Here is a 144,179-nt window from a genome sequence, read left to right on the forward strand (position 1 = left end):
CTTCCTCTTTTCCACCTCTTTGTTGCAGCAAAAAGGTCCCTTGCCAGTAACACTCCTCTGCAGGATCATACTGTACTCTGGCTGGCATGGATTATTTTTAGCTATTGCTGTGCAGCTTTCACCTTGACTCCCTCTGTCTTGACATCATAATTAACATTTCTGTTAATAGTAACACAGTCCGATATTAATAATCTGACTAAAATCAAAATGCATTTGTACACTTGCCATCAAATATGTATCTCCTTTATAATGGCAGCCCCTAAAGGAGAAAAAAGAATTAGAGGCACTGATGCAACACGTTGAAAATATATATTTTGATCTAAGTAACTTGAGAATTATTAGTCTCTTGTGGGTGAGGTAGTATCACTGTGAGTTGGCAACACCTCCATCCTGGGGTCAACAGGCAAATTAAAGGTCTCTGGAGTACTGAGGGAAAGGCTGCTGCCTGTTTGGTCATGCATGCACAGGCGCTCTAAAAAAATAAGAAAAAAAGGGAACAAGGTTAAAGCTGATGCCTCCTCTTTTGGAGGCCACTTTCCCCGATGCAACATGTGCCCACATCATACTTACTGATGAGGGTTTTTTTTTTTTTAACTGACCTTTAAAGTCGGATTTTTGCACCCATTTTTCTGAGTGTCAAAGTCTGTTTGGCAGTAGGGCGCCTATGTATTAACTTAATATGTTCCGATTTAGAGCTGAATAATCAAATTTGCCTCACTTCCATCAGCGCCACTGAGAAATGTGAGGCGGCGTGATAACTTTTTTTTTTTTTTTTTAAATAAAGAATTTTAGATAGGCCTACAAAACAGTGATGGACACAATCAAGACCAGGGCTGTGTTAAGAGCGAAGGTATCCTGGGTATTTGGTCATGTGTATTTTGGTCTAAATTTCCAGGGGATATTTTAGATGTTAATAGCCCTGAAGTGGTCTCGGTTTCTTATTTAATTTCTCTCGCCTTCTTTAAATGTAATTCGCCCACAGACTGCGCCGCGAGGCTCTAAACCGCGCAGAAACTCTCTCATCATTTCCACAGCAGAATGGAAATGCAAATTGTGCGCACGGGCAATGCCCTTGACAGAACTCACCACTGCACACAATTAACATGAACACTCTGACAGAAGTTAGTGACGAAACGTGAGGTCACACCAGCACTGTGTCAAATAATGTTTATTTCAGACACACAATAAACACATCAGAAATAATAATAATAATGATTATAATAATAATAATAATGATACATAAAAAAACGTTCTTTCCTTAATTTTTTTTTTTAGCCCTTTAAATATCTGTTAATTTTTCTTATTCTAGTGTGGGAGATGACAAAGATCTTTAAAAAAAAATAAAATTATTTTTTATTATTTTAAAAATAATTCTGTTGCTTTTTAAAATATTACCTGAATTTGAAAAAAAATGTAGCTCGTGGGGCAGTGGGGAAGCAGTTACATATAAACCAAACTTGAGATTTTTCTATCTTGTCACTGAACAACACAGCTGCCTCATATCGACTCCATGATCTCAAGTGTAACCAACGAGGGGCGCTGTCCGTCTATTAGCTCCAACTTGACACGAACAGCCTTCATGATTGATCTCATCACTCTTTGATTTTTTTTTCTTACTACAATAATTAAAAAATATCGTCAAAAACGTATTTTAATATGAGATATCGAATTTTAAGCGTGCATTTATTAGGCCGATAACTTCTAATAACTAAAGTTTGCACTGAAGATTTTTCATATATGTGATGCGGAATCAAGCTATTTGGTAATTTAATTAAAAGGGGAAAAACTGTTATAAGTGATGTGTATTTTTTTCCTCCCTACTCATGAGAAAATTGTCAACGCACAAGCATCAGCTGGAGTTAATCTTTTCTAATGCAGCTACAAGTGACAGAAATTTTAAACAAAGGCTGTAGGCTGAAGCTCCCTAAATGAGTTTTCTTTGCGCGGTGTAACTTAAATTTCAACTTCAAATATTTTCACAAAATATTGTAGCTCTAAACAACGGAACAGGCGCTGTTAGCTGTAAACAGTAAGTGGGCTGATTGCCTATTTGTTCCATATGGAATTTGGAATAATGCCTAACTGTGGGCGTACTTGATAAATATTTAATCGAAAAAAAGAAGAAGAAGAAGAAGGGGGAAAAAGATCACTTTAAAACAACCTCTGCGATAAAGCCGTGAGGGAACTTGCTTGGTGGGTGCTAATAAAATTTCCTTCACTTCGCTTTTTACCAATCAATCCATTAGGAAACAATGCAGGTGAGCATAATGAAAGTGTTGTCCCAATAAAGTGCATCGATGGACAGCTGGGCAGCGGCCGGCTGATTGACTTTGCCTTGACATCTGGGAGGCCCGCTGGCCCCTGGCACGCGTATAGGCTGATGTCGCCATTTACATGCAAATTTAAGGAGATCATGAGGGCCTCGCCCCGTAAATTCACACACACACACACACACACATAGACACACGCACACAAAAAAAGAAGACGTCACCCTCAATACGGAGGAAGCTCGTTCCGTCGAGACGGGAGGTCTTCTAAAGTCACCCTGTAACATTTTTTTTTTTTTTGAGTGGAAACCACGCGTCCCGAGGAGTGGTTTTATATCAGTGGTCAGGCCCAAATCTTTGGGGGTTCACTCATTGTGATCACTGAATAGAAAGAGTGAGATAACAGGGCCCCCGTGTTATCAGCCGGTCATTTAAACGAGCATTCAGGCTGGCTTAATGCGGCCAAGATGAAATAGTTTGCACTTGTTTCCCCTTCTCTGTCACCCATCACTTACCTCCAGCATGCTGTTGAAAAAGTGGATTTCAAAAACAAAAAATCTTAAGGAGGGTGGGGGAGGGGGTGGGTAATAAAAAGAAAATGTGACTGAGATGGTCTAATTCCACGGCCGTGCAAAGTTTTCATGCATGCAACCACTAAAACAAACGGGGATCAACATTTCTTTTATTTTGATGCTAACATTTCACCTAATGATGGAGAGCGCATTTTCCACGGTGTAAGCCCACCACGCAGATGATCCCACAGAATGAGCTGAGACGGATTCAGGCTCCGCGCCTCAGTGTGTGGAGCAGCTGACTCCCTCTCTCCACGTCCAGATGGCTCCTGCACACAGATTTGCATTCATTTTCCTTTAATATCTTCTGAAATAGCGGGGCAGCTGCATTTGTTGTCAAATACGGTTTAAAACTCCCTTTCAGGACAGCATCGTTACCTACGTGACGGGTGTGGAGATCCATTTTCCCTCTCCAGTCAACAGTATCAGATCTAAGAGGATTTGTCTCAAAGTCTCCTAATTTGATAATCAGATTTAAATCGCCTCGGTGCGTGTAATCAGGGGTTAAGTTCTAATAAGCGACTTGAAACTGTGCAAAAAGCACAGTGAGTTCTGTGCAAAAAAGATATTTGCAATCTCGGTAGAACAGACAAAACATTTGCAGCACGCGTCTCGGTTTGTTTCATCGGTTTGGGGAAAAATACAATTAACAAAGAGCACCCATTTGATTTCATTCTCATATCTCTTTACCCCCACAAATTGAAACTTTGAGTTATCTTAAAAATAATAATAATAGTAAAAATAAAAAGTTTTTAAAAAAATCTACAACCTCGTTTTGTGACTGGGCAATTTGGCAATAGATTGTGTAGAGGTGAAAGCAACAGCTTATAATTCACTTATCTTTGGCAGCAGCTATTAACCCTCTGCACCAGCTAGATAGATTGCTCAGGATATAGCACACATCTCTCTTCCTCGCACCCTCCCCTCTCTCCTTCCATCCTCTCCCCCCTTTCACCACTAATGAACCGAATTGCTTGCTTGTCCCTCTCGGACGGAGTCGGACATGTAGGCAGTTGGCTCTTTAAAAATGATTAAGATGTTTCTGATTATTAGGTACATGGCGTGCATTAAATGAGGAAGACATAGAAGCATGGATTTCCCGAAGTTTGTTTAATGTCATGAGACACCGACTCTGATTTTTAATCTATAAAGGAGGTCAAAAGACCTGACTTTAACTGCACCGCGATGTGACTGATTTGTTTTGACATTAATAACAAAGATGCTGAAAAACTGCGTCTGATTTTCAAACTTTGCTCCCTTCTTTGGATTTTGTGCGCAAAAACTAAAACAAATAAAAATTTAAAAAAATCTGCCCGACTGCCCCAGCGAAACAAATGAGTCAAATACCTGTTGTTAAAAAAATGATCAATGAAAAGTTAATGTAAATTAAAATATTTATAATCATGTGTGATTTTCTGATTTCCGCGTTATATTAATTACACCCTAATTGCAATAACATAACCCACAACACGCGGTCACAGTACAAAATAGAATATATATCAATTTTATGAAGAAACGTAATCTGCTCTTATTGAAATATGATTTATGGCCTTTAATCTCACAGCCACTGAGATGCTTTCGATACGTCAGTGAACAAACAGTCTCATCAAGTCAATTTGTAATGATGTTAACAAATTTAATCGAATAAATATATCAAATGCTATTAATTTTAATCCATTATAATAAAACTAATCACGGAAATTGCAATCGGTAGGCCAGCTAAAAATAATAAGCAATGAATTCCGAGTAATTGTTATGTATTATTATTATGATTATTTTATTATTATTATTATTTTCCTCCTCATTATGTGTGATGGTTACACCCGGTTGAATTTTCCATATCATTAAAAAAATCAAACTCACCACATATAGGGCCTAAGCAAGAGGAAAAGTGGAGCGAATGAGTGTTCTCAAGCTGCTGCACTATAGGGCTGTACCCGTACAGTGGAGCGCCACTGCCTGACAGGAACCGTCAGAGCTCCATATATGGTCAAAACCACGCCCCTTCAGCGTCATATTCTGACAGCGCCTCTCCCGTGGGTTTAGAGTTTTGGCTCCCGGGAAAGATTTCAGTCCTCGGGGAAAGAGGGCTTAGTTTTGCATGTTCCCATCCATCCTGCACGACGCGAAAGGGCCCCTTATCCACCTCTCCTGTGTACTAGGAACACCTCCACTGGTGATCAGCCTTTGCCTGTGTTTGTCTTGTGGAGAAGCAGCAGCACCTTTTCAGGAGTGGGTTTTTTATTCAACAAGAAGTCCTGAAGGTTTTGGATGCGGTGCTTCAGGGATGTGGGCACTTTGAGAGCAGCATCACCCACAAACACAAACAACTGCCATCGATTTTTCTGTGAATAGCACAAAAAAAAAGAAAAAGAGAAAAAAAAAAACAGAGGAACAATAGCAACACAAAAAAATCTTGTCTATTGAACAATTCACTTTTCCAGTCTGTGGATACCGCTCTAACTAAGTACAGCACTTTGAGAATTGTTCACATCGGACGGACTGAAGAGGGAGGCAAGACCTGTGGACCGGGTTTTCCCTCGCAAGTCTGAATCGGCTCTCGCTACTTATCCCGTGAAAAAAAAAACCCTGAAGGATAACACGCTTGGACGTTTATTTGCCTAATTTCGCAGGAGGCTCTTTTTCACGCAAATTGTCCTAAATGTTTGGGATTCAGGAAACTATACCGCGGGGTGGGACGACGATGAAGGAGGAACCGCTGGGTGGACTGAACTCGGTCCGCTCCTGGATGCACACAGCTGGGGTGGTGGATGCAAACACAGCCGCCCAAAGGTACGCATGCCAAAAAGCATCTGATTTTTCTCACGCATTCCCTCCTCATCATATCGACCCCTCAATCCCCTGAATACTCTGTATCAATTACGGTCTCCCAATAAATGCCCCCCCTTCGGCTTTCCCTTCTTTCATTACATCAGATTACCCATTATTGTGACAAATCAAGAAATCTCCCCCGTACTCAAGCGTGCTTCTGCATCTCCAATGTTTCCATCAGCTTCTCCATCATCTAGTATCCCCGGTGTCCGGTGCTTAACCGAGATGGTCTCTTGTTTTCTCCCCGCAGCGGTGTCGGCTTGGCACGGGCACATTATGAAAAGCAGCCCCCTTCCAACCTCAGAAAATCCAATTTTTTCCATTTCGTCCTGGCGCTGTATGACAGACAGGGTCAGCCCGTGGAGATCGAAAGGACAGCTTTTGTGGACTTTGTGGAGAAAGAAAAAGTAAGCGGCGTATTTTAGAATACATGCACCTCTGTACATAATCAGCACATGTATCGAAATTATGTACTCAGAAATAGGCAATGGGTTACTAAGGGGAAGTCACGTGTAATATTGATTTTCTTTAAAAAGAAAAAAAGGAAAAAAAGAAAAACTCAATTCCTTGATGACAGAGGGTCATTTTAGCATCTAAAGCCGTTTCTCTTCTTTAGCACCAAAACTCTGAATTTATTTTTAAACGCACAGACATGTGGTGGTGATGGGCAGTTGTTTTCCTGATTGCTGATTTTCACAAACTGTTGTTTTCTGCAGGAACCAACCAGTGAAAAAACTAACAATGGGATACATTACAAACTACAGTTATTGTACAGCAACGGTGAGTGAAACTGTCTTTAATATTTTTACAAACATGTGAAAATGCATCAGTGAGTTTGTCTGTGTGCGTAAAACCACACTTAATAATAATAATAATTATTATTATTATTATTATAATAATATTATAAAATTATAATCACTGTCTGAACTCTTAGATTTTAATGAAAAGTTCAACTTTTTTCTCTTTTTTTGAAGGCTTTATTATTATTTATTTTCATAAATTCATTATCCAGAATTCCTCAAAAATTTAAAAGTGCTCCTCTTTTTCTCTCCCCAGGCGTCAGAACAGAACAGGACCTTTACATACGGTTAATCGATTCCATGACGAAGCAGGTAAGCTGCTGCTGTTACACTTGTTTCTGCGCACAGTGCAACCTTGCCTCGCATCCACGGTTCACAAGTGGGGAAAAAACCTAAAAAAAAAAAAAAAAAAGCCAAACAAAACCTTAACTTGGCGTGCAAAATCGTCACCCCTGAGATACATACACACACTTCTCGGTTTTCTAAAAAAAGAAAAAAAAATCTGCTTGCAAAATGCAGTTGTGGCACAAAATAAAATCAAATTACCGGTGTAATCAGAAGAGACAGCTTCCATTTTGACTGTTTACGTTTGACCATATCATATTGCAAGACCCTAAACTCAATTTCTCTTCGCCAGAGTTGAGTCTTTTTTTTTGTAGGTTCAGTTTGTCCAGCATTAAAATTTAAACACTACCTCTGCTCCATATGATCCGATTTGACTTTTCCTGCAAAGAGTCAGAGGTGACGGTCTAAACATATTTTTTTTTTAAATTGCTTTAAATGTTATATTTATAAAAATAGACATTTAAAAAAAATCTGCTCAGGTGTAAACACGTGAATGGCTTTCATAGCGTAAAAATAACCCTCCCAAAATGTTTATGAGTATTTTTTTTTTAGATTACCGAACTTAATTATGATTAGGGGAAATAAAATTAGACGCCACGCTTTCGTCTTTCCATATCGTGTTTTATTATTAAACAGAGGATTTAGCTAGAGCCTCCTGAATAGAGCCGTGAAGCCTGGACCACTGGTCACAGACAACATTCCTGTGCGAATGATCCGAGTCAATGACGCAGAACAAGCAATTTATGGATTTCTGTTTCTACAGCTGCAAATAGCCACATAAATCAAACCAATATAGATAATCGCCCGGTTCCCCCGAAAAAAAAGAAGAGAGAGGAGGAAAAAAAAACACAGCAGGTCAAGTAGGACAGCTTTTAGAAGCGAGAGAGAGTGATGCGACCTGGTTCAGATATGTCACTTTTTCAAAGTCATTCTTTCCTGTTGGCATAAAGAGAGTCAGGGGCAAAAAATACAAATTTAATTCTAGACAAACAGAACGTAAAAATTAAATGCAACCTATCAGGTTTATTTATTATATATATGTAGATTTTTTGGTATTATGTGCAATATTTTCTTTATAATGTGTTGCTTTGCTTTGCATTTACACTCGGTGCCGGTTCAGCGTACGAGGGAGTAAAGTGTCTATCCTTAGAAATGGTAGAAGGAGGGAGGGATCGAGGGAGGGAGAGAAGAGCGGCAGAACTGATAGCTCCACGCCATCTGTTTCAGCCAATGCTCAAAAATTACTCAACCGTACCGCCAGACACCGCTTTTTATCCACAGAAAGATCATTGTTAGCGGCTCAAAATAAACAACAGATTGCCCATTAACACTTTCCCCCAAATATCCCCAGATTATAAGCATATTGATGACACTTCTATTGGATCTCTCCTTATGAAAATCCCTCTGTCTCCCCCCCTCTCTCTCTTTCTCTTCCTCTGTCTGTCTGTGCCACATATTATCCAGATTAATAAAAAATACAGTTTATGATTATTATTAAATATATGCATTGCTACTTTTATTTTTATATAAATTTTTACTATTGCTTCCACAAAAATGTAGAAGTTGATATTTGTGCATTTTTAATAGTTAAATTTAGACATGTAATTTATGTTTATATAAATCAGTATAATTTACAGCACAGGGGAATGTTGGGATTATTTGAACCATATTTCCTATTCAGTATTTGCTCTCATCTGTTATATTGTGTTGCTCTAACATCACCTGTGTTCATGCCCTGATTTATTTTGTTAAACAGTAGCCTAATTATTTGCGAGTTCAAGAGTTTTCTTGATGTGTGTGTTTAAAACGACGGCTGTGTTTTCACTTTATTTCCATCTCATTCTGTTTCAAAGGCCATAGTTTATGAGGGTCAAGACAAGAATCCAGAAATGTGCAGAGTTCTTCTTACTCATGAAATTATGTGCAGGTAAGCGTTATTTTCCTGCTCTGTCCATTTTGCAGATACAAGCAAAAAGTAATTCCCTCCCCTTCAATAAGTTTTGACACTCATGATGTGATGCAGCGAGCCAAAACTGTCCTGTGGTCCTTCAGCAGCCACAGAGCGAGAGAGAGCTGCTGTCATTTCTAACTTTGATATGATGTGATTCAACTTTGATATGAATATGACAGTGAAAATGAACTGTCTTTTCCAGTGAAGGGGAACTGAATGTGTAATAAACACTCAGTGACAAAGTACATAAGTTGTGCTTTTGTTGTTGTTTTTTTAATCTTTGAGTTTGTTCTTATATTTTAAGAATTGTATATCAGCATGCCAGGGACAATGTGTCTTCTGTTATGCATTAATGCTGCATGCTATGCATCTTTTTCTTTTTTTTGTACTCAATTCTCGGTTGATCCCACCTGTCAACAATGATCAGCAAGCCTTTTAGTGTCATTTAACCACATAAATCTCCGCTCATATTGCGCTGCTATTCAGCGGTGTCATTGATACTAAAAGGAAAAACGCCTTTTGTTGTTATTGTTGAGCTCAGCATGAGCTTTGTGAACATTGAATTCGGATACTGTCGGTTAACCGCTCCTTTGTTGCACCGGTGCATTGTTCAAGTTACTGGTTGAGAGCAAGTGCAGCATGAGAGCTGAGAATGATTTGTCTTTTTCCATGCATAAACTCATCACTCACGCTCAATTTATACAAGCATCCATCACTTATTTGTGACACATTGAATATGGTCGTGCTCGAGAGGTAATATTTTTTTTTTCCAAAGGGAAGTGCATTTTGCTGCTGAATAAAACAACTACTAGAACTGCTGCCTATTATCACATAAGAAGATACACATAATGAGAATTTTCTTTTGATATATTATCTAATTAAATCATATTTTTTTTTAGCCGTGTAATAAACTAGTTTTTGAATTATATATTTTTTCTCAGTACTTTGCAGCCATAAAACACTTTTTTATTATTGCTTCTAGAAAGTCATGTAAATCAGGGATATTTAAATAGCGCGTGCTTGACTGACAGTAGCTTTGCACAAAATCTTTGTTTTCCCTTTCTGCACCATATGGCATAAATCAATCTTATTCACATATGTTTATATGTTTTCATTTCAAATGGAAGCTGGGATGATGTATTTGTTTATTTTTGCTGTTTTTTGATTCCAGTCCCAATCAAAGAAGTGAAAGGCAGCTAGCTATAGGCTTAGGGAGGAGATGGTTGAAACATGTGGTGGAAGATAGATTAGTGCTTTTGAGGCCATAATTGATAAATGCCCCGCAGAAATATTGGTTGAGGGTGGCACCTTGCATCTCCCTCAGAAATAGCAGCTTGGCAATTAGAGGTAAACAAAAGCTGAAGCTGTGAAAAGTGACTCCCCTGCCTCCTGGCCCAATCCCCACTCCCCTCCCCTCCAACACTAAGCCAAACAACACAACATGTTGTTTTCACCATTTTTATCAGCCATCAGCATCAATGGAAAGGATAGATTGAGTGAAGGAAATCTCATGGTAATTTTTACCCCCCATATCAAAAGCACTCAGATACGCGTAATACATGCATGGATTTATTTTTTTATTTTTTGGTGCATTATTTATTTATTTGTATTTACTGTGCAAAGTATCGCTTGCCCTGTAACACACTTTTCTATGTTTTTGTAGCCGATGCTGTGACAAGAAAAGCTGTGGAAACAGGAACGAGACTCCCTCAGACCCAGTGATCATTGACAGGTAGGCCGTGTGCAGCTTTTTCCTTTTCTGTGTTTGCGAACAGGGAATGAGTAAGTGAATGAGTGAGCGTCAGACTGACTAAATGCATGAGTGACTGAGTGGATGAGCAGGCACACGGATGAGCTAGTGAACAAATTAGTCCCCTCCCGCTGTACCAGACGGCCCAGTTGGGCTGACTTGCATCTTACAGCCCACAGTGTGGGAACTGTGGGTGACTCTGTGTGAGTGGCTGAGGGGCGTCTTTCCCAAGTACCTGTGCACTGAGGGGCGGTCACCACCTGGATAGGGTTTGTTCAATCACAGGTGGTTCAATCACTAGAGGATCATGCTGGGAATACACCTAATTAGCTTAGGCAACTTCGCATTTATTTGGCTGGCTTCCTTTCTTTGTTTATGACAGTGATGCTTACACTGTCAATAGTTGTTTTTCATTGACTGTTTCCTTCGTTCAAGTTAGCTGTGAGCTAGGTGCCATTAAAGCTTTGTTTTAGGAGGGATAAACATTTTATGTCTGCTGTTTTGTTCTGCACCTTCAGGCTAGTTATCTGCCACTTTTATATTACCTTCATCACTTTATAAAGTGGGAGAATAAATGGCCTTCTTCCAGGCGTTGACATTTTCCCTCACACTGTGAAACTATAGGTCTTGGTCAATGTGAATATGTTTAGGTTGGCGGTACAAGGGTGTGCGCGCGTGTGTGTTTATGTGTGCTCGGTGGATATAGAGGTGAGGTAGGGGGTGTAGTTTGAGCGTCGATCTCAATGTAACTCTCACCACGTAGTAGGGAGAGACAGCAATGCTAATGTTTGACTAGCTGGAATCACTGTTTGCTTAGTGGAGAATGCCTGGTATCTGACAGAGGGGACAACTCTCTTATTAGTAATCAAATAGGGCTGAGCAGTTGTTGCTGCCACTCCACTCCAGCGGCTTCTCATGCATCAGGAAGTAGGAGCTGGCTGCCCTGGGAGCCTGGATGGATTACCAGAGCTACTGCTGTCTGAAGTCAAGCTCACAAAGACACACATGTAGATAAACGCAGATGCACACTCAGACAAGGACACAAACGCAGACAGACAGACACCCACACACACGCATGCACATCCTCAAACACACACGCGTGCTGCTTGTATGTCGTTCATGCTGTTGCTGTGGCTGAATGTATCTCAACACAAGTACAAGAAAACTATTGAGGGTTTTTTTTTAGGGCATCGTAAGAGTATAGCTTTTGACTTTCTTTTTTTTTCTCGCCGGATTGCAAGGATTTCTTAATTCATTAGTCAGGTGCATTTGTTCGTTACAATAGTGACAGCGATAGTGCAAACATTAACATATAACTTGAGACGTCTACGTCTCCTGATTTCCGCCGCTTTCATGTTTGCTTTGTGCTGCTCTGCTGCCTTTTACTGTTTAGAGTTTCGCACGCCATTGTTCTTCAATCTGCGGGACAAAACATGTAACTTAAGTACAATAAGCAAAATGAATGCATGGAGAATTAAAGTCAAGAAGAGGGGTGGGAAAAAAAAGAACAGGGAAAAAAGAAGCGGATGGATATTGTAAGCTCAACTGGCTCAGGGAGGGCTCGGATTTTCATTGTGACAAGTCTGAATAGGAGTAGAGTATCCCTTTCCTTGCACAATGAGCAGCTCTGTTGAAACACAAAAGCATATGTTCCTCATTAGACCCTCCCATTGTCTCCATGTCGTAACTATGAGCCCGTCAGCTCACCCTAACAGACCCACACAGGTTCCCAGTGACTGAAGGAGGCTCGCAGAGAGGGGTGCTTGTGAAAGGTTGCAGGGTTTAGCAAGAGTTACGGACACGGCCAGAGCACACTGTAGGCTTGCTATGTAAGATTATTTACTGCAATTACTTGACTTTTCCCGCTGTGCATATGGGTAAGCTTTTCTGTTAAAGCTTCCATGTTTTACAGCCATTTCTGTTACATCTGTCATTTTCTCATGCACATCATTACAGGCACCTGTGCTGCGGTCGCTGCTGGCAGAAACTGATTATTTCCAATTGAGTAGAACATAGTTGAGTGACATAAACCTAGAGGAGAGGTTTGATTGTTGAATCAGGCACGTCTCATCTGTCTACAATTACAGTATGAAAACCAGCTAGCACTGCCACATTTCCCAGAGAAACAGTAGCATGGCCGAACCTTAAGAAACAGATTTGGAGTGAATCATTGATGGCGTTCATTCTCTGTAACATTTTCCCAGATGGTAAGAGGGGAAAGCGCACACAGCTAGCTGGCATCTAGCAAGACATTAACTGGCATTCCCATGGATCTGGCATATCCAACGGAGTTTGGGAAACTTATCATTCCAAATGTGTCCTATTTTCCTGCGGTCAAGCCAGACATCTGTTTACCCTATTTTCTCTCAGAGTTTTGATACAGATTTTCACTCAGATTTTTGAAGAGGAAGGATTCTCTTTAAAAAAAAAAAGTTGGTTAGATATAGGCCCAACAGCTGTCACAAAGTTTCAGCACTGCTTGGTCTTTAAATATTTCAGCACTTAAATTTGATGCCCTTGCATAATTCATATTCATTTTTGGATGAAGAAAGGCCCTATTTTTGCTGCATTTGGGTGGGTTTATATGTGCTACTAAAGTTTCAGTGTCTTTTGCAAAAGTCAGTTCATATTTTGCTCTACAAAAAAGTCGATTCACTGTTAAGAGCATGAGCACTCTTTTTCCTTTCTTCAGACATCAAACCAGAAACTAAAAAAAAAAAAGTAAGTCAGTCTGTGCTTGTTAAATAAAGGAAACAGCCACTAATTGTAGCATTGTTGCTATGATCACATAGCTGTACGCTTTGCTATGTCTCATTTATAAATCCAGCAGTGCTACAGTTGTCACATTTATAAGTTAATGGTCCTTTAAAGTAAGTGGGAGTGTAGGCTGATTTAACTGGTAATTTAAGTCTTTAGAAATATAGTGATGAGGCACCCAATATCTGATTAGATGGTTTTCCCATTTACAGTACACATATAGCCAAACATAACTCAATTTACGGTGACTCCTCTGGTTGGGTATCTGCCTTCACTCTCTTGCATATTGACTTTGTCCTCTCTTGTGTGAAAGATTAGATACATTGTTCCGGCTTACACATGGATTTTGTAATAAGACGGCACATGTTGTTGAAAGAGGAGAGAAAATGACTCATTCTGCCTGTCAGGGTTCAAAGGTCACATTTTACACAGGGATCTCAAGCAATTTATGCAAGTAGCATTGAAACAGACACGCGGCAAATGTGTATGAATTTGGATTTTTTTAAGGTGTGTTAGTTTACGCTGCCATTCACAAACAGATTCTGGACCATATCTATGCATGTCAGCTCCATTTATTCCAGCGGCTACGGCCCTCCCTTTCACTTCCTGTCACAAAGGTCAAAGAGCACTGACCTTTGGAGTGCAGCCCAGCCACTGAATAATTCATGACATTGACTTGTTTTTTCCCCTTATTTTTCCCCTTGTCTCTTTCTTTCTCTCTTTTTTTTTTGGTCAGCACACATGGTTGTGCTGTGGGAGGCTTTTATTCATTTAGCTCATTTATAAAGGCCTCACCGCACCTGTTCGTGTGTTAATGCAATTAAATTTTTGCCTAATGTAGATTTTGCTTAGCTTTCTGTTATGTCCCTCATTAGTGAGCCTGTATTTTCTAAATGACTTTGCGTTATCGTTCATTTGTGGAACACCTACGAGGTCATTTCCCAGAGTGCACTTGACTTGTTGTCAAGTTGTTTACCAGAAACAAAAGACCGCAGCCTTAGAACGTCTCGCATGTGGTTCCCTCGGCCTTCTAAGAAACAAATCGGAAAATTTGTGCGCTCCCATCTGGTTTGTGCAAAACCGTGATTACCTCCAAAAGCTGAACAAATGCCAGTATTTATAAGGTCAGCCCTTTATGTGGAAATGTGATGTAAATGAGAATCAGCGAAAGGGGACATTAAACAAAATTAAATTCATTGTCTCCTTTAATGTCATTTACATTTTTGGCTAAGCCCTGGACTGTCAAAGAGGATTTCTAAAACCATTTTAATTGCACATCAGCATTGGAAAAGAGGGTGTGTTTTCACTGAGCGGCTGACTTGATAACCTGCAAAGAGAAGTCTGTTTATGAAGTGCCTAAATGACATGTTTTCACTGCATCTGCAGAGGGGCAATTAAGATGGCACTCGGTAGGTAGTGTTAATCTAACACCATCCCACCATCCATAATGAAAATGATGCAGTGGATAGGGTCACTGTTGTTTTGATTTAGAGTTGATTGCTGCAGGTGTTACTTTTTTTTCTCTTTTTAACATTATACCGCTGAGCTGTGGGATCTTTAGATTTTACAGTGAGTCATTTAAAGCTGTTAACATGTATAGGAAATGCTCTGTTATTATATTTACACACGCATGCAAACACCTGCAAATGTCTTATTATTTGCGGCTTAATAAAATATCCATCTTGCTGTTGGATTTATGGCTGTGTTTGGTGTAATTCGTGTGACAGATGTGAGTTTTTCACGCCCATTGAGAAATGGGAGAATAAACTGGCCACCCCTGCCTAAGTCGACGTGATGTTTGAGTGAAGCCTGTCTCCTCCCGAGCCAGAGTAGGAAGAGCAGGAAGTGTTGAGAGCGAAAGCTGTACTTGGCAGCCCTCCTTTGGCTTGCACTTGCCGAGAAATGAAACCCAGACCCTCTCTGCAGCCCCAGAGCCAGAACCTCCTTCCCAGTGCTCCAACATCCAGGATTGGGTAATACTGTTCACTAAGCAAAACATTACCTCAAATTATTCTCGCCCTGTTTTCTATTCCCTCCTCCCTCATGTCGGTTTTATCGCAGTTTGTAAATGTCAAGACACGTACAAAGACGCACAGTATAAATGATATTTTCCAAATTATGCTCACATGTTTGGGTTCACATGAGTGGCGGCTGAATGTAACGTGGTGCCTGACGTTCCCGAGGGAGACCCACCTCACTAGGGTAGGATTCCCCAGTGGCATCAGCTAATGGCAAGACTTGACAACAGCAGAGAAGCCGGGGGTGTTGTGTTTTACTAGCGCTGAGCAGGGGTGATGACTTTAACATGTGTGCAGAGAAAGACGGAGATGTTTGTGTGGCGTGTGTGCATGTGTTTTGTGTGTGTACCTGCATCTCGGAGTGTGTGCACACACTCGCGTGTGTGTCTGTGTGTGTGTGTGCTGTGCTAAAGAGAGAGGTGTGCAGTACGAAAGTGGCGCGGGCCAACAGAGCGACGGATTCGGCTCCAGCTTGACGGCAGTGAAAGACGAAACATGGTTCCACATGTGTTGAGAAAGAGCAGTCCATCTGTCCATTGAGACAACCCCTCCCCCCCCTCCAACCCCACCCCCCTTCTCTTTCCCTCTTTCCTTCTCTTCCTCTCTCCTTCTCTAGCTGCCCGAACCACCCACCCCCTCCACTTTTTACTCCCCTGGTTCACTGCTGACAGAAACAAGGCCAGAGCTGGGGTGATGGGATGAATGCTGGGCCAAGAGCAACATTGGACCTTGTATACACACAGTTACACACACACACACACACACACACACACACACACACACACACACACACACACACACACACACACACACACACAAGACGAAGAGGAGTAAGAAAAGGTTATCAAAGATTTTATATTTATTTATTCCTTTTTTTTTTATTTTTGGGGTGTATGTCTTTATATGTTGTTAAAGTTTGCCATCTTTATTCGCCGACTTGTTTTTACATAGTTTTCATCTCAAGCTGCGGAGCGATCATTTATTTTGATATTATGAGCGAAAACGCTCTATCGAGATTTATTCACTCTTCCCCAACACACTGCTGCAATAAGCCACCGTGGTGAAAATCCTACATTATTGAAATTAAATCTGAGGTAAATAAAACATGCCACTCTTTTTCAAATATTTAGCAGCTCTCCTTTATAATTAAACTTTGTAGCTGTTGTGATGATGTTGTTTGGTTCCTTAAAGCATTAATGACGCAAGATCTTTGTCGAACAGCTCCTGATTCTGTGAATCACATTTAGGTCACTCAGACCTATGTGTGTTTTTTTTTCTTTTTCCTTTTTTTGTGCTATTTTTTCAGTTGAAAAAGGGTCTCCTTTCTTTCTCTTGGCATGTTCTTACTCCCATTCAATCCTTATTAGGTTTCCCCTAATTGTCAAACAAACTGTTGGGTCAACCTCAGTCGTATCTGGCCGTAAAACAGCACATTAGGCCCTGGTGAGGGATATATGTGGTATTTCATCGGAGACGGAGTAATGCTGGGGTTTTATGGTTAAGTACCAGTTCACGCCCACGCCATTTGTTTCGCATTAGAGTGGAGGTTTTGTAAATCAGATCAATATGTTCGCTGAGATGTGATTCCATGTTGGGATCTCCCGAGTCGTTCTTTCCTCAAGTATTTTTCTTAGGGGACTGGTTGTCGATGCACACTCCTCCGCTCCCCCTCCCTGCCCATCCTTCCTTTTTTCCCTACCTCTGTCAGTCCCTCCCTCCACCACCACCGCAATCTTTTTCCATTTTCTGAATGTAGCAATTTGTAGTGTGACACAGGCTAGATTAGGATGGGAAGCAGTCTGAAGATTTCATCGGACATGGTCCTGCTCCCGCTGGTGTGAGGTCACAGGACAAAGATGGGGGAATTCAGGGATAGGGTCATCAGTTACCTCGGGGAAACGAGCTGGTCTGCTGGCTGCTCTGTTGGCCCCAGGGGTGCCTGGGATGTATCGGAGGAGAAGCCCCAGAGAAAGAACCCTGAACCAGTGTCATTTATTAAAAGTGACAAGTTATTTCTAACTATAGCTCTGTTTTTATTGTTTTACAATGCTGTCATTTGGAACAGTGCCTCTCTGTTCAGGAATCACAAACAAGTGATGAATGAACCAGGTGACCAGCTTTTTTAACATACACACATGCTCGATGCTCCTCTGCAACACACGTGTGCTGTTAAATGATATTATGTGTCTCATTTCTGTGGTAAATTAAACAAATGTGCAGGTTTAATAAAGATCGACCCTGTGATAAGTGTACTAAAAACATTTCACCATGCACCAGATTTTTCTGCAGGACATTTGTTCAGTAAATTAATAACAGCTTACAGTATGAATCTCAGCTTGACCTCTGCATAATCAGTACCAGGAGTTCTGCAGAATATGACCACACTGTGGTGTGTGTGTGCACAGAGAGTAGATATTCAGCTTTTACTGTTTCAGTTGTTTTTCTATTCTGGGTTTTCTTTATAAAAATCATAAAGTTCACAGTAATAATGGCATATTTTTTTAGTGTTTGACCAAAGCTCTTCATTGAGGGTCATTGAGGTACTCTGCTCCCCATCTTTTTTTTACTGCCTGCCCCAACTGCGTTAATGATATATGACAGAAATTTCCTTGTGCTGGTTCAGTGGCAAGAAAGGTCCTGGCTAGTCTATATCAATCCATCTGACTTATGTTCCCATGTCTTGAATTACCGCTTGATGGAAACCTGCTGTGGGCTTCTCTTGCCAATTGAAATCAGATCTCCTCCACAGCCTGGTGTGATATTGATCCATATTCAACACCCAGGCTGCAGATCGATCAGTATTGATTTACAATAAAAAACACTCCTCTGCTTGTTCAGCACTGCGATCGATACTTTAAAGTAAAGGGGGGAAAAAAATTTAAAAAGAAGAAAAACAGGGCTGTTCTTTCTACCATGCAGCGACCAGCTGGAATATATAAAAAAATATATATGAAGAGATGTTTCATTTCATTAGAGGAGTGCGAGTTTAAGTGACCAAACCTTGACCACGCGAGCAACCAGCAACCACGTCTGCAGTGAACAATGATCCTCTCCTGCTCATGTGAGACAAACCAATAAAAATGGTTTAACAGGATGACACTTCTATAAGGACTCATTTATTGAAGGAGGTGTGTCTGTTTCTGAATTAGTGGCACATCTGCACTGCAGTGGGGAGTGCTAAAACTGTCATATCAAATCTTTCAGAAAATTGAAATGGAATGCTAAAAGTGGTGGATCGCTTGAGCTTGATTTCAGCGTGTTAACACGATGACATGATTTCCTGCGGTTTGATATTAATTCATGTCTCATTCTCTATCCCACCCGCACACACACGCTGGGCCCCTGCCTTCCACACGGTCATCATTAGGACCCAATACAACACCGAACACACTGGAACAGACTAACAGGACCTATTGAGCTCCATCCAGATCCACTTTCCTCCCTGTCACATCTTAGTCCTAATCTCTCGGACTTCCTCTTCTCTGCCAAATAACTGTTCCCATCCAGCAGGTCCCAGCTTTGGCCCGGGCTGCCAACATCTGAAAGTTATTATCCCCAATCTCTGACATCCAGGAGTTTACAGTTATATAATGATGGGGAAAACCACATGTCCCCAGAGGCAGAGAACATTTTTGAGATGCCTCCCCATCTGTTTTGGGGGAACTGCCCATTTTGGGCCAAACTCAGAATGGCAGGCAGGCAGATATTTTTTGTAATCTTTTATTTTCGACCACTGGAACAGGCCAGTCTGGGAGTCATTATATGGGGTGATAAAGCAAATCCAATTGGGTCAGGTTCCCCTCCACACAGTGCTGGTGGCACCAGCTCTCCCTGCCTCACTGCTCGTCTGACTGTGTAAGTGGTGGTTGTTTGTTTGTCCTAGGGAGGCTGGGCTGGGGACTAATGCAAGCCCCGGGGCCAGCCAGGTCGGAGGCGACGGTAAACCTGAGCTGCCTGGTGCAGCAGTGCTCCCTCGCTGCTGGCTCGGCCTTGTTTGGACTGCAGCTCCGGTTTGCTTTCTTAGAGGGAAGCTGAGCCTCCGTAATCACTGAACCTTTCGCTCGGGTGGGGAGTGTAGCTGAGACCAGAGGGAGTGATGACATAGGTCCACAGAGGCCCGGCATGGTCCACCCCTGCTGCTCTTAGCATATTTATTTTCTCTTCTCATTGTATGGTTTAAGTCACACATATTATGTTCGGACTTTATGCACGTGCATAGGCACTCAGATGGGATAAGGTGCATAGCGCAAAGCTGTAGGCTTTGTTTTTACTAATAATGCCAGGGATTAGTGACTTGCTGACCTCAGTGTAATCTTTATTAGTCTATTAACCGCATAGTCTAGCTATGAAGCCTGATTGGAGAAGAGCCGTACTGACATACAGCTCAGGCTAGCGAGAATCACCTGCTATTCTTAAGTTGACACTATTTTAGATTATATCTACGTAAATGTATGTGTCTGCTAAAGTGTTTCAAAATTTTACAGATTTAGATCATTTAAGACCTCCACACTGCCCCCTGGGCACCCCTCAAAAATGTTTTATTCAGCATCACCACTCTGTTCTGTTTTGTTACGTTATTGAAATGGGTTGTCGATTCGAATAGAGTCAACCTGGTGCGCCAATCTCATTGTAGCCAGTGGAGAGTGAAAGCCATCTCTGCAGCGTAGGCTCACCAGAACACACACAGAGATTGGACAAGGGGGGCAGCGAGAGCGAGAGTGCGTCCTCCAGATGGAGATCCCAGATATGGGGGAAAATGTCCGGGCCATTTTCCAGGGTTTCCATAATGGGAATCTACCCCTTGCTTGGTTATTAAGTTGTGCACACAAGGCGGAGTGCGGAGAGAGATGGAGAGGAGAGGAGATAAGGGCAGGCGAGGCGAGAGATGGACAACCTGCGTGCCGTCACCTCTCTATTGTAAGTGTCAAGCAGACCCTGTCGGAGAAATCGCAGGTCATGTGGACAGATGATTGTCAAAGCGCCACGTTGATATAAAGCTTTGTGATTTTCTTTGAGCAGCTAAGGTGCATTAGATTTGTTTTTGTTTTTTGGGGGGGGAGAGGGAGAAAGTATGAGGTTCAGGTCAGGGAGGTCAGATCTGGGGGTCAAAGGGTCACAGCCTCTTTGGTACCTGAGTAACCTCACATGGCTAAGCCATTTCTCAAGCTCCCTGAAATGATGGCGGGGTGCAGAGAGGAGGGGTAAGTTGAAGGGGTGGGCAGGAGAGTGATCTATCAGCGGCAGCAGGAGACATGCAGACAGCATGGCAGCTACTGCAGCTAAACAGAGTGAGACAGATAGGCAGAAGTCTCTCATACGTAACACCAGGAGCTTTAAGAAGACAGCACTGAGTGTTATGGATGCTTGACATTGACCTCTTATACAGAGACTGTGTATTTATCAAGGTTGTAGGACAACGGTGTATTTGTTTGTAAATTATTTAGTTCACTGGGTGAAATGCTGTTTTCCTCACATAAAACTTGCCACTTTTGTAAGATAAGAACAATCTGTTTCTAGCCTCCTTTTTGTGCTTCTTGTCAGCCTTTTTTCTACAAGGCTTAGAATTTAGGTGATCATATTTTGAACACTGTCACTTCTATCAAGTCAAATCTACTTTAAAAAGAGGAGAGGAGAAAAAAAAAAGCTCTGAAGCTTACATTTTTCTCGAAGAGAAATATTTGTGTACAGATAGGCCTGTCATTCTGTGAAACAACATTCATGATTCTTTTATTGGTGCTCAGCCATCACCCCCTCTCTTCCTCAGTGGAAAAAAGGGCTAGTCTACAAAGTGGCTTTTTGTCGTTTGAGAGAAGTAAACTTCATCAGGTCGACGGCGAGGTGTGCTTCACATGTCACTCAGTCGAGCTCCCTCCTAATGAAATGCTGCATACAGATTTCTGCCTGCGGGCTCAGGGGGATAAGACCGTGGTAACAGAATGAAACAAACCCCTTCCCATTCCCTTCACTCACACACAAACACAGACACACATGCAAAACACACATCCACAAACACACATTCATGCAGTCGTATACACACACACTCTTGCTGGAGAGCATCCATGTGAGGAGATCCAAATCTGCAATTTATTCAAATATTGATATTTCTACTTGTCAGGAGAAAGGTGCCTTGAAATTTCCTCTGAGTACTCCTGTCAAAAAAATAGCAGGAAATATGTCAGATAATTCATAAATGGAGTTCAGCGCTGCAAAGTCAGTTGGGAACAGCAAAAAATATATATGCTTGTCAATGAAGAATAGGAGCAATATTACAGAGCCTGCTGCTCATTCTTCCATCATGTCAAGCAAACAGCTTTTGCAGGCCCAAGTGTATGTTTCACAGTCTGTGTGTGTATTTGTGTATATGCATGTATATTTGTATATGTCCTCGTGTACGTACATGTGTATGTATATTTATGCATGTGAATATGTTTGTGCTTAGGCTGTGTTGTGACTCCCACTTAGATCTGTTTGTTATCTTTTTCCATCAAGACACTCCATTTCCCGTCCTGATGCAGCCAATGGGAATATGTCCTTTTTTTTCTCTCGCAGAGGTCCGTAACCGGACGCTGGCCTCCATGTGGTTTGAATTAGGGCCCCCGAAACTGTGAAGGACGCCTCAAATGACGTGAGGCACTTGCAGACCAAATTCCATTCTGCTGAACGGTGGAGAAAAGAACTCTCCGGAATCCTCCGAGATTTTTTGGCTCGGGCCCGTCAGCGATTAAAACAGGGCGGAAACCAATAACTCAATGAATCATGGGGCAACGTCCCATGAAATCTTTCACTGCTCTGTCACACCCTCGTGCAAACCCAAATCAACTCAAACTCTGCTGATTAGTCGTTTTTTTTTTCTTAAGTGGAAAAAAAACATAGACAAAAGTCTTGTTCTTTTCTTCTGCTCACTGAACAGAACTTCAACAGTTTGAGCAGAAAAGGCACGTCTCTCCCTTGCCTCCCTTTTTTCCTTCACCTTCGTCCCATTTTTGACAAAGTGTGTGCTCACCGATGATGCATCGCTTGACCACGTTGTGCCAAGGCAAGACAGAATAGGACTCCACATATCTCCTGTGGTCATGTGATGCCATAGTTCATAGCAGTTGATGAGATGCAGTTTGGCACAGCTTGGGACCCATCTGGGAGATGCAGATACGCAGACATGAGAAGTATTTTACAGCAATGCATCTGCACGCTTGAAGAGCTATTTAGCATATGCTGCTATACAAGAGAATTTGCTTTGCTGTTGCCAGCTGCAGATTAGTCCTCATTTCTCAAAAATCCGACAGAACAGCTGATCCGTAGTCACAAACAGCATTGAGTGCTGTCCAAAAACTAATACATGTTAATATTTTACTTAACTACATCAGCGCTGTCTCGAATCATAAAATAAATTGAGGAAAAGCAAAGTGTAATTCCGGTTTTCCTCGTATCAACAATAACAGTGTCAAGCGGTGCAGTAATGCTGCTGCCTGCACTGGCCGTTTTGTTTCTGTTAGCTCCAGCAGAAGTCAGAGCCCATGCTGCTGCTCTAACTCAAGTGGCTGATATGTTAGGCCATCTAGGGCATGGCAGGCGGTTGACAGTCCATGCAGCCTGTCTACCCACAGGACATCTCCACATAGTGTGTCCACAGTGGGGCCAGTGCTGTCATCTGGGCCCACTATGGACCACTGCTCTGCTGACAGTGAGAGGGTAAACGTTTACCACCTCAATCCCCCATTAACTCGGTGAAGGCACTTCGATCCTCTGTGAAAATAATGATATTGATTGGAGCTTGGCTCTACAAACGAAACGGTTGCAACTAAAAGAGGGATGGGCCCTTGCATTAGAATATGGGATTTTCGAGGATAAAAGAGTGTTTGGATCTTGTTATATTTTTCCTCTCCTCCATCTCCCTCTAGCTTTCCCCCCACCTCCTCGTCTCCTCTCTTTCTGCATTTTTATGTGTGTGCATGTAGTGTGAGAGCCTGTGCGTCTCCTAAGATTACCCTCCGCTATCCCCGCAATCAAACAACAAATGACAACATCATTGCTCAGGCCTTTCAAAATACAACACAAAAAGTGTGTTGTAGCTACATTAACTTGCAACAACCCCCTAATAGACCCTTGTGGATTTTGTATCTCTCCCCCTTCTCTCTCCTCTCTTCTCTCTGCTAGGCTGTCACATATCCACCCCCCTCACAGTGTGAGCCTCCGAGCCCCGGTGGAGATCAGGAGCTCCCTGTCGGAGGTGCTTTGTCACGTAGCCCAGGGAGCGTGGAACTCACCCAGAGCTGTTGAACAAACACAAGCACAGGGGCTGTCAATAGCAGCTCCGCAAACTAATTGCCTGTCAAATGAACCACCCTCGTTAAGCTGCCCTCACACACACACACGCATATGCACACACTTGCGCGCGCTGTGACATTCATGCGCTCACACACGCATGCACACACACCCGCACACAAAGCCGATTTGATTCAAAGAGTAGTGATACCTTGTTAGAAGAAAAGACACACGAGTGGCACTTCTCTGTTTGCCGTCTTGTTTCTTCAATCGTTACCAGCGTGTGTAGTGCAGTCACCGTGAGATTGCCTTTTTGTTATTATTAAGGGGAACATAGCATTGTATAGTATAGCTGATGTAATCCGAACGCATTCCACGCACCCTACAGTATATCAGCTGGTGTAATATTTCTGTTTTTTAAACCACTCATTAGATGGTAGCAGAGCTCCATACGCCAAATGTTATTGTTTTTGTGTTTGTTTTGCTTCTTTTTTTTTTTTCTTTTCTGTAGTCATTAGGCGGTAGCAGTGGAGTGCCCAGCGCCTTGTCTGGGTGCCTGTAACAGTGCTGTCGGATTGACACAGCTGGGGAGAGCAGCTTGAGGCTGCACGCTCAGGAATACACAGGGGTGTTCAAAGCCCCTCTCTGAATCCTGATCAGAGCGCTGCCCCGGCCAACTGATGGCCTATTAAATATACATGCGCAGAGGTCAGAGCTGGAGGTCCCGGCTTCCTCCCAGCCATGTGCACTTAAGCGGAAGGGCTGGGCAACAATAAAAACCTCCTCTCTCTCCAGCGAGCTCTCCCCTGACACCCTCACCTCCAGTGTGTACGTCAAGTACAGTGCTCACCTAGCGCTATATTACAACTGCCTTTGTGAAAAGGCCAAATGATGCATTTTTTACATGGTTATTATATATTTATATTCAATAACACCAAGGACCACTCTTGTGTCTGTCTGTCTCCTGTTATTTTTCCATTGTCACTGATAAATAGCCTTGCTCACTACAAGCATACAGACGGTCGGAAGTGATTCCATATCCACGGTCTTTGTAGACTGAGACAAGGAGGTAGAGGGAAGAGCCCCGTAATGGCTAGTCATGATTAACATATTCAGAGTGACACTCTCTCTGTGTTCGTTCGTTAAGCCTGGTCTGTCTGACTAATGAAGTGGAGCGGCAGTTTATCAATTAATCCAGCGCTGAGCCATTTGTGCTGGGGATATTGCTCGTGCTGGGCGTCACAGTGATCCAGTTTGGTGCCCTTTAACCCCTGTGAGTGTCCAACAAGGCAGGACTGCACGACAATGACAGCAAGACACACAAGTCCACAACTGGAGGTCTTCTAAACAGGATTTGTGCCTGCTGCTTGTCAGCAAAATGCAGAGGAGCGAGTGTGGATTTATTGGGTAATAGGATCATGAAAAAAGATCTCTACAAACTAACAGTGGAGGTTTTCAGCATTCTCAGACTTCGCATAGATCATAGCAAACAACTTAGTGCTGTCTCTATTAAAACAAGCCCTCCCCTGCCATTATCTTTCCCCCCACTGCTCCTTCCTCCATTTCACATTGTTTGTGTTCATTAAGACATGGGCGACCTGCCTTATCCACACATCAGACCAAGCTCTCAAGAGTAATTGCAATGGTCTCGCAGAGGATAATGTGGTTTAAACTCAGTATAGCCTGTCTATTAGGAGAGACATGATGGCAACCACAAATAATAAAGAACTATTTATTCCTCTCTCTGTGACGCTAACTAGGTAACATATCAAGCCAGCGCCGCTAAGGGTCTCTCTTACTGTCAGAAATGGCACCCTTCATCCATTCCCAGTGGCCCTCGCCTCGACATCTCTGCTCTTCATTTTCTACATGAGCTTGGTCATAAATGCACACACACCTCATATATATTTGATAGTTAATATTTATCCTCACTAGGGAAGTGCACTTTACATGTGGTAACATACGATTACCTGCAATTCTTATAGCAAAGCAACAAAATCGATATGGATATATAATTCATGACACAGAGGCTATCAGTTTTTATGGCTCTCTATCCAGGCTCATTAAAGTTTTATCGTAATTGACTGCAAGCAAGAGTTTTTAAGGCATGTTTCTCCCTCACTTTCTAACTTTAATAATTAAGTAAAGTTTAATTGGTTGTATTTTGAAGCACCTAGTGGATGATAGGAGTCTCCCAAATTCAGAAGCATGAATTATAGAGTGATATGTTATGCATTAACCTGTCAGTTAGTTCATTTGTTAAGGCAGAAAAGTATGGTCCCAACCCCCCGAATCACATCCAGAAATCGCTGGAAACTGGCCGGGCCCTTCAAAAAATTCCTTTTTATGTCTCTCATTGCTGTGTTAATGTAGTGACATGATGCTGTCACTCAGAATGCTCCCATCAACCGCTAGCCCCGAATCGACTCCCCTGATTGGTGGTCAACTTGTTCTCTTGAAGGGAGATTGACAGACGGAAAATTGCACTCTCAGATTTCACCCTTCATTCGTTGCAGTTGTTCTTCCACTCGTCAACTCTCCGCCATGCCTGAGACAGACAGAGGCTTTATCCATTAGCTGCTGGCTTGGCGGGTGGGTGGGCAGATTGAGGCGGGATGGAGGAGGAGATGGGGGTAGGAAGACAATCCTACATTTGAGCACTCTGAGGGAAAATCAATCATGTCATCATAAGTGAGAAGTATGGATGAATTTCATCAGCTGGTTCCTGTCCTGTTCACGCCGCTGGCTTTCTGACTGGCCTGTCCCTCTGATTGGCTTTCTCAGTGACCCTTAAATCCAAAAAGGGAGAAGATTTTGAAAACACTTTAATAAGAGAAATCGGACAGCAGTTTCAGGGTTACAATTTCCCACTTTGCCTGCTGCTACACTGTGGGAAACCTCAAGTGGTTTCTCTTGACAAAGTGGTAATAGATTTACCATACGATTCTGGGCCAAACCAGCATTAGGCAGTTGTGTAAGAAAATGTTTCTCAACTATTTTCCGTCCACAGCAGATATGATGAAGTGTTACAAAGGGCACCGTCACTCTGCCACTGAAAATGTATTTTATAATTTCCCCCATCATCTCGCAAGGTCACCGATGAGCACTAAAAGCACCATAGGTATAGGGTGTGAAGCAATCAAAAATGGATGAAAATGAAGACATGGGAATCACAGATGAGAAATTGACAGCCGTTTACAGCCTTGTTGTTGATGTGAGTGACAGAGTGAGGGAGAAAGTGAGAGGGAAAGAGTGAGAAGGAGAGGAGGGGGGAAAGGGAGAGTTAAAGTGGTGATAAATTTAATGGAAAAATCAAATACAAAACAAATTCATTCCTCTAAACTTGATGCTTCACTCGTTCTTTTCTTGGCCTGTGCTAAGCCTTAGAATAAACTGTCACTCCTTATCGATCGCATCTGAATTGTTACCGAGATTTCTGAAAAGTAGTCTTGACACACACCCCGCGAATAGTAATCTTGGGAGATGAGAACATCCAGAGTGAACAGCTAACACCCCTGACTTAAAATAAAAGAGGCTTTTCTTTTCTCCCCTCTTCAAATCCGAGCTAATACACTTTGGTGAATTACAAATTCAGTGATAAATATGCTCCGGTGAAAGAGGTGCCCTTGCTGGATTTTATTGTCTTTGCCGGTAACTCGGAATGCAAGGGGTAGAGGGGGCGGGGTGGGGGTGGGGGGGGGTGGAGGCTTACTATTTTGTCATGGGGGTTGTTTATAAACAGCAACTGAGCATGAAATGTTTGTACACGATTTGTTTGCCATTTGTGATGGAGATGACATGATCAAAAAATCAATTCACTTCACATTTGATTTCCAGCGCGCGGTTAAATGACTGCTGTCGACAGCATCCACTGAAATTCATGTATCATGGTATGGTTCATTATATTCTGATGGTGTATTAATTATGGCTATAGATAGAGAGCTCTGCTGTGAGCAGTAGCCTAGCTGCTGTGTGCCAGGGGGAGCTAGCCTGAGGAGGAAAGCTACGCTTGTATCCACTCATCCCTCAGCTGACAGGCCTGCTCCAGGAGAAAAGGATTTCTCCGGATTGAGTGCCATTTTCTCTTCTTTAACAAGGAAATTAGTGTGTAAAGGAGATCTGTCAGGATAAAGTGCAGCTTGACTGCTGCCGCCCTCCCCTCCTCTCTGTCTTTCTTTCGCGCCCTCCTCTCTCTTTTTCCTCCATCCTGTAGCTTGCTCTCCACCTCTCTCTTGCTTTCCCTCTTTCTTTCTGCCTCAGTCCCGTCTTTCTTTTTCTTTTCCTTCTCCCCCACTCAATGGCTCCCTCAGGGGATCTTCCTTGAGCATTAGCAGAACACATCCAATGTCCCAGCTACATGATTTCATGATATGATTTGTACCGGGGATTTGCAATAATCCGCAAATAAAGTTGAAAGTGAATGACTCTCAATAAGAGACGCAGACAAGCAAAACCAAACCTTTTAAGATTTTCTTTATCTTTAATGGCATGAAAAATGAATTTGTTTTACATTAGATCACAACAATTTAGCAGTGGCCCGGGTATATTGTTTTGTCTTTGGCTTTTATGATCATGATTAATTCCCGCGCAGAAATCTCAGTGATATACAGAATACATTATTCGCTCATTTAAATGTGCAGCTCCTCTGCAGCTGCAGAAAGCTCAGTAGCTCATTACACATTACCAATGTATGCCTGGGAGTTGGAGTAGGCATGTTTCTCACTTGTAGTCAAAGATGTGGTATCTGGCGCTTCAGCGGGATGTCATGAGTTGACGATGCGAATAAACTCTGGTGTCATCTTCACAACACCTGCTTCATTCAACTCTTGTTAGTCCATTCGACATTAGTGAGAACTAACTTTTTTACCTTGAGTAGATGGACAGGGATGAGCCCCACTGGCACATTTTAATAAGTCTGCTTCAAAGGTGTAGAGTGAGAAAAAAAATCAAAACATCCTGGGTTAATTTGAAATGTACTCTGCATCTGTGATGGGAAACAGCCTCACAGGTAAGTAAGGGAGACAATTAGGGAATATCCGTAAGTGCAGGCGCTGCATACTAAAAAACGCAAATCACTATTTCCCCATCTGGCCCCTACTGTGCCGAGAACTGCAGCTGAGGTCCGATTTCACCCGTCAATCACGGCCTCCTCGCTGTGGGGTGTGTGTCCTGGTGAGAGAGCCTACCCCCAAGTCATTAGCACACACAGTCAAACTGTACTGAGAACTGCCCTGCACCGCTCTGCTCTGCACCACGGTTTAAATATCCCCAGCCTGTGACAGGATCAGTTTAGCGATCTGTAGGATTGATCTCCTCTTTAAAGTTTTGCCTGAGGCGACTCTAATTGGGAACGAGGCTGCCTCCCACTCCCCTCACTCCCTTAACTGTCAGTCTTGGCTTTGTTTACTGAGGACATGCCCAAACCTATTTACTCAATAATGAGGAGACGTGGTGGGGATGCTGCTGATCACATTGAGGCCCCCAGCGGGACTTCTGCATGCTGCGAAGGGCGGGAACATCAGTTTAGACTTTTTGAGCTAGTAAAAGTTAGCCTACGCCGTCACTATAATGTAGTATAGTGGATATTTTTTCCTCTCTTGTTTTCTCATCTGGCGCTCATTCCTTGATTTGCAAAGCACTTGTCTACCTTTGGGAATTTATTGTTTTTTTCCCTGTCATGCCATGCAGATAGCTAAAATAGAACTGCATTTAAAAGGCCTGAGCACATAAGTAGTACCATTTCAGACTTATATAGTGATCACCATATGTTTTATGCCATCGAGAAAGGATTAAAGCAGACCAAAAGCCCACTCGAAACATATGAGGTATCGCCTGTGTCTTACCGTGGCGGAGACTATTCATGATTGGAGTGCTCTGGCCCATTGGGCCTTTTCCCCGTCTCTTGTAGTGGATTCCTTAGATTCTCTCTCTCATTTAGGTTGTTTTCATTTGCACTGAATGACAAAGGCTTTGGTGTGGATGGCGAGGCCATGGAGTCCATTGATGCCCATTGGGATTATGAATGATGAAGTGGAGAAGCTGCCGCTATCAGAGGGACACAACACTGCTCTTAATAGAAAAGCATTTAGAAAGGCAGCAGGGAGGAGGTGGTGGTGCTGGGGGCTTTCTGACACTCCACTGATAAGAGGCAGCTCTTCAGAGGTGGTAGTGTGTACAATGAAACACGCTGATGGGGATACAATGACACACATGTTGCGTCTGACAGGCGCATGATTTAGACGTGGTACTAAGAGGAAAAAAAAAACAAACCCTGGACCACACAACAGAGTGTTTCATGACATGACGCGATACCGGCGGCACAGACTTTTCTTGCGAGTCTGCCTGTGCATGTTTCTACTTATTGGTTTGATTTGAGAGAAAACGCATTGTCATTACTCATAGCCGAACTTGACAGATTGAAGAGGGACATGGAAAGGAAGAGAGGAGTTAGTAGTGTAGTGGCACGGGAGTGAAAGAGAGATATGCAGAAAGGGAGAGCTGTCAGTTTGAGGGATGAGCTTGATAAGAGGAAGGGACTCGGCAGATGGGCAGAAGAAACCAGCAGCACACTTCTCAATTAAACATGTAAATACCAAAAGCAGGCAGCGACGGAGAAGGGAAAGTTAAATAAACACAGCACCGTGCTGTGATTACAAGCTCAAAACACCACCACCTTTGCCACTTTTTCAGTTCTTGCAACTCCAGGGAACTCTTTAATCCCGCTAAACTTCTGCTTTAACATGTTATATATTTCCTCCTTCTTCCCCCCCCCCTCCTTTTCGGTTTTATCACCTCCTGTGGCTAAATTGATTCATGCAGAGTCAAATTCTTTGGGAAGTTGCACGCCCACCAGGAAATCATGATATAGATCTAATTGAGCTATTCATCCATTTACTTTGCCCTTTGTTATAATTTCTCTATTTTAATATTTTTCTAATAATCTTTGTCCATTATTTTTACATACATGCCCCCCTCTCCAACTCCTCCCCCCGCGCGCACCCTGCTGCGAACTACAGGGAGTATTTTAAATACTTCTGTAGGCAGTGTCCCTGACATTAATAACAATGAGCTTGGCATAACCACAGTACATTCTTAGGGTAGATTCACAGTTTGACATTCAGCCCAGATGCTATCGCGGGAGCCTTAGTGTTTAAGACCGCAGCAAAGACAGACATCTGTCACTTGTTACCTTTGAAGTGAATAAGAGAGGGATGCAGAAAAACACAGTGGACAAAAGGCCATTCTGACCACAGACCCTCAGTGTTTACAAACGGAAAGAGAGAGTGACAGGAGAAACTCAAGATGAATGGATCACTGCTGTTGATCTCTCCTCCTCATTCCATGTGCTAAGTTATTCCGTGGCTGCTACCCCAGTGGGGGGTGTAGGGAAACAGGAAGTTGAGAGAGGCAGGCAGAGGCAGACAGAATGCCTCAAGGACTCTGGAGGAGCAGAGCTCTTCTGCCTGCATGGGAAAAAAAACTCCCTAACAACTCACTGTACACTTCTCTAACCTGAGGTACCTAACATTACAAATGTGAACATAATCCACATTTTAATGAGTAGATGATGCTATATTAAGGCAATATTTGCAATAGTGTTGATGTTGAAACAAGCACGTGTATTGCATTAGCTGTTATTTGTGTTGGGGCTAAGATTTAAAGTGTAAAGAAATGTATTTCTACAATTATTAGAACAATGGCCGTATTCATTTATCTTCTGTCATGTCTCCTTAGACCTGTTTCTATTTCAGGTTGCACGTCAAGTGAGAGCAGCTATATCTGGCTGGCAATTAAGCTGGTCCTGCCTCCCCTTGATGCTTGATTAGTCCGATTGATGGAGGAGGCCATATGTGGCGGTGTCAAAACTTGGCAGCCGGTCTCCATCCTCTCAAATGAGAGGCAGGCAATAAAGAGGCAGGCTGCCCAGAGTGGGTGCATGTATGCGAGGCCTGCAGCGCCATGATTTGGGCCCCCTGATATGTAGTATTTTCTCCGGAGGTCTTCGGGGCGCTGACCACTCCAGCCAAGTTCTCGTCGGGGCAGAGGTGGCCACCGGCTAGGCGTGTCACTGTACCGAGCCCTCTGGGGGCACAAGCTCCAGGCAAAGTGTGGGGGGTGTTGTGTGTGGGGTGGAGAGGAGTGGTAGATTGTGGGGGGGTTGGGGGGGTTAGAAAGCTGAAAGATATGGCCCCCTTCCCAATCTCGCTCGGAGACAACAAAAAGGGAATGCTTGAGAAGGGGAAGCAGCGGGAGGAGAGCACAAAGACAAAGGCGCGGGCAAGGTCAGTCTAGCTAATGGGCCTGAGCCGTAGGCTGCCTGGGGCTAGGCACACTTCTGTTCTCTCTCACACACTGGGCCTTCAAAGACCCTTCAGTCCACCCCTCTCCTTCTCTCCTCTCCTTTTCCTCCATCTCTTCCACTCCTCTTTTTCTCGTTTCCCCACTTCCACTGGTGACACTTCCTCCCTTCAAAAGGTTCTGCACAGGTGCCTTTAAAGACACATTACCACGAAACACCTCGGAAATACTCGCTTGCACGCCGTATCAACAATTGTGATGTTAATGAGTGACATTTCCCCAATTAGAAATAATTTCACACGGCCAATCCAAAATGACGGAGAAGGCGTTTTCTTTGTAAGCTAAGAAGATGCGTAATTCTCCGAGTGTATCCGCTGTCACTGGGCGTCATTAGATCCAAGGTGGGTCCCTGGAAGTGCTAAGAGGAACTGTTGGAAATGAGGAGGAGGTGGAGTGTTGTTGTCAGGTTGGCTGGCTGGCGTTGCTTGGCTCCACTCGAGGGCTCCTTTAATGTGCAGCGGAGTAGAATAAGTGAGTGGCTGTGGGCACCAGCTGAGCTCACTCTCGTCTTCGCCTGGTAGCTGAGGGGTGAGCCACTGCCACCTGACACTGGGCACACGGCTCAGGGCTCCTCTTGGCAACGTGGCACAGCACACATGTCCCCTCATTTGGATGGAGATTCAGACACAACACACAAAAGCTTTACCCCCCCCCGGCCCTCCTCCTCCCTTCCCTTCCCTCCCTCGCTCACTCACACAGTCTCTCTTTTCCCCTCCTGTTTTTTTTTTTCTCCCCTTCCTTTAGTTTTTGACAGCATCGTAATAATCTGGGTATCTTCTTGATCATGCCCCATGTTTTTTTTCCCTTTCCTCCTCATCTTCTCAGAGACGAGTTTGAAATTGCCTGCGTCAGGACTTTGCTAATTAAAGTCATACTTTCAAAAATGCCATAATAACTGTTAATTAGCTTGATGCTATTTTCAGCATAATTTGCTAATTAGTGGAAAACCTGTACAGCGTTTCTCTCTAATTACAGTATGGCTCCGCACGGCGCATCTGTGCCTTGACTCCAAATGATACCATTACAAAGTCCCGTATTACGCATTCTCTCAAAACAGTTAATTGCCTCCACAGATAGTGAGATACTTCAGTCAGCTGATTTTTATGGTAATAAATGGACAGGCACAGACACAAACCACCCTGGTTCATATTTATGAAATATGAAAAAGGAAAACAACCTCCTTATGAGATGCATGGTGTTACTTTGGAATATAATCTGGCTGGTTCTGTGATGATTTTGTGCGCTCATGCGTTGAGTTGCTGAGACTTTTAATGAAGTTTGATTTATTCTTTATTGTAATCTTGTGAACAAGTAAGTCATAACATTGTCATTAAAGCAAAATATGTAGCGGGTAACAGCATAAACAATATGTAAGGTAATGGCAATGGCTCTGATGGATTGTACTTTCCATGTAAATACTAGTAGCAACATAATGTGGCCATGCCACAGCTTATTACTGAGAATGTAAGTACCTTGTCGTCCCGCCACTTATTTTCATGTAGCCTAGCAAGGGGAGAGAATTATGGACATGACCACAGGTTGACCCTAATACATGTGTATACCAGACACAAATTATGACTCATTAAGTGTGGTGAGGAGCATGATTGGCATGACCTCTGAACTCAGGACGTCAGCTGTGCCCATCCTCCGCTTTGCCCTGCTTTTGACAGCCACCAGTCTGACAGGGCTAGCAGCGGAGCTGGCTAATTAATGCACCACTTCAGAGACCCTTTCATTTATGGCTTCTGAAAGGCATTATTAAATTAATTAAACCACCAAGAGTTAGTCATTATGAAATCAGGAGGTTTACATGGATGACAGCGTTTATGAATTAAACATCCCCAAAGTTCCTCGCAGGAGATACCCCGAGCTGCATGCGGGTACCTAGCGCGACAGATGTTTGCCCCCCTTCTCCTCAAGCTAACCTGTATTGCAAGCGATTTAGGTCTCATTTGGGGGTTTGAAAACTAAAGGCAGGAGAGAAAGAGGTTCAGGATAGCTAATGAGCAGAGAAAGAGAGGGGAAAAGGAGGTCACTAGCTCTGTTCATCTGTAGACAGTACAGATGGTTGTGTTTTATACAATACAACAATGGCGTACATCAATTTGTTGATCGCTAATAGATAGCTACTCTCAGATGAATTGCAGACTGGAATCAGTTGTCTGTGGGCTTTAGCTGTGAACTCAACATTTATAGCCTCAAAACATTTAGAAAAGCTGTATGCTGTTTTTAACTCATCATGTGATGTGAAAACTACAAATGGTTCACGAGATAAATCCCATAAACTTGGGCTTAGCTGGAGAGCAGAGGGCAGAGATGAGTAGCTCACTCAGGAGCCTTGACGATAGACTCCTTTTCATCTGTGGACTGAGATTCACAGATTATCTCAAGAGGCTCTCTATCTCTGTCCTCGTCTCTATTTCTCTTTTTCTGTTGCACCCTCCCCTTCTCGCCCCTCGATTCAGGAAGTTTGCCAGCTACTGTCTTTGTTTACAATGCCAAGGGAAAATGTCAGAGCCGTTGAGAAAAATATCCTTAGAATCTTTTTTTTTTTCATCTTCTTAATCTAACAGTTTACTGAACTTGATAAGTGTCCTATCAACATGCTAATCAAATTACTTCGGAACCAAAATTGACAGTTTTCATTAATTATACAAGATTATTCTAATTGCAATTCAAATTTATTCATTCCGAACAGAAGGTATTCAGTAATATTTTACAAAATTTGCATATTAAATGGAGGGAGTTGTGCATTATGCATGGTAATGTATGCACAGTTTCTTATTTTTAACTTCACGGCCATATGTGGTGTCGTTGTAGGAGCAGGTGAAAAGTCTAAGTGTGTTTAATTTGCTTGACAAACATTCGGCTGGAGCTTGTCAAGGGGAGTATTGTGAATGCCAATCTTTATTCCCTCTTTATTGATTACCCCAAACTCTAAACATCTGGAGGTAAATGGCACTGAGAGAGATGAACTGAATCATGGGATTAGTACCTTCAATGACTGAATCACTATCAATTACTTCAATAGCATAATTCAAGTGTACTGCATAAAAGCCCCAGTACCTTGGTTTGAGCCAGGATTAATATTGCAATTTAACGTAACAATGGAAGCATGGGAATGATATGGATGGCATCCAACTTTTTTACATTGATGTCATAAAGCTAATGCCGTTATCTAAATACCAATGTATTTAATTCCTAATTTAGGCTTTGTTTGTAGAATGAAAAGGCTCAACGCATTAGGCGCATGTTTTAAAAAGGTAATGGATTCTGTGAGTAAAACAACCTTATTTATTCACTGAGACGCAAAACCCCCAATTTGCTCTTTGTTTTTATTTCCTAGAGCGGGCAGTGAAGTGCAAACAGCTTACTGGGAAGCTGTTTACTACTGTATATGACAAAGAGTGCGTGTGCATGTGTGCGCGCGCGAGCGTGTGTGTGTGCTAGTTTACGGGGAAGGGGGTGGCTCTTCCAGCTCCACAGGCAAGGTCTTGTGTTGTAATGTAAGCGTAATAATTATCAAACAGCATCAGGGGCTCTGGGTATGGGCTTTAGCAGGGGGAGAGCATGTTTGATATGTAGAATCAGCCCATAGTGCATCCATAGAGGGTGACTAAATCGCACGGTTCATGGATCACATTAGTATTGCTCTGCATCCACCCTCGCACTATAGGTGATTTCCATTTAGACACACATTTCCACATGAAGATAAATATGACTTGAATCGTAATTTCCCTGAAGTAAATATAATACAAATACAACATAATACAGTGTCAGGCCAGGCAGGCTAATAGATTACTAGCGTGTTTTCCATTTGTATGGTAAGTGGTGAACCTAGGTGGTGGTCTGGCGAGTAACAAATTGAATGTTTAATCCATCTCAGTGCAGATTGAGGGTATCAGAAAGATCGGTAGTCGTGCGAGTTCTCTCGTGACTGCTAGTATATTAGATATTTTTACTCTTTAGGGGTTTTAGGAATGTTGCTGGATTAACAAAAGGTGCAAAGTGGTAGATAAATTCAATTTCTTATCTTTTCTGAAGTCATCTGTTATTTTTCAAACGGGTATTTGGATTTGACATGCAGTCTTGCAGTCACTCACTGGTGTAATCTCTGATGTTGGATTGCAATAACACTAGCTCTGTTTGAGTTAAATACTTATACGCTTTTTTATGACTTTCAATTACAGAATTTAATATTGCACTTTATGTGGAGCATTGAATTATTAACTGAAACCTCTCTTACCACTTGACACTCACTATTCAGGCTTCTTCCTTATATGCTATCGAGATCTTTGTGGGGAAACCGTGACAAATATGTGAAAGATACGCGTCCTTAATGTTACCAAACATTCTCTGAGTACATATTTAATTCTTTAATAAATGTTTGCTCTGGCATTTTGGAGAAGCTAGATTAGCGTCGACTGCACGGCGTCTCATATAAGTGTGACAAATTGATATTTTTATATAGCTTAATCTGTTTACTATGATGTTTATGCGAGGAATTATTACAAACTAATTAAAGAAATCACTTTGATATAATTAGTCAGATTTCAGGAAGCTCATTAGTAGTAATTTGCATGAAAAATAAGCCCTGTAGTGGTGCTTAGACCCAGCTATCCGATCTGTGTTTTATCTGGTTACACATCAACCCCCATTGTTTGTTGTTTGAGGCTGTCTGAAGTGGCCCACAATATTTTCAGTCATTGCCCTGAGAAGCGGTGGGGTGTCTTTCAACAAATTCCTCCCCTAAAGCAAGTCAACCTGTATGTGGAAGCAGACACACGCCTCTGTGTACATAAGGCAGGAGGAGTGAGCGGCAAAACACTGTCTATTTATCTGTCAGGTTCCTGACAAAGAACTGAGCTGACAAGTATGGGTTTCCCTCAGCAGAGCAGGGGGGCTTTATTCACCGTACTTACATGCCCAGTCTATGCCCAGAGACTCATGTTATTTGCAAATCACACTCTTTGAAAATTCACAAACGGGGCGAGACATGCCACGCTATGAGTTTGTCAGCTGCCTTCACAACAGCTAGCTATATCGCTAACAGTGTGCGTTTCGGTAAGGAAGCAGCTTTCTCTTAGCATTTGCCTCGCTGTCACTTTTTCCAACACATGCGTTCCTTGTGTCTTCATGCTTGGGGTCTCTCCTCCCTCAGAGGGTTGCCATCTTCCCTTTGGACTGACAAAACGCCCACGCTGAAATACGAAAAAAAAGAGAGGGGGGGAAAAAGGAAAAGAGATTCCTGGAATTACATCATTCTCTGCTGAAGCAGTTTCTCCACAAACCTGTGTGCAGATTTTCTCACATTTAAAGAATGATTAAGAAAAAAAAAGTTGCCTTAATTTTTTTTTCCTCCTTTAAAAGATACCTGGCCTATCTTAGGCTTTGGGGTTGAAAATGCTGGTACAAAAACAGGACCTGTTTATTCTTTATACCCTTTTCCCACCATCGGCGAAATCTTTCCCTAAACATCCGGACAGAGAAGCACTTGTGTGGCGCTGATGTCACAGACCTACCTGGCCTCCCTCTCACAAAAGCTAAGGTATCATTAGCTAGGCCCACACAATGGCCATTCAACCAAGCCACTGCGCTCCTCAGGACTCTGGAACAATGTTATTTTTTGTCTCAGAATTATAAGGACAGAGTTTTGCAGGAAACCTGACAGACAAAACCTTTTAGAGGTAAATGCTCCAGGCGGCTTTTGGGTTTAATCTTTTCCCATTAGCATTTCACCCCCCCCCTACACACACACACCACCACCTCCACCCCCTCCATGCTCACACACAAAGACCATATTTACAGGGTCAAAAGTAAAGGCTCTGGGTCTCTGGAGACTGCTTTTTGTGTAGATCTTTCTTATATATTTGCAACACTTTTTAGAATTTATTTAGCTAATGGATTTCACTCGGGCTCCTGGGTAGCTCACTAAAATCTTAAATGTGTATTTGTTTGTGGTGAATTGTTTTTTTTTTCCATAACAGAATAAGAACACGGATAAATGAATATAACACACCCCTTAACTAAATATTGTGCCAAATTTTACACATGCGCACGAGAATATTAAAAATGATTAAGCCATAAAAGCGGAGATTTATATAATAGAACTGTTTTTTTGTCAACAATGCAACAGCTATGCCATGGGTTCATATATGCTACCTTTGTGTGTGTGTGTGTGTGTTTGGTCTCATGTGTGCGTGTGTGCACGTTCACTTACGCTCGTGTGTGCATGTGTGAGTGTGTATGTGTGTGTGACTCCATGTGTGTGATTCATTCCAGGGCAGTTTTAGTCCTTATAAAATATTCATTTTGGTTGTGCAGGGCCCTGTAATTGCCATCTCTCACCCTGAATTATTTATACCTCGCACAGACTGACAAAGCTTTGCCATACGGCCCCAGATGAATCAGAAAGCAGCCATCTCTGCTGCCAACAGCACTGGGCTTTCACACAAATATGGCAGCCACGTCTCTCTGCCTGGCCTCTCTTAATTTGACATTTTCTTTTTCCCCCTGCCTTTGTCCTAGGTGCACAGAAAGGTTACCTGTTAGCTTTAAGCACCGACCCGCTCTCTGTCTTTCTATCTTTATCCCCCCCACCACCTACATGACAGTCCACAGTGGGTGTTTTTTTTTTTTTAAACTCTTCTGAGAATGCGTTAATGTGGTGCCGATGTCAGAGTCGCTGCCTCATGTTTCATGATGGCTTACCAGTTTTGACAGCCACTTTAGATGTATGTATTATACATTAGTAATAATACGATGCCGAAATACACTTGCATACATTTGAGCATGCATGGGCAGACAGGAAAACCACTGACTCACTGACCTATATGTTACACACACACACAAACAAACGCACATATACATACACATGCAAATTAGCCCCTGCTGGCCTGCTGGGTCCAGCAAGGCTTTCTGTAAATGGTCAAAGCCCCCCTGCCGGCCTTGCCTGATCACTCCAAGGTGCCACAGGAGAGAGACGGCGGCGGTGTATGGCTCTCATTGTAAACCCGCTCTGGGGCCTTCCAGAACCCCACGTCCAACACCCTAAATACTACTATTCACCCCGGCCAGTTACTCCAACATATGCTTATCTTCCATCTCACTAGTGCAGGGAGGTGCTGACTGGTATTTCCTCAAGGCCCCGAGCTCCAACGCTGACCAGTAATCAAAGCACCATATTTCTCCTCCTGCACAAAAATAACCTGGAGATACCTCTATGCCGTCCAGCTGGTGAGCAGAGTAAATATTCCTCAGGGCTGTATTGTGGATGTACGTGATTATTTTTGTAATGTCAGCCACCTCATGAGGAACACTCAGACTGTCACGGTCATTATCAGTAATCATCATCACATTTCTGTGGTGCTTATGATTAAGTAAAATCTAGGAGTTCCAGTTTGGATGTAGATGATGCCGGCTCTATAGCAGCAACCAGTGCTTTATTCGTTTTTACAACAGGGCCGTGCAAGACAAAACAACGCAGAATTATTTATGTTTTGTGTCTTATTATATTGTGTTCAAAGTCCTAGTAGAGAAAAAGCTGTATTCAGAGTAAAACAAAGAACAGCGTGCAACAGTACACAGCCTCAGCAGTATCTTGATGTGAGGGGATGGGAGAGGCAGAGAGAAAGCTTGGGGCTAAACATGCAGTATGTGGCGGGCTGGAGCTAAAAGCTGCATAAAGCACACAGCCTTAGTCCACTGTTAGCAAGTGATGGATAGTTAGCAGGAGCTGCGAGTCTTCGTCTAATCTGTTACAGTAAACCTGTGCCAAAGCCTGAAGGGAATCAGTGGGGGCTGGCTAGGAGTGGGTTTGACGTGAAACCATTTGTGAAGACGAGCGATTCTCTTAAGTAAGAAACTAACAGTGTCCAGAGAGGGAGAGGGATAGTTAGAGAGCGAGAGAGACAGGAGGTGAAGAGAATGAGTGAGAGTGCGAGAGAGGGAGAGAAGGAGGAAGAGATACAATAATGAGTCCTGTAGCCATGGAGTAAATGAAGAGGGATTGACAGAGTGAGGGATCCTCAAGTGAAATAATGTCAATGCCACTCTGCCCATTAGAGAGAAAGGGGGATGGTGGAGGAGAGGGTAAAGAGGGATGAATGGAGGGACACAGCTACATCTTACGGTGCAGAGGAAGCACATAAATTATTTGTGACACCCTCACAACACACATACCACCAACAAAAATATGAAATATGAAACAACAAAATGAACTGACAATAGCAGCAGGAAAAAATAAAGAAATGAAAACAAAAAAGGCCTTGGAAATACCCAATAAATTCTTTGAGACACGTTGTTGGGATATTTGATGCCGAACAGTAATAATCACAGTGACATCTGCCTTGCTGTTCTCGGAGGAGACGGGCAGAGCCCGTGAGTGGAAGGGGTTAATCTTCCAAACCCAATAAGGTTGGATAGTGAGGCACTTGTTCCCCGATAAAGAAGTGATAGGATCTGTGGGTCTGGTCCCTTGGCGCTTGTACAGGGGTAGAGCAAATATTGTTAATGTGCTGTGGTTTACTTCAGCTAAGGCGAGAAAAACAGCTCTGCTTGACGAGAGAAGACAGTGGCAAACATGAATACGACGGGAATGGCCACGGTGCTCAGTTCACCCTCCCAGGGACTTAACTGGCACATATATCCGAGCCCACTCAGTTGCATAAATAAGTGTTCGGGAAGATTAAGATCTATAAGTGTCTCTATTTCTCGTTTTACCTGCTCCGCCTTGTCACAACAGGGATCTGAATGCAGTTCAGTGAAGTGCCTAATAACTGGAGCAGTAGGTAGGGAAGGCAGGAGGCTTGACATTAAGACCCTGGCGTTTTGGAAATCCGATACGCTATTGACCCGTGTACTACTATCTCAGCGTAGAGATCTGGTGTCAGCAGATTGTAGTCTGGTGTTGGGAACCGTTTTCTTACAGGGCTCCTGTAACAGGGGCCCATTGAGTCTGGGAGGCAGCTGGGGCCTGATGGGCTGGAGCTGGGTGGTGATCGATACTCACCGCCCTGCAACGGATGACCTCACTGTCATGGCTGCCGGCTGTGGACACTGCATGCTAGTCATTAGTGCCGGGGCACCAATCAGGAGCTTAGAGTTGTCAATACCTGACTCTTACAGAAACCGTGGCCATCTGTCAGTGTATTGTGTAGCGGCCTAAGTAAATATGGGCAAGCTCTTTTGAACAATAAGGACAAGGTGTACTATTAGAGAACAGAAAATATATCCTCATGTTAGCAATTGAAGAAGCTGGTGGGTGAAAACACTTTTTAAAAAAAAGCTGACTTTTTTTTGTAAGTCATAAAAAAATCCGAAAAAGAAATGGATAAAAAAATGTGAATGAAATTGACAGGACAGCTAGCCTCCACTGTCGAAAGAGCCTTCTTAATAATACAACATTATCCTTATTTGCCCTCTTCACTCAAATCAAAGGAATGGACATTTATGCATGAGTGACATCAACCCGGCAATTAAGTTGGTCATTTAAATGAGAGAGGGCCTTCCTCACCTCGCCTGTTTGTTTTTTTCCCCCTCTCCCTCTCTTCTTTTTTTCCTATTCCTCTTCTGTTTGATGATGGGAGAGGGTGAGCTAGAATTAGGGCGATGGGTCTTCCTTTGAGTGTCAGCCTAAAATGATCAGAGTAAAGATAAGAGGGTCTAGCAGCCCTCAAATCAGTCAAAGTGCCAAAGTCGGCCTTTTTCTCCTCAATTACCGGGTCTGTGAAGCCAGGGAGTGGAAGGCGCAGAGCCTGCTGCATTACTAAAGAGACAATCTATTTCCCCTTTGACCAGAGGGAGAGAAATCATTATGGCATGATTAGTAGCTTCAGCAGTGGGCGAGCATGGAGGTACTACAGGAGAATCGTATTAATTGCCTTAGACCAAGGCATGAGCAGGATTGTTTTAACGTTGATTTGTGGACCTGTATGACTAGCTGTCGGAGATAAAAGCTGATGTCAGGTCTTAGTTATACTGGCAGACTTCGGGCATGCAGACAGAGAGGGTTGATGTCAGAATGAGCTTCTGTGGCTACACCGAAAGTCTTTCTCTATATGCCTGTCAATGTCTTCCTCTTTGTCTTCCTTCACACTTCATAGTTTTCCTCTACGCCTCCCTCTTTCCTTCCCTCTACTCCCCTCTTTCTCTCAGATGGACTACACCCCAGCCCACCCCACCCCTTCCCATAGACCCTTTCTCTCTCTCGCTCTCCTCCAACTGATAGCTGCCTTGGCCGATTATTTCATCCAGTGCGGTCCACTGAGAGCCTCCTCTCCCGGCTTTGGAAGAGCTTTAATTAGCCATGTTAATATCCCCTTCATTGGCCTTAATATCACTCAACACCTTCCTCCATCTCAGCGGCCACCAGGGTCCCCCTGTCCTGTCAGAACAGCTGATTATTGAGAAGGATAGCTTTAATCAAACCTAATTGCAGTTCATTCTTTCTCTCTATCCCCCTTTGCCCTCCATTGCCAACATCTAATGGCAGCGACGACTTGATATCCCATTAAAAAACAATTAAACAACCTCCTTTTGTCTCTGTGCGTGCCAAAACACCAGCACAAACTTCTGTAGATATTTAAGAAGTAAAAGAGAGAGAGAGGGGCCTTGTCTTAATTGCTCTCCTTTTCACCAAGGACCAATTTGCACTGTGCTCATGGAGAATCTTAACCAACTCAAATGTAATGGATGCTATAGCGCTGCCACTGCTGTGGACTATGAAAATTAAGCTTATCTTTTTAGGAGAGAAATTGTGCTTAATTGCCTTCATAACAGTAAACATAAAGGAGCTACTTTATGATAGCGTGGGCACTCAATTTCTTGTGTTTATTGTTTCTTAACTTTTGGTTTTGCTGTAGTGGGAACAGTATGTAAAAGCATTAAAGTATCCCAGAAAAGAGACAAGACTAACTCTGAAAGTAATGTGTTTCTTTTATGAAGTCAATGCATTGCTTGGGAAATATATTCTATCTCTTGCTTTGACATAAATTGTTTACCAACCGGTGATGGATGTACGTGCGCATGCCTGCACGCACATATGCATGTAGATGTGTGCACGCGCACACACAAATACACACCACCAGCCTTGCCCAATCTATATGAGAGGCGACAGACAAATAAAAGTCGTATTTCAGGTCTGCTTTCCGCAGATGTCTGCTGCTCTACATTATGGCTCTTTGGGGAAATAAAAACAGGGTCAGGGAATTAGAGTACATAATGGTCATTTTGATGATCAGCCAACAGATGCAACCCGAAAACACAGTGAACACAATCAAGCGAAATGCACTAATGACAAGTCAGGTTTTTTATGGCCTCACCACACACCGACAGGCAATCAGCATTCTGGCATGGGTTAAAACGTCTTTTATTGATGTCCAAGCCAAAGCTTCTTGGATGTGGAGTGAAAATATTTTCTCACCTCTCCTCTCCCTCCTGGGCCCTCCGCGAAGCACAAGGTATAGGAGTCTATCGAAGAACGCTTCTAAATGACCAGTGCATGTGTTAATGTGGCCGGGGTTAGAAGGGTCATTTCAGACTCTGATTTATGGCTTGGCCAGGATCCCACTGGGCGAACGAGAAGTCTTAAGTGTTGTGAAAGCGTCCTCGCAGGCCACACAAGCCACTGTATTTAGCTGAATGAAATGTCCGTGCAATCTATGGTGCAATCTATGGTAATCCAATGAGCCGCTGCAATTCTGTGAGTCAAGTTAGTATTACAATGAAAACCGCAGTATTGCATATAGTAATGCTAGTGCAATGTGATGAAAAATAAATATCACAGCACTGTATTTATAATGAATCGGAGAAAGCAACGGCGCAATCAGTCATGATTCTGTGGGGAGAATTTGCAAAAACAACAAGTCGATTTCATTGTTTATTCTGTGTGGTTGTGCGGGATTTTACACAATGGGCTACAGCTGAGATAATTTCTCTTATTGGTCTTGTTTTTAGTTTTCCTCTCTTTAACTATTTGATGTCTGTAAAGCCTCATCTGATATACAACTCTCAATACGAGGGCTTATCAATAAATTCAGCAAGACTTGAGAAGACGGCTTACAAACTAAGCAAGCCCAGATCTCACTCAGACGTGACATTTGTTCAGAGACGATTAGCCAGGTTGTAATTTGTGGCATAATTGCCTCACCCACCCACAAGAACATGGGTGTGTGTATGCGTTATGTGTGTGTCTGTCTGTGCGCGTGTGTGTGTGTGTGGCATACGGTGGTCCCAGGAGTGTCCGCCTAATTGCCTGACAGGACTATAAGTTTTGTGGCGCGCTCTCACCTTGTTAGGTCCTTTATCCCTGATGCTCTTCAAACAAGACCTGGTCACAGGTGGGCCTCATTTGCTTCCCTATTGAACAGGAGAACTTTAATTGCACAGGGGGTGTCCTGGGATTAAAGCGGTGGGTGGAATATCAAGTGACTTCCTATATGTTAGTGGCAGATGGGTGTTGGGAAAGACCCGTGAACTCAGGTGAGAGGATGAGATCACAAACAGCTCTAGATTTTGAAAGAATAATAAAGAGTGTGACTTCTCAAACCGAGATACTGTGATGCTCACACGGTGAATGAATGAATGTGGAAAATGGGTGTGCTTGAGAAATCCTGTTGAAATATTCTGTCACCTTGCCAGCTAAAATTCCAGCTTCAAAAGTATAATTAATATTTTCGCTTTTTCTTTTCTGCTCTCTCACAGATTCTTCCTAAAGTTCTTTCTCAAGTGCAATCAGAACTGTCTGAAGAATGCAGGGAATCCACGAGACATGCGCAGATTCCAGGTGACTGAAATCTATTTCACACATATGCTCTATTTCTGTCCCTGTCTTTCACTGTCTCGCTCTCTTTTTGCAGACACGCACGCTCTCACACACACAGGTGTGCAAATGCACAGCTACAGCTGCTCCACTATACTAAGTCACACTGACACAGATTCACATATGAATACATTTTTATTATTGGCACTGAAGGAGGCAAAAACCAGGCAAAGAGAGAGAGAGAGAGGGGGATTTTGTGTCCTGTGTGCGCTTGGACAGAATATTTATTAGGGAATACCATCTGACACAAATAAGGATATAGGATTTAAGAGTGCCATCAATTGTGTCCCTGACAGCTTTCTGAGCCTCTGCACAGAGGGGAGGACGATCCAACCAAATGTAACAACAGTGTTAACTCACGAACTGTCTGGCAGCGGAAACGCATACCTTCTTGCACACACATATGTGCAAGCACGCCCACAGGCAGACACACACACACATAGACATATAGATAGATGTGATACACGCTAGGAACCCTTGCATATTCCTCTGTTTATCCACATATGCATGCACTTTATGTGAAAACCATGCTTTTAAAAAAAATAAAATAAAACATTATCGTAAGCTAACAAAATGCTGCCAGTTAAAAGACATTTTTACTGTCTCTTAACCCTGTCTTATCTAAAGTGTCAAATAGTTAAGCCTTAAAATGATTGACTCCCTGTTGTTCCGTTTGTCTACCTATCCTACTCAGCAGCCCACATCACCACAAGCAGCCCACTAGGTCAAGGTGAGACAGTGAGAGTTTAGTGTGATTTGTCCTATCAGGGTAACGACAGCCTACAGGAGGGCGGCCGTCACTGGCAGCACTGTTCTGTGATAGACACATAAGCCAGCATCCTCCAGGAGGAAGCCCAGATATGAAACAGACAAGACAGGGTGTCCCCTCCTGATGTCACTACCATCAGACCTCCCCTGCCTCTTCAAATCTTCCCTCAGGGTGAATGTGGACTGATGCGTGACAGCCACCAAGGGCTTTCACCTCTCACTCCTATGTGTCAAAAGGAATGCAAGAACTTTTTGCATCGCTCTTTTTGTGTAACTATATTATTTTCCCAAAACAGAAGATGTTTTTACTTTTTATTATCATCGATTACCTTTATTCCAGCAGTTAGTATGTCATTTGCCCTAAATAGATTTCCCAGATGCGCCACCGTAGGTGTTTCTCTGGCCAAAGTTGTGTATTCTGCATGCCTTCCACTCTTCTTATTACCCCCAAAACCAGCTGGAGGCCAGAAAGGGCCCAATCCATCATCCTCAGCTTGGCCCAGCTCTGAACCTGCTCACAAGAATGGAGCTCTTTCACTTCCCCTTCTCTCCCCCTCCTCTCCCTATACCCCCACCTACCCCAAACCAACCAAAAAAAGCACCCCCCTAAATTCCACTGCTACACCGAGGTCACTTACCGGCGAAGCAAACCTGAGAGGGGCTCTCTGTTTCCGGCTCAGAAACACTTTGGCCATTCACATGTGGCTCACTGTTTGGAATGTGGTAGCCAAAAAAACAACAACAAAAATAAGCATTATGAAATATGGAGTATGGCTTGGAATTTGATCCTAGTAAAATGTTTGCTGAGAGATGGGATAGAGCACTGTTCAGTTGCTAATGACTCCAGTAATATTTTAAAAGGGAGGCCTTCCATCCTCAAAGAGATGGACAAGCTGATCAATAATACCGAGCTTCGCCTATGATGACAGTTGGTAGAGTGGGTAAACGGAAATGGTATTTTAGTGATCGAAATGTCAATTAGCTGTACACAAATGCACGACAGTAAAAAGAAAAAAGGAAATGGCAGGGAGGGGAGGTCGATGTAATGTGATCTGTCCAAAGAGGACAACCATTTCATGAGCTTTAGCACCTGGACACAACAAACTATTCATACATCCCTCAGAATGTCCCTAAACCTTTACTAAAAATCTACTAATTATCACCTTAAAACTTGCTCACATGTTTTGCTTTTATTCCTCTCGCAGGTTGTCGTATCGACGACCGTCAATGTGGACGGCCATGTCTTGGCTGTCTCTGACAACATGTTTGTACACAACAATTCCAAGCATGGGCGAAGGGCTCGCAGACTCGACCCTTCAGAAGGTACGCCTCCTTATCTGGAGAATGGTAGGCACATTTTTACATCTTATAATTTGCTACGCTCCTTTTTCTCATAGTTTCTTTCAGACATCCTCCCATTTTTTTCTTCCCAGATCACACACCTAGTTGCTTCTAGTTGCTTAGAAGCTTTCGTTCCTCCATCACTTTCATTTTTTTTAACTTTTTAAGTTGCTTTTGGCCTCTCTCATACCTGCTGTTATGTCTTGATTGGACGCAACATGCATTAGTCAGAGTGTTTATCATTTCAGTATCGCCAGCGAAGATGATAATACTCGGACTCACTATTTTAAAATGTTATACTACTTCCAGTCTCCTAACGCACCTACATTTGTCTTAAAAGCCGATGTGAAACATGATCAAATTGCTGAAGAATTTGGCTGTGAGGTCAATTTCCTGCCACTGGGTTCTGCAGTTTTAGCTGTGAGAGAGCTGAAACAGGGGGAGGAAGGAGAAAGACAGAAAAGAGGGGGGAGGTAAGGGGGGTTGCTAGTGTGTGTGTGTGTGTGAAACAGAGAGAGAGAGAGAGAGAAGGGGTGTGGGGGGTGGCCTATGAGAAAAACAGAACTTACTGTTTTTCTTCCAACTGATTCCATATGATAGACTGATTGCCTTCTCAGCCAAAAGAGAGAAAAGTAGGACCACCAAACCATGGGAAATCCAAAAAGTAAAATGCACTAAACATAACCTTCTGACCCTTGTGGCCTTCGCTTGCAGATGGGAGCACACACAGCTGAAAGACTGCAAGGAAAAAAAAAAGAAAAGAAGAAAAGTTAACTGACTTAGCCCAATTGTGCAAATTGCTTATTTTCAGATTTCAAGGGCCAATTATGGCTAGGCAAACAGTTTATATACACCACTGACTAAAACAAGCTTCTCTACACATTAATGGGCATTAATGGTTCTATCACCAAAAGCAAATGTAATGTTTAATACAACAACGACTAATACAAAAAAAAAAAAAAAAAGACCAGACAATTAATATATCTCGGTGCTCTCCAGTCCTAGTGGGGGAAAAAGCTAATCTATTTGTTTTTGTCTTTATTAATGACTCCTCTACTGGAGAACAAAATCAAATAATTAAAGTCCTGCCCGGAGCACCAAAGTCATTATGTTCGCTGACGTTCTGTTTGTGTGTTTCACGTTTATGACACGATAGGTGTGGATCGCCTAGCAACCAGTTTCTTAATGAGGAGAGCAATTAAAGAGGTTGAGCCCTCGCCTCCATGTTCCCCCGCTCCCATGGGACCCCCTGCGTTGTGTGTGTGTGCGTGTGTGCACGCTCGTGTTCTTTACAGGTTACCCTAACCCATCCTTTTTTATTCTACCCTTCACCACACTCTTCAAAGCAGCAGAGTGACGCCCCGTAAAGCAAGAAAAGAAGCCATTGTCAACCGCCCAGTTGAACATGTCTTTGTCTAATAACTTTAATACACCTTCCCTCTGCTTAACTGTGTGTGCTCACACAAGTTGAGATTTGTTTTTTCTCTTTTTTTCCCCCTCCCTCCCTCCTAGGCTCGGCTCCATAACAAACTAATTTAACATGCATCAACTGCGATTGCTCACTTTGTTTGCGTCACCTTTAACAAACAGAAATGTGACACATGAGAAAAGGAGACCCGGTCATAAAATGTAATTCCAGCCATGTCCTCCACACTGCTTTGACAACTAGCAGGCAGACAGCATGCTTTAAATTAGCAACACATTCTTCCTTGGGAGTTCACTGGGCGAGAAGCCTTAGATATGTGACTGGATGACTGACTGTGTGGCTGAAACACAGAGGCATCCTTCCTCTCGGCTCACGCTGCACTTGCACCGACTGCCTCGCATTGATCAAGAAGTGCTGCCCCCTGTTGGCACAGAGGGGCCACAGCCTGTGGATGACAGACTGAATCTCACCATGTGACATTTTTGTTCACTTGTGTGTACTGTCACACAACAAGCATATTATGCATTCAGACATGGATGTTCTTTGTGGCTGCCTGTCACTCAAACATGTATAGATTCAGGCTCAAAGGTGCATAAACATGCTCACAAATAGCTGAGTCTTTCACACAGAGCACCCCCCCCCACACACACACACACACACAGACACACACGAACAACCACCACTGACACACACAGAATTTCTCTCTCTCTCTTTCTCACTTACTCAGACACACTCGCGCACACACACGTTCCTTAGCTCAGTTCCACCATTATAGAGCCCCAGACAATATAGGAGACTCAGCATAGAGCCTGCAGCGCCTGCCTCATTTGCATGCCAAGTGGCTGTAATGCTGTTAGGGTTTATGCAATAAAGACAAGTGAATCCAGACTGCTGGGCCTAAGAGGAAGAAAGAGAAGGAGAAAAGAAGGGGGGAAAAAAGGAGAGGAGGAAAGGAGAAAGAGAAGGAGAGAGTATGAGAGAGAGAGAGAGGCTGAGAGTGAGCGAGAGAGAAAGAGAGAGAGAGAGAGTCAAAGGGAACAGATGGCCCAGGGAGAGGTAAAAGGTATAATCCCATCAGCTGCACTATCAACCGACCATCTGGACATCCCACAGCACAATTACAACACATTTCAGCAGGCAGAACAAAGGACGGCTTCACGGGGCCACATCAGACCTGTTTGAGTGTCACAATACTAGAGCTAGGACCTCCTCCGCTCAGATCTTGGATCGGTTTTGACGTCCTCCGCGGCTAACCCTAACCAGAAACGACAAAGATTAGAGCAGATCCCAGATCAGCACCCCGCGATCAATTCACAGCGAAGGCGATCTTGGAAAAAAAAAAAGTCAAGCAAACAAACAAAAATGGACAAGGGTAACGTTTTAGCAAAGAGAGGGAGAGAGACAAAAGAGCCCCCAAAACAAGCCATGACATATGAATTCAAATTCAGTGAATTTCCTCAGCTGTAGCCCAAAGTTTGCAAAAGACTTAGTGGTGCAACACTCAGAGCGGCAGGGCGGCTCTTTGCATCCTCATCCGTCCACTCCTCATGATGCCTATCATCTGCTGAGGGGGCATTGTGCGTGTCTGTCATCAGATCGCCTGCGCTGACTGTGTAATCCACTTCGCCACGGTCCCCATTCAGCACATGCTTCCCTCTCTGTCTGTGCATTGAGACATATGCAAATTTTTAGGCAGAAGGGTGGACGGCTTAGGGCCTCAGTCGCTGCCTCACCATGGGTCCTTCTGCGCGTGGGAGGGGGCACTGGGATTTCCGAGGTAGTGCGTCTGCGTGTGTGTGGTTTTGTGTGCGCGCGCCTGTGTGTGGGTGCGTGCGTGATTGTGTATGCGTGTCGCAGGTTTCAGGCTGCAGCTGCCCCCCAACAGTCACCGTCACCATCAGGCCCTCTTCTTGCCTCCTCCTCCTTCCTGCCCCCCTCGCTCTCTCATCCCCAAAGTCAATTTGTTTACAGTAATTTTGAAGGGTGAATTATTTGCTGTAATCGTCCGCACTGATGAAGGTCAGGCCCTTAGAGGGGGCCCAGCATGCCCATAGAGGGTTGGTCCTCTTTCAGACGCTCTGCTTCGCAATTAAGGAAAGCAAATGTCACTCCTCCAGGCCTCACAAATGAAAATCTGTACGAGGTGATTAGCATGAAGTCAACAGCGCCTGTTAAAGTCAGATTCCCTGTAGTACCAATGTGTGTGTGTGCACTTTATGGGCACGGAGAGAGAGCAAACATGACCTGAACAGACCCAACAGCAAGGCAAACAAAGGGAGATGTCTTGTCTGAGGTGATCCATACAACAATGGCTGACTGTGATTTACTTACTGGATGGAAAGGATAATAGAGGTTTAGAAGTGAGCTTGTAAAGGGGGAGAGAAAAAAAAAGGAACTTGCAAAATAGTTGCTCGTATTTTGAGGATAAGGGAAAACATGCACAATTCATAGTGTATTAAAAGATATTGATGGAAATAGATTAAATTTGATATTGCTATTTTATGGCTAGCTGTCATGCTATTTCTGTTGTAAACACAGTGTTGTGCTGAGCGCCATATTAAGGTAATGCATCAAATGACAGTGAATGTGAGGCACCAGATCACTCAAATTAGATTATAATAACAACCCAGACTGTTGATGAATGGCAGAGCTACGTAGCAGAAGTCATGCCAGATGAAAAGCATTGTAATAAACAATATGAAATGGATTGAATCGATCACAAAAAGAGAGAAAAAAAAACACAATCTGAATAATTCATGAGTGCATTTCACGTTATGAAACCTGAAACTACGCTCACCGCCTGCACTGTACTGCACATGAAGAACAAAGGTAATGAAATAACATGAACCAGCAAAGCTTTAGCTTGTCATTTCCACTTTAACAGCCTGTATTCTTGACTCATTTAAGATGTGTTCAACTTTGAAATTTTACTGTACATGCGGGTGCATGCTTAATCAATTCTGATAGCTACATTTGCCCTGACACATAATTTGCTCCATCAAATCATTTTCCTGGTGAGCCTGGCGTTTAGCCTTTGTGAAGTGGACCATTTGAAGGGTCTGCTTAACTACACCACTCCAGCGCACTGATAAATGATTTTGATTCTCGTGCCTTAAAGGACAAATCCATCATTTTTTTTTTCCAGGGGCAATTTCCATGATATGTCTTTTGTGAGAGAGATATGGAGGGCTCAACGTAGAGGTGGTGCAGTAATGTGTCTGAGTGGAAGGAGACGTGCGGCCTAGTGTTGAAGCTTAGGTGCTGAATTTGCTCTTCTCTTTGTCTTGGATAAGCAGCCACCCCATGCATCAAGGCTATCAGTCCCAGTGAGGGATGGACCACTGGAGGTGCCACTGTCATCCTCATAGGGGACAACTTCTTCGATGGCCTACAAGTTGTGTTCGGCACCATGCTTGTATGGAGTGAGGTATGATGTAGAATTTCACATTTTATACTCAATTGAAACCCGTCCACAATATTATAATTATAATTATTAAGACAAACTTTCTAGCAAGTAATGACCGCTTATACCCTCTTTTCTTTTGCTTTTTTTAAATCTCTGTGATCCAGCTCATAACTCCCCACGCCATCCGCGTCCAGACTCCACCTCGGCACATTCCCGGTGTTGTGGAAGTAACGCTGTCCTACAAGTCCAAGCAGTTCTGCAAAGGCGCCCCTGGAAGATTCGTCTATACCGGTGAGTCAAAACTTCCTCCACCCTGCTCTCCCTTTTTCTACAGGCTTATTCATGTACCCCCGCTTTCCCCCCCCTCCCTCTGGATGGAGCCCCCAACTTTAAGTCCAGGCACTAATGATGAACTAACCATCCGACTTGCTGAATGTTGAATGTGTGAGATTTGCACTGCTCGTGAAAAGCTGTTGTGGAGGGGGGCGACTACAAGTGCAACTCGATCCCTCTCTGACCTGCCACCATACAAGGTCGTTGCCAAGCTCTGTTAGAATCAAGCTGTCAGGAAAGTTATTTCTGCCAGTTCTCTTTATCTGTTCTTTAGTGAGACAGATAATGCTTTCTGCTAATGAGCCAATTTTTTATAAGCCAAAATGTGATTTCTTTTTTTTTTCTTATGATAAATCAGATTAGAAAAGCCATATCTACTGTAGGTTAAGTGCACACGTATATCTGGTTATTCTCATGTATGCTGAACATGAATTCATAGGAGAGAATTCGACGGCAAAGAGGGAGAGATATGTACGTGAGAGAGAAGGGGAGTGTGTGTGTCACACTCTAAGTAAAGGATCTGATTATCTTGGCTAACAGAAGGAAGTGGTGGTCTTATCTGTCATCATTGGTGAGGAGACAGAGGTTCTGGGGGTCAGAGCCTGTCTGACCTGGAAGCCTCTGACTGTTCCAACTCTGATGGGCAGAATGAAATGGGGGTGCGTCAAGGCACTCACACTTCCCCCTGCACTCCCAAGCCTCCAAGCACAACCCTGGCCTTGCTACGCTCAAGGCCAGGGTTGTGCAGCCCCCCCCCAACTCCCTCACCCAAAATCCCCATCCAGACCCCTCCATCCTGGGGCAGCTGTTTCTCATCAAGTCCCCCCTCCCACTCCCCAAATCTCCAGCACCACCACCTCCACCACCACCCCCAACCACCCGTCCCCTTCTCCTCCAACCGTGCAGTCTGGCCCAGCTCTCCTGCATTTAACCTCCCTAGCAGGAGCAGAGCAGAGGCCAACAAGGCACTGGGATAATGAAACAGGAGTGTAGTGTGGCTGCGTAAGTGTATGTGTGTATTTGTATGAGAGTGAGTGAGGGGGAAATGTGTGTGTGTGTGTACATGTGTTACTGCGCAGCCCTGAGAAGGTGTATAAGTTAAGACATTAATGGCTTCTATAGCACCCTAGTGAAAGTGCCAGGTCCCTTAAGAACAGACCCCATTAGTCACAGAGGCTAAGCGGATTGGGATGATTACCATCAGGTTTTACTGGGAAAACGTGTCCCCTTCTCCCTATCTTTGTTGTTTTTTTTTCCACCATTCTTCTTCTCTGTCTTCCCTGGGTTCCTACTCACTTCCAGTTAGTATAAAGATACAATTACCCCTGGAGGCAACGGTGGTACAATTGATTAGTGTGGTGAATTAAAAGAGAAAGTCACCAATAGACAGGTCTGGCTCCTCTGCTCTGCTATTCCCTATGTGGCTTACCCTGATTGTACAAGGGTTGACGCTTGAGAGAACGAAACCGTTAAAAGAGCAGAATGCATAACGCTAGAAAAAGATATTGCTGCTTCCACACATACAGTAGGTAAAAGGATGTTAGCTACATCTCTCGGACATTAAAATTACAATTGGGTGATGCATTGAGTGCAAGAGATCAGATATTGTATTTAAGAATGAAACTCATTTCCAGCTATAGCTTTTCTTTCTGTTTCTGACTCTTGAGCAAATGGCACTTCATTTGCAAATAGATTTGAAGTGACCCGGAGTTATAATAGCACATTACATGGGCTGAAAAGGGCATGTAGTGACACAGTGCTGTCTAAAAGGCACAGAATGTTCCGGTGTCATATTGGAGAGCACCGTGTGCATATCAAAGGTCTAGTTATCAAAGCATATGGCTTCAAGCATGACTTGAGAGCACGGCTTGAGAGGAGTGCCTTTTTAGACTTTTTTTTTTTTTTATGTTGACTCTTCTTGCACCACCACCCTAATTGTGGAGATTTAACTCGCTCAATTTAAGAAATTATCACAAATTACCAAGAGTCAACACAGAGGAGACTGCAGTCAATTCGAACAGCAGAGGGACATGTCCTCACTCGGGTTAGCACCCTGGAACGGCTCCAAAACTCACAATCCATTCTCAGAAAGAGAGCACGGTGTAGTATATGTCAAATAATCCTGTTGGCATCGACTCTTGAATGTTTAAAACACTAATGAGACAAACAGACATACTATATAAAACTTGAGAAGCCTGCAGTTTACCGACTGCTTTAAATAGCTTATATCCGTTCTTTAAGTGGCACATTTTTAAAGGAATGACTTGTTGCCTATTTTGATGTTTTACAGTCTATACCTTTTACCTTCTAAAAAGCTTGTTGTCCCTTGGAGCTTGCTGACTTGTCCTCTGTCTAATCCATGTATTGGTTATCTATTGGTCAGGACAGGACTGGTAGAACCAGCTGTCAGCAAGGTTGTAGAAAATCAAAAGGAGAAAGTCCTGGCTCTATCTGAGTCAATACTTTATTATACTTTTCACTTTATTAAGCTCTAAAACCTGTACGTGCTGGTCAGATTAAATATTTCGAAACTAAAAGGTCTCAATTTTCTGGCCTCATTTGCAGCATTTTCACCTTTTTATTGCGTACTTACATAAGTGTATGAAAGAGTAAATCATAAATAAAAACTTGAGTGTACAATTCATCCAATTTAAGCTCCTAATTGCATCAGAGCTTTTGGTTTTCTATCTTGGCCAAGTTTCCACGAGTGCTCCCCTCCAGGGGCAACGATGCGGGCTCTTGGTAATATGGTTCTGCAAGCAGTCCTAACACACTCAGCCACTATTTATCCTAATCAGTGACATCCACATAACCAGGATTGCTTAAAATGAACCCCTTCCGCGCCCCAGAAAACGCACATTTACCGGGACCCCATTTGTCATGGGTAAATTGAGGGTCAGTAAACTTCGCCTGTATCCTCCAGTGGGGATCCAGGACATGCATCATAACGTTAGGAGAGAATGATTGGCGAAGGCGAGCTGTCACACATTTGTCAGGGGGAAGGGAACATTATTTGCTAATTTCCCAAGCTGGGCACTGACAGGGTGCTTCGTCTTCAGACCTTTGGTGACCAGCATGGCTTCGCAGCTATTAGTACAAGTCAAGTGTTTTTTCTTTTTCTTTTTTCTCCCTTCACTGTAAAGCGGCAGTAATAAGAGCCATTCGTTCGACCTCACAAGACTGCAGCACACACTGGGTGAAGGATTTTTGGATGAAGCGGATGCCCCATACAGTGTTCTGTTCTTGCCAGGCCTTAGTTGTGGCCAGACAGCCTTGAGGGCTGATGGATCGCAAACTTTCCTCGTCAAGGTGACGCTATCGACTCCACTGCACCAAAATCTGACAAAATGGGTATGAGGCAGTCATTCATCAACATAAGGACAAAGGGGTCATGTGTGCTTCACTCAATACTGGTGGAGCTCAAGAAATGTCAACCTTGTAAGGGATGGAAAAGGGAGATGTTGATAGTGCAGAAGTAAGGGTTCTTTGTAAATACACTTCCACTAAAGCTTCCTGCTTTATGAAAGTCAAACTATTTAATGCCAGTCTCCAACATGCATGCACCCACACTGAGCTGACAACCTCTATGCACAAATCAGAGATATAAATAGTGAAGTCCACTTCTCAAATCCAAAATTAAACCCACTTAATGCTCCGCTCTTAGAAAGAGGAACACAGTGTTACAGCGGTGGACCTTACTCTCCCTAAAAAAAAGAGAAAAAAAAGGAAAAATTAAACAAACAAATGCAGACGTCTTTATCAAAGCACATCAGATAGGGTCCTGTGCTGTCCAGCTCGTGAATTGGCCCTATCCTTGCGTCTCCTCTCCGCCCTGCCGTCACTTTGAAGTTCCAGACTTAGAAGCTGATCAGATGAAGCGCTTCCTTTTCATTTCCTGTCCTGATGGGTTGGGTTTGGTACTCGGTTGGTTGCTGGTCAGTGACGGGGTGTGGCCTACAGCAAAGATATGCTATAATCAAAGGCATTCAAGGAGGTATGTAAACAGATCCGCTTTTGAGGAGCTCTTTGAAACACACACGCCAAACTACTTCATACTTCCGCACCCTTTAAAGCCATTCCGCACAACATTTGTGATATTTCTAAAAAAGGCTGATTTAAAGGAGGAAAAAGAAAATCCCCCTGCAGTATCAACTGCTACAATGAGAAAAGATGACATAGGCATTTATAAATGTCACTGCCACAGTCACGTGGGTTGTAACCAGTTGGCACAACAGTTTTAGCATGTGTCAAAGCATGTTATCCACTAGCCATATCCCCATACCTACCTGTCTCATTACAACTCTGGTATTTAGCACCAGCTCCACAGGAGTGGAGCAGACACTCGTTGCCAAGTTAGATGGGCCTGGTTTGAAGGCCTTGTGAGCTTGTGTGGAGCACGACAAGGTTCCACGGAGGAAGGTCCTTGTGTCCAATTAGAGGGCTGACGTGACACGTGCTCGCACTCCCCCACTGTCAGGCAGCTTGTCAGGTAGGCTTTGAGAAGCACACTGTGGCATTATTCCACAGCGTGTTATCAGCAAGTGACCTGTGAAATCCAGCTCCAGGAAATTGATTGAAATAAGCACTTGCAGTTGAGCATGTATTTTCCCCCATTACATCTCTCTGTGAAATGCATTGTGGTTATCTTTCAAGAGAAAAATGAAAGCATAGGTGCGTGCTTTTTTTCCTCCCAGTAAGGATGGTATTCATTGATTTAATTTTAATTGGACCCACTTTTTGTCCCACAGTATCGTTAGAGGTCTGTTTTGTAATAGCTCTTAAAATGGATTGTCCTCACGAAGTCACAGCATCAGTCCTCTGCCACGGGAAAGATAGACACAGGAGGCAGGGAGGGGGGGCTCTTGATAGACGAGGATCTTTCCCTCCTCCTCCTCCTCCTCCTCCTCTTTTTTTCTCTACCTCCTCTTCTTGCCCCATTTTCAGTATGATCTGCACCCAACGGGCTTTAAAAGAACTCCAGCCTCCCGCCCCCTCCTCTGCTGCATTTTGATTGAAATTCATCGGCAAGTTTATTGAGAAATGAATGAGGGAGGCAGCACGGTATTGACTTTGAGAGGAAAACACAACTCATCTTGAATGAGGGGGAAAATGCGGCCGTAATTTAGCCGTCATCGATCTGTGCCCCGTCCATGTATTGATCTTCATTTTACAATATTAATTTGCGCTTGCAATCAGCTGTGAAGGGAACCCATTTGATTTCTGTTGGCCGGTAATGTGTGAAAGTCCGCTGACGTCCTCAGAGAAGTGGCACGAGTACTTTAGATGTCATCTAAGAGGATTGAACAGGTGTCTTCGGCCCTTTCTAATAATACCACCGATATGAAAGGAGTCTGGAATTATGGATGGGCAATCTGTAACATTGCTCCCTTTTAAGCGTGTTAATTACATTTTATCTGTTGCAGGAGCAATATCTGCTGGAGACTGTAACTGTCTGGGTTTTTTTCATCTGTATTGGCTCAAAGTTCATGAAATTTCAATGAACATTGATCTGTCTCCATTGATTTATCTTAACTGCAGATCTTTGAAATTTTAATTTCCTGTTCATCTTGAGACTGCTGGAGATGGAATCACTGAGTGATAACTGGCTGCAGTGGATGGAGATGATATGGTCAGTGTTAACACAGATGAGGTTTGCTTTGCGTGGGTTTGCTGTGAAAATTTCAATTTGCCTTGGTTTGGTGTTGGTTGATTTTTTTTTTTTTTTAAGATGGTCTGCATGCGTGTTTTCTGCTCTCAACACTGGAACACATTTATACCGAGGAGCAGCAGCATGACTTCTGAATATCACGTCTTCTTTGTCAGTTTTAATTCCTTAATGCAACGCTGTGAAGATATACGCTCTTCCTACGTCCGCAGCTGTTGAATATTGGCGAGAAGAGGTCATTATGTGTGTTGATGCTGTTGTGAACTGCATCCATCTAACAGACTGCAGGTGCCTAGAAGGCTTCAGTTAGACTGTTTGACAAGTCACAAATGCAATAACACTTGAATGAACTTCTGCCTGTGCTGTTTATCTGTCTCCCCCTTTCCAACTCCCACTCCACCTCTAATTTGTGTTAAGGGGAAAGAAAAAAATAACTGCTCAATGGTGTAGGAGGAGTGGAGATAAGCTCGAAGCAGTTAAGTATAATTAGCGAAAGTAATAGCTGGCAAATGGCAACAAGGCTAGGTTTTTATCTCCTGGAAAGATAGAGTTATCGTAATAAGCTGTAATGGCTGGCAGGAATGCTAGTACTCTGTGCAAGCTTCCATTCAGGCTCATAGACTTAACAAGGAACAATTTCCTTTAAATTTACTGCTTTGCTCAAACATTTCCCTATGTTTTTACCTCGATACTGTAAGCCAATACAAGTGTTCAATCCGCTTTCATATGGACTGTGGGCACACTGTGCTGTATCGCCATGTAAGCACTTCTGGCTGCCAGAGACGGCCATGTTACAGTGTTCTTGTAGAGCGGTTACTCATGTCCTATTTCTAGAGAACATGGAGAAGGAGCAGCGGACCACACTCAGATGCCATGTACACGCCATCCACTCTACATTTTAAGTAAAGTGGCTCGACTGAGGCGGCTAAAGGAGCTCTCAGAGAAAATGTGTTAGTGGCATGAAAGGGTGGCAGATTAAGGCATCAGATCAAAATAAGATTGGGAATTGCACATTCCAGGCAGAGGAATCTCACTGAAGGCCTGCCATGCATGCCCGTGCACATGCGTGATATTCAAAATTGGAAATGATATGGTCACAGCTGCACACCGAGTCATGCATTCCATTTCTTCATATTCTGAAACATGATCATTCACTCTCTGGAGAGAGAAAATTACTGAAATATTCATAAAAATGTTCTTCCAAACCTTCGTGAAGGGGAAGCACACTCTTTATCACGTCTGTTCTTTCGTCACTTACCATGCTAATTTTGCTCACATATGGCAATAAATCCTTTTGTTATCAGCTGTTTAACTTGAAACGTATTCGCCGTCACTTTGTTGTCTCATTATATTTGTAAAATTTGTATCACGACAGAAATTAAACCCCGGGCCATCGCTGTGTATATAAGACAGGCAGGGAAAGAGGAAAAAAGAGATATAATTGAACAAAACACGTAACCTGTCTAAATCTGAGCCGAAAATGAGAGAAAATGAAAATTCTATTAGTCTCTAATGTTCCCTCTGCCACCTCCCAACATCCCCCCCGCATGTGCTCTTCATCTCTCCTGCAAAGTATTCAAATGCAAGCCCTGCCTTACCTCCCCGTGTCTCTTTTTCTCTAATTATCCATGAGGTCAGTAAGCAAAATGGGGAAGAAGCCAGGAGATCAATACAAATTATCCCTGAGCAAACCAGTGCTGACAGTTTGAATTGCAGCATATGTTTACCCAAAATCAGGCAATTTATCTTAATATCAGGCGAGTAATGCAGCAGGGGTGAGAGGTCACACAATCTCTCCACCTCATAATTACCCGCCTCTAAAACAGGAAAGTGGTATTGATTGGCCGCGGGCCGGGAAGCGGGCGTGACTGGAACGTGCCAGCGACCCCCCCACCCCCCCACCCCTATCATACCTCCTCCAGTCCCCCCTCCCCTCGACTAGACTCCCCACCCAATTCAGGATTTATGGGATGTGTGTGGAGGGTTTCATGTTTCCTTGCAGCGATTGAGAAGCCTTACAAGGAGGGGTAAGGAGGAGGTTAGGGGGAGGGGGGCATGCTTCGTCCACACCCTCACCCCACCTCTTTCTCCATATAGTACTGGAAGGAGCAAACAAATTCTGGCATGCATTGAGTCATGCCGGGGCATCATAGAGCTGCTCTTTAGAAGAGAGTAAAGTTTACGACAGAGTGTGAAGTTGGAACATAATGATGTGTCAAGGATTAAAAAAGACATGAGGTGAAGAGGTGGGGCTGCTGTCAATGTGTGTGGTGTGAGGAAAAGTAAGGCGAGTAGTCCCAATGATTCTTGTAAAAGCTCAGCACATGAAAGAAAATCTTTGCCTGAAAGAAAAAATGTGAGGCGCAATGCAACGACTGCACTCATAACACATTTATTGTCTAGATTGAATATAAGTGCTCAGTATATATCATCAGCAGCTCTTACAGGATTATTGACATTGTCTGTGTCTGTCTGCACTAGTGTACATGCTATGACTACAAAACTGTCAACTCATCAACTGACAGCACCGTTTAGCGCTAATGCAAGTCTCCATCAGCTGTCAAAAGCATTTGCATGAAATCAATAGCAGATGGCGGTCCGTGTCACCAATTTCATTATGCCGGGGTTGTTACAAAGATCATCTCCATGATAGATGAGATGGCGACATGTCGACATGTAGCGATCATGCCTGACGCTTGGACGACAACTGCAGGTGTTAAACCATGACGGAGAAAACTTTACATCTAATATCGGTTTAGTTCGAGGCGTTTCGAGGCGATTCCTCCATATTTAGGTGTGTAATAAATTGTAAAAGCTGTCGACAAAATCCAGCATAAACCACATTTCAAGGATTAAGGAGACCCTACCCTCCAAAACATGCATTTACAGGAGGGCATCATTATCATTGGAGAGCACATCAAACAGAACACCTCTCCCAACCTAGGTCTTGTCCTGTACTGTACGTCTCTCCGGCTGTGTTCCCAGCATGCCTGGCGGGTTGTGTAGGCCCCAACTGAGGCAGAGGACAGGAGAGCGTGATGTATCACCCTGAGAGAGCCCACTGACAGCCTCTGATGATGGATGGCCTGATTATGGAGTGCTTTTTACACATACACAATTTACATCACACTGAGCAGCAGGGTCTGGCAGGGCTGCCGTGCACATACACTCTCTCTCTGCCGGCCATATGCACTCACATCTACACACTCGTGTGTGTACACATGCACACATGTATGGGACTGCCAGAGTGCATAGATAAGAAGGGGAAGGGGGGTGGAAATAACAAAAGAAAGGGGGCAAATTCCTTGCTATAGCCTTGTCATGTACGATCAATACGGCAGATCAATCCTTTATTAAGGAGAAGATGGCTTTCCCCCACATTCCAAGGCAGACCTTTGTCGTTTCGGGACGCATGATGACATGTCAAATCAGATTTCCAGCAGTGTATGTTGTTGTGGCATGGGGTTTATTCAGGTGTGTCCAGCCCATGAGGCTGAATACCACTGTATTTGTAAGCCAGATCCTTGCTATCGATTATCACCCTGCATTGTCCATGCTTGAACACATAACTGCTCCACTTGAGCACGGTTGAGCTAGCAATTACCGTATTTGAGTTTTAGCACAAGTGGTGTGTTCGATTATAAGTATGTGTGTGAGTAACATAAGTATGCGTGAGTAGGTGCGGTATGCCTTATGGGTGTGTTTCGGGGTTGTGCATGTGTATCTGATGTACAAAAGAAAGAATGAGAAACATAAATGTTCCTTTTCCTGCCCTGACTCCCTGGCTTGTGCTCCCGTGGCCCTGCCTGCCTCTATGTGCGTGCGTGTGTGTGTTTGTGTGTGTTTGTGGGGGGGGGGGGGGGGTTGCTTGCTTTCACATTCTCTGGTGTTCAGCAGGTTCAGCGAGCTGTGCGGTGTTAATGCTGAAATTACATGCTGAGTAATGAGTGATGGGCCAAATTACAGGCTGAACAATGAATAGAGGCAGGCAGCTCTTATTAGTCTCCATAGAAAGCCATTGATTTATGAAGCGCCTTGCTCGGTGGAGTTACTCTCCTGAAAATGATATCTACATTGAGAAGTGATGTTCTCTATTAAGTCGTTCCTTCCCCCTTTACACTGCTCTCCTCCTTTCTTCCACTCCTCCCCTCCTTCTCTCCTCTGCCCTCCCTCCCTCGCCTTGTCCTGCCTATGAGTGTACACATGATTGTTTAGAATCAGGCGGAGCTGTAAGGAAACCTTCAATTACCCATTAGGACTGTCAGACATAAAACGCCCTGCTCTCACCAAAGTCTGGGTTATGATTCATTTACTTTGTGCCTCTGATTCATCGCCCAATATGCTTCATGCCCCAGATTACTATTTGAGGGGTGGGAGAGATTAATGGCTCCATGGGATCTGCTGCCGTATTTCACACGGCCAGTGTTGCAGTACAGTTGGTGCAGAAGGGTGAAATGACGGCAACTTACACTAGATCAATGTGTGGACAGCCTTTCACAGATTATTAAGGCTCTGTTAGATTAAAAGACCGCCGCTATGTAGTTTGCTTTAGTCAATATTCTCAAGCAGATAAAAAGGGGGAGGGCCCCTCTGAAGAATCCTCAGACTGATGTAGGTCATCAAGGCTTTTAATGGAATAGCACTTAGTGGCACAAGTGTCAGAGGAACTTGTGTCGTATAAAACACTGTCTGACCCTTGAGGTTTGGATTTGGAAATGACTATTTTACTGTAAACTCTAACTCATTTCTCAATTAGTTTAGCCCCCACAATGCTCTAATTTTCACCTTCTCTCGTCTTTCTTTCAGCCCTGAATGAGCCAACCATCGACTATGGGTTCCAGAGGCTGCAGAAGGTCATCCCCAGACACCCCGGCGACCCTGAGAGGTTACCAAAGGTCAGTACAGTGTCTCTGCTGCACTGAAAACCAAAAGAACCATAATGACACAGAGCGGTCTGGGTTATAATTCTTTGACAAATAAACAAAACAACATTACAACCAAGCAGAGCAGTATGACCCAAAACTCTAACAGATTTTCTTCACATATGTGGCTTACCCACTAACCAGCGTGGTAATGGTATTGGTTTTGTGTGTGGAGAGAGGCGTAAACTCTCTGTGTGGTAAAATAGCTCAATCAGGCGTTTTCCTCTCCAGTAGTCTGTGGAGATGGTAATCTGGTCAGAAACGACGTCTGCACCCTCATTACCCCACTCATGTTTTCCTTTCATTTTCTGCAGCTCGATTTGGTTTAATCTTTTGTTTACAGAACCCTGTGCCGTAAACCCCCTAGTCTTACTGCGGCTAATAGACAAAGACTGCATGTTATTATGCTTTGGCTTTCTTATTGTTTTCTTTTGAACCTTGGTGAAGGAGTTGAAAGCCACATCAGTTTTACACACACCGGTGTGGCACATAAAGACGCTGGCATATTGAAAGACGAAAAACTTGGGTGCAAACAGTGAGAAAAAAAAAAATCCCCTCCCCTGCAGAACCTCTTTGATTCTTTTATTCTTTTTCTCCCCTTTGATTCTTGCGCTCTTTCCATTTCCGATTGATAAAATCTATCTGTGTGTTTTCACTAATTGCTACCCTGCCAGTAACCATTTTGATGACTGACGTTCCAGATGTGTCAAGTGTAATAATATGACTGATTAGTACTTTCAAAACCCCTCGGCATGCAGTAAAGTGGAGGCCACCTCAGAGTTTTAATAATACTGTAAAACCTTTAAAGACCTTATCTATTAAATCCCAGCATGCTACACCGCAATATCATTAATGTCCAACGGACAATTTAATAAAGAACAGACTGTGTGGTAGCTATAGACATTTGACCAAGGCAATGTGGAGAAATGGAACATCACAGCTAGTCCCTGGTTCAGTATATGAAGTGTTTCAATTAGACCCAGTCCCTGTGGAGACAGGAAACAACACCTAGACATGAAATGTTACTCTAATTTCAACTGTAAACGTAGACCAAAAGGTAAAGTACACTTACCCTTTCATATCCACATGACTCGTTCTATCTCCGCAGGCATCACCGGTCAGTCTAGCCGCACTGTTTTTATTTTATAAAGTCACCCAGTGTCTTTGTGAAATCCACATCTTGTGAACAAAGAGAGCAACAGTGTTAAACACAGCTTTATTACAGAGAAACCCTCCTCCCTTTTTTCCTTTCTTTTCTTTCTCTTCTTTTTTTCCTTGAATACAAAGTGTTGTTGGCTCTGAGACAGATTTTGACACTGAACCCAAGATTAGTTTCCTGGGTGTGCGCATACTTAATATAGCATGGTCTCCCAGCCTTTGCATGAAACAATCACAGAGTGAGATGAAACCCTGCACTTCCAATAAACAACATAAATATTTGATTTGCTCTCTAATGGACCCAAATATGGGGTTCAGGGGGCATGTAAATGATCCCACCAAGTGATTCGTCATTGTTAAGCTTGCCATCTGAGGGTCAGCTCTCGGGGTCAAAAGCACATTCCCAATAAAACAGCCCGCGGCGGGCCGAGGCTGGCATGTACATTTGGAATGAGAACAGAAACGGCATATAGAGAACAGCCATTACAGGGTGCAGGTGAGGTAGGGAGACTCTATAAAAAGAAGATAAAGCTGGAGGACGCGCGGTGTGCATTAGCAGAAAGGCAAATCGACACCAAGCCCACTCACCACCTCTACTCCCCCCTCCCATGACTTCACCCTCCAGTTGATAATATTACTCCACTATTGATTTCCACCAGCCTTCTCCCTGGGACCAGTAAGACACGTGGTAATTGTAAGGAGACAGAAAGCCAATATGGGAGTGCTCATGGATAGCAAGGGATGCACGCTAATATTGTTGCTACACAGAGAAAAAAGGGGGGAAGCTGCCTCTGATTGAAGTTTACCTCGTAATTCTAAGACAACATCGTAGATGACAGTCTGACCCTGTGGGAGGAGTGGAGATATAAAAATTCAATGCAAAGTCCAGGGTGAATATGAAAGTAATAAGTGTGAGCAGTCAAGTGATGAGAAAGGAGATTGGTTTGCGGGCATCGCGTTAAGTGAAGAGAGACTTTGGAATTCACCCTCCCTTTTAAGATCTTGTTATAAAACAATTTTCTATTCATAATATAAAAAAGACAATTTATAATACCATTTTGTGCCCTCTGGCAGTAATGGACAAATAGACTGGATATCACATTATATCACACTCAATTTCTCTCTTCTGTAACAAATTAGATTCATTATGAAATTAAAAGTGGAAACTCAATATTGTTTTATTATTAAGCTGATTGCTTTGGATTCTTTTCTTTCCTCCCAAAATGAGCATAAGCCCATTCTTTTCCAATTCTTTGTGTAATCCACAAGGAGAAAATATTACAAATGTGTTCATGTCAAGCAATTACCCATGTATTTAAATGAATCTCTCTTCCTGTGCTCTTTGAAGTACCTTCATCTAATGGCCCTATGCTTCTAAATGCATTCATTACCTCAGGCTAGAGCTAACAGAGTAATTGCCTTACAGTTTTATAATGGCATTAGCACTCCAAGCTACATAACCTAGGCCCTTTTTTATTAACTGTGATAATATAAATACAACATCCATGTTAATCTACTGCTTGAAGAATCACATTCGGGCCATTTTAGACCACATCTCCTTATTGTTAGATATTTTTTATAACACATCATTTGATATGGCTCCCCCCCCACCCCCCGGTCGCCTTTTTTCTCAGCAATAACATAAAACGGCTCCTAAATCTTAGGTGATCTGTTATCTGAGCAGTCCCATTTAGACAGTTGCGGAACACGAGACCTTTATGCAAAGCATGGCAAACAATAGAAGGAATCTGTCACGCATTTGTCACAGAACAACAGAAATCATTTGAAGCCTTTAATTGTTTCAATTTAACATGGTGTGTTCTGATATGTCTCCATGACAAGAAAGCCAATTACACTTATGCTGGAGCAGTATTGAGATTTACATGGAAATGCCCTCAGAACACTATTCCGTGTTAATCGTATTCACAGCGTGAGCTGATACGCATGAAAGCGTCTCGTCAGAAGAAAACAAACTTCTTCCTTGATTGGGTGCAGCACTTCTCATCATCCTCGGATATGACTAGGTTGCCACTTAAGCATAGCCCTGCGAGTCAACTTGGTTAGTTAAGACACCACGCGGTAAACGACAGATTAAGGATGAGAGGCAATATCGTTTTCCTCCCTCCTTTTTCCAAGCTCTCCTTATGTCACTGCTGCAAAGTACCATATGGACAAGGAGGGAGAGGACGTTTTACAGAGAATGAAACATGGCTTGCAAACGCGACAGTCTTAATTGCTTTAATTGTTGTTTAAAATTGAGAGCCATGTAGGAGATCTTGAAATATGATAGAATAGATTATTGGTAATTATTAACTGCAGACAAAAAGAAAGAAAACCACTTTATCTCACTCAGCAAGAGAGAGAGAAATCTGTTCTGCCTGATGAGAACACATCAAGACAGCTGGTCCTCTCATTTAGTCTACCTGCCTCACGACAACCATAATTCTTTATTTGTATGCAAACTAGATGCATGCAACGTTGAGCATACACACCAATTTCAGAGGTAAATGCCCATTCTAAGAGCCACCCATCCGGTAACTTGGGGTGGATTAAGCGATATGTTTCTATAAGAGAGCATGGCATACGCTGGAAGTGGCTTCTACAGTGATTCATCTTGATAAATCAAGGACTGTGGTAGATATGCTCCTCTGGATGAAAGGGCCCATACACACGCTCCATACACACTACATACGCTGTGCCTTGGAAATGCAGGCCAAGTCTTGGAGGCCGCTGTTTGAAGGCGCGAAGGCTGTGTTTACATTCATTTATGGCAGCTGCCGTCTTAATCCCACACTGCTATTGCCAAGTGATGGAACACTTCAGACAAATTACCGGGGCCCGCAAAAGAAAACACAGCGAATGTGGGAAGAAAACAAGCGCCATCTGAGATGTTTCTGGTGACAGATTTGCATTGCTTTTAACCAGGGTTCTAACAGCACAGGCGACAAATCTCTGCTCTACAGCAGGTGACAACAAGCGAGCGTTTTAAAACACACGCGAGAGCCGTGTCTGCAACTTGCCTTTGTCAGATTATATGCACTCTAAAAGGAGGAGAGGATTTTTCATTGAGCATATTGCCTTCTGTATTATAGAAAACAAAGAGAGCAGCCTGGTTGCTTGAGAGGGATTTAATTGTAAGTGCTGAATTCAAAGAGCAGATAAAGATACACAAACGGGCCAAACCCCACCTTGCTGAAAGCCCGAAAGAGAGTGGGGGGGAACGGGATCCGGGGCCAACTCATTTTCAGTGTTAAGAGCCAAAGCAACACAGCTAATCCGCATTGTCAAGCGGGGGCAAGCATGCAGACATGGATAAGACCACATCCTGAGCATCCGTGTCCCCAAGGCACAAGCACCCAGCTCTTGCTGGATGGGAAGTCATTTGTGAAGTCCTTTGCAACAGCCAGTCAAAGAGGTTAATTGAAAAATTCCTTAATGTCATTACAACAGAACTAGATTAACCCAGAGCTAATTCACTTTATTGTTCTGAAGAGAGGGGACTCAGCGGTGAACTCTGGAGCAAACGTGAAGCCCAGAATCAGGGGTGAGGTGTTGTTTTTAAAGGACTATGCCAGTTTAATTAAGATAGGGAACATTATTCACTGCTCTGCATGGTTGGAAGGAGTAAAATGGTAGTGCCATATAAATGCAGCTCTAGTGCCTCTTAAATCAAGGTGGCTTTTATTTAGTGTTTGAATATGTAAACATTTCTAAAGCTCCCCGCGACCCTGCTGCGCAATGCTGCTTTTGATATTTTCTGTTACTGTACGTACCACTGGGCTCTCCAATGTAATCTCTTTAGGTTTTAACATTTCCTCCCACTGCTTTCCTCATCAGGAGGTGTTACTGAAGAGGGCGGCTGATCTCGTTGAAGCCCTGTATGGAATGCCTCACAACAATCAGGTCCGTGTCCACACAGCTGATTTAAGCATGCTTGTACCTCTGCTAAGTAAGAAACAATTTAGTATCACCAAAGGGTATTTTTACCACTATATCTGGAACAATGTAGGCTACGTGCATTGTGAGTTAAGCATATAGTCATGAACCATGCATCAAAGAAAAAGCACAGCTACAAAGAAAAAACAAAAAACAACAACATAAATAACAAAACCTTCCCCTGCGCTTCTCAGGAGATCATTCTGAAGAGGGCAGCTGACATCGCAGAGGCCCTGTACAGCGTTCCCCGCAACCACAACCAGATCCCCTCTCTCGCTAACACAGCCTCCCACGGCATGATGGGAGTCAACTCCTTCAGCAGCCAACTAGCAGTCAATGTGTCTGAGTCACAAGGAAATGACCAAGGTATGAGATTTTGGATATGGCTCTGCAATTCAGGTGGGTTTCCAAAGTGGGGTGCGGGGACCTGGGGGCGGGCCCTTGAGGGGATTCCAGGGGGCTTGCAGGAAAATGAGAAATAGTTACATTTCCCTCCTTTTTTCTTATTAAAGTAAGAAAATTGAACAGGAATTATGTCTGAACGCTGGGTTCACAATTTTTTCTTAAAAGGGTCCAATTAACGTGTCAACTTCTCTTCTTATTAAACTGGCATCTGCAGCATGTGTTAATATAAAAATCTCACTGCAACAGCAAAACTCCATTGTTTTTTACTGTAATTAGCAAACACTCCACATACATTAAAAAATATCCCTCTCCTTTTTTCTTGTGTTGTTCAGTGGGTTACAGCCGGAACACCAGCAGCGTGTCCCCCAGGGGCTACATCTCCAGCAGCACCCCACAGCAGTCGAGCTACAACACCGTCAGCAACAGCATGAATGGCTACGGCAATGCCGGTATGAACCTGGGAGTGCCAAGCTCCCCTGGGTTCCTCAACGGATCCTCTGCCAACTCCCCATATGGAAGTGAGTAGCTTGCCACTATCGCACGCTGTAGTAGCACTAAGCTGCTGCTGATTTAATTCCAGCTCCCACATTCGTTTTCACTTCTATGAATCATTTCTGACGGGGGTTTATAAAATTACCGATGGTGATAATATATTACCGGTTATTCACGGGGGCTTGTTTAGTTTTAGCACTTTGGAGAACACGCGCGCAGCTTAGAATCAAAGAAATATTCATTTTGTCTTTCACCGTTTGCCACCTGTGTTTGTTCAACTGGGCAAGATGTTGATGGTAGGGGCCTGTGAGTACTGATCGTGTATCCCCCCTGGCAGTAATACTATCCCAGCCTTACCTTAACTGCCCTCTCCCTCTTGAGCACTACTCACAGCACGTTCTCACTCTTACCCTCCCTCCTTTCCTTTCCTTCCCTATCGTCTCCACAGTTAAACAAAAGAGCGCCTTCGCCCCTGTGGTCCGACCCCAGGCCTCCCCACCCCCCTCCTGCACCAGCGCCAACGGCAACGGACTGCAAGGTGAGCCCCCCTCACCCCCTCATCCCTTCCCTACGGACTACTGGTCAGATACCGCTGCTCAGGCCTCTGTCCGGTTTGGTGAGGGATTAATCATTACAAATATATGCATTTTGACAGGCCAATTTACACCTTTCAGTTTACATTCAGACGCACACACTCACACAGAGCATGCCTTTGCACACACGCACAAGCGTAGGAGCGCAAGCGCCATCCCGCGTCTTCGCCAACATTCACACAAACATACATCCTTGTTGCCCTTTCATACAAATGATCCCCTCTGATGTCGCAGGAAAAGACCTTCCCAGAATTGTTTTAGTAATTATGTTTATTAGGTTTTGTGCATGTGTCATGACCAACATGATTGCTTTGAAAACAAGCTTAGCCGTAGTGTGTGCCCCAAGATTAATAACATTGGGCTTAATGAAGTGGGAAATTAAAGTTCATCTTGCTACACGTTCATACTTATTAATACATGTTGTGCAGAAATTAATGAGCAATGCCTTGCCATCATCTGCGCTGGCAAACTTAAAAGCATTTCAACCATGACTCTACAAATATACTCAGAGCAATATAATAATATATCATCCCAGCACTTCACTAGTCGCCTAATTGTTAAAACGTGTGAAAATACTGAATATATAAACTCTCAGGGTGAGGTACAGTTGCTAATGATATCCTAAGCAGATGGTCTCGATAAAATAACGGAAGCTACCTTTGATCTTGCCTAATCTCTCTTGGATAATGACGCAGAGGCATAACTTGGGGAATGTGGAAACGTAGGACTAATGTGCCGCTCGGTGTTGGAGAGTCAAGGATAAAGAAGAGATGATGGGAGGAAAGGAAGTGATAGGACTGAATTCGCGGAGAGGAGAGTCTGGGTGTCTGGTACTGTAGCATTGTGGCATTGTGGGAAGTGACCGTGTTGTTGCTCTGCCGTCACCACGGCTGTGTCTCCTGGGAGTCTGGGCCAGTGTTTGCTATTACCCCAATGCCAGGAGAAATATCACACATAGCAGGACTGGCGTGCTGGGGGCTGAAATGTCAGAGCAGGAGGGAGGTTTTCAAACTCTCCCCGTTAGGACGACACGCAGCAGCAGGCTGGCGGACACGGCAAACACTCACAGGCTCATACGCAAACAGGCACATTAAGGCTTACATTCACGCACTTGTGCACTGTCAGATGGCCACACACACACACACGCACACACATGCCATGCATGCACTAAATTACAACACTTTAATAGTATTTCATACTTATATCCATACCTGCTTTAGCCTAATAAACTAATCTCCGTTACCTTTCTCTCTCTTTTTGTCCCCAGCCATGTCCGGCCTAGTTGTCCCTCCAATGTAAATGCACTTTCGTCATCTCAAGCACCAGTCTACACACTACCACTTCACAGGGCACCCCCTCAGCACACTGCAAAAGGCTGGTGCAATGTATAGTCCACCGCTTGTTCTGTTTTTAAAGACGAAGAAAAAAAAAAAGAAACAAAAGAAAGACTTTTTTTGATTTTCATTGACTTTCACAGCCTACAGAAAAAAAAAGGATTTCATGATGAACAATATTTTTTTTCTGTGGGATTTTTTTTGCTTTTTGTTTATTCCCCCACCCTCCTCCCGTTTTATCACCCTTGAAGAGGACACAGGATGATGAAGTGTTTATTTTGTATACCTGTCGGGTTGCGCTTCGGTCTCGGATTTGTCCAATCAACCACACGCTCAATACTGGAAGGGACTCTGTGGACTCACCATCTGGTTGTAAAGTAAAAACACTGATGTACAGTACATTTGCCAATGAACTTGTTTGCCTCAGAAATTGTTTTCTGTTTCAACTCTCTTTTAATAGATTCACAACACTTGTGTGTCTTTATAATGTGACTTTTTTGTATTTTTATGTGTGAGAAAAATACACAGGGGCCAAGACAGTTTGAATTTCAACTGGAAAATATATGAGATATATAATGTAGAAAATCGATCATAAAAGTACAACAAATACGAGTAAAAAGGGGCAGGGCTGGGTGGGTAACGTTGTATCATGTTTCATTCCTGCATTTTAACTTAAATTTTGTAATTTATTGTAGCTAGAAATCATCTTCAAAAGTAAAAAAAAAAATCCTCTTTGATTCAACAAGCACACTGATGTGTACAAAACACTGCTCTGTTGATGAATATGATGTACTTCCATGTCTAGAGCTTCCTTTTAAGCAAGTGTGTTTTGCCATGTTTTTCAACTTTTTTGCTAGCACTGTATATTAATGCATTCCTAGGCTACTGTGAAGTCTGTTTCTTGTTGATGAGGAGCAGTCTCCCCCCTCCTAGCTCCAACTCCCTTATGTGTTTTATATGTGGTAAAAAAAAAAAATTGTAGACTATTGTGATATTGCCAAACTTGTGCTAAATATTTATACATCTGTCTTTTTCATGTTCTTTTAGATCAACAAAAATGGAAAAAAAAACAAAAAAAAAAACAAAATTACAATCCATTGACAATGTAGGAGTATAGTAGTTCATTGTCATATTTCTGTTCAAATACACACTTGCGCTCACTGAGGGAAATTTTGTAACATATCAACTATAAATAATGTATTTATCTCTGAAATTTTGTATATTGCTTTTCATTATGTATGTATTAATCGTCATGCCCTTAATATAGTGATGCAGCACAGATAATTCAGCCAAGAACTGTTGCCTTCATTTGTTTTTCTTTTTGTATTTGATGAAATGCAATGTGCATATATTTCATGTGTATCCTCAAAATTTGTGTTACTCCGTCAAGACTCTCTGTCCATTTTTTAAAGGGGAAGTCAAACTTCATTGTTTATTTTTGTATTGATTTTAAATTATCTATACAGACCATTTTGGAGAAAACTTTGTTGGTTGTATTGTCAAATAAATTGTTTGTGACCCATATGATAGTTGTTAAGATCCAATAGAGACTAATGTGCATGAGGGACAACCTTGGAGATAAAAAAAAACACTCCATCTGTGGTTGTATTTTTTTCTGTTTTGTAGAATGTATAGAAGTCATTTTTACTCACCACTTATGACTCTGCCACATAGCTTACTTGTGTTTACAGGGAAGACAAATTTAAAACTGTTCAACATTTGGAATGGAAACAGAAATGAATAAGCGATGTTTTATTAAAATTTTCAGTAAAAACACAATAGCTACTCAACTGTGGACTTCTTCAGTTTGAAGTACAGTTTGGCTGGCAGACAAACTGACAATCAGGAACAAGAAAAAGACAGTAGAAACTTCTGAGGACAAACCTGTGATTCGTCTGTAAGATGTAGTGTTTAGACATTGCTATAGAGATAATTGTTTGACACCTGTGGAAAAAGTGTAACATCCATAAAAGATGAAAACTGCTCTTTACTCATATTCTTTCAGCAAAGCACTCTGACATTGTGACATATTCCTACTGGTCTTTGTATCAGCATATCCTGCATCTGTGGTGCTTCAAAGGTTCATTGTAGCCATTCATAAACAGTGCAAGCTTTTTATTCAAAACACCCCAAATGGGGCTCATTCAAATCCCTCATTTCATTGCATTAAGCCACCTAGTTAATAAAGAATCAATACATTGAAAGAGCAAGGTTATCCTTTGTCTATAAGGGCTGGTATCGTTTTGAACCTCTTATAGTTAGAGCGTTGAAAGGGGGCCGTGGTGAAATCTATACTCATCAAGTGGGTCAAACAGAAGGATAGAAGTGTTTGAGGGAAGAATAGTGGTTCTCCTTAAAAACAACTGAGCATCTTATCTGGCATCCTGAGTGGTCGCGGGGAGCAGGTCGCAAAATGTCAATTTCTCATCAAGGCAACATTGTCCGAGGCCACCTCTGCCATAAATGCACAATTAAGCGGCGTCAACCTGAGCGCCAATCAGCATATCGCAGCTTATTATGTCAAACAGCATGCGCAGATCTGGCAGCACCGGAGATAGTCCAGGAGCTGCTGATAGCGCAAAGGACAGATACGCTAAAAAGAGCTATTTAATTTTCAGCCGCCTTGTTCTTCAAATCATTCCCTCGATAATCCAGCGCGTCTGATAACAACAGCCACACAGATACACAGGTTTGGATCCATCTCCTGCGCACTGCCGTGTCTTATTCTAAAAAAAAAAACTGTTAGGACAAACTGCACATTTATTTAGAAACTGAACCAAGCAAAAACAGCCAAAGAAAGAAAAATTCTGAGGGTAAAAGTGCAATCAAAGGGAAAAAAAAAAAAGACAAGTTTAGTTTTGAGCGCTCTGAAGCCTGGCAGGCGAGCTCGAGGTACAGTATATTGTCTCAGCAGGTTTCCCTGTACCCAACAATCAGCCACTGGCTCTGCCACAACATTCAATCATCGTGAGAGCCTCTTTTATTGGAGAACTCTAATGGCTACCCTCCACCATGATCTTAATGTGTGCATTAAATATTTATAAATCCTGGGTCAATAATGCCCCATACCCAAAGCCTGACAGACCCCCACCATACCATGTGGCTGCCTCGCTCTCAAACACAAGCAAAGGTGAAGGGGTCACGCAATCAAAAGAGAGCGAGGCTCACCGCATCCATATGTTGCCACTCTTATCAAGACTTTCCTCAGTACTGGTTATCTGTCAAAGGAAAGAAATATTGAAAGCAATATCGATCTTAACTAGCCTCGTGTTGCCGAGGGCCACTCTTCAAACATCTGCTTGTGCATTGTTATATTTCAAAAAACCCACCTCCTTTCGATAATATAAGCCTGAGCAGTAATATTGAAGATCTCTTTGTGACGCGGGCCGCTCAAGCATGACTAATAACCGCGTTATTAACAAGCATCACTTGAGATTTTTACAAGTTGATACGCAGTATACGTACTAAACATTTCTTCACTGGCGTGGGGTTAATTGCGCAGCCTGGCAACTACACGAGTGACTCAGTTTGTTTTGTTTTTTTCCCCTCTCTCTCTCCTTCCTTTTCTTTTTAACGTGACTATATCCAGGCTGCGCTCCTGTGCTGTTCAGGTGAAAGATTGTGCTCTGGTGATAGCGCACACAAAAGAGCGACCGGACAATAAGCCAGTCAATGGAGAGCTCCAGTTGAAAGAGCCACAATGGCCGTGCATGCTGGGAATTGGGCTGGATGATATAAAGGAATGAAACCTTCACTGAGGCCGTGGAGGACAAGCTTTCAGAAAAGAGGTTTTGTTTGCTCTTTATCAATCTGCCGTTTCCCATGAGAAAAAACAATTCAAACTGACCTTAAAAAGGGAATATTACCTTACGTATCCGCTCTCTATGTAACTCTTATTGAGGCTTATACGTTCACTCTTAATGCATTATCCCACATTGATGTGGTAATGCGAACATGGGTACAGTACCCGGACGGGTCGTAAAACGAAAAGCTGGATGCTAGATTTTTTTCTTGTTTGTTTTATCTTCTCCGCTTGATGGGCAGTGCTGAGAAGTACTTTTTTAAGGATTTGCTCTTGGACAGACAGGATTTGTGAAGCCGCTGAGTGATGTGTTTTGTGGAGTGGAAAAAAGTCTCTGCAACTCCCGTGAAGTTCACACATGAGTGGGAAGCTGCTTCTTCGACTCATAAAAGCCGCGCTACTACAGATCACAACTCGGAGATGACAATAAATCAAAATAGGGGGTGTGACCTTTTATGAACGATTCGAAATTTGAATCAAAACTGGGAATCTGACCCACATTAGCGCCGTCTCCCGTCTGTAAATCTGTACATCAGATAAGACACTGCTCCCCTGCTACTGTACACTGGGAGTCAGCTTTGGAAGGAAAACTCTAGATCCTCACAAAGATTTCCACTTCACTCACTGCAGTCAAGAAGGATGAGCAAAGTATCCCAGTGCTTCAAAATCCATTAAACTTGTATTTGGGTGTCATTTGATACTTCATCAATGTTTCAGTACATTTCAAACCCACAAATGCAGGATTTACCCGCGGTAGAAATAGAGCATTCACCGTACTTTCCTTCCATGAACTTCACCTAGCCCAAAAATTACACTATAAAGATTGCCTGGTCAGGGAGTGCTAGGCTGCAGTGATAAAATAATATCACTTGAACAGTATTTTTCTGCCACAGTCTCCACCACATAGAGCTCCTTTCATAGTACTCCTCTGTAGTGCTTTGTCCAGTAGTTCTGGATATGATATCATCTATTAATAATGTATTGGCAATGGATTACATAAAAAGGGAGCAGAAATAACATCCAATATTCATGCCCCCTGAGCTTGACTGTGTCCAATCCGTTTGGCCCATAAAACCTTAGCCCCATTTCCATATCCGCTGTGGGTCACAACAGGTCTGCCGCACAAAGGCTCACAGAACAGCTCGACTCAGGAAAAGGGCAGTAAAAATCGGGTGGATTTCTGAACCCTTATGAAACAGCCACCCTTTGGAAAAAAACGTGAAAAAAGCCCTTTTCCGATTTCAGCGGCTGTGAAAAACCTGGTACTGTATTTCCCTCTTTAATTGTCCCACTTGAGAAATTGACGTGCCTCTGAAACATGGCATGAATCTCACAGTTATTGCAGTCCCCTTGGCAGGGAATGTTGATACAACATCTGCATGCTATAGAAAGTAATGGAAGTAGCAGAGGTGGCAGCTGCAACTCTACAGGAAGTGTGCCATTTTCAGGCAGCGCTGCTGTGAGAACCACTAACTGCCAGCCTGGTCTTGCAGGCAGCTCTGATTGCCAGGACACTATGACAAACACGCAGGGGCTGGGAGTGTTGCATCCTGGGGGATGACAGCTTCTGTTTGATTGTCAATAAGGCTCATTAGCAGAAAAAATGGAGAATGTGAAAAGAGATTAAATGACTTGAGACAGGGTCCCCCTCATGTTTCATTACAGAGGATTTATCAGAGCCTTTATTTCATCAATTGAACCAAAAAAAAAGGAAAAAAGGAAAGAATATCACTCACTTCTTCCCTCCGAAAAAAGCAGCAAGCAGTTAAATTTATATTTACAAAAATTTGGACATTTCAGATATTGTAACAGACTCGACAAATGCTAATGAAGCCCTTCCGCACCTTACATAAACCTCTTTCCTCCTGCTCTGAGCGCCTCTCATCTTAAGAACAGTGGCGGATGTTTCCCTCCATCTTAGGGAGGAACGGCCAACAAAGCAGCGTGTAAGGGCCTTTCCCTGAAGAGTCCTTGTCACGCCGCGCCAAACCTCTGTGATTATCGTTGTTTTTGCAGAGAGTGTCCATGCCTGCCAATACCGCTGTTCCATAAATGAATTTGGCCCCTCGTCAACGAATTACCTAACACGCAGAACTGTGTATGTGTCACATCCAATTCCAACTCACCGGCTTTGGTGGTGTGTGTCAGCTGGAGGACTTAATCATCAATCGTCAATCATAATAAGCGAAGCACATTGATAGGGATTCTTTTTTCCCGCAAATACAAAGTTAAATAAAAGTGTAAAGGGAGAAGTTAAAGCTGACCTTGTTAAATTGGGACCGCAATTTATATTCCTAATTTAGTGTATGGATTAATTAGTCTTGGCAAGTGTGTGTATATCAGTTTTCATGTGGCACAGCTTAGAGTTATATCTACTTGATCAAATCATTGCTCGCTTTCATAGGAAAGTCTGGAATGATATCTATCAGTCTTATCTTGATGTTTTTACTCAGAACAGGCTTCGCATATTTTTTCGTGGCATACTTTTAATTAATACTTAATTGGACAATTTTTAAAAAGGAATTTTTCAGCATTAGTCGCTAATCAATACACCCCATCTTACATCATACAAATTTAATCACTGTGACCTGTTATAAGGCCTTAACGCAGCCACACATGCGTCCACGTGTTACATGCAAACTGGCAACGCAGTTTTTTTTCACAAGTCGAGGAATCTGGCTCATATTTTCCCTCTCGCTGATCCAATGCACTCCTCTCCCTCGTCATATAGATCGGAGTCTGCAGGGGCCAGAGGCGCTGACAGAGCCCAGATGCTCCCAGTCTGTCTGGGGGACTGGGGAGACTGGTGCCATGGGGTCCTGGAGCCTCTGAAGTGCCGCCCCCTCCGTCAACATGACCAAGGCTAGACCTGCACTTTCTCCAGGCTGAGACACTCTCCTTACCACTCTGACAGCCACCCGGCACAGTCACAGATTGATACATAGAGGGATACACGCTCACAGGCCCCCGCTCTCACGTAATGTATGGCCGTTCATCAGCCGTTCCTAATTAGAGACCCCCAGACTGACGCTCGAGTTCACGAGGTTACGATGACATGCTGATACAAGGTTACAAACGCGCGTGCACTCGCATGCTGATACCGCTCAGGGTTTCTTTTACGTTCTCATTTAATCCGGCTCCATCTCATCACCACTGTTTTAAACTTGCTCGTGTTGAGAGGAGTCTCTTTGTTCTAAAGAAACGAGAAAAAAAAAGAAAAATAGACGGCGCACCATACGAATCCTCTGTCCCCTCGCTTTCTCTCTCAAAACACAAAGATCATTACAAGAGCATCAAAGTATGCCATGTTTGAAACGATATTTCTCTTTGTAGTCGTGGCATAGCATGGAGTGTGTTGGTATTAGATGCTGCTGTGGCAGCTGTCGTGGCTGGCTGTGTGGTGCCTCGGTGTCAGGGCCTCTGAGGCCAGGCTGTCCCGGCAGACAGACAGAGGGGGAGGAAACCTGATAGTGCAGCCAAGCCCCAGTCTAATGTCTGTCTATCCAGCTATCTATCCCTGCGTCTATCTCTCTGACTCACTGTTGGACATTGCCTATCTGCATGCCGGATACTCCTTCTGTGTTCCCAGGAACGGAGCACGGCTTGCAGCTGAGTTACAAGTTCCAAAAAGTCTTACTTTTATTCATTTTAAACATACAAACTTCTCTGGAAGGATAAAAGCAGCTGTTTACCGATCACCGAAGCAGCTGTGGAATTAACTAGTCCCCACTAAGCTTGCGCCTCATACCAAGGGGCGCAGGTTGCGATAACATTAGAATTATGAGCCGACATGTATGAAGAGAAGGAGATGGAAGCACAGAGTGTGTTTGTATTTGATGTGGGGGCAGAAAATTGTTCTATAATGAGGAGGGGTGCCAGGATATGAGATGGGAAGTAGGGAGTTGGAGACAGGATATAAGTTATGAGAGGGAAACTAATGTTAGGAAATGCAGAGGCTGTTGTTGTTGTGGTGCTATAAGCCAAAATGTACCTTACCACTATTGGCCATGATTAATACAGCCCGGCCAGGTCAAAACCCCGCGCTACCGCTACGGATGCCACCAACCATATCCTCGCTCTTTCTGGGGCTCAAATGAGTGTGTGTCGTATGTGAGGGAGAGAGTGTGTGTGAGGGGGTTAATAAATGTTGAATCAAACGCCGCACGAGACACTCACACTCCTTAAGGGTTGCCCATTAGCGGTGTGTGGGTGCATGGGGAGTTTATCAGTGTCTGGGTGATTTATGAAGTCAGACTCAATATCATCCACTTCACCCACACACATATGGACATACACATGTGCGCACACCAACATGCAAGGCCACATGCTCACGCACACATGCACTTATATAGTCTTTCTCTATGAAATGGAGGCAGATATTAGGCCAAAATTAAAGGTTTCACAGAGATTAACAGTGCGGATGATGAGATCGTCTCAGCGTCTTTTAATCTAATTCCTTTTTATCTCTGAGCCAGCGTGATATGGAAGCGGTATGCAAGGTGAAAGCACAACAACAAAACAATACAGACGTAATAATAACAACACTGTTACTGATAAATGCTAAAATATCTCAAGAGTGTGAAAATGGACAAAATAAAAGGTGGGAATTATTTTTAGGAGACTCCTTAGGTACCTCCGCAAATTACACGGCCAATTACTGGCAGCATGTCAGAAGCTTTGATGCTGGACTTGTTTTTTAACATCAACCACAGCACTCTACAGACATCAGTATCTCTGGTTGCTAAATTCATAGCATTCCATAGAATTTACTTAGCCACAAGCAAAAAAAGGAGGGTGCTTACAGTGCACTTCAGAGTGCGCCTGGCTTAAATGGGACCCCTTGTGGCTGTGTCACAGCTCCCTTCGTTAGGGGGCTGACTGTAGCCTGTAGTCACCACAGGCATCATTAGCCCTCTGTGAAACCACAGACTGAGTCTCATTCTTCATCTGCCTGTCTGCTGCCTCAACATTTACGCTGCGATGGTGCTCCAATGGCAGAGTAAGTGAGTCCAGCAGCACGGCAAGACAGCCACACGGAGCTGATCGGATAAGAAATTCAAAAATGCAGCAAAGTTCAAATGTATTCAGTGAGAGGGCCACTTGAATTGGTTCTGCAAAGGTTAGAGCCGAGGTTATTTTTGGAGGGTGGATTATTAGGCTACCTGGGCTGAACAGAAGAGGAATAACTATGGGCAAGTAAGGGTCACTCTGGAGTTTCACCAGACAGTGAGGAGAATCACGAATTTAAGGGAAAAAGGATAAACTGTCACTGTTACAAATATCACTGTGAGAAAACGCCGAAAATAAAACTAAAGGGCAAATTCAATTAAAGTAACAGATTTTTCTAAATGCACCTCCGCTGCTGCTGCCCTCTCCATATGGTGTTTTTTTTAAGAAGGAAAAAAGATATCCCAAAGGGGTGAAATAGTGTTGTGGTGAAATTTTTATTTTTTAAAAAAAAGCATATAAACATTTAAATTACAGTTTAAACGCTCAGGATGAATTCAAGGTTGAAATGTTGATTTCTGTTTCCCGTTCTGTACTGCCCTCTAATGGAAAACACCCCTCAGAAATAAAAAAGAAGGAGCTGTGACATACAGAGCAGCAGCAAGGAGAGAGACGTACAGCATAATTAATCATGAGCTGAACTGAGTGAATGCTACATGAAATCACTTTTTAAATTAAACGCAATTAAAATGATGAAAAGCCGGGATTTTGTCAGTTTGAGACGGATTTATTTAAACATGTCTAACGCAACAAAAGTACAGTATAGAATGCACAGGACACCTCTCCACTCGAGGTGGATTATAAGGCGAGAGCAAACAATGAGATCTAAATGAAGACAAAACAAATGCCTCACTACAAAGCTTTGTAGCCGTAAAATTCAGAGCCTTTATCACTGGATGTTGAACAAAGCATTCACTTGGCAGGAAATTAAAAAACCAACGAGAGGTACAAAGACTAATTCTGCTTAGGAAAAAAAATAACAACAACAACAATGCAAGAGACATATTTTTAAGGGAATAATAATTCTTTAGAAAAACCATTCCAAGCACTATCTGGCAAACGCAACGGAGACCCACGGGAGCATATGTTTGTAATTCCTACTGTTCTCTGTTTAAGTTATTTTTGTACATTCTAATTCTGCAACAACTCTGTATCACATTAACTATGCAGCATCTCTATTCTTAGATTTAAAAAAAAAAAAGGATTATAAACTGAATATTTACAAGTTACTCCAGTTGTTCCACGGTGTGTGCCAAGCAAGGAAAACTTTATGGCCCTGTTTTGTGTTCTGAAAAGAAAAGAAAGAAAAAAAGAGACAAGAATAATAAAAAAAAAACCTGGCCTTGTGAGTGTGTATATATATGTGTGTGCGTGTGTGTGTACTGACTGAAGGACAGTTGGGCTCTGTCATGCTTTAGCCTTCCCCTCCCTGCCTCTCATGGGTGAGCAGCCATTGTTTGAGATGGTTGCCCTTGCCGCTCATGTACGGCCCACTCTGTCCACTGCTAGAAATGACTCGGTGACAAGGAATGAGGAGAGGAACCTGGCACAGACAGAGAGAGAGACGGGGATTTAATAAACATGTGCAATTTTACAAATATTAGAAAACATTTCCACATGGACCAAGGCCCACTTTTAAAATGTGTTTTTTTAAAAATAAAAAGTAACTACTTTATTTTTACATTTGGTCAGAATTATGGGGAAAAAAGCACATTTTCACTAAACTTCAGAAATTTAAATACCTAAAAGCTATGATGTGGAGGAACAAAAAGTAATATTTGAGTAAGACAGGAACACGGATTAGACCGCTGGAAAAAAATCAAATACTTATTCTCAGGTTGACATTTATTGTCACAGCACCACAATAGTTGCAAGTGCTGATAGTAGATATGTATTATGTATGAAAGAATCTCTGATTTAGCACATAAACGATGTGACTTAAAAGTAACCAACGTGCAGAAAATATGAACCGCTTTTTTTTGTAGCACTTTTTATATTCATGCACTGCATGAAAACAAAGTGCCACACCAGAAGTGTCTGGTTTGATCCTGCACAAATCCACATTCAGGGTGATGGCTCAGTCTTTGGGTATAAATGTTTTTTACTCTTTAATAGTGAAAAGCAAAGAAGCAATCAAAAATTAATGGGCAAAAACACCAGCAGGATGAATATTCAATCGAGAGGGTGTCAACATTAAGATCTGATAACCCTGTGATCATTAAAAAGAGGAAGTCGGTGGAGCGTTTACTCTTGTTGCAGACGACTGCCAGGGGGGTCCCGAGTTCTTTGTAAACTAAATGGCTGGAGAAAGATTAAACAAGCAAGCCTAAAACACTTCGATCATTGTGAATTCAGAACAAGAAGAGTGGCAATGGTTGGGAATGAATCACAGCAATTATTTCTTTTAAAATATTCTTAATGTTGCCCTCATTTTGTTCTCGTTATACTAACCAGAAAGGCAACGCAACTGCCGCTGCATTGTGACTGTATTTCTCCAATGTAACCGTGTTAGGCTGACGTGACGGTTGCACCTCCAGCCTTTTTTATGAAAGTTGAACATGCACCGTGTTTCTGTTCAAATCCATCATTAAACCCACTCCCATATCAACAGCAATAAAACTTTCCGAGCCCCAGATTAACCTTGCAGACAGAGAAATACTGCTCGAGTATTCAGATCAATACTGTTCCCCGGGTTTGGAGGGAGAGCAGGGTACCCTCAAGGCCTTCGGATCTGCCTCTTCACTTGGGGGGGAAAAGAGCACTACACCAGGCTTATCAATACTCAAATCCTGGTGAAGAAGAAGTGCCACAGAGAGGCGAGGATCGATTGAGCACACTGAGCTTTTCACAGCTGAAGCCCGAGTGGAGCAGTGCTACTGACAAGTAATTGACACTGACAATCTGACTCTGGATCTGAATCAGGAGCTGATGGCTCAGGCTCCCAGCCTCCTGGACGAGAGGAAAGAAATGTCTGTAAAACATACTGATGCTAAACCGGAGAGGTATTATACAGCCATCTAGCAGCAATGCCACTGGCTAATGCAATGTATAAAGTATACAGAGAATCCAGAGGACGCTATTAAAAACGCAAAAATGCATTTTTTATAGTTTATCTACATTTTATTCTGTGTTATAAATTCAGCGCTCTTATTATAAATGACTTTTTGTCCCCCCCCCCCTCAACATTAATTACAACATGCATCAGAGGGGAGACCCAGCACTAAGACGAGGATGCACACAAGCACATATGAGGGAGAACATCTCACTGGCTGCACTGCTGCTGTACAAGAAGTGCTCTCTGCCTCACAGAGCACACCGGTGGTGCCCACAGCACTACATGGGCAGAGTTAAACAGGCTTTGATCAAAGGGTTTGATCAAAAGAAGACACACCACTTGCCCTCTAGCCCTCCATTTTGTACACAGTGGATTCATGGGCAAAATGATGCGGGCCAGGTTTCTTACAAGAAGCGGAGATTTGCAGCGAACATCTACAGTAAAGACTTGAGAGAACAGGAACAAAAGGTGTGGGCTTAAAATCGTGCTGTAGGTAGACTTTCCCTCCTCAGCTGTGCTCAGAGGGAGGTGTTTATTTCGCCATCGCACGTACTCGAACACGCCTACAGTTTAGATTACATATCATGCATCAGGGAAAACTTTTTAAAATGCATTTTACTGGAAAACTCCAGTCGTGCACACAAGTTAGGAAACTAGGAGAGACAATGCCTCACCAGGAAATGACCTCAAATGTGATCTTTGCCTGTTTTATATATTCTGTCATTTTTTTCATGCATTTGTAAAAAATGAATTACTACCCATCAAATATTATAGTTCACAGCAAACTACTTTCACTTATTAATACAGCATATAAACTAATAATGATTTAAAATTACTTTTCTGTTAAAGGGCAAATTCACCGAAAAACTAATCATAACACTTTAATCTTACATGTGTTAAATATTGAAGTCGCCAATAAAGTTTTTAAAATATATATATATATATGTGTATATATATTTATATATATATATATATATATACAAACAGTTACTTTACCTGTCTGACTAAATAAAGTAAGCAAGACAGAAGCCTGTCAATCAATGTCAACCATACTCACCGGATTCTTCCTCATAGCCCCTCCCACCGCCCGCACCGCTCTGGGGTTTCCCGCCATCTCGGCGAGGCGTTTGTATGAAACCGTCTTTCCGAACGTCACATCTCTCAGAAGTACCTGCAGCACACGGCTGGTGAATGAATCTTTGCCAGAAAGCAAGAGGACGGAAAACGGAAGAGTGACAGAAAGACGGGAAAGGAGAAGGGGGGAAGAGAGAGTTCCTCATTTAATCAATCAAACTCATACAGCCAGCCGAGAGGCTGATAACATGAAGGAACTTTAAACATGTGTTATATTTTTTTAAACTATCTGCTGTTTTTAATTAAAAAGCCAACGTTTGACTCATTAATACATTTTCACCTACTGGTGAACACTATAATGTCCATCCTGGCTCCATATAATTCCATCTTTTTTCTTCTTTCCATCTTTACACTGCTCATTATACAACTAAACACAGAGAAGTCCCTCAATTTGACCTTAGAACTAGTATTAACATGCTACAGAAGCTGACGTGAGAAAATTATTCCTATGGCAGAAAAATCTAGGTTATGCTTTGAAAGGTCACAGCTAAAATTAAAAAAGTTCGCTCCTTCATTTAAAAGGATTAAGAGAGGCCAAAAAGACTGCAAATCTGCTCCAGATTTTTAATAATAATAATTTGAATGTTGCACACCATTTGTGGCAGCGGGATGACTTTGAGGTTAATCAGACCAATTTGTCCTTTTAATTGCTTTCTATTCAGAGTAGATTCATTATATCATCTTCACTTAAATGGCAGAATTCTTCAAATCATCCACAGCTTAACCGACCACATTAACGGCTTTGATTTCATTAGCACTTTAGCAGTAGCATTATCTTTTCTTTTTTTTTTCTGGATTACCAGGCGGTGACTGAGAGGCATGTTTGTCTAGCTCTGATTGCTGAAGAAAAGTATTTGAGGCATCTCAAAAACCTTAAGACGCTGATGCACCGAGGTTGTGCAGAAAGCACAAAACACTCTTTTTCTGCACTGAGAACAAGATGAGGAACAATGGTCTCGTTATCAAGAGGGGGTGAATTTCTTCTAGTATATACATGTACTCAGTCATGAAAATTCAATTAGTGATCTCCCATTCTCTCTCATTTATATGGTCTAAGAGAGCACATGACAAGTGATCTATGTGAAATCCTTCTAAATTGGCATTGTGTGAAAACATGTCACACCCCTGTCTCTCTTCTACAGAGTGAACATCCTTTGCTCCCCAGGCTCCCTCGCTACCTTATAGTCACTCTCTGCTACACAAAGCCACGCGAACAAGGCAATTTGCCTAAACTGGGGGGAATAAGTGTAAAACCTAAAGGGGATACATTTGATTGATGCACACCCATGTGAGTTCTTTGTCTTGAACAAGGCCCGTAGGTACTGTTTAATAATTTTTCAGGTAATAATCACACTGTCAACGAGATGACGGGCTCTTACGCAGACAGACTTAATGTTATGAGGAGATGAGATACACCCCTGAAATTCCTTTCATGCATTACTCTCCCTCATAAAGCTCGGATTTGGCCACATGATGTGTGTGATACATAGCGATATCGCTTTTGTCACCGGCGGGGTAGATGACAACTTGCCCACACTACGGCTACAACAAATCCACAGTGATGCAAACGTTATTGACAAACAACCAAAGTCACACCGGCAGACGCCGCCGAGAACTTTTGCCTACAAACAGACCGAGCAACAAGCTATGGCGCTGTGTACACCTTTGACTAATCCCGAGCAGCTGTTTCTCCTGGAAGCTTTCACATCTCCTACAGTTCTGGACAAAAAGTGTCTGTGCTTTTATCTGCAGGGCACAAAGGTTAAAGAACTTTGCCCTCATCAGTGGCTGTGACAGAGACTTCAGGCAGGTCACTCGAGGGGACCAGCAATGACTTGGGAGAGCAGTCCCCTAGCCCCATACTTCATAAAGAGCCTAATACGGTGTGTCTGGGGTCAGGACCCTCTTTAGATCGAGGAGCACTGGTGTCAATTGTTTAAATAAAAGTTGAGAGGAACCACTTACATGTTTACAGACATCCCCATAATTATGTCACAGGTCATTACCTGCCATGAGGCCAGGTGACAGGGCCACTGAGGCTGCGATGGATTTACCCGGAGTAAAATCGAACGGGTTCGGCAGTTATGATGGTATTGACATATATGATTGATTTGCTCATAATTCTGTGTATGGGAGCAATTTGAAAGCCAAAAAAAGGAAAACAATAAACTGAAATCCATCAGCCCTGCTAATGATAGATTTGGAGAGATGACTTCCAGCTGACAGTCACCTCGTACATGGTGGTGAGAATAAAAAGACAATAGTGGAAATGCAGCTACCTCATTATCCTTTGTGTCTAATGGGAGGGAAGACTTTGACTCCCAGTCAAAGTGTCTCTTGAGTCTTGAGGGATCCATACTTTTGAAGGCTGACGGGGTGCTGATGATTCTCTGATTATTCGATATTCTGAAAACGTTCATTTCCCTAATTCCTCTCCACATCACAGGGGCGAGTCCTGGTGAGTGTCTCATCTCGCCCTGCGCTGTGCACAGGGGGAGGTTCAGGCTCCTGCAGGAACACAGTCATTTGGGCTTTGAAGAGCGCCCTTCCCCCCCTTTGCACGGCCCCCTCCCCGCACATTCCCCGCGCCGCTTACCGAGACTAAGATCCTCTCGTCTGTTACATATGGATGTATAATTAATGAGATAAGAATATGCATCGTTTTAAGAACCCACGTTGGTGTCTGTGTTTTTCTGAGGCAGCCAGCGCACATACACAGGCGCAAACACAAGCTAACTGAGCATAACGCACGCGAGCACTCGCCATTCCCTTACCCCCGCCGACCAAACTTGCGTGTGATGTTGTGCATGACAATCAGTCGAGACGGTATAGAAAACTGCACCTTGCATCTCCTTTCATGTCACCTCTGTTTCTCAGGTATATAGTGACAGCTAATATGAAAAGTGGCTTGTTTTGTCAGAAATGTGTAAATAAACATGGCAACACTTCAAGTGAAGGTCACAACTCAATATTACATGACAAGTGCTGCGAGAGCGCTGTTGCGTTCAGGTTCTCCCACAAGATAACTGAGCAAACAAAAGTTGGTTGTCACAGATTGTAATGACCTGATTAAACTTGTATCTTTTTTTTTTTCCCAGGCAGGCAGAGGCTGCACGACTAGATCGAGGAGGAATTTTTACAGCAATAAGGCAAAAAGAAAAATCCTTAATATTTGTGAATCAACAAGCAAGAAAAAAAAAAAACTTCCATTCCCCCCCCTCAAAAGACAAATACTCTTGATGCTCACATTTAACATTTTTATACTGGCATGGCCTATGGTTCTGACTACTGAGAGCAATCCAAGCCTAAACCCTGTATTTACGGAGCCCCAAAACAACAGGCGAGGGAGAGAGGTGGAACACAGCACAATCACCTATTCAGATCAGGTACTAATGAAGAATTCCATCTATCCTGAAATTTAATTAAAACCCCAAAGACTTCAGATGAGATGCGATTTGAAAGAGCCTGGGGCTGGTACACAAGCACTTGGTGGCGAAGGGAATCACACTGAAAGTTGATATCGTAATTGGTCCTGATGTATTTCTGCATTGCCTTTGCGGGAGCGTGGGACTCATAGCTGTATACAGGGTCTCGATGGAGTACCTGCTCATTGAAAATGCCATCACTCAAGCACTGCAGATCTGCATGAAATTAGAGAGCAACTAAGGCCTGATTGCAGGGGAAGAGAGGCACAATTGTTAAATGCATATATTAAAGTCATTTTTTTTTCCTGTGTAGGTGTGCTTCTGTGTCTAAATGAGAGCTTCTGAAAATCTTTCAGTTAAAATGCGATGAGCATCTCAGTGTGACAAAGGAATAGCCCGCAATTGTTTTGAAAACAAATTTCTGTTTACGATCTCAAAAATGAGTCGTCGGGCTACGATATTGTTATTTCCTCGAAAGGAAACCGCGGCGGGCAATCAAATATTCATTTTGTTTGTTTTTGTTTTCTTGTTTTCCTCTGCATCTTCAGTCGTTCGCCTCGCCAAAGCTACCGGTTCACAGGACACTAATTGTCCGTTTTTTTGGGGTGCTTTCATTTCACTCACCCTAGGTGACTGGTCAAGCCAACAATAAGCTCATTCAAACTTTACCACCATTCACATGTTCTCATTAAAAAAAAAAAAAAAAAAAAGCTTCCTGTCTGAAAATGTCAAGAGTGGAATTCGATCAGTTTCAAAGAATGTGCCAAGAATCATGGAAAAGCTTGCCAAGACTAACACGCGTGGTAAGAGCTGCCACAGATTACTGAACCAAGTTACAGCTCTGTGTTCTGTTCTCTCTCCTTTCACTCACCCACTCACTCACTTTTCCTCTGCTCTCGCTCTCTTCCTCGCACACTCGCTCTCTCTCTCTCGCTCTCTCTCTCAGCCATAAAATACTTCATTATAACACACTGAGCCAGTGAGTGTAAGTGATGTAACTGACAATTAAGAGTGAAAGCCTGATCCCAGTCATGGCTCTGCAAATATTTATCCATGACAGACCTCCTTGCAGGGCGGGGTGGTGAAAGGCAGGGAGCGGGAGACTCCCAGTGGTCTGCGGCTCACTGAAGTACGCCTGGAGCCATTCAACGCAGCGCTGCAACTCAGGGCTCGTTTCTGCCAGGCTATCGTTGACCACACAGCTCAGGGGGGCCCCGCTGCTCCTGTGAGGGATATAAGGCAGGATGGGGAGGTGAGGTGGGGATCAGAGGAGCAATCATAATACCCAATTCTTGCTTGAACAGTGCTAAATATGTCACAAGAGTGTAATAACATGCCACGAGTGACAAAGATGCAAGATGACATAATTTGCTGAGTGGAACTGAAGTTGTAAATTAAGACGCGTTTAAAATCTGAACTTGTACATTTTTGCATGTCGCTCGGCTTTGACGAATACCAGAGCTGTGGAAGATAGAATAAACCTCAGGAAGACAGAAAGGCAGAAATCCAGAATTTTCTCAAGAGTAGATAAATATATATTTTAAGAAGGCATAACAGAGTACGAAAGAAAAAAAAAAGACAAAAAAACAACCGTCAGGTCATAAGAAACAGCTAACAGTTCGTTTCAAACAACTTTAAGGGAGAAAAAATGGTTTCTTAAAACAGAAAAGTAGCAGAAAAAAGTTAAGAGCACAGCATTAACAACAGTTTCAACTCTGCTTGGGTCTAGTTTATAGTTCATGACAAGAATAAATGGATTTTTTTGGCCTGAGCGATGTTGGCCAGAAAAGCGCCGCACTTGGACATGCATCTTAGCTTGAGTAGATGCTTGGAGGAATTTGCCGACGGTTGAGTTGGCATCACTTAACAGCTGAATTTCTCTCTGCTGCTGACCACCCCCCAGGTCAATGCAAGCAGACTGACCCATATTTGACACTTAAAGACCCTACTGGGAAGGTCCTCTCTTAGCATGTGCATTACTCCAAAGTGGACCTCAAGCTGTGTTGTGGATCTAAAGCAGGCCCGCCAATTCCATTAACTGGTGTACAGGACTTATAAATAAATAATACCACCATTTAAGTGCCCCTTTTTTCAAAATTGGCTTGTCCTGTACGGTATTAATAATAGACATTTACTTTGTTAAACACACAGACCGTCTCTCTCCTGCACGCCGTAACAGCGCGGCCCTAAAGTGTTTTTACACTTGTGCAGGTCACAGTTTGAGCTGCGTTTTATATTGGACACGTGAAGCTGAGGTTTACTGGAGTGTTATGACTGAGCAGGTCAGTTTTCAGAGAAACCACTCTGCTTGCTAGTTTGTGGCTGTGTGATGAAAATCTCCCGGGTGCCGTTTAACAGTGGGTGTAAATACAGTAAAAGGTGTAAATACTCTCATTTCTAAATAAACCACACAGCAGTTTATAGTTGAGTGGTGAAAACTTGGAAACCCACCAGCGGGTTCTGTGCTGAGACCCGCTCAAACAATGGCCATGGCTCATGGCAATCTCTGTCGGCATGGGTGAGTGCCCAGCCAGCCCCTACTTGTCATTGTCTCTCCTTTCTATCCCCTCCCTCCCCTCCCTCCCCCAGCTCTCCCTCCTCATTTCCCCCTCTCTATTGCTCTATCCTCCCACTCCAGCTCTTTTGGCTCCCCACCACCTACACCCCGACACACACACACACACACCCACCATCCCCCAACTTCTCTTTCTCTCAGCAAGGATCTTCAGGCCACTGTTCCCTCTCTACACACCCTCAACCCCCCCACAACACGCATCCTCACACCACCACCACCACCTCCTCTACCCCTCCACACCCTCTCTTTCTCTCCGAGAGGATGTTCCAGCCGCTGCACACTGACAGCTCGGGGATATTGTGTGTGGAAATGTTCCTGTTGGACCCGCAGGCCCTTACAATCTACCGGACAAAGGCTAGTGCACCTTTGCTTAAGGCTTGGCACCTTTGACCTTGTGCTTACACTTCAGACTTGTCACTGTGGCTAATTTTCCTCTCCTCCCAGCTTACGGATGCGCCCGTTTTTAAAAGGTGTTTGACTGATACAACATTGACAGTAGTAAAAGTTAATGCAATGCAGTACATGTTATGGCTGGCAAACAACAAGGAAATAAATAAATAAAAGGGGGGGAACAACATCAGTTGAGCTGAAGTCTGTCACCTCTAGGTGCAATGGGGGATTGTTTTTAAAAGAGCATGTGGGCAGTGGAGATGTAGCACTTGTGCTTGCAACATTTCCAGCCGCTTCAGTGAATCAGAAATCAGGCAGCATCATGTGATCTTTATGGAGTCCAGACTGGCACATTAGAAGCTGTGCCCTTCAAATGAGAGATTAGAGATGTCTAATAAATGTCGGACTAATTACAACAAAACTCTCCAAGGGGAAACAATCTTTATATTGTACTAAAGTAACTGCCAACGCTCTATGAAAACCAAGAATTATAATTAGCAGTGATTATAAAGAGTATTTTAATAAACGTGTGTAGCGAGTGTGTTGACGTTAGAACAAACAATTCAAATTGGGTTAAAGAAGAATTGTTATTTTATTATCTTTTGACTACATAAATCATATTTTTTTCCATGTCCTTCAGCCATTTACTATTTCATCACAGGTAAAGAAATCAGAAACTAATTCCAAACTAGCCGAGGATCTGCTGCACTAAAAAGAATATTTCCCTTGATAGAAGATTGCGATTTGAGAAATTTTCTAATATTGTGCTCCTGTCACAATCAATTTCCAATTACCATAAATCATTGTTGCGTAAAGTGGGACTCATTTGGAGTTCTACCCGTTTTCCAACTCTAATATAAAGAATGAATTGAGCATTTATACAATGTTGGAGGCTATTTTGTTCATCCTGGAAGAAACAATCAAAGGAGACAAAGGAAAAAAAAAAAAGAAAAGAATAGCTGACATTAAATTAGTCTTTTTCTGTATCTCTAGTTGCACAAGACTTCAGTAAGACTTTTTCTATCAGCTGCAGACGTAAGAATGAAACAGGTTAACCACAGAATCTAATTGAAAGGAATCTGGCGAAGGGTGTAATGGTATATTGCACTAAAAGGGGAAAAACTCAGAACTCATGCCTCCATCCTGTGAAGCGTGATGGCGCTCATCCTGACTCGATCGGCTGTCACTTTTGACACAGCCTGCCAGAGTTCTCCTTCACCGATCATGGGTAACATGGCGGGTCAGAGGATGAAATAGAAAAGGCCAAGAGCAGTCCAATATTTTCCTCAGCCTTATAGCTGCAGATACTTAACTCAGAGACGTCAAAGACTCAAGAGAGCATGAAAAAAGCCTAAAATGACTGTCTAAAAAGGGAAAAAAATACAGCATGTCTCTATGAATGTCAAGATCCTGATGGTCTCTGAGCCAAAGGCTGTGATACAATTGTAAGCCACTTGCTCAATGCAGCTCGTTCAACCATCGGAAGATCATTCAGATGCCTATCTAGGCAGTGCAGCACTAAACTCGAGAGCTTTTGGAGTGGGAAGCTGTTAGGAATGCTTCCTACTCTGTTCTGGGGTGCACGTTTTGTGCTCCGCTGTTTCAAAATAAAAACAACTGGGCCGGATAAACTGCTCTCTAGATATCCCGCAACTCTTATTAGTGAATGTCCGCCAAAGAGGCTGCAACACTCAATCCAATACATAAAGGTGGTGGTAAAATACTGCAGAGTAGGCAACAAAGCACACAACAATTAGGTCTTCTCCCAACTGGCTAGCCACAGGAGTCAGTGAAGGCATGTATTACCAGAGCCTTAACTCTTACTCCATTATGTAGTGTATCCACACCCCGACGCCGCAATGTTTATCTACAACAGACTACTGAGCAGTTTCAAATAGCGTTTTTAGCCTCTATTCTCAAGTGCCACAGTAAGAGACTCCAATTACCCGAATGGTAAGGAGCCAGTGAGGGAGGCATAAAGTACATTAGGGATCCCCTGTAACTGCAGGGACCTTTTAGAGCCTCAACTGAAGAGGGCCGGGAGACTGGGGGGACAGTGACCCTGCATGGATAGCCTCTGTCAAAATTTGACCACGTCAAGCACAAAGGCATTATGGGAATCCAGTGTCACCAAGTCCTAATTACTGTCTGTGTTCAGAGCAAATTACTGCCTTGTTCCTCTGATTAGCGAGGAGGCTAATCTTCACCTGTGTACGCCAGCACTGCTGAGGGCCCTTGAGTGTTAGCGCTTCGTCTTCTGTAATTTATTTTTAAATCAGTGCCCGCTCCCAAGAGTTTTGAGTGTTTTGTTGTGAACCGCTTACCATGATCCCCACCACCGCCCCCTCACCCCTAAATCCTTGACTAAATCCTTGTTTGGTGCCGCAGGAAGATAAGCAAGAACAACACTTGGGCATAATTGACTCGTACTCCTCTCCAAGATGTCAGAGCGGAATCATCTCTCTGCATATTGCCTTAGTATGTCACACACTGTACACTTCTGCATGTTGCAGATATAGAATCCAATCAAGTTCTAAAACAAACTAGCGCAACCCTTATGCTGGAAAAAGTTCCCGGTCGACAGCAGGGAAAGGGGAGGGAAACAAAAAAACTGCAGGAGCTGCTTTTAGCTGCATCTCCACAGTGAGCAGCAACTCTCATTCAACTCAAAACCTCACCCTGGAGGCTCCGCTTTAGAAACCACAACATTTGCAGATTTTCATCTGAGTGAATGTCAGTGTCTCGTCTGTGTGGGGCGGTTTACAGGTAGTGTGTTACACAGGTGTTGGTTTACACAGGAAATGGCACATGCAGCCTGATTGGGACGGTCCCGGGAGACGGAGGCATAAACATAGAGCACAGATGGGTCCAAGGGCCAGTGGGAGCAGCACCTTAATGAATACGCAGCTGAGTACTACACTTCACAACATGCAAAACAATATTCTAAGGCCGCAGCAAAAAATAGAACAAAAATCATCAGAATATCATTACACAATGAATTATTCATACCGTTTCTAAAGGGACTCCGTCAAAAAGTCTCTCCCTTGCTTTATTGATGATTTCATTCAATATCTCAGCAGTTCATGGTTTGTATGACAAAGCATTTTAGTTACAAATGTAAGCAGTTTATTTAGCACACAGCAGTGTCTACATATATATATATGTATGTATATATCTACATATCAAGCAAAATTATAATTTAAATGAACAAAATCGTACGTTAGATGAAATAAACAATAGATGGAGAAGCGGAGAGAAAAATTACAGTGGAATAAAAAAAGTTGTTATATTTCCCGGTGTGTGAGCACATCATGTAAACAGGCCCCTCAAAAAAGGAACACATTTGCCATACTGCTATTCAGCGTGAACCAGGACATTGATTCACAACACTACATGAGTGTGAGAAGAAAAAAACCCCAAAAACGATAAATGCATCACCTCAGATATTTCACACTAGCGTTGGTAGTGTAAAAGCTGTTGTGACAGCTTGGGTATTAGGGATAGATAGATGGAAAATGTCTGGCTGCTTATGAATGCCAATGTGAGTGGGGTGACAGGTTTGACACAAAAACACTCCACCTCAGAACAATTAGGCTGTTCTCAGGCCCCATCCAGTGTTGTCAGTGATAATGGAAAGCTGTGAGGATAACTGGTGATAAATAGACTTTAACACCCTCCTCCTTAAGAGCAATGCAGTCCTGCAGTCCTCTCATATGCTTAACTAATCATGACCATGGCCAGCAAATTCATACAAAAGACTAATTACTGTTGTACTTCACTTCAGTCTCAAAGGCCTCTTATATAAGGACTTGGGGGTTCTCTTGCCTCTTTTCTCCTCTTGATGGGTATTTTTTTACAAGTAGGCCTCATGCTAGACAAAAGCGTTTAAAAATTGGTGATTGCTTTCATCCGCTTTAATTACATTCAGAAATGGCATTTCTGCCACATAATACACCCCTATTGTTTCAGAATTATCTGGCTTGGGGAGTAAAATCTACAATATTTGACGATGCTCCCGAGCTAAATCGCCTCTTGAAATTGAAATATGCAGCCGAAATACAAAATAAAAAGCCAGCCTTTGCTGCTGATATACTGGAAGCTCCTTGGCTTTCTCCAGAATGCTATTATTATGCATATCCAGGTAGAAAGTTAATTAACCCAAAGCTTAAGCTAATTATGGTAGCAGAATGCTATCAACCAAACGCTTTCAGTCAGACAGCTGTCCAGAATTTCATTTGCTAATCATTTGTCTTTTGCCGGAGCATATGGTACATTTCCCCGCTATCACAGCAACAACAAACAGATGAAAATCATTAACTAAAAACAATGTGCAATGTGAAAAATCAGACACAGATTTATAAGGCTTTGTGTCAGAGGAAAAAAAGGGGAGGTGGGGGGGATTTATGGCCTGGGAAGTATAATGATAATTTTTGGTTTTAGCCACTTAGGATTTTAGGCAGATCACGTGACCCGAGTGTGCTGGGAATTCAGATGCACAAATATATTGTTTATATCTATATGCAAATGAGACAGAAGTGTTTATCCGTGTAAAATTAATTACAATTTTCTATAGGAGCATATGAGAAAAGATCTTGTTCCTAACAATTTTTAGCTTCTAGCACATTTTGTGCATGTTTTTACCAACACAATATTTTTTGTTGTTAAAAGTAGAAATCCCTCAGCTCTGAATTAAATCAATTATTTTCCAAAAAATGTTTCATGCATTATTTCTGTTTTTTTTTTCTTTTTTCATAAAAACACATCACACTGGCTGTTAAAGGGTGATTGATATCAGCATTGCCTTGCAACATTATCAGGCAATAAAGGCTACTCAGGTTCTAATGCAACATGTCATACACAGGCTCCTGTAGTACATTTCTATTGAGGACCTCACAAGCTAAATTGCTTTTTTCCTGCTCCCCCACATCTCAGCCAGCTTGACAGACAAATTGATCAAAGCATTGTAAAATAATATGCTCACAAAATGTCTCGGGGCAGGAGTCCAGCCCTTTTTTTTCATTTTTCACCCTAATAAAAAAGTGCTCTATGATTTCCTCTGTATTATGTGTCTGTGCTCTGTGTGAAAGAGGCAAGAAGCATCATATTTCAGATAATAGTAATCTCCTGTAAACAAAATGCGTATCATTTTTCTGTGAACGCTGAGGCCATGCTAAAAACTAAAGGGGGGGAAAACTGGTTAACAGGGAGGCTGGTGCGTAGGGCCCCAACAGGGGTTGTTGAGATGTAATGAATTTGTTCATCTGATGGTGCCTTCAGGGCTGTCGTTAGACTGGCAGAGGAGGTTGATTTCAGGAAATGTTCCTAAGATCAGTTAGGAAGCAAAAGGGGCTTGAGACGTTTCTATTAGAAAGAGCTGACGGTCATGGTGTGTAAGCAATACTTCAAGGGCGTTTATGTAGCTATAATGGCATTTATCAATAACTATCTATCAATGCCACAAATGCTTCTGTTGCTGGCCCAGCTGTTCAACGCCAAGCAATAGTGAAGTCTGAGAAACGCAGGAGGCAAACGCGGCCGTGTAAGCCTTCAAAGCTCTGGCTCGCTGGCAAATATCTGCTATAGGTCTGAGTTTATGCTATGCATGGACATTATCTATTTCCCATATCTAAAACATGCTCTTAGAGATCATTTATCACAGTGACTTCCTAAGCCTGTACCACAACACATCCGAAGCTGGAAAGAGCCTTGTTTAGTATGTCATAAATAAATCAATAGAAATGGCTGATCTGAACTATTACTGCTACAGGCGGGCTTTGGTGAGATCTACATGTAAAGCCGGTTGCAAAGATAAGCCTGTATTTTGTCACTTTATCTCGCCTCCCTTAATGCCTGTTTACATTGCGTTACTACATATATCTAAGGTGGCTCTAGTTTCCCCGTCCTGTGACAATAACAATATATTCAACCGGTTGAGATAAAATCTAAACATTTTTACTAGTAATTTTTTTTTTTGGGTGGGGGTGGTGGGAAGCTCACACCTTTGCAAACATACAGAGATGTGATCAGAGCTTCACTTATGACCGACATAGCAAATGATATTAAAGTGAGAAATGATCTAGTGATGCGAATCATTAAATTCATTTGCATATTCCTACTGAACCTGAACACACAAATTAAACCCTGTTCACAAAGAGACGGAGAAAGGTGCTTGTGCATGGTTACAGGACATCTTCCATAATCAAAATTCCATATTATTAATTTTCTCACTTCAACTCATTAACAACAAGTGGAATGTTTTTTACTGCTTCATGAATTTGAGGAAATAGCAGACAGTCGAGAAGGAAACACATGTTGAGGTATAATATACAAGGTCATTAATGGGTTTCCATAAATTAGAATTTGAACATACATTTTCAAAAGGATAACTTCCTATCCGGGTGCATTTGGAAATCGTTTAATTTCCCCGACCATTCAAGTTTATCAAATGCGAATCTGCGATACATGGATATTTAATTTCAATCTAATCAAAACTAATCTGAGCTGTAGGATGTGGACCTGTAAAAATAAGGAAGAGGCACTTATTAATGCTGACTTTAATCAGTTTCAATCGCTTCAGTAAGACTGTCTACGTTCCTGACACTTTTGAGGGATGGGCAGGCCGAGAAATGCAATCACATATTACATTTCTGGGTGTCAGTCGACACTCAGAACTACTGCATACAACTTGAAGGAAACATAAATAAACAGGAGAGAACAGTCCATGCTCCCCGTGGCCTTTGCTGACCCTACAGACATCAGTTCTAATCAACTCCCTTGTGGGTAATAAACAAGTTATTTTTCTGAAATTTCAAATATACTGCAGGAAGAATCACAACCACATGCCATCAGAAATCTAATTTCAAGCCCAACTGTATTCTAGTGCCCCTCATATTTCTAGTGCCTGCTCATATTTGCCCAACTTTCTCCAGGATATTTCTTGTGGGATCTACAAAAATGCCCTGCTTCCAATGAGGAATGGTGGCACTCCATCACAGGAGTGGATTCTGTCTGCCTGTAAATTTCACACCTTTGTTTATCACGTCACCAGCCCGGCTGTTGTACAGTACCTTTCAGCAGGTGCGACATCCATTAGGATCTGGATGGTGTGCACACCATTCTCACATCCACTGACTTGGATCGTCCCCAGGGGGCTCAGCAATGAGATGGTCTTCTGAGTGCACTGGCTTTCCCCCTGCTTCTTCATCTTGCTGCCCTGCTGAGGAAGTACAAATTACACTACGTTCATTGACATATTCATGTGGCAACTTTCACAATTTCCCACACATATTTGCATTGAATGATCTATTGAAAACCTAGCGGGCCACCAACGGAAGATGACTTACATATTTGAACACCTTGCCTCCAAACAATGTCATGATGTGACTTGATCCCCACATTACTATCCAATATTTCTTCTGTGTATGGAAAAGAATACGCCTATCTAACCAATAAATCGCCCATTTTTTCCCCTCTTTCTGTTCTATATATCACATAAATGAGAAAAACAATGCAGTCTGTTCCCTTGTCTGGTGGGGGATTCCCAAGATAGCTCGACATTATTTTCAATCCGTCATTTTTGGTTGATGGCCGGGATGTTTTTCTAGCATTAAATTTGTTCCTTAGGGTGCAACTCCGATGGGATTCTGGTTTCCAGCCCTTAACAACAGCAAAAACGTGCAGCTTTTCTGACGACTGAGATGGATACTGGCAATAACCAGACAGCAGTTCCTTTTTTATTTTTACTTTGAGGGAAGGAGAGATGATTGACTATGTTATATGTGAGTTTTTGAGAGATGGGGGTTATAATAAATAAAGGTCACATTGATTGTAAGTTTCAAACAAGTAACCTTTCCTTCCCGAAACGATGATCTGAAAAGTTTAAAGTGCACAAATGCAATATCTCCATTTTTACTTTCAATATTACACATACCACGTGTTTTTAAATGGTTAACTCACACGTGTGTGTACATTAATGGGAGCTGTGCATCGCTTTGACTAGACTTTATTTTCACTATGAATTATTATTTCTTGCATTTAATTACAAAACAGCAAATAAAAATGACACGTGACAATTAAAGTTTCAAAACAGACATAAAGAAGGAATGATATTTAAAAAGCAATGACAAAAAAAAAATTTAATCACTGACTAATTGTTTTAATTTTTGCAGGTCTAGTATATTAACAGATGTAAAACTCTTCCTCTGCTAAACTGACTTTTATAGCATTTTTAGGTCCTTAATCAAATTTTCAATGCTCACCACATGAAATCTTGTGCACTAGGTATTTAACGAAGCAACAAAACAAACTACAGATGAAACAATTAACCACAACTGGTAACTACTTCAATAATTAATCCTTTTATTTCATTTTTTTGAACTAAAAATAAAGGTATTCAGCAATCCAGCTTCTCAAATTAAGAGCATTTTCTTCTTTCCTTTGTCTTCCTTGCTCGTAAACTAAATTTTGGGGAGCTGTGGAGTGGAGAAAATGACACCTTGAGCTTCAGAAAATTACAGACTGTTTAATAAAACAATAATCACAAGCTGTAGCCCTTAAACAAAGCAAAAAATAAACAAAAACACTTCACTGCTCATTGCACACTCTACGTTTAATTTAAGAATGGATATCTTTTATTTTTAGATTACTCCCGTATCCACCCCCCCATCCGCACTTCACACACGCATACTACCACCACCACCACCACATCTGTCATGGTATGTGATCACAAATGCGTCTGCTTCAACTTTCTTGTTTCTACTCTTGCAGCTCTCACTGTATTCATCAGGGGTTTGCCTGAACTGACAATAAAGGCGAGAAATTTTCTGAGCCAAACAATGGTACAGTGCACTTTGGATAAGCGCTGCACACACTCCGTGCCATTTAGCAAGATGGTAATAGACTCATAGATAGAATAATGGACTTTGGCAATAATGGCCTTGGCTAATAGTCTGCGCTGATTAAAAATAATGCTATCATGTTTGTTCTGTGCCGTTTTCGGTGCAGTAGAGTAGTCTAAGTGAGTGCCTGGGTGTTTACCCAGCTCTTCACGGTGAGGAACAACAAACAATAAGCAGATTGTGTTGTTAAAAAGAAAGAAAGAAAAAAAATCACTGGCGGCATCCTCATGCTCGTCAATCATTTGACTCGTTTCTCATTAGACTAGTTCCTGGTCAAACCTGCGTGATTAATTGAGTAGAAAGCGCCCCGTGACTGCGCAGGTGTAAAAATGCAACATGTGTCCTTAATGTGCTGTTTCAGATGACGGCTCCTTGGGTGAGTATCTCTTTTAACGTAAAAAATATACATATTATAATAATGAAATAAACAAACGAGAGTTCGTGTCTGAAAGGCGTATTAGCAAAAGCTAGCCCTCGTTAGCCTAAGCATACGCGTACTTTCTGCTTTGTGTATGTTGTTAGCTTGTGTTAGAGAAAGTTTAACGCTTACAAATAAAACCTTGTACATCCAAACGGTGTCTCTGCGATGCCCACTCCTCTTCCCCCCTGTGCAAAACACATGTAAAAGCAGAACTCTTCCTGTTTCTCAAGGCAGCGTGGTCTAGCCGGCCAATCACGAGAGGCAAAAGTCCGCTCTCGCTCTGTAATTGGTTCATAGAAAGTCTCCGCTCCTCCCCTCTGCCAGGGACAGACATGAGAAGAAGGCTTTTCTAATAGGTCTCAAGTTGGGATTTGGGGTCCTTCAGGGGGTCCCCGGTACGCCGAAGACTAGTAATGGTAGTGATTTAGATATTTGATTTGCTTGATATTTTTACAGCAGGAAAAAATATGATAATGCATATTTTGAGCATTAATTTCAAACACTGTTATCTTTCCACTTATTGCTGAGACATTTATCCAATTCTGCATCTCCTGTGACAGCTTCTCAGTGAGGTCTTTAGGGTCTCAAGCGTAATGTTTGTGGATAAAAAAACACCTATGTGACTGCAGCAACCAATAACACCTTATGTATTACCAACTAATAAAGTCAGTATTATGAACAACACATGGGGCAGCACTCAATCCTTTTATTAGAGTTTTTATGCCGTTTAAAGGAGAGGGGGGGTTGCCTTATGTTGCCTGGAGCAGTCATAGATTAAGTGGAAGCATATATTTCAGTCATTATGACCAAGTGTGTGGCATCAGTCACGCATTTTTCTTTTCTTTTTTTCTTTTTTTTCTGTCTGTTGTCCTTTGCAGCTTTATTTTTTGTTTCTGTGATGCCTTCAGCTCTCTGCATGCCTCCGTTTGGAATGTGTAGGCCGGCATGGGCCTGTGGCCCACACCCCATCTCAGCAGTGAGGGTGGGAGCGGGGGAGAAAACGCCACCCCTGCAGAGACCATTTTGAAATCTGTGAGGATTTCCGTGCCATCTGGACCCGCTGCCAGTCTGCCCCAGATAGTAAGGGTTGGCAACGGTACCCGACGGTGCAATATGGCTCTCTCTTTAATGAACTACTAACTGTCCCCCGTTTTAATTGATGTGACATTTGAGCCATTTATCTCTGACATTTCAATGAAGGATGATTCTCAGCCTTGCCATTTACTTTTTTGTGCTATTTTCTAAGAGTCATTTGCATTTTTCTGCTCTAAACCTGCTTTTTGTCTCTCATTAGCTAATTAGAGAGCAACATGCACGATTAATAAAAATGAACATAACCTAGTTTGATATAGGCTTGATGAGGGATAATCAGAAAATCAGTGTTTTCTTAATATTCATCAAAAATGATGTGAGGGGCTACCTGTGGTAAAAGGTGACTTCGATAAAGCCTTGTAACCTTTAACCACATACCAACATGTAGCCTACAGTGTGGGACAACTTATGTTCGCAGCATGGGGAGAATCAAGCTCAATTAATCAGCATATGATTGCAGTAAGCAGCCCCCTCTGCTGGATCTTCTGAGCCATACTGTTTGAAATCATTTTAATGCTGCATTCAGTGGCCAGACAATTATCATATGTGGCAGCCACTAAAGCCGTTCCGTGTTTGCTTTATTGCATTTACTAAAAATGAGAGAAATGTGCAATTTTAAATTTATTTTAAGACAGATTTTATTATTTATTTAATTTTTTTGTAATGCAATTTTTGTTGTGTGCTAATGTTAATTACCACCGGCTCATCAAGGCTGCTTTACACATTTTACAATCATATACATTTACTATGAGGTGTGCAAAAATTCTAATGTTAAAAAACAGGAAGCATATTTGCCATTATGTGTTGAAATAAACAACCTAAAGTGCGTGTGAGTGACATAACAACTCGGTATACTAAAGGCTCCAGGCTCAATTGTTTTCCATAATGACACATATTTTCAATCTTTTAAAGATATCCTTTAAAAACACGGCTCCACTGATGACGACTGTTCCTTTGATTGTGAGCGGCATCATTGCCAAGGTGTGGTGCCCTGTCTGTGTTGGCAGCCGGGCTGATATCTTTTGTTTGGGACTCAAAGAGCTCCTTTTCCTGTTCAGTTTCCCTCACTATTTTTGTTTGTGTGAGGTGTTGACGGACTTATACGTTGCACAGCTTCCTTTTAGTGTAAAGCACCAGATGTTTGCGAGAATAACAGCCCTAACCTTTTTTTGTAATAGTGACAGCGATTGTTTATTAGCAGTTTTGTCCATCCGGTAATGTATGATTGTCATAGCTCAGTCATATACTGGCAGTCTGTGTCTTGCTCTCTTTTCCTGTGTTTGCAGCCTCGCTCGCATGTTGGCGTGGGAGGAGTTGAAGTCATTTATGATATCAGATATTCTTTAGGAGAACAGGAAAGTCCTGACAGACTGAACAACCGCCATCGTCTCACACAGTGGTGTGTGTGAGTATGCATTTTAATCAGGAAAAATGGCTCTGTGGGCCTCACATTGCACATTGAGGAGGTCTTGTGTGTACCAAGCGTACAGTAGATGTGTCTATTCCTCTAAATCAAACCACGAAGCAGACGTGGAAAAAAAAAAGAAGCAACCTGTTATTTTGTTCTTTTTACTCTGACACTTTGTTATTCCACTCCTCTCAAAAGAATTAGCCTGATGATCATATAAGCAATTCCACGGCCACAAAGAGGTGACAAAATTTCCCTGTGTCCTCTTGTGTCCACTTATTTAGTGTACCTGTGTGCCTCTGTCCCTCCATCTCTCATATGATGTGGCTTCTCTATTTTACTGTTGACATAGTGCTATGAATGTCTGAGCATTTTGCAAATGAAGAGGCTTGAACTCCTGACAGGCAGTGTCGCCGGCACCATGACACACTGGCCCGCACATGCTGTGCGGCATAATGATGACATTAGGATCCAGTGATAATATCAGGACGCACTTCAGATAAATGACTGATAAACCAGGGGTTGTGCCTCTCGTATTACACGCTTGACAGAGCAGCTAATCAGTGTCCAAGTGACTGCTATTACATAAATCATGAGCTCGACTTTGATGCATATTCCATCGGTGTTCCCTATTCATCACGTCATCTGGGGGAGACTCTCTGGATGACTGGCTGCCGGGCCAACACACATTTTAAGAGCATATTATGTTTTCATTAGAATTTGATATGATCCATTCCAGTGTTGATTTGATTTTACGTGCTCGGGTCATTTGATAGGAAGCTACCGAGGAGTGGGAGTGTATTGTTACACTCTGTAAGCTGTTTTCTGTTGCTCTTACTGGTCACATTTATCGTAAAAAAATGCCTGAAGGTATGCAGCACTGTTTCCTCATATAATTAAATTTGATTGTAAAAATAATTGTTGTATGTATTTTTTTATTTTTAGCAGACTGAATTTATGCTCTTAGTCACTTTTGCAAAGCTGTTTTATAATATGGATTTGAATAATATTAACCTATAAGCCGAGTATCATTGTTTTATTTAGGAATAAACTCCAAATGCATTCAAAGATGAAGTTGGAGGGGAGATCTGGGGTGTTGAAGTGAGTCACCATGTATGTTTTATTCTCCAGTATTGGGGTCAGAGAATGTGAAGGTGGGGGTGTTAATTTAATCCCCATTCTTACCCAGAGCATGGCCACACTCTCTAAGGAGCTTTATCTCTGACAACTGTGTCAAATTAGAGAGACCACGAGCCCCTCATAAAGAATATGTCTGTCAGACTACATTGTTCCTGGCCTCTGAAATATACGGCTGAGAGAGACAAAAATAGAAGATAACACCGTGGTCCCACTGTTGGACTCGAACATGATGAAATAATTTTCAAGCCATGTGATCCTGTCAGTGAGACAAACCACTAATAAAACTGATGTTCACATATTATTCTGTACCTTCTGCGCTTTGCTATTCATAGATTTCAATAAGCGTGGTCGTGTTAAATAAGAATACCTGTTCGGACATTATTACATTTTTAAAAAATCCTTTATGCTAATAAACTAGTTGAACGAAATTATTTAGAAAACTTTATTGGACACTAATTCATTGTAATTCAGCCTGGCCTTGTAAAATTGATGGGAGTGTTACATTCCATTAGGCATGGTACATAACTCTAGGTCAGTCCAGACTAATAAGTGCCCATCATTTATCTCCCTGGTATCATCGCTGCACCACAGTCAAACATGTAAAACAACTCTTAATGTTCTCCCTAGTCCCCTATGGGTGTTTCTCCCTGTTATCATCATTGCCTCTATTCTAAGGGGACTTCCTCTGGAGACAACATTTTCATAGACCTTTGACCTAAACCATATTTTCCATTTGAATAGTCTGACTAGTGAATATTTACAAGCATGTTTAATGTATAATAGATCTCATCTGTGAGTATCAGGAGCCATTTTCTGCTCAGTCAGGTTCTGGTGTTGGCCTTGGCCCCTTGCTTGAGGTAATATTGACCCCTCTTAAAAACAAAATGACCTGTGCCTCATTTAGGCCAAGTAGTATGCATACGTATTGCACAATTCCTAAGGGCATACATGTTTATAACAAGGAAAGCTGGCGTCTCGAATGTAAACATCTTAGCACTGTAATATTATTGTATCAGTAAAGTCCCAGAAGGTGGTAGATTTAATAATGTGGGTGGATTATATAAGAGAGAGAAATAAAGCAGTAATTTGAAATTGTTAGGGGACCTTTTGTGTCAATGGTTATGGAGGCTAAGGGACAACTCCATTCCCTCAGGCCACTGTTAAAAAGGCAATGACTTTTCTTGTACATGCACAGCATTTTGGAATCTACATGCATTACTAGCACCACAGGCTTTTATCATGTGATTAGTAATACATAATACATTTGATTCTATTATCATGCATGGAAAAAAAAATGAATGAGAGTGGTGAAAGGAAGAACATGTTGATGAATAACGTTTGCAGTGAAGTGCTTGAATATACATTTGATAGTGAAACAGATCTCGGTTTGCTTCTCGGGTGCTTATACAACCACGGGGTTTTTAATCTCTTTCTCGCCGATGAAAGTCCCAGTAATTGCTATATTTCCCTTTTTGTTTCAAGGACCTTTGATGATCCCTTGGCTTGCATCAGAGGGCAAAGTCATTAGTGGAGAAATGAGCTCAAGTGAAGAGAAAGAGATTGCAGGGCTCCCAGCATGATTGGAAACTTTGCTTCACATTGCATCCTAATTTGAATTCAATTTTCAATGTATATTTGATAGATAAGGACAATTAGAAAATATGTACTCGGAAAAATCGGTGCCTTTAGCGTTGCATGTTTAGCATTTGGAGGCAGCACATAAACATTTAATAGATATTTTACAGCACGCTGTAATTTAGCTGCTTGAAGATACTGGGGCAGTTTTGAAATATCCATTAGATTACATTGTTTACAATTTCACTTAAAAATAAACATATCGCTGAAAGTCTGTGTTTTACAGTTGAGTTATTTATTATTTTTATATGCAAACATTCATACGGCTGTCCACAGAAGGGGTAGTAGTTGATAAATTAATAAACACTTGCAATTAGATTGCAGTTTGTAAATAAACAATATACGGTTTGCAGACAGTAAATAGAAATTACTGTGCTCCTGTTATCCTCTGTAAAGCAGTGCTAGTATGACAACATTCTTAATGCATTTATAATAATTAATGTCTACAAACAGCAAATAATTTACGTTAATTTCTCTGTCTGCTTGCTACTATGTTAAAGTGCAAATTTATTAAGTGTTTAATATTATGTGTCGTCTTTTTGCATGTGATTGACGTTTTAAATAAAAAAAACAAAACAAGAGCCACTGGATACATTTTCATATTATAATTAGTCCTATCATTAATTTAAATTCACACTTAGTTTATAATTTATCTTTTGGATTTTTCAGAGTGTAACAGATTTTTTTTTTTCATCCGTGTTGCATGCTACATGCAGAGGAGTTATAGCAGCTAAACTGGCAATATGCTTTATGATATAATGCTGCAATCATCATCAAGTTGTTTAGGGAGGGAGTAGGGGGTGCAGGGACAAGTGAAATATGAAATCCTGTCAATCAAACTGCGGTATACAACACTCTGTTGCGGTTGGGTGACAGTGGTTCTTTCATGTAAATCACAGACATTAGAAATAAAAGACAGGCCTGTTGACTTGTTTCATGCTGGGAATCGGTGGCCCAGCATGTGTTGCTCTGTCTGTGCTTCACTCTCCTGTGGAACTGCTGTCCCCTGGGTCCTAGCACTGCTCCCTGGGGTGCACTGCATATAATTACCCACAATCCACCCTGAAACAGCTCTCATTTACAGTAATCAACAGTCTGCACTTCAAAGGATTCATGTGGCATCAGATACCAAGAGCCAGTGTGTGTTATTACAAATTATTATTATTGCCTCACAGTTACCTTAATATACTGAAGCTGATGACTGTGTTAACTAAAGAGACTATGAAATTCCTGCACGCTTCTGTTTGCCCATTAAGGGCTGATGAGGGCAAAGTTGATCCGCTATATGCTGTTAGGAACTTCAAAAGCAGGCTTAGTTCAATATAAGGTCTGCACAACAGGAGAAAAGCATCAGATGTCTAATATTATACAGAAGGGGTGTGAGGAGAAATGGGGGGTACGCTTCATCAAGGGCTTAAATTTACATGACTAACAAATTCAGACCGCTGCTAAGAAATGCAAGATCATTTGATCAGTTGGCAGGCATGATAGTGGCGTGTGTGATAATGGTCATTATCATAAACCGGAGCCATCATTAGGCTTGATTTCAGATAATGGTCAGCGTTGAAACCATTTTACACTAAGAAAAGCCTCTCCCCATTAAAGACATATTAAGTGAATTAACTCACATCATGAGTAGAAAAGCACTGTGTGGTATTGCCTGGAACATAATGTGCTTATAATGTGAAGTGATTTCTCCTGACTGGAGACAAGTCAGCCAGTTTGCATTCATAATAATTTACCTTAACCCCACACAAAGAAAGCAAAGGCAAAGCAAAAGAAAAAAAATGCATCTGTGGGTTTTTTTCATGTTTTGAAAATGAATATTATTTAACTACTAAAGTGGGGAGATTTATAAATATGAATATACATTTTCCTTGTGTTTTTCTCCCAAAAATTAAAAAGAAATTTCTTTTTAAAAATATATTACTGTAATTTTATGTGTAAATTTAAAATAGTTTGTGTTAGTTAATGTGTACATAAATAATAATTGTTTAAATCTATACATGTACATTCACAATATCATTTCCATGGATTCTTGTTTGTAATTTGGAGACATAGTAATTCTTCTACGATTTACCTCCTGGCAAAATAGCTGCTGTGCATCCAGAGAGACCACCTTCAGACATGACATCTTCCGCTCTCTAGTGGGAAGAGCAGCGTCCTCCACAGAAGCTGCCTCTGACCCTCTGGCACTGCTGGGCCTCATCATCGCCGGTCCATTAGGGATGGTGGAGCAGGTCTCCGAACGAGCATGGCTGCACCGCATTACTCCTACCCCTCACTGCTGGCAGGTCCCCTAGTGGCCAGGTCATGTCATGGCATGGGTGCCCTGTGAGTGAGCTTGTACCAGGTCTGCCCTTGACATGCCCCCCTCGTACTCCTCCTCCTCCTCCTCCACGGAGAAGGGAGAGCAGACCGTCCGGATGGGGCACTGGGGGTGCCAGCTGGTGCCAGCTGCGAGGGGAGATATCCAAGGTGGCGGACACCTGTCCTAACTCGCGCCCCCCAGCTCCCACAATGCATCTGGTGCGGCCCTGCAGACCCATCGTGGGGAAATGAGGCGCTAACCTTGAGGAGAAATGCTCCCAGCGTCGCATTAAGAGAGGCCCTAATTGCTGAGCGCTAGCTCTGCCAAATGACATTAGGAAGTGCTGTCGTTTACTTTAACATAATGGCTCAGCGTGTTTTTTGGCTAAACTTCCTTTGCTTCTCTGAGGTGTTTCACAACAGTGGCCGGTTTGGCCCTGCCATGACCAGGACTTGAGGATGACGGCGATTCTTGAGAACAATAATTCCAAAAGCATTTGAGAGTTTGAGAGTTGGACATCCAAATTTGAAATTGGACTGAATGGTGGGGAAACACACACATTGCAGAAGCACACACGCTTATGTGTCTCCATGTTAGGAAATCACTATACCATGTAAATGGTTGCCATTTGTGAAAATGCAAATGCATTTACTATACAAGTTGGTTGATTGGTTATATTATTTATTCCTTTTTTCTTTTTTTTGTCAAACCAAATTCTTGTATGGCTTTGTCATTTCAAAGAAATACTAACACAGTCCACTCAGTGTGATTAAATTAAACAAGCATGCTCATTACATTATGCATACTGTAATAAGAATAGCCCTGACCGGTCGGTAACAGTATAGCAGGCTCCACAGAGAATGATCACATGTTTCGCTGCTGTACTAGATTTTTGGGGCACCCATTAGCAGAACAAAAATCACCTTTGATTTAATGAAAGGTCCTCATTTGCTTACCGTCTCCCCTCACTTATAGGCACATGGTTAAATTAAGCACCCGCACCCACCCCACCGCCCAACCCCCCCACATCTTTGCCTCCATTCGAAGGAGACACCGTCCCCTCTCCTGCAGTATAATGCTGTGATGATTCTATGATCTGGTGTTTCAAGTCTGCGGGAGTGTCAGAAATCCACTGCAAGGTGCTTCTAATTGCAGATACACCTCAGCACTTGAAAGTAATGAATGTGAGCATGGTTAAACCTCCAAGGATCAAACGCTAGTAATACATCATCAGTTCTGAAAAGGGTAATTCGTTTCCCTTCGCCAAGCAAAATATTAGAAGTTCAGATAGGGGGTTTTATTATTAATTTATTCTTCCCCCAATACATGATTTTGTAATTGAAGTGCTATGAATAAAGTAACCCATATATCTTAGCAAGCCACTATGCATCCGTTGACAAGACGTGGGATTTGAGTGTGTAAATATTGTCTGTAGCAAGTCGCAACAAGGATGATTCTTCCTCAAATACACTTTGGTGATATCTTTGATTGGATTTTGAGCCATGTATTTCCCAGGATCATAACAAATCACACTTTATTGTGTGTCATCTCAGATCTATAGTGTTATTTACTGAACTTCTAGCAAGCTTAACTCTGTGATTTTGTTTGAAGTTTTGCTCAGATAAAACATGAAACTGTTGGCAGGTATTTTATAATTGTTTAAGTCTTAAATCGAAGAGACTTCAAATAAAGAAAGCATTTGTAGCATTTTTTTTCCTTGCTTGCACTGTAATGTGCAGGCATATTATTCAAGTGTTATTTCTAAACTTTGCTTCACCTGATCCCTCAGAAGAGGAGCACCTCCAGTCACCATGGGGTAATCGTGCCACAGGGACCCAGTCAAAATAAGTCCGGCAGTTCACTAGAAGACGGCTTCTTGCTGCTGGTTGACCCTTGCGGCCACCAAGCTGTTGACCCCAGGAACGTGGGGGTAAGAAGTTCAAAGCCCAGCTGTCTGTGCATGATCTCTTCGTCTAGGCCATGGTTGTGCACCACAGGGGCCACTTCCCCCGCTGCCTGAAACTGGTCTTCGCTGAAACAAAATCAGGATATGCTATGCTTCTTCAGTGTTGCTCTGAACTGCTGAAACTCAGTTGAGCGCAGAGTGTTTGTGTGTTAGCGGGATGTAATTTACAGCCTCGTGTTGAATGTGAGCTACCAACCTTGTGCAGGGACCAGTGTTGCGGCTGCTCATGGCATCTGCTCAGACGGCCACTGAGGAACAGGCATAACAATGTGCCATTCACGGGCCAGATGATGTCCAACTGCGAAGAAGAGTTTGGACAGGAAGGGCAGGAGAAGGGCGAAAAAAGACAGGGAAGGTTGATGGACTTGAGAGAAAAAACAAACAAACAAAAAAATAATACTCAAGCTCTAAACTGCAACAGGATCTGTGCAATTCATTTCATGGTTTATTTATCAAATACTTACCGATGAACAGCATATCACTAGATTTCTTACATAATCAGTTCTTTCTTATTTCCATGGAGAGACAAATCCGAGTTGTGGTCTGCAGTTAAAGCCAGGTCTCAGCGACCTGTCATCTGTGGTGTACAGTTAGGAGGTGGCTAACCCCTCAGGGAGGAGAGAAAGTGCTGGGGGGTCTGAGGTGTAAAAACCAAGGAATTTCAGGGGCTGATAAATGAGGCTCTTCCTAACTGCATATGGTATGTGTTTTAAACTGACTCCCCCTCGGCCCTCCTCATAGCCAGCCATCCTTCATGAAGAGTTCAGGGCCCTCTGCTGTACATGGGGGCCCTGTTTTGTTGCCAAGACAGGCCCCCTGCATAGGCTACATATGGGACTGTATGACGTCTGGCTTGGCTGGCTTTCATGGATTGTTATGGTGGTGTTATGAAGGCTTCACATTGGGTCATTGTTAATTTACACTACTTTGTAAGCTATTAGTTTTACAAAGAAAATGGTTTGTCACTCAGGATATACACCTGCTACCTGAGAATAACAGAAGTCAAAATTAGAATATTTCAAAAAGGAAAACAGTCAAACGGCATAGAAATAAGTGACATCTGTCTGACGGCTTCTTAATGTGATCTAGGAGTAAGGACAGACCTGAGAAAAGCTTTAACACCACCTTCCCTTAAAAAGAGTCCACTTATCCAAGAGTGCTGCCACTCATGTACAAAATAAAAAATAAAAGCAGTCCAATAGACGTGACACTATGTTGTTTCACAACATCAACAGCAGCACAATTTTATCTAGTGACAATAATGGGACCTTTTTGGTGCAATGTGCGCTTAGTATTGGTTATTTCTGCACAATATAGCCCACTATTGGCCATGCTGGTTGTTCACTGTCCTGTTCAGTAGTCTTATAACCAGCCAGCTGGACATATATGCCCCCCGGTTATTCCACCGGACCTTTACCTCCTCTCTTATAATAGCACCCTCCTCTCTCAGTCTTTCGAATGTATTCTACTCATTGTTTACTGTACATGCGGGTCCAGAGTAATAATAAATAAGGAGCGTGTGTGCCGTGCCAACATGATTGATTACGACAGGGAGGCAAGGTCAGGATGGAGGAACAGGCTAGGGCTGTCCGACTCATTGAGTTAACACTGTATCCGTATTGTATGAATGTCACCAGCGATCGTGTGATTTATTACTACAGCCACTGCTCAATTCTCCTTTTCTACCTCCCCCCCTCTTCTTTTGGTACCTGACCGAGATACAGGATATGAACAGAAGTGTAGACAAAATTTAGTCTGTCAGCGAGCACACTGCATAGGTGGAATATTTAAAGATTTTTTGCTTATATTTGTCAAACATATGCAATATTAATTAGGAAAAGCAAAAGCATTGGCCTTTTTTTAAACTGTTCAAACAGATTAGCTAACATGCAGTAAGATATTTTTCTTGCACAATTATTAAGAAAATTCTGTTTTGGTAGTTCATCAATAAGCTTAATCTACTACATTCCATATGAAAATTTTCATATAACAAATACACACATTATTCTTGCATGCGGCATCACTTTCACAATAACAGCAACAAGGAAAAAAATCTGAAAGGACTGACAGAATTGTTTATTTGCTTGAATAACACACCAAAAAAAGTCATTGTCACTTTCAACAATATATACTGAACTACTCTTTCTTTTCAGAGGATCTAACCTTTCGTCTTGGACTGAATACACAATGCCCCTCTGGACCTCTGGACTGCTCACTCTTTAGTGCATGTCAAGAAGACACCAGTCTGGACTATTTCCTCTGGGAGGTGGGTAAGCAAGCGCCACGCTCTGTCAGTTAGCGTAAAATGTTTCAGACTGAAGATGGATGGAGACGACGTGTCACTATGGCTCAACCGGGCTTTCACTGCTGCCATGGCCATGTCCTGGTCACATCAACCCAAGCGACCGAATCGCTAGGACCTGTCCTTCCTTTTGAGTTAGCATATACACTACATGACAGAGCGTGTGGCCTTCACTCAAAAAAAAAAAAAAAAGATTCTTCTGGCTTGGTAGGTCATGTGGATGAAATCAAATGCTTTGATTGATTTGCTATTTTTTTGGGAAACTTTTGATTACCATAACACGTAAACAGAAAGTTATTTACATTCATTCATTACAATTATGTAACTAATAATTTTGGAGCAAGTTACAATTGAAACAAAACTCAAGAGAAAGAAAACTTGAAGGGTCTGACGAGTGGGACCTTGACGTGGAAAGTCAAGGAAACCGCTGACCTCTGTGTTTGACCTCCTTCAATATGTTTCTACAGGCAATTCCATAACTCTCTAGCCAACGTTTAAATGCTTCCTGTTTGACAGGAAGTTCCACATCACTCCATGGGACCTGGGCTAAACTCAACTGTGCGAAACGACAGCGCGCAGAACCCAGAGTTAATTTATATCGTGTCTCATCACCTTTTTGTGGAAGACTGCGCACACACATGTACACAATCAGGCAGAGACAAACATTTGAACATGGGTCTTTTTGGTCATGCATGCTTGTGAGCAAACACACACACACATGTGTATACACATGCTGATGTGGTAATGTACCCTACCATTTGAGTCAAAGGTACAGTATGTAGTGGTTTTACACACCTGCAGGAGTCAAAGGGTCTGTATGACAAGATATTTTTCTCACACTTTTACTCTCTCTCATTCTATGCCTCTCTCCCTGTCTATGTCTCTTACTCACTCACTCACTATTTCACAGTGTTGTTATTGGAATCTGTGTGTGTGCTGGTGCGGACTGTGAAACTGATGAATGACCAGCCATGGCAGATTCATAGTCCGGATCCTGGTGCAGCTGGAGAGGAAACTAATGGCAAGCTGGGACTATGGAGGTCTCAGAGCTAATACCTGTCTCTTCCATCAGGAGACCTGGGGGCATTTTTTTACACCCAGCCAAATAAGAGCCACCCCCCCCAACCCCCTCCACCACCACCAGCACTCTTACTTTTAACACCTTCCAACTCCTCGCCGCCACCCCCTCAACATAAACCCCCTCTCCTCATGCACATACATACACATGCATGAAGGCTGCATGCATGCACGCACACACGAGCAGTCAGGCACACGAGCATGCGGCCACACACAGATGGACACACACACCCCCGCCGAGCCCCCAAACTGTCCAAACTGCGGGGTGCTGGGGGAAGAGTTTAATAGTGAATGGGTGGCCTTACAGGTACTGGGCATCAGCTGTCTGAGAGTAAATGTGCGGCAAAAAGACAAGGATGGGCACTTTACTGGACATTGCCTTTTGCTCCCTGCTGATCAGCCACACTATGAAAAGCTTCCTTTGTGCTGGAGGTTCAGTCATGCAGCTTGAAGTTGTACCCAAAGAAATGTTGTGGTTGTTCCAATTTCCCCAGCAACCAGGTTTAATACTGAGCCCATGTCTCAGTACATATATTAATGCTTGCATTCATCTGCCTCCCAGTGTTATCCTCATTAGTGTTCTATACTACGCTCATCCTCAGAGCAGTCTGTGAAATAAAATCAGAGCGCTAGTGGAAGTCATTAGTCAGTTTTGAGTGTGCATATGTTCAATTGACCTGCAGTATGTAAATTCCTGCAATGCTGGCCTTGCATATGGGCCTAGTGCCTCACTGGAGGCCCGTCCAGCATGGTGCCTCATTACAGAGAGGCTTTCCAGAGTCCTCTCTGTTAATTAGAGAGCCTTTGTCCATCACGTGACTCTGCTGGTCTGACACTCTGAGGTCACAGTAAGGACTTATAGATCTTCCTCCCGCAATGTCCGTTTGTCTATCTGTCTTCTTGCACAGCACTGCAAGTGCGTTCGCGTCCACATTTTTCATTTTTTGGTGCACATGGCAGACAGTTCTTCGATTGAACGTTCCAATCATCCATCAACTTTCATGGTCAAAGGCTTAAAATAATTCACCAAGTTGCAAAGTCAATGTTTTGGTTAATTAAGTCTGTATCTCTGTAATCTACTGTGAAAAAGAGTCAGGCCAGAGCTGTTTTCTTGTTTGGGTCCTATCTGTGAAAATGCCAGTTTTTTTTTTCCCCCTCTCTTTTCTACCTTTTCACCTGCTTGTCAGACTTGCAAGGCACTCGGTGAAATTATCTCCAGGGTAACAACAAAGCACTGTCAAGATACCCAGCATCCTGCGGCTTAATTGTTATTAATTTACTGCAATTAAAATGTGTCTCTCTGTCTGTTTTTTTTCATGCCTTGACAAGCATGGATATTGTTTACACGCAAAGAGAAACTGTTGAAGAACATTTCCAAGCAATGTCACTGTCTATGCATAGCTCTAAGCAATTCCGGCACACATCGCGATAAAGCCCATATTTGAATAGGAGCGGATATCAAACACATTCATTAGGTTACATGCTTCACTTGATTAATTATATCTGAAGAAAATTGCGGGCACTTCGGATCTTAGTCTGGTAGTATCGCCATGTGCCACGGATCCCTAATTTCCAAAAGAAAAGGGAGGGGGGGCTGAAGGGGATTTTTTTTTTCTCCCAGTCTATCCCGGACAGCCTGCCTCTCTCCCTAAGGAAATGAACGTATTCAAATGTATCTCCATCAATGAGCACAGTAATTATGAATTCAGCACTAATTAGTAGATACACTACTTTCCTTGCATATTTGATTTCCACTGTGAGATGTTAATAAGGGAAGTGCCCATTTTTGTCCTATCTCATAAAAATTCCAGAGTGTTGGAGAGGGGAGGGGGGGGGGGAGGTAGGGAGGGGAGCAGGAGAGGGGGTGGGGTGGGGTGAGCGAGAGGGGGGCACGGAGGGGGTGGGGGGGCAGATGGTGTGAGGGAAACAGGGGATGCATTAAGTATGCATGGAAGTCGAAAAAAATAAGTTTGCAGATAATTGGCGTGGTTACTGAGGGGCTAAAACAACACTGCTTACCTTAGTTAACATTCTGCTGGCTAAACATGGCTTTTAAAAGACATACATGCATTGTATTACTCTTCTCTCGTTTACAAGGCAAATAAAAGCTTTCCACCAGGAAAAAAAAAGGGACCCCAAATACAATAATAACGTGTTGAATTACTAATGTCACACCCTTTTCAGGGAGTACACATTAGCATATGAATAATAGACAACCGCTGATATTTAAAATTTTTATTTTTTTATTTTTACATATTGTATATCTTTGTTCAAATGTCATGAAAAAGTAAAACCCCAAACTGTTTTGCTCCCTTACAACGCCAAGGGGTAATTACAATATTTTCCCAGAGAGAGAGAAATAAGAGAAACCCTCCCCTTCTTTGATAATGTTGCTGAAACATATTTACAGTGCACCACTGCTTGTGATTTATTAATATTAGAAGACAGCTTTTGTTGCAGTGTTTTCATAGCTAGTGATTAGCACAGCCGGCTACACTGAATAAATTCATAAGTGGATTAAATTATCAAAGTGGAATAAATCTAATAATATAAATGTTTATTGGAAGTGAAGGACTTCATATTTCCGGCGCTGTCAGATTAGGGAGCAGATGGTCACCCTTATGCCAGTGTTACTGTGTGAACGCTCATGTCAGAGGCCATACCTTTACCAATAACATGAACATATTTCTGGACAACACACAATTGCATTGGATACAGTGGATTTATCTAATTAATCCAATCATCTCTTTTGAATGGGGGATTTCTGTGCCCACTGGTCTCCTCCTTTTTGACTGAGATTGGCGTCTTTGTGCCAGGCTGCCAGGCTGCCAGCCTAAGAGGCTGGTCCCCTTCTCAAGGAGACTGTTATGACCATGTGGTGTTCGTGCCAACCTCTGGCTGTGGCGAGGAGATAGGGAGCGCGCAGGAAAAAAAAAAGGAAAAGAAAGAAAAAAAACACACACACACAGACAGAAATACAAACACATCAGCGCACATAACTAAACAGGAATACACACATATACTCACAAATGCACTTGTAACATTGATGTAAATACACAGATATAAATACTCTTTCTAACACACACACACACACTCACACACACACTCACACAGATCATGGGCAGACGGGACTGCCACTCTACAATCTACTTAATCTGTGATCAGATAAACTACAATAAAGGCAAGACTGGCAATAGAGGGCACGGGCTATTATGAATGATCTGTATGTCACTCAGCCGCGCATACACACACACGCACAAACAAACAGGCATACAAACACACACATACACACAAAGGCGGCCCCCTCACACTCTTATTTGACTTTGTGTGTGCTTCGCTGGGTTTATTATGACAGGCTGAGCGGCGGGGAGGGAATTAAACTGTTAAGCAGACATCAGAGGCAGTCTAATGTTTAATGCAGGAGCCGGGGCATGTGCTGACTGATAATGAATACAAACAGGCCAACGTCTTATTTGTTGTGCTTTTCATTGGGAATGACTGGGGTGCTTGACATCCACAGCTAATGTACTGTACGGGGCTATTGTTCTAACCCCCCTCTCATCCTTCCTCCATATCTCTCTCTGTCTCACTCTCTTTTTTCATTTCACTTGTCTTCCTTTATTGTGCTGATTCTTCAAAGCTGCGCTGTCACTGCCATCACACAACAAGCCCGTCTTGGTCTAGAAGTGACAGGATAATGTTGTAATTCTCGTGGAATCACAATCTCCATCATGATAATGTGTTGATGGGATGTGGTAATAGTTGTTAAAAGGTCACCCAGTGTGCTGTAATTGGCTCTTTCATACTTCACTACGTTTACTACGACAGAAGGCATGACCTCGCTGGCAGAGACGGTAAATATGCCATCTTGAGAGTGTAATTATACAAGCCAAGCCTTCTTGGATCCCTTTCTCCCGCCTCCTTTGCCCTCTCTTGCCACTCGTTTCCTTACAGTCTCACTTTAGATGTCCAAATGTAACTGTAAGTTGGCATGATAAATGAAGCAAAGCTGCAGTACAATACTGTACGTATGCCATGATTGGCAACTGTACAGTATTGTTAGGAATGAAGATCTCATTTGAAGAGGCATCCATATTTGAAAATATTCAAATTAATCCTGAAAAGCTTTGTCCACTTGTCTACTTGTTTACTTCTACTTAAAACAAACAAAGGATAAAGTGACTGCTGCCAATAAAACAATGCAACCCAATATCTGGCGTCTTCATAGTAAAACATTTAAATATATATTTAGGGATGTACAAATAATTTAATAGCATTTGAACTGCACTGTGACAGCACAGGGAATAAATAATAAATAACAATAATGCGTATTTATTTTACAATAACAACAGCAACAAAAGTGCTGCGTTTAATTAGTCCAAATGTACAATTAAATGGAAAATATGATTAATGCTTTTTGGGCATTAGGTGTTCAGTTGCATCAATACTGCAATTAATACACTGATATAAAGGGACCACATGAAAAAGGCATAATTGGGCTAATCTCATGGAGACTGTAAACACAGGTACCTAATTAGTACATTTAGAACATCATCACTATTGTCAACTAATGCTATGATTGTGTGATTTTTTTTTACATATTTGTAATCATTATTATTATTTTAGATTTTAGAAATAAATGTAAACCTTGAATTTTTTAAACATTTTTTTACAAGTTTTACTCCAGCTTTTTCACTCTCTTGCCATTCATTTGAACTCAGTGCACAGCTGAGGGTTGAACCTACACAATTTTAAATTCAAGAAAACAGTTATTCCACACAGGCACCCTGAAGTACATTTTGGACCTGTGGTAGCATTAATTAGGTATTTTTCAATTAGCAAAAATGTTTCTGTTATGTTGCGTGGGTCACTCATTTATTCACCTAATTAGTTTTTCTTCTTAAATTATTTAAGAAATTTCAAAATGTGCTTTCAAAAAAGCATAAAAACAGACAGACACAGGCAGAGCTCTAAATATTTAAATCTAAGTTTATTTTTTGAAATGGACTGCACTCACTGACATTTTACAGTGTATAGAGGTAACACAATTTAATTGCATTTAAAAGGAAAATAATTTTTAATTATTCATATATCAAGCAATTATATTTAAAGCAGTTAAAATTATTTATTGTGATTGTAATAATTTAATTTTCTGGCCACTCCTTTCAGTTTTTTAATAAATTAAAAAAAAGTTTGCAAGGTTTTGTAATGGATTTCCTGCTTTACATTAAATTGTCTTTTGTTGAATCAGATTAACAAAGAATGTAAGATGAAACTCATTTTGCAGACGTGCTTCAAAATCGGTAAGTGAAAAAAAAATATATACATATAATATATAAGATCTATAAATACAGTACATATGCTTCTTGTAATAAGGGATACAGATCCATAGCACCTCCCTGTGGTACTGACCATCTCATTGTGTGTAGTGTGATCTAGTTCCACTTCCAATATCTTATCTTACATCTCTTCAACTTATAGTCGCTTTTATGTACCACGTGAGAATTTGCTTTCCATTTTAAGATTACCCTGTTAAATTACAGCCTCATAAAACATTAAAAACGAGTGCTTCTTTTAGAAAACTTATCATCCACTCTGACAATATGCTTCATTCAGTTTAGGCAGCTATTGAAAACTGCTGCCATCATTGTAACATTGTTATGGTAACTGCATGAGTGAAGTCACCAAATCTTATTGTAAAATCTCCTACAATATCATAATAACACTTGGAAGCGGGGGCAGCAGAGTTTGACAATAATATATCTGTGGAAATCTTTCCCCCTCTCTCCAGATCCTCAGTGAGAGGCACATCAGAGGAGACATTTGCGCTTTATGAAGTGCATTCATTTGGCCATTTGCCATGTTTCCTCACCAGAGGACTGCTATGATGAATGAGAGAAGAGAAGAAGCAGATTTTCTCTCCCACCTCTCGGCTCTCCCCTGTGATTACTAATACAGAGCCCTGCAACCTCCCACACTATATGAAAACTGTAGGCTTGCTCTCATATCCTGGGTAATCCTCAATTTCCCAGAATCATTAAACTGAGACTAGCATCTCTGATGGCTGGAGATACTTGACATATTATGATTATTATCATATGAATGCCTCGTTGTTACCTAGGAAGTGGCGAGGTTGCCTTAAAATCGATGTGGAAGACTGGCGCAATAGCCTTTCCTGGTTGCTGTGTTCGGAAATATAGGCCCCTGTTTATATGTATAGGACTCATCACCGGGAATTCAGCTCTCAGCCGTTGTCAAAACAAACATTCGGGAGGAATTTGATGCAGTAATGGAGAAGTTCAGAGGCGAACTTTTAAACATTTCTGCGCTCAGTTTTACAGTAACAATTTAATTTTATCGCTTTTCAATCTGCTAAAGTCACGGTTTGATTCACAGACTCGTCCATGCAACCACCTGGAATCTAAACCCATGTCCCTGAACATAAGTATCTGGAGGTGGAGACTCCCTAGCCGGCAGAGCCACTGCAGGCTTGTGGTAACACTAAAACTTTCAAATGCATCATTTACTGTACTTATAAACTCATGCTTCTGATTACAAATGCTACCCTAAGGTGAAATGGACAGAATTTATAAAGCCAAAATGCTGAATTCAGAGAATTAAAGCCGGCTGCTACTGTGTTGGGGGGGATACTCTGCTGTAGAGGGCGGACCAGGAAAATTTATGTGGGAGAAAAAATGTATGTTCAGCGGATCGCCTCCAAACCAAACATATTATCTTCTGGTATGCCCTCCTCTTCATAGCCTCAATCAGTTGTTCACAGTGTGTAATTCGCTGACATGTTCACCATGCAGAGACTTAGGAGAACATGCTCTCTCTCTCTACCTCTGAGGGGAAGGATACGGAGCTGATACTGCAGCTAACCTGGCACCTCTTCAAACATTCAACACAGTTTACTCATGGAAGAGAGGGCTTTTTTTTAAAGGTAGCAAAAATGTTAGAATCAAAACTGAATTGTGTTTTTTTTGTGCTGCACTTCATACCCACTTGGTCCACAACATACAGAGTGGAAGGTTTTTAAGACTTAAGGCACTGTCTTCTGCAAGTTAATGACTAAAAATGTCCAGGAGCATTCAGAAACTGGAAGTGAGCAAGAAAAACAGTGTAGCCCCGGAGGGTTACATTAGTAGATCTCTGCTCGGTCTTCTACATGAGTTCTAGTGACAATTTTGGAGGATGGGTCAGATGAAAGACAACAGAAGGAAAGCAGGATCAAAAGCCACATGCTTTCCTGTATCCCTGCTTGTTCTAAGGGGCATACATAGTGCATTGGATTCATATCAAGGTCTTTGTACAGGGAGAGTCGGCCAACATGCAGTGGCCTTATTATTCTTTACTTCAATAACAAACCCACGTCTTCCCCTCTTGCCATCAAAGGCACAGCTCTCCAGAAGTGAAAATACACATCATATATGAGTCATTCATCTTCCTTGAAATTTAAATAACTCCTTTGAACATTGTCTTTGGTAAGTTTTGGCCAACTATGTAATTCCACATGCACTGCAATGTATAACATTCGTCTGAGACAATTCGGTGACAGCCAGGCTCCCTCGTCACTGGGAACTAACACCGGTAAGAAATGTGCCGTACTTTTCTCAGACTGCGAAACTACACCACATAACTTTTCATACCTTTCAATCGACTCCCATTCGCAACCCAGTAACGACATTCACTCCCTCGCCCTGAGTGACAATAACTAAGTTGTCCACATCCATTCCACGCAGTTATCCGCCCGTAGCCTATAAAACAGAAATAACGTGGAGGTTTACTCACAGTGAGGGGTTACTCTCAGACCGGACCTGGGCAGCCATTTGAAGTGACAGGGCCGCCCATCATGCGCCTCTAACGGGGTCAGGGGGCCTTATGGGGACTTGATCCAGAGCGAGGCCAAGGGGACCGGGCCTTTAGAGAGGATGGATGGAGCCCGAGAAAGAAGGAAGGACAGGCTGATTACATCATTTTTCAGACCCACCAAAAGGGCCTGTAAGGACCTTTGGGCAACTGGATTGACAGTTGGCCTCTCTGCTAATACATTTTGGAGTGATTTGTCAAAATGAAGAAATTGTTCTTGCTGACCTATCTCGCTCAGCTGTGAGCGACTCAGTTGGTGAGACTTGACGAGACGAGCGACTTATTGCTCATGCTTACCGCCGTCCGTGTTGAATATATGAGAGCCAAAGTCATAACAAGCATTCATCTTCAGGAAAAAACTTACTTTAAAAAGATCATTCAAGTCTGAGGAAAATGACATTAGGGGAAACATGTCAGCAGCTGAGTTAATCACCTCTTCAGTCTGTGTTGTACTGTAGGTGGCGTTTGCGGCGTCTGTGGAAGGGAAATGTTTTGTTTTTGTGCATTTCCTGAATATCTACAAATATTCCCTAAAGGCATGCTGCAGTGCGATGTTGCGCCACCTGTTTTCAAGGCGCAGTTGTTCCCCGGGGCCCCTCAACAAATCATCTTCCTTGTTTTTCCTGCGGGGAAAGAGACACCGTCACTTCTGGGTTTTGGGTGTCATATCATAGCTGAAAGATGCTAGAGCAAATTCGACATTTCCGTATGTCCCAACAGGTAAAGTGAGAATCAAAAAACCAAGTGATTGTGAAATTACAGAAGCGGCTGGAAATTTTAAGCAGGTTTTTCCCCTTTTAGAAACCCATCAGGCTGCAAAGTGGTGAACGCCTTTCCCCGAAACTTTATTGAAAACTAGATTTCGGTTTCTTCCTAACTGGTCTCGAGTGTTGAACAAAGGAGGATTTAGTCCTCACGTTTCCACTTTTCTTTTTTTTTTGATGCATAAAATGGCATCACCACACCCTCAGCTTAGTCCTGTATCTTTGTCTCAGCAGTGCAGACATAATGACTGACCTGGATTCATACTACTGTTTTCAATCACCATCTCCCTCCAAGGTTATTGGCCAAAATCCAAAGGTTGTTCTGGGATTCCACTTTATCAGAGGCAGAGGCAGAGCAGCATGCGGAGTTAATAATAATTTGGTCTGTGTTTTACAGCTGTTACACAATGGACACTGTGTAAACCTCTTACAACACGGGGCCTCGGAGCTTTCCATTTTAGAAGCAGATCCGTCTCCGTAAGACGGTCAATGACAGAGAAATAACAAAAAGATAGCGGAGCAAAGACAAGAACAGGTCAATCTAATGTGTTACATTATGTTCTTTTGATGCTGTATTCAGGAGACAGCGGGTGTGAAGAAATGTTCCTTTAATATCACCGGTGTGAAACTTTCTATAGATTTTTACTGCGGTCTCCTCATGTGGTGCGAAAGCAGAGTTAGGAAGGCAGCAAGTAGGTGCTGCCGCGCTGAACATCTGCTTTCTCCATTACAAGCTGTGCACGTTAAAAGCTACAGGTAAGTGTTACTGCAGAAACAGTATTCCTGTAAGCTTGCACATTCAATATAGATAAAACCAACATTATGATAACTAGGTTTATCTAGGCGGCAAACATCGTTAAAAATTGAAATTGGGAAGTTTCATGAATTTTCCCGCAGAAAAACAAAAGGACTTTGGTTATTTACTGGATGGCTCGGAACGCTTCTAATGATGAAGCTGACGTCTGTCAACAATGCCTTTTTCTGAGGAATAATGAATATATTTACAATGTAATTCAGAACTCCAGTTGCCTCTAGACAGTTGAGCTTCCCCTTCATGCACCCCTGTATTTTATTCAAAGCAGAACCTCACCAAAGGAAAATCTTCTATTATCCAGCCTAACACTGCAGCCTGAGGAGAAACACTGGGTAAAACAGAGACTTAATATTTCATATTGGTGAGATTATTCATCCACACAAAGACATTTCCCTTTTTTCCTCCCTCACATTGCAACGCCCTCATTAAAAATGGGACACTGCACATTGAAACTTTTTAAAAATTCAAATATTTTCTTTCAATCTTTAAAGAGCTTATATCTAATGAACTAAGATTTAATTTGGCATGGCTTAACATCTATTTGCACTGTTCATAATTAGGAATGCAGACCTCAGTATTAAAATGAAGGGGCAAAGCCCTCAGTAAGTTCCCAAGTGAAACAAGAATTGGTTCCACTTTAAGTATTAATTGATTGGCTTTGCAGTATCCCTTACAGGAGAAGAGTGCACACACACACATCCACTACATGCAACCACCCATACACACACACACACACACACACACACACACACCACAATTTACAGAGCACTCATTTCTCATCAATCTGGTGCTGCTTCATTTGCCTGTCTTTCAGTCCCCCAGAGAGGGACAACCTATCCGCTAGCAGAGCTTAGCATTTGATCATGAGTGTCAATATCAAACTGCAAAGCAGGATTACACACTGCTGTCGTCAATAGGCGTAATGGTTTTACATGTGTTAAGGTTAACTCAGCCATTTAATGTGCATAGTACCTTAGAGATAATCACTCAAAAAGGACTTAAAAATGTCACACAAACCTCAACAGACCAGGGCTTCTGCAATGATCACACACTATACTCAGAGGGTCTTGTTGCATTTTTCTCTTTTCTAAGATTTGACAGCTTATGACTATGGAGTAGACAATTTCTACTGTATGAAACTAGTCTTCAAGGTATTTGATTCAAATTTCTTACAAGGAATATCTTCTGTGATGTGTGATCACACTGTCTGCAGAGTCACCAGAGATACTATTATTGATCATAGGCTGACCTAATATAAATTCTGTTAACTGTTTATTAAGGAAGAGCTTTAGTCCTGCACAAAGAGTTTTCTTTGTTGATCATTTTATTTCACTGCGGACTGTAATTCCTATGACTTCAGAAAGATGAATGAAATTCTGTTCTTACTTTTGCACTTTCCTTCTCAAATTTTAACTAAATGTCTGCCTTTACTTTTATAGTTCTTTATATACAGTGTATTTTTCTTTATGTGAGCGCTTTAAAGGATGTGTGTCCAAGTGTAGCCGTGTGCTGAAGTCTCCTACATTTATTCTCACTAAACATAACACTCTCTCAGTGTAAACCTCTGCCGGTGCAAGTGACAGCTAAAAATCCCCCACAATGCTGTGAATTAGGAACCGGTCTATTAGACACATGATCACATGATGTGGGATTAGTGGACTGAAGTCTTCAAAGCTGCTATTACAACTCCTGAGATGTGATACAGGCTCCCCCACTGCTCTCTGCAGGGGCGTGTGGCTCTTCCTCAGAGAATTACCTGACACCGTCGTGTCTGCGCTCTGGGAGACAAGTGCTGTGGCTCGGAGTGGAACAGCCAACATCAGTCGGAAATGCTCCCTCCATGCTGCGCTGAGCCAACAAACCCTGCATTTAATCCCATGTGTGAGCTGCCATGATGGCTACATGAGTTGACATCAGAGAAAAGGAGTTAGGGTGCTAAGGCTGGAATGATGGGTGATAAAATGGATTACAGATGGGGAAATGCCATCATGCTTGAATAGTAAGTCAGACTCAAAATGTTAATATTAGTGATTCGCCATTTGGCGACCACGCTTGTACAATCTGGAGTTAGTGTGATGTTGCTAGAATTAAAGGTGGAGATGTTTCACGCTTTAGTTTAATTGTGTAGTAATGTAGAAGAGATAAAAATTAAATTAGCTTCAGAGAGGTATTTTTGAAACACGGCTGAAAAATAATTACATTTTAATTGCAGTACAAGTACGGTCTCCAAAAACCATTTGCAGGGCATGATTTTAAAATTACCCTGCATGTAAGGATTTTTAAAAAACAATTCTTGTGCCGTTACTACTATATACGCTATATCAAAACAAAGAACAAAAAAAATGGAAGAAATAAAAGTGAAAAAGACATAATTTGTGGAAGAAAAAAAAAAGTGGTTGCATTCTGAACTTCAAGTTACCTTTTCTAAAGCTGAACACTGGGAATTTGGACCTCCCAGCGCAAACATTAACGGGCTGAAATGCAGCTCTGGATGTAACAAAGGAAACAATACCAGGGAAGAGAGCCAAGAAGGCAGAGCTGGCACGCCTGTTCCTGGGACCATGGGAATTTGGCTCCCAGAAATAATGGGGTTGAACAGGGCCCAGCACCACTGCTACTGTAGCTGGGAAAATGGTGCACTGCAAGCCAGGCTCCATCCGGGGAGACTTAAAACAGGGGAGGGAGGAGGAAAAAAAAGAAATGAAATATACAGTATGGGTTGCACCTCACAGTGTGAAGTGAGATGAGTAAAATAATGGAGGAAGGGGAAGCCTGTCTTGTGTTTGTCCTGAGCAGGTGATTGTAAATCAAAAACACTGCCCAGCTTAGTGGCTGGATGTGAGCTAACATAATACACTGCATGGACAAACTGCTACCTGGGCAGAAAGAGGAAGAAAATAAAATAATAACAACGGACCTAAAGCGCAAGACATAAAAGGTCTTTCATGTGTGTGCGCCTTACACTGTGTGGTCAGAAGTCGAGTGAACTATATTGCTGCAAGTGTATTTATAATATTGGTCGTGTTAATGCTAGCAGCTCCTCTCCAGCCTAATTAGGACAATAAAGGGTTATGGGCTAATGTATGACTGCCATGCCAAAGCTAATGAATGCCTGGTATACCTTGTTTCCTCCCAAGCGTCCTTGGACTGTCATCTCCAACCTTTTGATGTTGTATCTGATTATCCAGGCAGCGATTAATCATGATTAAGTAAGCACCAAGTCTCGGAGAGAGAAAGCAAAAGCAGAGAGGGTGGGTGGACAGTAGGAAAGTTGCCCAGGTTCAGGCCTTAATTCTGGGCAGCGCAGTCTCCAGTTTCTGCCAAGTGGACACTGGTAATGAGACAGCAAAGTAAAAATCATGGAGCTTTTTTTAAGTGTTGTTAAAGGAAAGATTCATTATCCAAGCCAACCTTTATCCAAGCCATAGTTGAGGCTTCCAAAGAAACGCCTCTTGCCTTCTGTGGTAACCATCGACTTGGACACCACTGCACGTTTTCACATGCCCAGTGCTATTTGACAGCCATTTTTGCATGTTTTGTTGATACACGGACATTTCAATATACCTTCTCGCTCACCGCTTTTCCTCCTCTCCAAAAACATTTTCCTGCTTTGATATCAGTTGATGGAATATAAATGGGTTGGAGCAGACCTAAGGTAACCACCTATTGGCCTTCATGCATTTCTAATGTAACCTGTTCTGCCCATGCTCACAGAGTAGGGCTGGCTTCATTACTCCAAGGTGCTGAGTCTTTTGCCAGAACCCTGCCTTTTCAGCGAATAGATCACCCTTGTGACCAGGGTCTCTGATACTGTATGAACCACCTGAAAGCTGTGGCTGTTTGCCCAGGTGCCAAAATAATCAAGTTCAGCTCGCATGGCAGGTTATGAAAGAATATTAACTGTGGGAATAACCCGGCTTGACATGCGTCGCCCGCATGCATGATCAAACGAGAGCCCTCTCCGAAAAGGAGTTTTCCAGGTAGGCCTACTGGCAGGGAAGTCTGGGCTCGTGATGACACCAACTCAATCATTGTTACTTTGAAGTCAGAGGGGTCAGTGTTGTAATGGGTTTGGACAAAGGTACAATGATTCTCTCTTTTTGCTTTCCGATCCTTTTCTGTTAATGCGTTTAGCATTCGGCGTCTGTAATGGGTTTACCAGTGAGGAGGGAGAGTGGAAGCTGTTGTTAAAACACGTTTAATGACGTACCGAAGGACGTGGAGCAGAGGTCCACATTATTGCCACTATCAATAATACAACTCTTTAAGTGGTCTACTTGGACTGTAGGAAAATAATACTTCCCCTTCTACCACCGTTCTGCCTCTCACTGTGAAAAGTATTTTCTCCAATAAGATTTGATGTGCAGGAATTTGTTTTGAGTGCTCATTCTGAAAACCGCACCGCCTTGTCATGGTTTTCCTGTCAGACTTTATTTCTGTTAAATAGACCTAAAATTTGATTTTACTTGGAGGATTTAAGGTTTCCACCTTCATGTTTTTTCGGCATTTCTTTCCAGAAAGCTCTCCGTTTTCCTCCCTTAAACCAGTATTTCAAGCTTAAATTATGGGAAATGATGTGTGTTCAATGTGTTGTGAAGGAAAACAAAATAACCCCTGATGAGTTTAGTGTAACTTAACGTCTCCCTCACAGCCTAATGTTTAAGTGGAAAACTTCCCAACCACGAAGGCATAAATCAACCAGCCTCTCGTGTACGCTTCAATCTAGAATTGTTAAATTATCTTTCAGAGCCTTTATGAAAACATGGAAAAATAAAGAAGCATGAAGTTATGTATCTTGTAACCATCAAACACAAAGAGAAATCGAGGAGATCACCATATAATTGGTTAGAGTGTGTGTGTACACATGTCTCCCTCCAGTTCCAGCACAGTCCTCCGGTTCAGCACGGGCTTTGAAATGTGGATTCAAAGCTAGCGGACTTCCCTGAATCACTGAAAACCCTCAGGACGTGGTTTGGCCTTTGCGGAGGTGGAAGCCAAATATGAGTCTGAGAAGATGAAGCACCCTGGCCTATCGTCTGTTCCTGGTAGGTGTTCACTCCCAATAAATATTTCATTTTGGTACAAAACAAATAACTTGACATAATTCCTCCCCCTCTCTTCCGAGTAGAATGACAGAGTGGCTGATTTACGCATGGCGAGAGGTGTAAAAAGCATAGAGGCATGCCGCTTTTCTCTATCTACCATCTAATGGATCCAACCCGACAGGCTAACAACTGTTTGCCTTTTTTGCAGAGAGCTGCGAAGTGAGGACACACTTGGATTCATACGAATTGCTGACTGTGATTTGTGTAGAGGTCTGTGACACACAACAGTTGGTTAATGCTGCACTGAAAATATGCGAGCATAAGGCTACTATCAAAAATAGCAATAAAGTAATTCACTTGCTCGCAAATCGAAATGATAAAAGTGTTAATTACTCCTGCAGAGGCCCTTTTTTTTGTCAGTTCCTTCATGAGGATACAGAGGCTAAATAGTTTGACCCGAGCCAAAGTTACATTTGAGACATAAAAGGACAACTGATTTAAACTTTAAATCCACTGTGAAAGTGCATTAACCACTTAAGTATTTTCTCATTTCTTTCTTCATGAATGCTCGAGGCTGTCTCTGCTTTGTTGCATTTGTCAATCACTGTAATTTGGGCTCCATTTCCAAAAATAATTATCAGGTGAGTGGCAGCCCTTTGCCTGGAGTGCCAACTTGGAAGCGACGTGCCCAAGAGTATTAATTATGCCGCTCAAAATATGAAGTCTTTTAATAGAGAGGCTGACGTGACATCATTGTTTAGATTCTTTCTTCCCTACAAACATGACAATCACAGTTGTCCCTCTGGTCATCAGCAAAGATGAGGAGGAATTGTCAGAGGAAGTTATTAACAAGCTGTGTACCATGTGATAAAGTCAGACAGACTCTCACTGGTACTGTGTCTGTTGATTCGCGTAGAGGAGAAGCAGAGAGCGCATGAGGAGTAAGTCAACAACTTCAGTACAGCTGTAAGAGATACAGCGCGAGGTGGAAATATGCAGAGCAAAGACTGAGGGGGAGGTATTATGCGCAAAAGCCTCAAATCTTTCAAATCCATGTACTAAAATTATTGCTGAATGTAACTGTTGACGCTGTACTCGGAGGACCATCCAGTTTCATACAGTCGCCAGCCTAAATCTCTCTCACACACGCTCGCTCTCTCTCTCTCTTGCTCATTCTGCCAATCAAGTGCTCACAAACAGTGCTGCACTGTAGTTGTGGTTCACATTCAGCAGTTGCTTCTGTGAAACCCTAAGAGGGAGAGACAGCTTCCAGGTCTCATTAGCATCCAGTAGCGGCTAATGCTGCCTCCCTATTACTGTCTGAGGAGCTGAAATTCAGTTGGAGATGAGCACAGCCCAGGGGGCTTAGGGTTGCCAGTTTAATTAGTGCCTGATAATTTCAATAATGAGTGACAATTCATTGGGGCTTTTTAGGTTGGCCCACTGTTTGAGTGCAAATCGATAATCCTCTGTTTCTTCCCCCACTCTCACGAGCAGATAAAGGGTGAGTGTGGGGTGAGGTTGGGAGGGGGGGCCTCTATCCTTTGCAGGAATTAAATGAAAAGAATCAACTTAGAGAATGTCCCTTTGAAACCAAGAAAGGGAAGCCTATGTGATTTGATTTGCTGTTATTGGATGAGCAGGTGGGTCTTTAGTTGCTGTCGTGGGGTCCAGAGTAAAAACAATTTGCCTGGAGTGATACGGGATAAGTGAGTGGAGGGTGAGAGGTTTACACTTGTTGTTTTCTGCTCATCCAAATGATGCTCTCGTGTTCTGAGCAGAATCAGACTCTTATCTGTGATCATGTAGACAAGATGAATTTATTGGGATAATGTGGAAATGCCCCTCTCTAGAGCAAAAACAAGCCTGGATTCGGAATATTTCCTGCATATATATGTACAGCTTGCATACAGCACATAACTATAACGAAAGGGTGAGAAATGGTAATTTATTCAATTGCCCCTAAGCTCAAAAAAACATGTTTACCTTGAAGGTGTTTGAACCCTCTGTAATTCAGTGACAGGCAATGCAAGCCTGTTAATGCTTTGCCACAATTCCTGTTTTCCTCTGAAAGCTGTTTCACGGCTCCGTGCGCAAAAGAATAGGTGAGGGTGAATAAAGTTTAAACAGGCACTTTTCATATTCACTGAAATAATTAAGCAAGGCAGCATGCTGTTTTACAGCATGCTGTTTTACAGTGTTATTGGAAATGAAGAATCAGTTTTAGGTGTCGCAGATGCAGTGCATTAAAATACCAATTAACCACATAACACCCAACCTCTACCTGACACTTGCATTGTAATGACTGTTGAAGCAGGAAGTAGGAGCCCATTATTTCCTAATACACATCTTCTGTTTTGGGGAGGAAAAAATTCCTGAGGCATGCAAAAATAAATTATCACAAAATCAGTGAAGTTAACAAAACACACATAAGCAGCAGATTGACATCGCACCTGCCAATATGTGGTGCAGAACCTGTGCAGCGGTGATAATGGTATAGCTTTATTGCCCTTTGCGACATGTCTGCATTTGACACGGTATATGTTCCACAATATCCTGATACAATACTGAGTCAGCACATGAGCTGCCTCTATATTCAGACCTCACCATACAGCGGTAGAGTGAAAGTGCAGTGAGAGCACGCAGCATTTCCTCAGTCAGTTAGCCTGACATATTGTGAAGGACAGTAGCCTAATTATTCCCTGGCAGTGGCACAGACCTGCCAGTCCCTTCAGATTGAGTTGAACCACCGAGGCTGGAGTTTGATTCCTGAGTGCCTGCTATGTTTTGAGTCAGATAGGATCATGTCCACTGGAGATTTAATTTGGACATTCAGTGGTGTGAACCCAACCCTTATTACTTTAGCCCCCTCATCACCCTGACCTGTAGTCTTCCTCTATTACAGGCCCAAGAAAAACAGCAATCATCATGTTAATACAGAGAACATCAAGAGACTATTGATTGTGGTTACTTGCCGAATATTCCCTCCATGACATGTGGTTCAGTGCCCCCTTCGTGCTCGTCTGTGGCAGTCTTTTTAAATATTCATGACGAGCTTGCCTTATGGTTCTGCAGCTGAATTTCTAATTGGGCCGTCAAAAGAGATACAACATGCCCTTAAGCAGGACCGTAACAGCGGTCAGCTCAAACAAAAATTGTGTGATTCAGCCACAGGGCTAATTAGCGATTAGCATTCACTGTTTACAAGGGTTTTTACCTGTGGGCCAGGCAATGGCTGAATTGAGCTTAAATCACTCCATTCTGCCTTTGAAGCTTCAAGAGCTGCCTGTCCATATCATAATGACTGGGAGGAGAGAGGGAAGCGCTTCTACTGTGTAACAACATAATCATCAATTAAGGCAGGGAAATGGCAAGAAGTGGGGATTTTAGCTCATTAAAAAAGCCCAGAAGAAAAAGTATTTCTGCATTTATATATATTTTCACTCTGTCTCTCCTCTGTCAATGCCTGCCATCTTCAGAATTCAAATGATTTTTGTCTTTCAAGATGAGTGGAAATCCTGAAAATATAATTCAGAGACACAGGAGCAGACATTCCTAATAAGGGCTAAAATATGAATGACATTTGCTCCAAGAAGATCCTGGATGGAAATGGAATTGCCACTGATTTCTTATTAGTTTCCCTGGCCCTAAATTATGCTTAATGCTTTTTTTTTTTTTTTTTACAGCCATTATAATGAAAATTAATGTTAGTGAATTTCAAAAACATTCCTGAAATTACTGTGGCTACTGCAAGCTTGTAATTAAGGTATAACAGTTACTACTACTCTTACATACTGCCTAGACTTAAGTTATATTTGCTAGAGTATGAATAAGGCATTCATTGAGCAGTATATCAGTGTTATGGCCTGCATATTGCAGCTGTATAGAAGGGTTTTATTACCTCAGCGTAAAGCACACATGGAACTGAGGCCACCTTGTTCTTTTTAAAATGAAACTGTTAAAATATCTGTGACTAATCCCACCACATGATGTTACGGATTAGTTGCTTACGACCTGTAATTTTATATTTTATTTACTGCCCACCTAAATAAAGAGAATGAGCATTTATTTAGTCCAATATGTCACTTTTATTTGATATTTGGGGATACCCGGTGGCTAACCTGGACCATTGTAATATATCATCACAGTGGAGCCACTACAAGGACATACAGTAGTTCATGTCTTCAACAGCTTTCCAGACATTAAAAAGAATATCAGATTCCCCCAACTTCTTTGAGGATGTTCTGCCTTTGAGAGAGGACTTCTTTTGAGCATATCCAAACGTTTTCTTCTCTCTCATTTTTTTAAAGTCTATTTTTGCCACAAAGTAGGGACTCAACACAAACTTATTCAGGGTGATAAAAAACTGCTGGAGTGAATTTCCTGCCTAACAAAGTACAAAGATGGCTGATAAAGAGCTTATTAGAGAGCCATCATTACTCTCACTTTGGGTTGAAAACGTTGACTGAGAAGCACCATTATGTCCTGAAAATTTTTCCTTTTTTTTTCTTTTTTTTTTGCTGATGTGGCTATAAGCTGACGTGATGCTGAGGCTTTCCCCGACTGTCTGAGGGTTAGTTGAGCAGACCTGTCAATGATGATATCCAGACAGCAGGAACAGTGCAAACTCAGGGATAAGAGTCAACAGTAATTAGAATCTATCTGGGGAGGTGGAAATGCATGCACGCGCGGGCACACACATACACACACACACACTGCAGATTACATTTATATGTGCTCATGTATTTTAACATTACTTATATGCAGACTTTCCTCAAGAACCATTGTAATGTACGTGTTGGCATTAGAAAAAAAATAGCTAAAAATATTTGAGATACACACAAAATTAGTAGAGTCATTCACGTGCAACAATATGCACACACACACATACACACACAAGAAGCGAAGACCATGAAGATTCATCAAAGACGTGTCCTTTAGTATGGAGATTCTGGCTGTATACTCCCCTTTTCCTTAATTGCTCATTAATGAGATGGAAATATATTTCTGCCACAAAGTTTGAAAAAGATTCACTCATTGAGAAAGCCATAAATCTAAACATTTGAAAAGGAATTAGTAACGGGAGCCTCCCATTCTTGTTCTCTGAAAAATTAATGCAGCGCATGTTATATTTATTACAAGGCTGACTGTCATTCATTTTACCCGAACTAGCAGAAATTAAAAGTGACAGCAACCTCATCAAGAATGAATGCCATTGTATTCTACGCGGAGCTGAAAAGACAGGGCAAAATCACATAATAACACACACAGGCTTCCACCGTGCCTCTGTAACAGGGAAAACCAAAGCTCAGAGAAATGCCGTGAATGAAGGAATGAGGGCAAAAGAAGGCATAAAATGCACAGCAAAATACACCCTTATAACTCCTCTTTTACTTTCTCAACTCAAGTCAAAGCACGATTGAGAATCCGAAAAAAAAAAAGACATTGCAGTTATATAGATAAGTTCAAGACAGTAACAACAAACAATATTAAAAGCGACCTGTATAGTGAAACACTTCCATGGCTACTCCAAATCCATTTTCAAATATTTTCCAAGATGTGTATAATTGCTGGCTTAACTCATTAAAGGAGAAGGGTTCTGATCTGACTATGCTGCTGCTAAATGGTCAGGTTCCCATGTGAGGGAAATAAATGAAATATTAGTTTATTACATATTTAAATCTCTCTCTCCCCAGGCTGTCTTACACTCTTTTTTTTTCTTGGGTTGGTTTGCATTATAATGTTCACCAAACAGCTTTCCCAACTAATGGGTTGCAACAACGTGGTCCTGCTTTCCCCCTCTGCTTTTGGTCTAGATTTTCATAACAAATTACTGTGGTACGCCAGGGGAAGGGAGTATGCTCCAACTTCCTGAGGAGGCAAAAGGGAAAAATTCATCTTTAAGTGGTACAAAGTTGAGCATTGCCTGTGGAACATTTTCACAGTGTGTGTCCGTTAAACATTGAGAAGACAGTCAACTGCAGATAATAAGTCAATGTTGTCAGGAAGCTGACAGCAACATTTGGAAATAGAAAATCCATATTGCATGCTGCTGCTTGGGAAAAGCTTTTTCACCAAAGCAGGCGAGATTCGGATGCACTTCCCTCTGACAAACAATGGTTTTATTCCTCATATTGGCATATTAAGTCCAAGGTCACGTTTAAAATTCCAGACCGCTTTGTAAGTTCATAATCTAAGCCCTATCCATCAAAATGCTGATGTATCAAAACAAACAGAGGGCTGAAAGCACAGATACAGCACGGGATGGGCCCTCTGAATAATCGTTAAGGGCAGCCCCCTCGCTCTCCCTATCTCAGGTGTGTGATTAAAATCAATTAAATCACTCCTCTAGTGTCAACCGCCCCAAATCTCCTGACAAATGAAACGGTGCTTTAGGAAGACGAGGATGTTCCTGGTCCTGTCGTGGCTCGGCTCATATTCACAAATGAGATTAAGATTGGGCTGCTGAGGGATTTCAAAGGCCTGTTTTCCATAAGAGCATGAAACAGCCTGTGAAGCCCATGTAGGCTACATTAAGTAGACTTGAAAGTGTCTGGAGCAGAGATCAGCTCCCAGCCCACAGTGAGAGTAACTAGCTGGAAAAAAAAAAAAAAGAAGGCGTCGAGATTATTTACCTGCATCTACGGTGTAAGACTTTTATCACTGCAAGTTGGGTGTGTATCGCAGTAGTCTTCCGGAAAATAATCCAATATTCCATAAATTCTTAAAAGCCCTCAATCTATTTATGACACAGTATTATGATTTGTCTGATGCATCCATTAATGAGTTATTCATCCAATATTAATATGTATTAAATCATGTGTTTTGAGTCAATACAGTTTTCACCACAGCACTGCCTTTGCTGTGCATCTTCAGACAAATTAAGCCATTTACAGAGCATCAATATGGAATCATTAAATGCCCTTTGTGTATTGTTCTCTATGGTCTACGGACCACCCCTCTTTTCCTCTCTCTTCCTCTCACTCGCACGCTCGCGCACGCTTGGCTCGTGCATCACATGTGAGCCGAGGTTTGAGCCCTCCGCAGGCTTCTTTATGACGACAGTCGGTGAGATCTGCTGATCCCATCTCCAATGGGCCTCTGTAAACCCCTTTGTAACATTAGGCAAAAAACGCTAAATCAAAGTGTGGAGTCAGCCCAGTGTGTGTGTTTAGCGTCCCCCTGCTCTTGTCACCAATGACCAGGGGCGGGCCGCCACGTGTCCTTGCCCTATCCCCCGGTGTCCTATCACTCCTTTATCTGTCCACAGGGCATGGCCGCTCTCCCAAAGACAACCACACATGCATGCTCAAGAAGGGCCCTTTTTTATTCATCTCAACACCCACAGAGAAAATCAGACATCCCAAATTGTTCCCCTAAAGCAGTTGTTTTATTCATGGTTGCGTCTCAGAGCTTTTTTCCACACTCCCATTTAAACATATATCTACAATAATGATCATTTATATAAAGCAATGATTAAAAAATGGATATCCTTATAGTGAATTTGACAAATTTAGCAAAAACACAAACTCACGTTTAAAAATATGATGCAGAAATGTTTTCGAAACTGCAGCAAACTTATGTAGGACACTGACCTGTATTTCATTTTGAAGAGCAAAAGAAAAAAAATATACTTTTAAAACTCTGAAGTTCTTATGGGAAAACAATAACAGACAGTATGTTTATTTGCGATGAAGCTACACAGCACAAAGAAAGAGCAACCATACCAAGGGATTTTCCTGACTCTTGAGAAGGGTACAACCAATATTCCCAAAACCATGCCAGGACTTGTGATTTCGCTGTATACTTTTTTCCCCCCTCTCTCCTTTATGAAGAATGATCAAATCAAGCATGGAAGTGTGTTTCATCAGTCTGTTGGAGGGTAAAGAGAGACTTTCAAAATAATCCCTTAAGTAGATGAGATTTTTTTTTTTTTACGTATTGCTTTTTATTGTAAGATGATGCATGTTTCGAGATAGCAGAGGAAATGACAATTATGTCGAGATGCTATGTTCCTGAATGGCAGGACCTTTTTCTGGAACCACGCACAAGACTGGATTGCAAGTCCGCACATCTGATCTAACAGTGTTATTATTCAGTCTCTTGACAGGTCATATTTTGTCAAATGAAATGCTGAATTGCTTCATTCTCTACACGGAAGCTGAAGTGATACATGTAAGTAGAATTAAATTACTCTATAGTATATTACAGCCACAGTGGGATTGTGGCTGTTCCTCCATTTTTAATAAGTGCTTATTTCCCAGGGGGCCTTGTTGGGCACCATGGGTCAACAGTGTCCAAGAGGGCAAAGCTTGTTCACCACATTCTAGAGCCCTTTAATTGCTTGAGGTTATGTGTGCTATTATCTTCCTTTTTCTCTTTCATTATGGAGGTGCAGAGGTTCGGATTGACCCATCCTCTCAATTTTGAAAGCACTCGCTGCGTTTAGCGCACTTCAATTAAGTGTGCAGAGGAGTGCTGTGATGAGATTTATTTAATTAATTATTCCACTTCTGTTTTGGCCCATGCATATATTCCTTTTTAAATCTTTCCTTGGGTGTCCCGGGTCCGCTCTTATTTATTCTGTTGTGATAATGTTACAACTGTAACAGCAATATTTTCGGTACTCCCAGGAGTGCTTGGTCTGACTCAAACATAATAACCCACGGCAGTGTCTGTCTGACTCTCAGCCATTCTCATTCCTGCTTGCAGCTGATGCCGTAACCCTGGCCCCTTCCCTGCAGGCTGTGCTGACGGCTGGCTCGGAGCAGCCACACACGCACACACGTATATGGAAAAAGACCTGTAGACCCACATTTGCATGGACACAAATGTTCACATGCAAACATATGCAAATGCGCTCATGTACATGCCAGTGTAGGCAGTAACACACAAGCGCGCACATGTCTTGATTCCCTTCCTCTGGTTTTAAATGAAAGACCTACACTATCGTACACTGTGGAGACACCAAAGTCGTTCCAAAGTTGTGCTAGGAGACCAGTTCAATGGTGGAAACTGTTGTGGTGCTCATTTAACTCCAAAGCGTAGCACTTGCGGGCAAACATTGTTCCCAAGTAAAGGATTTCACAGTACAGAGCTGTGGCTTCATAAGGGGATTTGATCACTTTTACCTGTACTGACAAGTCTTCCCTTCAGTTCAAAAGAAGCAAAAACAGATGACTGATCAATATAAATGCAGGTGTTTAGAGAGATGGGGATTGATCAGTAATAGTCCCTCAAACTGAAAAAAAGAACAAATCACAGGAAAGAAAGTGAAAAGTTAAGTAGGACACTGTCAGGGATTCCCTGGGCACGAGTCTTGGAAAAACTGCACAGCACAAATGAAAAAGAACAGAGGAGAGCTGGTTGGGGAATTCAAAAAAGAATAATTAAAAACTCAAATCGGGTTCTTAACTGTGAGAAAGAGAGAGAGAGGGAGCGAGAGTGGGTTTTTTAAATCCACCAACAAGAATACACTTGGATGATAACTACCTCAGCCGTAGGCTATTAAAATATTAACCACCGCTGTCCGAGCTGGGACTTTCCAAACGGTACTGAGCAGTATCCTCCCCGGATACTGGGCCTGAGAGAAAGGCTCTGCTCCTGTTCGTTGCCCTGTGGGAGGCTCGGGCTTGCATGAGGAAGTGTTTTAATGTTTCTCAGATGCCTGGCTTACTGAGAGAGCTTTGACAAGGCAACTATCCTGGGTGTGATTTAAAGGTGTGCACAGAGGGAACCAGGTACTGGAGCTGAGGGCCTGTTAAGCTACCGGGTGCCTTTCTAGAGAAAAAAAAGCAAACTTAAAAAAAAAAAAAATTCCCCAGCTGCTGAGCAGACCTTGGTCCCTTAAATCCAAACCATTCATATGATATTAAACAAAAACTGTAATGCTTCTGCTATTTACGTTAATGTGCATCTGACAGTGTAATACTTACAGGATATACGTTTACAGTACATTAACTTGTTGCCAAAGATAAATATGTGAAATACCGTGAAACGTTCAGAAAATGAAAAGAAACCATAATATTGATATCTAAATGATTTTGGGCCAAAACTGCATTTGCATGTGTGTCTATTTCCTTGCAATTTAGTTCAATGACTGATGCTTCCAATAGCCTGCAATTGCCTGGAGCTTATTACACTCATAATGTATAAGCAGATACTTAGTGAGCGTATATCTAAATCATTTAGCGGGACTTCGTTTAGGGGGGAACACATGGCGAGGAGTGCACTCTTATCTCAAATAGTGCAATTGTAGAGGTTTTATTGACTCTAACAGATAACAGCAATTATTTCTCTGAGTGTGCTTTCTGGTGTCTGCCAAATGTGAGCTGGCAGATTATTAAAAAGACAAGTGGTCTCTTTGATACTGAGACAAAATACAAGGGTGTATTTTTAGCAACTATAAAGGGTTGCCAGCTTTGTTCAGGTGAAATCTCTTCACAGAATGTAATATACGTTCATGTGCCGCTTGTAGCAAAAAGTCGCCGATTGAGATAAGGTGATTGAAAAGTTGTTGAATATTCAGAGTGGCAGGTTCTTTGAATGTTTTATGAGATTACAGAGCCACGGCATGTATCGTGGCATTGACTTAAATTGTTCAAGTAGCCTGAAGATCATTGAAATGGTCAAATCTCTAATTTTTTATTCCCCAGCTGTATAGCAGGGGAATCTCTGTCTATCCCACTCTTGTCTTGCCGTTTGGTGCCTGACACCCACCCATTCTCCGGTCCGGCTTTGCTCCCACTCCAGCATCAACCTGTGTCGTTCTGCCTCGTCTCGGTTCTTCACACTTTCCCCCGTTCACTCCTGCTGTCTCCTCTGTTGTCTCACATCCCCTTCTCCCCACTTCTCCCAGTAATGTCCCGTCTCTCCCTGGAATCAGAAGCTTGGCTGCTTGGCAAGCAGATGGGACAGATGAGGATGGCAGGGATTGGCTAATCCCTAATCTGCTGTCTCCTTGCCATTCTGGACCACAGAGGAGAGAGGGAAGCAAGCAAGAGAGAGAGAGCGAGAGAGAAAGAGACGGAGAGGGTGATGGAGCCAGCTAGATGGAGCCAGCTGTCAGATGGAGAGTCTTTCATGGTCCTGCGCACACAACAGCTGCACAGGGCCCGCCTGCACGGCTCTGCATTATTAAGCATCTTTTTAGTTGGTTCCAGATGCAGACCTAGCTGTGTTTACCCAGGCTTTGTGCTTTCTTGCTCCCCCACCCCACTCTCCACCTCCTCTTCCTACTTCACTGTCCTGTCATTTCCTCATTCCCTTGTTGCTTTGTTGCTTGATGTGGTCAAAATCATTGGACTTTTCCTACATGTTTTTTTTTTTTTTTGTTCTTAAAAAGTAATGTGATGTTGAAGCCTGTGACCCCCGTGCATGAAGGTAGCATTAGCGCCTCAATAGTTTAGCCCCATTAGATATTTCCATTTAGAAGTATTTGAATCATTTAAACATGTGGGGACTTTTTTGGGTCGATGTGTTTTCCTTCTTACGGTGAATTAATGAAAGTTAAGCTGTGGTGCAGCCCTGCCAAATAGTTGCAATGATATCTAATGACATCAAATGAAAAAGAAATCTTTGCTGTCGACACATATGGTAATGGCAGAGAAGTAAAATGTAATTACAACATAATTAAATGGTTTCATCGCTGTAATTACATACCGTTTAATGTGCGGCTGTCATTACGACTGTACATGTCTGCATATAGTATGTGTAAACAGGCAAACTTGTTTAAACACAAATGCACAGGCACACACAAACACACCAACATATGCGCGCACACACTCACACACGCACCACTTCACACCAATGTTCGCATATTCACAGCAACCTTTTGCAAAAGCCAGCTTTGAGAGGCTAATCTGTGCCTCGGTCCTGTCTCTTGTCAAGTTCAAGAGGGTTAACAAATCTTTACCTCCAGAACAGCCCTCCTCTTCCCCCTTTCATGTCCACATTTGTTCGCTGTATGTCCAAAAATCTACAGAGGCCCGTCCCGACTCAGTTGGGATTGGTTTAGCTGAAGAGCTGGAGGCTTTTCAGTTGCTGGCATCTGTTGTTCCTCTTCCCAGAGCTGCTGGCAGTCAGTTAATGGCCATGCTTGGGACCCAGAGAGAGAGAACAGTGGCTGATTTCCCCATTGCCATCGCACCAATCCCGGCACACCACCAACTGCAGATGAGCCACCAGCAGCTAGAAACATTCAGGCTAATGCTCCGCTTCTCTGAGAGTTCGGGGCAGATGTTCCACACTTTTTGTGTTTTGTCACGTAACTTAACACTGTCAAGTTTGTCTTTTCATTTAGAGTGTTCGCAGATTTTTTCTGTTTTTTTGGTTTATCTAGTAAAAATAGCATCGTGATTAAAAGAACATTTGAAATCTTTATATCCCGTACGTTTTTACTAACCACAGCGATACCGACCGACCTCCCCGGAGTTTAAAGTTTAATGACAAAATCAACAAGTTGTATTTTTTCTGCCTTTCGTTCCTATGACCAATACATGGTTAATTTTGACTCAGTGTGGATCATGCATCTTATTATTACAGGCACTCTGGGCTTACTGCTCTGCATCTGCATAATACTGAAGGAGGTTGCTACAGTTTAATCAGTATCTTGTTACTCTAGAGAGTAAGGCTGGATATGTTATCACTAAGGAGGAAGTTCAAATGAAGCTCGATAAATAAATTAATGCCTTGATGATTAGCTGTCACATAAGCAATTAAAATGACTTCAAATTATTCATTTTCAAACAGGTGCAGTGAAAGGAGGGTGTGATTGTTGTAGTAATTGTCAAAATCAAACAATTTGTTTTGATGAACCTTCCATATGCACCTCTTATGAAGAATTCAACGTGGTGTGCATAAAATAATTCAAAGGTATAGAATAACAGATTTCCATATAGTGTTTGCATCATGGTGTTTTTTAAATATATATATATCTGTTGTTTCGGTCTTTCCTGGGCCTTTATTTTCTCTCCTCCCTCACGCTGCTGCTATAAATGTTCTGGGCTCTGAAAATCGCCACGACAAAACTGTATAAAACTCAATCACATTCTTTTAGCAAATTATTAATTGTGACTGTCATAGTCACAGCATCCTCCTGACAATCACACAACTGCCTCAGAAAAATACACTTGACAGCTCAGGACCCCAAATCCCACAATGAATTCGTCCTTGACACATCCTTAATGACGATCATCTTGATGATTGTAAATACATTATCATATCAGATCACGTCTGTGTTGCAATCATCACCTCCATTTCCTTTTAATTAAACAGCAAAGCTGACACCACATCTGTCAAAAAGGAAGTGAGACTTTTTTGAAATCGGTGTGAACTTCTCCTTTTTTCCTTATTCCTGTTCCACAGCAAACAATAGAGAGGGAAATAGCTTTGAAAATAACAAGCTCTATCAGTGCCTATCTCCTCCTTGCCCTCTCCGTCTTTCTTCCTTTACCCCTTTCTCCTCCCCCCCTCTTTCTCCCTCTCACACACTCTCACCCTTTCTCCCATCTCTTTTCTCTCCGTCTCTCCCTTTCTCCCACCACTTGAAAGGCAGGGTAATGAGACAGCTAGAGAGCAAAGGAAGGTGTCCGCGGAGCATCAGTTGTGCACGGAAGAAGTGAAAATTTACTGCAAATGAGACGATGCCTGTAAATTCATTTTTATTCAGATTACTGTCATCATACATTACGGCTTCCCTTGTAAACATTTGGCCTCGGTCTTTGTGATGAGGTGTCATTATTTGCCAGATTACGTTATTAAGCTATTAACACGTCAAGCACGGCGGGCAACAATACAGGGGCACGCTTAAACAAGCTGAAGAGAATGGAGGAGGTGTCACTGGCTTGACATATGAAGGCACTTAATAGCTACTGCTCTGAGGACAGACGAGAGAAATTAAATAGACAGCTTTCAGTGGAGAATGGAGAGCGCTATTCACAAGTACTCAGAGCTGACTGAACTGTCGTTACAGGGTGATTATTTACCAGGCCAGCAAATAAAATGCCGCAATTTAAGTCTATGGAAAACATATTTCCTTTCACATGTATGTTTATAGCACCTATTTACATGTTATTGGTGTCATTATTAAAAAGACGGCTGAGTTTGTTTGGAATTTGAAGGCCCAGGAATTCAGCTGTTGGCTTTTATTGCACTCTGAATGATGTGGTGCAATCTTTTAAAACGTAAAAAGAGGCTTTTTTCAATTAATTTTGTTTAAAAAATTAAGTTAACATGAAAACGGCGGTTTTAGGTTGTGCTGTTTAAAACTGTGCAACTGACGAAAAAGTTTCTCTTTGTGTGTGTTGTTGTGTTGAACTTTAATTTTTCATCAAATCTTCTCGAAAAAAATGTCAGCGTTATGAAATAAACAGAGGTCCCACTGGTGACATGAAGAGGCTGAACATGGACAGCCAAGTCAGCGGTTTTGAGTGGATAAATCCATGGTAACCTATTGAAATGGTTCAACCACAGCCAAAATCGGCTACGACAGCCGACGGAGCCAGAGCCCCCCGTTCAGCCAGCACAGCAGCTTAGCAGTCTTAACAGAGAATCCACCACTTATCATCATCGGCATCCAGCGCCACAACACTCCACCATGAAGAGGCTTGAGTTAAGCCGGTTAAAATAACACGAGACAATACATCAACAACAGCTTCCTCTTCCCTTTTGATGCCTGCTTAATTTGAATGGTACAATGGGCTGAATCCTGTTCTGGTGCTCGACCAGAGGACCACAGAGCTCTGTCCATCTCTCCTTCACATCAGAGGCTGCTGGAGGAGCGGGGGGCCCCCTGATACTGTGTGGGGTTGGCTGATAAAGGCCTTATTTCAGGGTCTTCCAGTGAGGGGCTGGATTCTACTCCCCAGCAGGGACGGCATGGACCGTGCCGGTTAAGGGAGATGCTAGAAACTGCAGTTAGAGCTGAAACACTGAGAGGGGAGGGTGGGACGGAGAAAGTAAAAGGGGAAAGCAGGAGAAGAGATTGAGGGAAGAGGCTGAGTGAAAGAGAGAGGTGTTGACTGATAATAGATGCTACCAGGAGAGTTTGCCATGCATATGACACCTTTGAGCTATAAATTGGAGAGTTTAAAAGTTCAATCTTTTCACTTTCTCTTTTGTTTTGGGAGCCTATAAATGCGGCCTCATGGTATTTGACTTTTCTTGCAGGCGCTGACACATGACTGAGGTCCCATTACCTCCAACCCTGTTTGCTATTGAGGCAAACGATACCCATTGACCGGTACGGGCCCTGTGAAGCATTTTACCTTAGACTCATCCAGGACTTGACATGACCTTTGAACCTGAGGAGCACAGCTGTCAAATGTCTCTCCTGTCATTCCCTTTGGAGACCCACTGATTCTTCACAAGAAATGACACACACACACACACTCTGTTGCCATGAATCAACAACACACACACAATTTCACCACATTTCTTGCGTTGGACTAAGAAGCTCACATACATCAAGTAGAAAATCAAGATTAGGCATACAGTGCATATGGAGCGACATTAACCATTAAAAACATGTTAATGCTGCACTGAAATTCTAAATCTGAAAATACTGAGCATACATACATTCACTTTTTCTTAATTTTGCAAAATGCGCTGTAGTGGGACTTCATGAATATCTTCCATCATCTTAAACATGTACATGTAGTGGGAGGGGAAGACGTGTATCGGCTAATGAAAAGTGGGTGTGAAAGACTTCTAAAATTAGCAACAGCAAATACAAGTTTCTATTGCAAAAGAGGCGAAAGGAAAAACAATTTCTCAAACATGTCTTGCTCTAAAAATCTAAATTTGCATCATTGTGTTTTGTGTTTCCAACGCGGTTTGGAAACTGCCGAGAGTGTATTTATGCGAGTCACAGAGATATCCAAGCTTGTGAATTTACTGTGACAGGAGCACCACCAACTGGTCAAAACACGCCTCACCATTAAATACCTTACTACTCTCTCCTCTGATGTGCATTGAAAGATTAGTCACATGCATCCAGTTGCAACCTCTACATTTAAACAGTCTTGATTTATTCTTAGTGTGATCTGAAAAACAAGCAAGGTTTTTTTTTCTTCCACCTCAAAACCCCCTCGGAGAGGTTGACTTCACGGTATCCATCATCATGCATCTTTAATGACGTCAGGCCAGGAGCATGGGGTAAAATCACAGTAGTGGCCCGAGGCTAAAACCAGCTAAAATGAGGTTCCTCTTACCCCTTCCCACGCAGCGAGAGCTCCACATAGGCCGAGAGGGAGGGTACATCGCACCCATCGATCGCTGAGGCGGCTTGGCGGCTGGCGGCCACTCGGTGGGGTTGATGGATACATTTGTGCCGTAAAAACTCAGAGTTGAACGCGGTGGGCCTGAGCAACGAGCTGGGAGACAGAGGTGTGACAAACGATGGATGCCTTGATTTATGGGTGCTTCTGTGAAACTGAGAAAAGGACAATCTTCTTTCACCCAATTTGATTTAACTGTAAAGGGTCTTTGGGGACCCACGGCACAAAGCCTAAAAAGTAGAGAAACTTCTCTATATTCAAAACACATGTCAGAAACTGGAGCACTGTAGTAACACTAAGCTTTTATCCCAGCCTGAATTCTGTCACACAAACCTCCACGTTCCCCATTAGCTGTAATTCTATTAGTCACTGCAAATTCACAGACGAAAAAAAACCCTATATATTTTGACGTATATATATATATATATATATATATATATATATATGAATGTAGTTTTTCACATTATAGAGAAAACAAATAGACTAGAGCTCAACTCAATTACATATGGTAACCCTCAAACAAATAAGTCAAATATAGCTCAGGGCCAAAATGCATTTTATATCACAGAGAGCAAAACAAAAGAGCAAGCAATAAAAAGATCTCCCACATTTCACAGCGTACAGTATTTCTAAGCTATTTCCTGTAAAACTCTATGATAGTCTGAGTGTGGCTTGGAAACATCTTTCAGTTGCCGAGCCCCCAGCCTTGACCTCAGGGGTCAAAGTCAGTCAGGCTCTTCCTGTCTGTGGCTTTTCCCAGGATCCCCTGCCTGTCGGCATGTCAGCACCTCTCCTGTCTCCTCACCAACTCAGGATGTTGCTTTTGCCTTCCAAGAGTTTCCTGAAACCGGAGGAAAAAAAAAAGATCGGTTTCCATGCAGGGGTCACTTGATGTGAAAAAAGAAACGCCATTAAATACTGCTGTTTTGTATATTTGACTCAATTTTACAAACTCACTGCCCTTTGACTTGTGCCTATTTGTGGAAGTGAGGATGTGTTAGCCTGTGGGGAATGAAATGTGAATAGAAAGAAATGTTTTTATGAAGGGTAAACACAAGATCCACCTTCCCTATTTTCATATTTTTTTTCACACAGCAGCTTCTCATTCACCTTAGCTGCTTTTTCAACATGTAATATGCATTGCAAACGATTTTTTTTTATCTAGTGTGGAACAAGATGTCTTTAATGTTTAAGCATGAATCTAATGGAGACCGTGCAAAAAACCTTCGCGATACTAGTCCTTATAATAATTAAGTGAACAC

The 144,179-nt window shown here is 42.4% G+C and overlaps 2 protein-coding genes across 10 annotated transcripts; one reads left to right on the top strand and one right to left on the bottom strand.

Moving 5' to 3' along the window:
* The first annotated feature begins 4,929 nt into the window (after nucleotides 1–4,929).
* LOC116322237 (transcription factor COE3) lies at nucleotides 4,930–72,494 on the top strand. Of its 6 annotated transcripts, none has more exons than XM_031742263.2 (16): nucleotides 4,930–5,632; nucleotides 5,922–6,078; nucleotides 6,388–6,451; nucleotides 6,728–6,783; nucleotides 8,670–8,743; nucleotides 10,431–10,499; nucleotides 44,615–44,696; nucleotides 46,706–46,847; nucleotides 51,561–51,694; nucleotides 51,838–51,964; nucleotides 62,478–62,566; nucleotides 67,589–67,654; nucleotides 67,882–68,053; nucleotides 68,425–68,610; nucleotides 69,033–69,200; nucleotides 70,445–72,494. In XM_031742263.2, the coding sequence occupies exons 1-16, from the start codon at nucleotides 5,502–5,504 to the stop codon at nucleotides 70,474–70,476; spliced, it is 1,749 nt and encodes a 582-aa protein (XP_031598123.1). In that variant the 5' UTR covers nucleotides 4,930–5,501; the 3' UTR covers nucleotides 70,477–72,494. The 6 variants fall into 6 exon arrangements, with proteins under 6 accessions (XP_031598123.1, XP_031598126.1, XP_031598124.1 ...); XM_031742266.2 differs by having other exon boundaries at nucleotides 69,033–69,122; XM_031742264.2 differs by having other exon boundaries at nucleotides 46,706–46,823.
* Nucleotides 72,495–80,707: 8,213 nt separating this feature from the next.
* On the bottom strand, nucleotides 80,708–99,485 carry mgmt (O-6-methylguanine-DNA methyltransferase). Of its 4 annotated transcripts, none has more exons than XM_031742240.2 (5): nucleotides 99,347–99,485; nucleotides 96,967–97,115; nucleotides 87,997–88,157; nucleotides 83,433–83,572; nucleotides 80,708–80,863 (listed from the first exon to the last, which is right to left on the bottom strand). In XM_031742240.2, the coding sequence occupies exons 1-5, from the start codon at nucleotides 99,362–99,364 to the stop codon at nucleotides 80,735–80,737; spliced, it is 597 nt and encodes a 198-aa protein (XP_031598100.1). In that variant the 5' UTR covers nucleotides 99,365–99,485; the 3' UTR covers nucleotides 80,708–80,734. The 4 variants fall into 4 exon arrangements, with proteins under 4 accessions (XP_031598100.1, XP_031598101.1, XP_031598102.1 ...); XM_031742241.2 differs by having other exon boundaries at nucleotides 96,967–97,112; nucleotides 99,347–99,458; XM_031742242.2 differs by having other exon boundaries at nucleotides 99,356–99,447.
* Nucleotides 99,486–144,179: the final 44,694 nt, after the last annotated feature.

Source organism: Oreochromis aureus, linkage group 13 (assembly GCF_013358895.1).
Source record: "Oreochromis aureus strain Israel breed Guangdong linkage group 13, ZZ_aureus, whole genome shotgun sequence".
Lineage (NCBI taxonomy): Eukaryota > Metazoa > Chordata > Actinopteri > Cichliformes > Cichlidae > Oreochromis > Oreochromis aureus.

Coding starts and splice junctions, on each gene's coding strand:
- LOC116322237 (XM_031742263.2), top strand. CDS start 5,502: ATGTTTGGGATTCAGGAAACTATACCGCGGGGTGGGACGACGATGAAG. Junction 6,452..6,727: donor ACAGTTATTGTACAGCAACG/GTGAGTGAAACT, acceptor TTCTCTCCCCAG/GCGTCAGAACAGAACAGGAC. Junction 10,500..44,614: donor GACCCAGTGATCATTGACAG/GTAGGCCGTGTG, acceptor GCTCTCTCACAG/ATTCTTCCTAAAGTTCTTTC.
- mgmt (XM_031742240.2), bottom strand. Junction 88,158..96,966: donor GATGTCGCACCTGCTGAAAG/GTACTGTACAAC, acceptor TATCCCTCACAG/GAGCAGCGGGGCCCCCCTGA. Junction 83,573..87,996: donor CCACCCCGCCCTGCAAGGAG/GTCTGTCATGGA, acceptor TTTCTGGCAAAG/ATTCATTCACCAGCCGTGTG.